Raw genomic sequence first — 144,179 nt, 5'->3', positions numbered from 1 at the left:
CCCCACGCCCACAGGGAGCAATGAAGGAAAGAGGAGGAAGGGTACCCCAGACGCGCCTGTGGAGGAGGGGTTAGCAGGAAAGTCTCTGGGGAGCTTGGAGCGTGGCGGGGCTGTAGGCCCACAAACGCAGCCTCTCTCAGCTAGAATCTCTCCTCTCTCCTCCTCAAGTCTGTCCCCTGGAAGGGCCTGAGAAGTGGCCTAAAGGCAGTCAGTCTGGGCGCTTGCCGGTGGCTTAGTGTAACCCATAGACGGCTGCCAGCTTTTTCCAGGGAAGGTTAAAGCCAAGCATTCTTTCACTCATTCAACAACTCTGCTGAGCACCTACTTTGTGGTCGGCCGTGTGCCAGGTATGGGGACACGGCAGTAAAGACGGAAGATTGTTTCACATCCTCCTGAACTTAGAGTCTAGTGGGAGAAATTAAACAATCACTCAAACACCTCTGTAATCACAACTGCCATGAGGCTCTAAGGGAATGTTCCCGGGGCATATAATGGCGGTCCTGATGGAAGCCAGGCAGGGATTCCTGCCTGCAGAAGTGATAGAATCTGTAAAAGCAGGAGGGAGGGGGCAGGAATCTGTCCCCTGGGTTTTTAGAAGCTGGCCAGTCACTGTTATGCCATAGCAAGGATGCTTTAGGTCCCCAAAGCCCAGATCAAACAGTGGAGCATGAAAATGGGTCACTTATTCCGGGGAGGAATTGAGAAGCTGAATCTGGCTGCCTAAGGTGGCTGGTGTGGGGGGTGTTCTTCTTTCAGGGCAGCAGCTTGGGGCCCAGCGACCAGGGCCAGGAGATACCCAGGCTCCTGAATCAGAAATGACAATACCCAGCATCAGCAGCAAATAATTGTGAATCGTTTGCTAAAAGAAGATCAGAAAATCACACAGTGTTGCTGTTTTTAATTTTTTGAGGAACCTCCCTACTGTTTTCCACAATGGCTGTCCTAATTTACATTCCTACTAGCAGTGCACAAGGGTTCCCTTTTCTCCACATCCTGGCCAACACTTGTTATCTCTTGTCTTTTTGATAATAGCCACCCTGACGGGTGTGAGGTGCTATCTCCTTGCGGTTTTGATTTGTATTTCCCTGATGATTAGAGATGCTGAGCACCATTTGAATGTCTTCTTTTGAAAGTGTCTATTTTTTCATATGTGAAAAATATTTTAATTAGCTGTTAAAAAAGCGAAATAAGGAGAGGCACAGAAGGAATGTCTGCCTCTTGTGAAAGTCAGAGGAGAGATTCCAGACAGACTTCTTTAGGGTTATGACCAGCTCTGCAGCTTAAGTGTACCCAGCTAGCCTGCTTAGTCAGCACCCCACAAACACGTCCACCACAGACGCACACCCCCGTTGCCTCCACACACAGACATACACTCCTGCAAGGCAGAGGACAGTGAAAACCGTCAGGGAAGGCAAGTATAGGCTGCCTCAAATAACTTATATGCTTCAGATTTAAGTGTTCTTTTATTTAACTTTCTGGGTAGCTGAATAAGCTAAACATTCCTTTTATGGTTGAAAATACCTTAGTCCCTTTTCATATGTGAATCTAATATACCAAAGATTATTAAGTTGTTCGTGGATAAATAAGGAAATTGAATTTTATTGTGAATTTCAGATTTCATCGTGTTATGTTCATATCTATGTGAGGTGGGGTTGAACGTATGGAAAAAATAAATAAAGGCTCATTTGGATATAGGACATTATAATTCCCCAGATGTTTATGCTACATTGCTGAATTTGATCCATGCAGCTGTCCTGAGAACTAGGCAGGAAATAGTTAAGTTTTACAGATGAGAAAACTTATGTCCTGAGACGTTAAGTAACTTAATCAAAGGTCAGATAATTAATTTGTTTGGTTTTTTTTCATCTTGACCGCCATATTCCTGTGTGACATCTTGAGGACTCTGGAACGGAACTTACATCCATTTTAAACTAAATTCCTAGTTGTCTTAATATTCACCTCTTCCTAAAATCATGGTGCAAACAACAAAACCTGTCTAACAAAGAACTCTAAACTTATTGTATGTCTGGATAATTAAATTTTATTATATTTTGTTTTAATCCTGTTAATGAAATCATGTGAATAGCCTAAGAGATTTCCCCTAGAGTACCAAATAAAATACACATGGATCATACACACGTCCAGCTCAATTACACTGCAGTTCCAAACTCTTAATTTCAACCTTTCATTGGAATGAAAATCTTTACTTTCTTTTCACTAGCTTTTTTTTTTTTTTTTTAAATGGCCAAGGAAAGGAGTAGGGGTGTGGTGCATGACGGCATCTTTGTCTCTTTTGACGATCAGCAGCGCCATCTACTGTCAAGAAATAAAATTGTGAAGCATTACAGCAACATAATGAAAATTAGCACTTCATGAGGGAAAGACAGTTTTATAACCCCGGGAATTTAACTGATATAGATTTGTGTACACACATTTTTATTTTATATTATGACATCCTTAAGCAACTTACAGAAAGAACCAGATGATATTAAAACAGTATTTATGTAATGCTTAACTTTGGAAGGGGAGTAAAAATGGACTCGCAGCTGAAGTCACTCAGTCACTAAGTAGATATGTGACTTCTTTAACCCTGTCTTTTCATTTGTAAAATAGGAATAATTATCCTTAAAAGATTATTTTGTTGATTAAGTGATATGTGTAAAGTTTAACCCAAAGCTAGGACAACAAGGTAGCTATTGTTACATGACATCTCCTGAGCACATGTTAAGTCTCAGTCTGTGCTAGAACTTTCTTCACAGCAATCCTGTGAGACAGAGAGATTCAAGAGAGCAGGTATCATGTCCAAGATTTCATAGTTAAGTCAGGGCCAGGTTTCTATCCAATTTTTCATCTAGTTCCAAAGTTGTTCTCATTCCCGTTAATTCACAAAACATGGCTCTGAATCCTCTTCTATTTCTGTGGACATTCGCTTTGAGGCCACCAATGAGAAGATGCTTTTCATGTATGGGTCCCATCCTTTGTGGTCCGATGCACGTCTCATTTTGTAGATGTGCCAACTTTGCCTAACCATTCAATATGTTTAAGAAAGTAATTTCAGAAAGACTCTCAGAGAGTTTCATATGCAACCTTGATCATAATCAAGGACAAAAAGGATGACAAATCTACAGTTCCACATGTTCTTATAGCATTTTATACAGAGCTCTCTGTTACTATTATCTCATTGTGTTAGCAAAATTTTTTACAGAGCTATCTTTCTTTCTGGAATAGAATTCCTTATGGGCAAAATTCACTCTCATTAAATGGATGAATGGACTAATGAAAAATGATTACATATTATTTCTCCCAGGATAAAGAGATGATGCCTCTGTAAGGTCTTTGAGGACAGAGACTTTAAATTCTCCCTACTCCAACACAGAGTGATTATTATTTGAGATTTCTTCACTGAAATTGAATCAGATTGCCTAAAAATTGTCCTCAAAGTATTTCTTTGCAGACAAACCACTTTAGAATGCCATTCTTTATCCCGTTTAGTAACTAAATCCAAAAAGTATTTCTTTTAATTCAGATTTCTTCTGTGGGGAATGTAAGAAGATTTTACTGAGATTTAAAAATATCAACAATTAAAAACTGATAAAACGCATATGTAAATCACAAAATTGTATTGCTAAAGTTTCTTTTAAAACTAAGGGAATTTTGCCTCTCATCTGTTAAAAAGAAGAAGAAACCTACTGCATAGAAGTGTTTTGACTATTATGTGAAATAACATATGAAGAGCATCTTGCATAGGTCTTAGTCACTTCTTTCTTTCACTTAAAAGTATATTTCCTGAGTTTCTACTGTATGCCGGATAGACAGTGTTTTAGACACTGAGGGGACGACCGTAAACAAGAGAGACAAAATCCTACCCTCAAGAAGCTTCCGTGGGAGGTGGAGGTGGAATGGCAGGTGGGGAATCTGACAAATAATCAAGTGAAAAGTTCTATAGAGAAAAGTCAGGTAGGGGTGGGAGGTCAGAGTTCCAGGAGGTGCTGGTTTAGATAGATCAGTCACTGAGGGTCTTGTGAGCGGTGATCCTTGAGCAAAGAGCTGATGAAGTGGGAGAGTGCTCCATGGAGATATCGGGGGAAAAGCATTTCAGTCCGAGAGGACAGGAGAGATAAGGGCCCCCTAAGATGGAAGTCTGCTTGGCTCAATAAATGCTAAAAGGTGTTCCTTCCCACCTCTGCTCCAATACCTGAGCCTTTTGTTTTTCCCAGTGGTGGCTCCCATGATCATAGTGATTTAAGGTGCATAAGTATTGGCCATGTCTGTATGTAGATGTAAGGAAATCATTGACAAAGAACTAGTCTTTGCAAGTGTGCCTCAAAGAATATAAAGAAAAGTAGCCAAGTTGAAGTTCTCCGTGGCAAGACCCGTCCTGCTTTATGACTGTTTGATTTACCATGTTGTAAAGGGTGACTGGGTTTCCAGGCTAATCCTTAGGACCCTACTTAGTGTCTAATGTAGATGGAATGTATGCCATTTGTAATAGAATACAGTGGAAAACACCTCTGTTACCAGTGTATATAGCACGATGTTCTAAATCCCATTTGGGTTCTGACGTTCTATACTTCTGTGATATACAGAAGGAGCAAAGGGAAAATTCATTACTTGTAGTAGGGGTTGAATGGGCCTTTGTGATTTGACCTGGAGACCCAACAAACACTTATAACATTCTCTCTACAGAAGAACGAGTTGTGGGTTTCAAATTCTACACTGACAGACGCTCCGAACACAGGCCATTCATGAATTGGAGACTTCCTGTGGTGGATGAGAGCGTCCCTGGTGACAGTGGGCAGGAAGAGATTAAAGAGCAAGTCCAGAACTACTGTCGCTGGAACATTATGGGGGAAACACCAATCATGACAGCAAAGCCAGACATAGAGTCCTCAGAGAGTTGCAAGCCACAGCGCTGCGTGGTGAGTGCTGTGAAAACATAAGGCCGCGAGCCACACTTTGAGGAACACACTGCCAAGCTTCAGTAGAAGTCAACTGACAAGGCTCTGAAAGACAGAGTCTAAAAATCTTAATGTGCCTTTCTCTTTAAATTTTGGGGGTACATGCCCTTCTCCCTGGGCACCTGAGGTGTCATCCGTCTCTAAGATTAAGACTGTTACAGCAGGAATACAAAGTGGGGAAAAAATTGATATTGTGAATAACAGCTTCAGTTATTCAAAACAGAATTTTATAGCAAAACACTAGTCTTAAAAACAGGGGGCTAGCCCGGTGGAACAGTGGTTAGGTTCCCACATTCTGCCTATCGGCGGCCCAGGGTTCCCCAGTTCAGATCCCGGGTGTGGCCATGGCACCGTTTGGCAAGCCATGCTGTGGTAAGTGTCCCACGTATAAAATGTGGAGGAAGATGGGCATGGATGTTAGCTCAGGGCCAGTCTTCCTCAGCAAGAAGAGGAGGATTGGCAGTAGTTAGCTCGGGGCTAATCTTCCTCAAAAAAAAAGAAACAAGGCCTAAATCAGAGCAAGAGAAAGTTGTTCCAAATTCTTGTATTTCTTTCTTTAACGTGTGAAAGTTCCACACAGGACCGTAAAAGTACATATATGAAATAAAAAAGAAGTGAGAGGAAGGTCTTTCTCTTTAGACCTGGGGAAATGTAGGAAAGAGGAAGAAGGAAGCTGATGGAGTAGATTAGACAATAAGCTTCTTCATACTCCCTTCATACTTCATACTTCTTCATAATCTCATACTTCATACTTCATACTTTTCATACTGGTGCAAGGAAGCTTGCACCAGTGAATGTGAATCAGCTCACTGCTTTACTCATCGAGAAAATCTTATTAAAAATCTTTTAAAAGTTGGCTGAACTACACAGTGTGCTCAGTAACATAGTAAAAGCTGAATGACATCAAGGCCAACATGTTCAATTCAAATTGTTCTCTTTATCACGGGTTAATAAGGATGCTGATCCCTAACAATAACCATCGTTTCTTGACGAGGTATGATGGTTATCGAGGGGGAAAGTTCTATCAAGTCAAGAATGTTTGCACTATGAAGTGAACTCATAGTGTTTCTGCAAGATAAGAAGCCAGTTTAGTTCCAGCTTTTGTAGATGTGAACTGGACACCCAGACTTGCTTATTTGTTTGATGTTCTCAGTATTTTTAATGATCATAACACTTCCATGCAAGGAAGGAAGGTGGCATGCTTTCCAACGGTAGATAAGATCCAAGAGGAAGCACAAATGTTAGAATCTTGGAATCACAGTTCCTACACACTGTGATGACAGTAATTACAAGGAAGGTAGATGATGATCTTCATATAGCAAATTGGAGAAAAGTTATCACCAAACAGCTTATGCGTTTGGTAGAATGTTTTGAATTTTTCCATTGAAAGACGATTCACACATAGGAAGTCCATGGATATGGAATCCATTTCTTTCCCTGAAGGATCAATTAAATATTCCAATGTAATGAGGGAAGAAAATACTAGAACTTCTACTTTCATTTTTAATTAAATTTTATTAATGTTTAATACTCAAAACATTAGTAGAAGGTGTACATAATTCATAAATAAATATACATACACTGGGGATGCGGGCTTAAAGAGTTTCGCGATTGGGGTACACAATCAATAAAGTTTGGAGTCCACTGGATTAGAAGATAGAAGTATCAGGATATTTTAGCCTGAGACAATTAAAGATTTAATTTCTTTAATTCCCCTTGTGGTAATTCTTCCTGATTATATCCTGCCACGTACGTACATCTATATGGAAAGAGAATGTTAATGATACAGACTTTGAATATTTCCAGACCAGATTTCTTATGAAAATGAGTGACCATGATTTCTTACGCTAAAGTAATAAAGTGGCTTCTGATTATGGTTTAGTTTGCCATATAGCTTAACTACAGGGAAAATATGCCCATAGTCCAGCCCGTTTTTCTCACTGGGAACCGAGTAGTTGACATCTTGTTTACTTTAGTCTCCTGAAGGTAGTCTCTAACCACAGTCTCTGAGGGTCTGAGGAGTCTGAGGCCTTCCCTGTGGGGACCCTGGAAAGAGGTGACTTGTGCAGGAGCCATCCAGCAAAGCTCTGCTAGCCACCTGGGGCATTCTATTTTTTTTTTTTTTAAGATTTTATTTTTTTCCCTTTTTCTCCCCAAAGCCCCCCGGTACATAGTTGCATATGGGTCCTTCTAGTTGTGGCATGTGGGACGCTGCCTCAGCGTGGTTTGATGAGCAGTGCCATGTCCGCGCCCAGGATTCGAACTGACGAAACACTGGGCCGCCTGCAGCGGAGCAGGCGAACTTAACCACTCGGCCACGGGCCAGTGGGGTGTTCTTTTTAACCAGTGGTTTCCAAACTGTGCTCCTGGAGCCCTGCCTTCCATGGTATTCTGCATCCTACCCCACCCCCACTTTGCAGTTCTGCCTTAACCCATTTTCTATTTTCAGCTTTGGCATAAGATTTACTTCTAAGAAAAGCTGGAAAACTACCTCCCTACTCGACTGCCACCATTTGCATCTGCTTTCAATGCTGAGTTCTCTGGTTTCATCTAATTTTACCTGAATATCCACAGACACATCTTTTCTCCAATGAGCGTTTCTTTACCAGGCTCCATTTGTCTGCCTCCACATCAGATAAAGGAAAGGTTTATATGCAAAATTGAGCTGGAAGAAGGGATTTGAAGTTCAAGTCCACAGAAATGCACCTGAAGACTCAGAGAATTGACTGGATCCCCTTTTTCCTTCCTTTCATATCCTATTTGGCACTCATATTTATGGCTAAACCCTGGCTTGACATCTCAATATTCTAAATGCTTTGCAGTCTGCACAGAACTTTACCATGCCCAACTGTATCTGATTCTCACAACAGCCCGACACTGGGCAGTAATTATTATTACTCATTTTACAAACAAGGAAACCAGAGAAACTCAAAGGGGTTCAATAACCTGACCGCACTGCTTTTGAAGTCAGGCCGTCAGACTTTATGTTCAACGTTTCCCGTTACATCATGTTGGGTCTCAAAGTCCTTTGAATAAAGACAGTGCCCTCTTTTGTCTGACTTAGTGGGAAGCAGCCCAATGAAGCTTAATGATTTATGTTTATTTCTGAAGCGAGTAGGTGGCAGCAGGCTGGATTGGGTGGAGGCTGAAAGGAAATATAAAGCAGGCTCCGGGGACCTTGCTGCCTTGTCAGTAAAAACAACACCTATGCACACGAAACTCTTAAGGAAAAACAGAAGAATCCATCTTATTTTGCCATAGGAATATACCAATTTCTCTATATAGGGAATATCAAATGAGTACAGTTCGCTGCAAGGTTGGCTTTTCAACAGCAAGTGAAATAAATACAAAACCCAGCAGTAGAAAGTTTACTTTTTGGATGTGTACCCATAAACCAGAGAAAGAACAGCATGACAGATTTAGTTAATGGGGAAGAAGGCTTTCCCAAGATTGGAAAAGATAGGGAAGCAGGAAGAGCAACCTATTCTGATTGTAGCCGTGGGAGAGGCATAAAATTCAGGTAAGGAGTGTCTGCTGAACCCGCTAAGGAAAGAAATTATGAGGAGAAGCCTATGGACATCCTTACATTTGTCCTCACCTGTCTGGGTTTTTCTGCATGGTTTTCCTCTGCGGAGGAAGAGACTGAACAACTTTTCACGTTTCATTATTTTATGATTTTTGTCTGCCATATATGTAAGGAGATGAAGATATTCTTCTTATATCAGCGGCTGGTAGATGAATTCCTCGTCACAGAAGTCCCATCCTTGTGGGGAAAGTACTCAGCAGGGCCGCTCGCAGGAGTTAGTCTCAGGCGGGTTGGGGGTAGGGGCTGGTACCAAGGCGGTGCGGGAAGGGCATTCAGCGCAAAGAGATGGGATTGTCTGCCCCCTACTGGAGGGATGGAGGTGGAGTTAGGAAGTGGAGAAGGGAAGAAAAGAGGAGGGAGCAGGGAGGAGAGGAGAAGGGAGGATACAAGAACTGGCAGAATATGGACTATGTCACATGACCCCCTAAGACTCCTCTGTGACGTCATTAACTTCAAGAGATGATTGAGGAGAAAGACCAGTTACAGAAGCCTCCAAGGGCTGTATTTCCAGGTTGAGGGGAGACAAAACAGAAACATTTGTGAATGCAGGAGCTTAGCCGAGTTCTGAGTTCCGTTAGAAAGTTTCCTGAGTCCCCAAAGGGCAGGGAGGCGTCACTGACATCTGGGTTCCATGGTTAATCACTTTAAGACTTTTTATATATGAATCAATAAAAATTGCTTGCTTTACTAGTTTTTAAATTTCGGGGGAGGTTGTACCAGGTATCTTTTTGGTCCTCCTCAACTCAAGACACCACAATTCTTTGTATGCTCTAAATTACAGTTTCTGAAAATCTGGTCTTTGAAGGCCCTCCAGGTGGTCTGTGGCTGCCCAAATGCAATGAGTAGGTTTAGTTTGGAGAATATTTTCTGCTAGAGATTTGAGTTCTCCATAAAAGGGTACAGAAATAGATATTTGAAAATTATAACCACAGAGATGGTCACATGCTAGGCAGACACGTCAAATGATATGCTATGTGTGCATGTGTGTGTGTTTCTGTGGCTGCCAGCAGAAGCTTTGAGGTAGGTGGTCCAAGGGATTCCTTCGCTGTGGGTCACAGTCTGAAATCTCATTTGAGATGAAGTTAAGCCAAACACTTCTAAGACACTAAGAAATCAAATCAATTTGCTGTAGAGTCTTTATACACGTATTTGTAACTGATATTTCAACTGAGAAAACATCTTGACCCTAAACTTTTGCAATTTCATTTCTGACCATAATGGAGGGATATCTTGGCCACATTACCCTTATATCCAATTTTGTTTCTAGTAGCACAAATAACCACTCAGCTTAGAAGTTTAGTGCCCTTATTTTAGGGGATGGTTTGGAAAGAGATTGGCTAGGAAATCCATTCTCAGAAAGAGCCTCTTGAAAACCTTCATTAACCTTTATCATCATGCCTATTTTCGAACTTCAATGTAAAGAAATGGTGTCCTCTTCATGGGTTCAAATCCACAGCAAGAGTGCAGATCACTCAGATAGCAAGAATTTGGTGGCAGTATAGTTTTATTTCATCTCCCAAAGTCACAAAAAACAGATATGGCTTCCAGAACCATAAAAGAAAAACACTGAGGACATCGTCAACAAAACTAGGTGGAAAGGAATTCTCCCAACCCCAGAATATGGGCGGTGTGCCAAAACATGAGACAGCAGCGGGGCCTGAGAGAGAAAGAAAAGTCTAGAAAGCTCTTATGAGCCAGAGGATTGGTAAATTACCAGCAAGACACCCTGAAAGGAGAGGACCACACACTGTGGGAGAACCTAGGTGAGCAAACTGGAAAATCTTCCAGTGAGAAAGGCTCCAAGATGGTGGGGAAGGTGGCTGGACTGTGTTTTGGCGGTAAGGTGAATCTCAACCCCCAAATATGTCCACGTTCTAACCCCTGGAGCCTGTGAATATGTATCCTTATGTGGTAGGGAGGGGTAGCAGATGTAGTTGAGTTAAGGATCTTAAGATGGGGAGATTATCCTGGATTGTCCAGGTGGCCTAAATATTATCAACCTCCTTGTTGGAGGGAGGCAGGAGGACCAGAATCAGAAAGGAGATGTGACAACAGAAGGAGAGGTTGGAGCGGTGCGCTTTGAAGATGGTGGAAGGGGTCACAAGCCAAGAATGCAAGCAGCCTCTAGAAGCTGGACGAGGCAAAGAAGTGGATTCTCTCCCAGTCTTCAGAAGGAGTCCAGCACTGCCCACTGCCCATACACTGATTTGAATTCATTTCAGACTTCTGATCTCCAGAACTGTAAGCTAATAAATTTGCATTGTTTTAAGCCACTGAGTTTGTGGTGATTTGTTAGTCATAGGAAACTAGTACAGATGGAAACTACATTTCCTAGAATCCCCTTTCCTGTATGTCCTGGTTAGAGCTGGCCAAAAGAAAAACTTGGACAAGATTTGGGAAGCAGAAGTGAATGAAGCAGGAGACATTCCTCTCTGAGGGTCTTTGTGATGAGATAAAATGCCCTGTAGGGTCCAGATTGGCCTCACTCTCCTCTGCTCCATGTCCAGCCCTTCTTCTAGACTGCAGGCCCTGCTGACCTGTAGCAGCCCCAGGCCTCCCATCAGATGTTTGGCTGTGAACCCACAGAGACCGCAGCTACACTGAGGCAAGAGCTTCCTACAGACCCCTCTACAAGCTCCCCTTCAGAGCCCCACTTCAGCACTGGACACTTGGCTTCTCAGATTCCATTGCATTCTCCAACCTGTCCTCCAATACTGGAGCCTTGAGAGGATGAGTCAGACAACGTTGGTATTTCTTAAAGTGATTAGGCCACTTACTTTTCAGTGAGTGAAAGTTTCTATTGCCCCATAACCTCAACAACACTTGATATTGGCTGATTCTTAAATTTTGACCAATCTGTGAGCTATGGCTGATACCTCCTTGTGGCTTTCATTTGCATTTCCCTGATAACTAATGAGGTTGTTTATCTTCTAATATTTTTAGCGGCCTTCTGGATTTCCTTGTCTCTGAAGTGCACGTGACTTTTGCTCATTTTTCTATTAGGTCGTCTTCCTTTTTCTTATTGATTCATGGTTCTTTCTATACTCTAGATATTCACCCTTTACCAGTTATATCTTTTGCAAATGTCTTACCCCAGTGTGTGACTTGCCTTTTCACTATCTTTAAAAGGTTCCTAATTTTGATGTAATCAAATTTATCACTTGATTAGTGCTTATTGTGCATACACTAAAACCCAGAAATTCTACTTCTAGGTATACATTCTAGAAAAACTCTTGGAAAATTCTCCAGGTGCAAGAATATTCCTAGTAGCGTTGTTTCTAATAGGAAACAAAACAAAATAAAACAACAGCTGGAAGCTCCCTAAATGTCCACCAAGAGAGAAGATAAATCCACATAGGTGTGTCCATCCAAAGAGATGAACTTCAAACACGTGCATCCACATGGCTTTGTCTCACAACCATACTGTCAACTGAAAAAATAATTCCTTTTATGAAAAATTCAAAATCGGCTTGAGTTAAATAATATATTATTTAGAGATTAAAAACAGAGGTGTTAAGCTTTAAAGAGAAGGAAAGGAGTGATTCAGGATTAAGGTTATCTCAGGGGAGAGAGAGGGGTTGTGAGATGAGAGGTGCACACAAGGGGCTTTGAAGGTGCTGGCAACTTTCTAACCTAAGAGGTGTTTGCACAGCTGTTTGCTTTATTCTTCTTTGAAATGACCGTAGACTTATATACTCATTGTCGTATGATCTATTTTCCAAATAAAACATTTTAACAGATATTATTCTAACAATCATATTTCTCGTCCTGGTTTAAGGGAGGTGAATAGAAGATTCTGAACACTTTAAGGGAGCCCTTCTCACAAGCCAGCTCTGGAACTGTGGCAATCAGAATCACGTGTGTCGTGTGTTAAAACTGCAGACTGCCGGCCCCCACCAGGCTACAGAATCAGACTGTCCACTCTGGGGCCGAGGAATCGGTGTCATTGTGCCCAGGTAATCTTCTCCCTAGATATTTCGGGCCACCCCAGAGCACTCAGTTCTCCGCAGTCATCTTCCTGAAGGCATCAGTGGCTCCCTACTGCCCTCTCGTGGCAAGGTTTTCCACCCAACCTGAGCAGAGGAAGCCAGCTAAGAAGAGCATGGAAGCAGATGGATTCTGTCACGGGAAGTGATCTGTCCAAGTTTGGTGGTGGCTCTGAACTTGCCAAAAACATGGCATCTAGAACCCCTAAGCTTGTCTGGCACTTCTGTTGGAGTCCTAAGTGCTCCTGCCTGGCTTACTTGCCTGAAACTTACCTGTGCTCCTCTTGACAGAGATGATCTCATAGACCCACAGACCCCTCCTACCTGCTCCAGACCCTCATGCCACCCGGTCCTCCCTGCCCACAGAGATGCCCCAACTCCGGATCCTGTTTCCCCACCTGGACCCACCATCCACACACACCTGCCCTACATCAGCTAGTCTCCTTTTCTGCCTCAACAAACATTGGTGGTCTAACTAGAACCCTGGTCCTGGGCTCTCCCATATGACCCTGCCCTGCCCTGTGACTTCTGCAAGACCAAGGCTAATAAGAGGCTAAGAATCAAAAGCCACAGAGAAATGCAGCCCTCAGACAAGTAAATGCTCTCAGGCTGCAGTGGACATGCTCAGTGCCTGCTGCTTCCCCCACCCCCACCCTCCTTCCTACTCCTTTTTCTCTCTCCCCTCCTCATTTGGTCAGAGTTTCTGATTCCTGACATTGAGCTCAAAACGGGCAGGTTCACTTAGAAAAATCATGAAATTGGTGTAACTCAAAGGAGGAGCCTAGATCAGATCCCAGGGGCAGATTGCAAGTGTGTAGAGTCCCCATTCACTTTGCCACACCTCTGTCCCCACCTCCCACCCTGTAAAGAATCCTGAATTTAGTCCCTGTTATTATATGTGGCCACTGTGAATGTATTATGTGTTCCCTGGACTGAATAAGTCCCTGCTTCCTCCCCAGGAGGTCGTCACCCACCCAGTGGAAGGCAGCATAGTGTAATGATGAAAAACAGGAATTTAGAATAAGAATTGGACTGAAATCTCTGATTGCTTATATGCTGGGTGATCTTGGGACATTATTTGAACATCTCTAAACCTCAATTTCCTCACCTATAAAATGAGGATAATAATATTTAACTCAAAGTTTATTGTGCTTATCAAACGAGACAGCATTAAAAAATGCTCATCACATTTCGTACCCGTGGAAGTACTTAATAAATATTATTTGTTATTATTTATTATGCAGTCCAGACTTTTCAGGGCTCAAAGGGCTGTATCTTAGGGGTGGAGTCATTTGGAACCGTAGACAACATCCGTTCCCAAAGGCTCCTTGGAAATAGCCGGCTCTCCCCGGACTCTCTAGAGAATGCTCCAGTTTGAGTCCATTCGGACTGTGTCCTCCAAGCTCGATCACAACACTGGCCCAGCAGCTGGAATCTTCCACCAGGGATCACACCTGTCAGTCAAGTCAGCTAAGGGCCATGCTCATTCAGGAGAGTCAACCTCCTTTCTCGTCTACTCTCTTGCTGGCTTTCTCTCCCTCCTCCTCACTGCTTTTCTCTCCCTTACACCTTCAGCCTGCCTAGAATGAGATGTTTCACCCACACCCATCTACTGTCACTCAGAGTTGGGGGATTGAGATTTCCTCATTCAGAGAACACTATTTTCTTTTTTGTTTTAAGGATGGCCCAATATTTTTTTTTTTAATTTTTATTGTGGTAACATTGGTTTATAATGTTATAAAAATTTCAGGTGTACATCATTATATTTCAATTTCTGTGTAGATTACATCATGTTTACTACCCAAAGACTAATTACCATCCATTACCAGACACATGTGCGAATCACCCCTTTTGCCGTCCTCCCTCCCCACCTCCCCCCTGGTAACCACCACTCTAATCTCTCTCTCTATGTGTTTGTTTGTTGTTGTTTTTATCTTCTATTTATGCGTGAGATCGTACCCTATTTGACTTTCTTCCTCTACCTTATTTCGCTTAGCATAAAACCATCAAGGTCCATCCATGTTGTTACAAATGGCAAGTTTTCATCTCTTTTAAGGCTGAGTAGTATTCCATTGTGTGTATATACCACATCTTCTTTATCCATTCATCCCTTGATGGGCACCTAGATTGCTTCCAAGCCTTGACTATTGTGAATAATGCCACAATGAACATAGGGGTGCATATATCTTTACACATTCGTGTTTTCATGTTCTTTGCATAAAAACTCGGCAGTGGAATAGCTGGATATTATGTTAGTTCTAGTCTTAATCTTTTGAGGAATCTCCATACTGTTTTCCATAGTGGCTGCACCAGTTTGCACTCCCATCAGCAGTGTATGAGGGTTCCCTTCTCTCCACAGCCTCTCCAACACTTGTTATTTCTTATCTTGTTAATTACAGCCATTCTGACCAGTATTCTGAGGTGATATCTCATTGTAGTTTTGATTTGATGTTGAACATCTTTTCATGTGCCTGTTTACCACCTGTATATCTTCTTTGGAGAAATGTCTGTTCAGATCTTTTGCCCATTTTTTTATTGAGTTGTTAGTTGTTTGTTGTTGAGATGTATGACTTGTTCATATATTTTGCATATTAACTCCTTGTCAGATACATGGTTTGCAAATATCTTCTCCCAATTGTTAGGTTGTCTTTTCGTTTTGTTGATGGTTTCTTTTGCTGTGCAAAACCTTTTTAGTTTGACGTAATTCCATTTGTTTATTTTTTCTATTGTTTCCCTTGCCTGGTCAGACATGGTACTTGAAAATATGCTGCTAAGACTGATGTTGAAGAGTGTACTGCCTGTGTTTTCTTCTAGAATTTTTATGGTTCCAGGTCTTACATTCAAGTCTTTAACCCATTTCGAGTTAATTTTTGCGTATGGTGAAAGATAATGGTCTACTTTCATTTTTGTGCATGTGGCTGTCTAGTTTTCCTAACACCATTTATTGAAGAGACTTTCCTTTCTCCATTGTATGTTTTTGGCTCCCTTGTTGAAAATTAACTGTCTGTAGATGTGTGGGTTTATTTCTGGGCTCTCAGTTCTGTTCCATTGATTTGTGTGTCTGTTTTCATGACAGTAACATGCTGTTTTGGTTACTACAGATTTGTAGTATATTTTGAAATCAGGGAGTGCTCTTTTTCCTCAGGATTCCTTTGGTTATTTGGGGTCTTTTATTGTTCCATATAAATTTTAGGATTCTTTGTTCTATTTCTGTGAAAATGTCGTGGGAACTTTGATAGAGATTGTATTGAATCTGTAGATTGCTTTAGGAAATGTGGACATTTTAACTGTGTTAATTCTTCCAATTCAAGAGCATGGAATATCTTTCCACTTATTTGTGTCTTTCTCAATTTCTTTCAACAATGTTTTATAGTTTTCAGTGTACAGATCTTTCACCTCTTTGGTTAAGTTTATTCCTAGGTACTTTACTCTTTTTGTTGTAATTGTAAGCAGGATAGTATTCTTAATTTCTCTTTCTACTATTTTGATGTTAGTGTATAGAAAAACAAACGATTTTTGTATGTTGATTTGTATCCTGCAACTTTACCATATTCATTTATTATTTCTTAAAGTTTTTTAGTGGATTCTTTAGGGTTTTCTACATATAAAATTGTGTTATCTGCAAATAGTGACAGTTTCACTTCTTCCTTTCCAATTTGGACCCCTTTTATTTCTTTTTCTTGCCTTACTGCTCTGGCTAAGAATTCTAATACTATGTTAAATAAGAGTGGCGAAAGTGGGCATCCTTGTCTGGCTCCTGTTCTTGGAGGAACAGCTTTCACTTTTTCTCCATCAAGTATGACATCAGCTGTGGGTTTGTCATAGATGGCCTTTATTATGTTGAGGTATTTTCCTTCTATACCCATTTTATTTGGAGTTTTTATCATAAATGGATGCTGTATCTTGTCAAATGCTTTCTCTGCTCTATTGAGATGATCGTGTGGTTTTTATTCTTCATTTTGTTAATATAGAGAACACAGTTTTCTAGTCAGGTGTCACATAATTATATGCTTCAAATGTGGCAGTTGAGTCCCTCAAAGAAACTCTTCAGAGCAGCCCCAGAAAACAAAACAAACCAAAAAAAGTGCCTGATATCACTCTGTTGTGAAGTCCTCTGTTCACACATTCAGCACCCCCAGCAGACCTATGCTCCTACCCTCCACCCTGCCTGGCTTACTCAGTGCTTCCTTCCTCCTGCCCTCCCAAGTCAAGTCTCTGTGGTAAGGAGCACGTCCCACTCCTTGGGTTACCTCCTACTTGAAGGCAGCAGCCCTGTCTGCCAAGATGGCCCATTCTTAGGGACGACAGTGTTGACCAGAATTTACACCCAAAGCAGCCTCTCTGTCTGACTCACTGGGGATGTTTCCTTAAGTCATCCCTCTGTTCTCCAGGACAAGGAGCCTGGAGTTTTAGAGCATTGAGCCTGTGAGCACACTCACCTTGCATTTAATCATAAAATAAATTGTTTATTTTATAATTAGACGTTGGGGAAAATGAAAACCTCACAGCAACCGTAAGAACCTGAAATATGGACTTAACCCTGCACTCATTGGGTTGGTAAGTATCTTCCCCTCTCTGGGTTCCTCATCTGCCAAATGAGAGGGCTAGGCTGGATGGTCTAAGAGGCCTCTTCCAGCTCTGATGGGTCAACATCAGGTTCACCAGTGCACAAGAATGTCACACCTGCTCTTCCTGCAGCACTGCCCTTCTGGGAAGCTCCCGTCACTCAGACGATATGCCTGTCTGCTTTATTCCCCAATACAACTTCAAGTCTAGGTCTCTGCCTCATCTAAGACACAGATCCTGTAAGATGACTCACTTGGGATCACAAAGTAAATCAATTTTGGAGGCCAAAACAGCAACCCAGTTCTCCCTCCCAAGTTTATTTCAAGAGAGCCCAAGACAAGAACAACCCGCCCCCCCACCACCCCCACAAAAATTCTTGATGGATTTACATCCATGCAAAATTTCTTAACTTAAATTTTAACTTTCAAAATAGTGTATATTTAGACATGTAGATCGCTATCATTCAATAGTATATATTCAAACACGTAGATTGTCATCATTCAATAGTGTATATTTAAACACGTAGATTGCCATCATTCAATAGTGTATATTCAAACACGTAGATTGCCATCATTCAATAGTATATATTCAAACATGTAGATTGTCATCATTCAATAGTGTATATTTAAACATGCAGATTGCCATCATTCAACAGTATATATTCAAACATGTAGATTGTCATCATTCAATAGTGTATATTTAAACATGTAGATTGTCATCATTCAATAGCGTATATTCAAACACGTAGATTGTCATCATTCAATAGCGTATATTCAAACATGTAGATCGCCATCATTCAATAGTGTATATTCAAACACGTAGATTGCCATCATTCAATAGTGTATATTCAAACATGTAGATTGCCATCATTCAATAGTATATATTCAAACACGTAGATTGTCGTCATTCAATAGTGTATATTCAAACACGTAGATTGCCATCATTCAATAGTGTATATTCAAACATGTAGATTATCATCATTCAATAGTGTATATTCAAACATGTAGATTGTCATCATTCAATAGTGTATATTCAAACATGTAGATTGCCATCATTCAATAGTGTATATTCAAACATGTAGATTGCCATCATTCAATAGTGTATATTTAAACAGGTAGATTGTCATCATTCAATAGTGTATATTTAAACATGTAGATTGCCATCATTCAATAGTGTATATTTAGACAGGTAGATTGTCATCATTCAATAGTGTATATTTAGACAGGTAGATTGTCATCATTCAATAGTGTATATTTAAACATGTAGATTGCCATCATTCAATAGTGTATATTTAAACATGTAGATTGTCATCATTCAATAGTGTATATTCAAACATGTAGATTGCTATCCTTCAAAACTCTTCCTTTAACCTGCATGAAACCTGCCTAGGAAAACATTTAGAAATTATGGTGAAACTTTATCGATCAGCCTTTTTTCCCCAATGTTTTGTGTTTTTTTTAACAAGAAAATTCAGTTTAAATACACAAGCCACAAGCTACTCAGGGCCTGGTGGCACTGATTTGACCTGGGGTACTTAGTATTCTCAGCTCTTCATTTCAGAAGCTCAATGCTTTGTACACAAAGCTCACTGGCACAGAAACCCACACTGTCTTTAAATCCCCAAAGACCAGTCAGGCTCCCCAGAGGGAAAATTACTGAAAGCAAACAGTCTTTCCCAAGGCAACATTATCTTATCTCTGACTTTTTTGCCTTATCTGAGAAGAGAGGATCGAATTCATCATGCTTTCCCAGAGCAGTACTGTTGGAAGCAATGCTGATTTCTCAATCTCAACTCTCACGCAACTTTGTGAAAGGAAATTAGGAATTTTGCAAGATCTCCTGGCCAGAAGTCTCTTTTTAGATATTTATGCTTAATTGCGTCACCATCATTTTTACAAATAGGCCAATTTGTCTCAGAAAGTTCTGCATACCCCACTCAGGTAGGAAAGCAGGCTCCATCCTGAAGGATGGAGAGGGGGTGGGGGAGGCAGCGGTGCTGAGAGGGCCGGAGACCAGAAAAAGCTTATGATTGGGCCACAGAAGAAACAAAATGCTGGGCCTTGAAACCAAAGGCCATGGAAACGACCACAGATATCATCAGCTGAAGCCAGAGCATGAACCCAGACGGGGCGGGGGTGGGGTTTGGGGGATGAAACAAACTCCCTGTCATGGGAAGCGATTCAAGAAGACAGCATGGCCACCTCGGCCGGATGCCAGGGTGATACATGAGCCTCCCCCAGAGCTTAGCTCACCCTCAGGGAAAAGAGAGAAGGTGACTGTGGCGAGGGATGGGAAGAGTCCAGACTTAAAATCTGGAAGTAACTGAGTTAGCTGGAAGGCAATTTTGATTTCTTCCATTGCGATGCTAGCCAGAATTAAGGGTTCCACCATTAAATGCAGTCACAGATTAATGTGGCATTTCTGCTCTTTTGAATATTGTGATTGAAAGGCTTACCTGCTGTACTACCACGTTTTGTTTCACTGAAGGATGCTGCAGTGGATCTCTACAAGAATCCACTAACTCCCTAATTCCCACATTATTTTGTGAAGATAAAAGCTGGAATCTTTTTTTTAATGCCATGAGACATGGAGCACCTCTACAAATATTTTGGGTCCAATTGGAAATTTGTTTCTATATGTAGTTTGTCAGAGAAAAAACATTAACTTGTTTTTGTATGAATACAGAATGTGGTTTACACACGCACACACAAACCCTTTCTTGACCTCTTATATTATTTAGGCCTCTGTTAATGATGTTTCTGGCAATATAATATGTTACTGGAACACATTCTCCTTTTTAATACGGGCATTACTCCTTAAAGTGCTAAAGCATGTTAGCAGGAGAGCCAGCTCAGCTCTTCAGGGAAGTCAGTTAATCAGCCAGAATTACTGTCAGGAGGTAGGAAATATCTGGGCCTGAACTATTCTGATAGGAAATCAGGTTTAGAAATGTGACTCGCTTTTATTGAAACATCTAAAGGAAGATACCAAATCTGTTAGTGAAACAATTGTGTTTTCTAGTCCCACAAAGTTTACTGCACGATAGCCACTCCCATCCCTGTTCCTGCTGTTTGAGAGAGGCTGCTTCTCTCAACAGAGGTACAAATGACAGTCACTTATTTTTCTAAAATAGATCCCTTTCAGCTATGACATGGGTAGGATCAGTTATGGCCATTGAGACAGAAGGAACATCTGGGGAAATCCTCACTCAAAAAAAGAAAGAGATGAATGAGAAGAGCCTCCTTCTTCCCTCCTGCCTTTTGAAGCAGTTGTGAGAGGGCATGATTGCTGGAACTGTGGCAGCCATCTTGCAACCATGAGGATACAGACCTAGAATGAAAGTCAATATGCTGTGGGTGGCAGCACAGAAATATGGAAAGTGCCTGGGCTCCTAAAGACACTGTTGAGATGCTGAATCAACCTGATCTTTAGAATTTTGGAGATGTGAGATAATAAAAACCCTTAGGGTTTAAGACACTTCTCATTGGTTTTCTGTTACTTACAGCCAGAAGCATCCAAATGATACATTAAAAGTCATTGAAAAAAGAACTAATTCCCATTAGCTGTGAAATGGAATAAAAATGTTTTAGTTTGTGTTCGAGTCTTGCTGCAGATTCTATTGGATCTGGAGAAATAGGACAGGGAGAATCACACAGGTGAGTATTCAGATACTATGATTAGATGTTCATTAAAATTATTTTAAACATTTAAAGACAAAAAAGTAAATTTTAGTTTACCTATAATAATTCTCAATGCTTTGACTTGTTTTAAAAGTTATAGTTCCTTTTTTCTTAAAAAAATCCTACTCTTCAGGCTCAATTCCTTTCCTTAGAGCTTTATTGAGTCCACCTTCTAGAACACCCTCAAAGTGCTAGTCCTGAGAGCTCTCTTCTTCCCAAAGTGCTCACCCACCTGGTCACTATTTTCTCCTGTTTTCTTTCTCCTAATCCATCTCTCTCAATCCTGCTGAAGGCATCTCAAACCATAGGCATTTACATCAACCATGGAATATGTAAGAATTCTTATTTCAGGAAAACATCTTGCCTGAGTCTGCCAGCAATTGGCAGTTCCTATGAAGACATTCTTAGACTCCATAGTGTATGAAAAGGGAGCATTAAATTAGGATACTGTGATTGGATAGACAGTGATGTTGCTTAAAAATTCTTCAGTACAAGAGGTCTCAATATGGTTATGGTAATATTGTATGACATGAAGCATTAAAGACAGTACGGTACAAAGACAAGAGAGACAGAAGAAGACGTTATCCAATACATACCCCAGGCATTTTAGATCCACTGCTGGGTATGGCACAGTTCTACATCTGGATCTTGGTTACACGCTCCTCCACCTCCCACTTGGTCAGAATGGCAGACCCTGTTGGCTGATTAACGCAAAACCATTCCCAACCCCCTTCACTCTTTCATTCTCTTACTGTGGAGGTTGAAAATCCAAATACTCCCTTTCCCAGCTTCTCTTGCAACTGGAAATGGCTACGTGTTCCATTTCTGGCAAACGAGTTGCAAGCATAAGATTCATGGGAATTTCTGAGACAGCTGTTCTTTCCCGATAACTGACATCCTGTCTCTCTCTCCCTTCCTCCTGCCTTGCGCAAGACAAGCATTAGGACCAAAAGCCAACTCTAAAGGTAATAATGCAGAAAGATAGAGTCTGCCTTTGATGGTATCATTGATTGATGAGTCAATGCCAGCAACCACTTGTCTCTTTTTTTCAAAGTTACTGTCAGATTATTTTGTTGTTATGCCTTGTAGTTGGAAGTGTTCCTAAGATACATATTTTTCCACTTTCTCCTTCAGGCAAAAATTCATACAGCTCATTATATTTAGAGCACGTGACCAAACAAACCCACGAAAGTATCAAATAATTGTCTACGATCAACTTTAGATGTATAATTCCTCCTGTGTGCCTCCTACCTCCTGGTATCATCATCCCTTACTAGAGATCTACAACTGCTAAAGGTGAGCACGTGACTTTCACCAGTGAAATTTACTGCATAAATAGAATTCAAAGGTGGAAGAAAAGTACTCCAACTACTGAAATTAGAAAGAGGAAGTCCCACGGGCTGGGGAAAACACATCATTATCTTGAATATCATATCATTTTCAAGACAATGGCAGACCTGGTACATCCATATGGACAATGAAGTAGGTCTATTGACTCAACATATTAGCCTATATATAACCCAAATTTCACCAAGACTGCCCAAAATGTGAGTATAAGTAACACCGCATTAATATTAGTACTCATTTGATGGTTCTTTGTCCCCAGTTGCTGATACAGGATCTCAATTCCCTAAAAATTAGGATACCCTAGGCATTTCTGGAAGTTCCCAGGAGGTGTCTTATATATCATTATGAACACATCACTTATGCTTTTAGAAAAGACTCTGGGCCACCTCTGAGTATGACCATGTCCACAGATCCTCTGCCATCTCCCAGTGGACACCAGGACTCAGTATACCCCCAGGATTCAGCCCTAGTCCTCCAGACTTCATATTATATACATTAGAGTCTTCCTGGTGGTGAGGTAATCTTCATGCCCTTCACCCTGAATCTCATTTGTCAAGGACCAAAGAACACCGCTTGTACTTCTTTCATGAAGCCCTTTGCTAGAGAGATAATATATATATATATTTTTAAAGATTGGCACCTGAGCTAACAACTGTTGCCAATCTCATTTTTTTTTTTTTTTGCTTTTTCTCCCCAAAGCCCCCCAGTACATAGTTGTATATTTTAATTGTGGGTCCCTCTAGTTGTGGCATGTGGGACACCGCCTCAATATGGCCTGATGAGTGGTGCCATGTCCACACCCAGGATCCGAACCGGCGAAACCCTGGGCCACTGAAGTGGAATGTGCGAACTTAATCACTCGGCCATGGGGCCAGCCCCTAGAGAGAGAATATTGAGACACCAGTCCAACTTTTTCATCTCATCTTTCTCTAGGTCCCCGACCTCCTCCCTCCTACTTTGTATGAACAGAGTTTTATTGTTATATTAACTCTTCAGGGCCTGCCCTATTAGCTCACAAAATAAGCCCAGCCTTGCCCGATCCCAGCACACTTTGTCTCCACATGCTCTGCTACTTCCCCAGTCCACACCACCACAGCTGTCCACGGGATAAACTAAACAGCTTCCCATCTGGACCCTCTGCTTCTACATTCGTCCCCCATTCCATCCTCAGAGTTTTGGGGATGATCCTTTAAAAATGAAAATCAGATCCTTGCACACCACCGCTTCCCACTGTACTTCATGAAATCCAAACTCCTTTTACGGTGTCCATGCTGCGGCCCCTGCCTACACCTCCAGCCCCATCCTGTACACTGTCCCTCCATCATTATGGTACCGTTACGCCAGCCTTCTTCTTGCTCATCTAGCACGCCAAGCTCACCTCCACCCTAGCGCCTTGGCCTAGTTATTCCCTTTGCTTGTACTGTTCTCCACTTAGATCTTCCCATTCAGATCTCAGCTTAGAGGTCTTCTCCCCATGAAGTTTTCTCTGACCATCCAGTCTAAACTTGCCCCTCTGTCATGTTCCTCTGTTTCATTTGGCCATAGCCCTTAGCTCTGCTATCATGTGGGAGTCACTGGTTTGTTTATTGTCTCTCCTCCAATGAGAATGTCATTGCCCCGAGTCACCTTGCATGACTTGCTCACTGCTGCATTCCCAGACCCCAGAAGAATGCCAGGCAAATAGTAGGTGTACAGTGGACCCTCAGATACAGCCTGGGTCATAAACATACAACCTCTGTCCATAGACTTGCAGCAAAATCTTTTAAGTCACATAAAAATGCCTTTTTCCTTTTAAGGCCCAAAAGGGCATACTGTGGAATACGTTTATATAAAGTCTTCATAAAGAAATCAGGGAAGTATTTCCATGAACAGGGTCCAGTACTAAGTAACTCTGGATATAAGGACAACTTTAACCAAGTGTCTAAATGATATGATTTCAGGGGTTACGATACTACCCCTCCCCTCTCTAAAATTCATCTAGGGCAGAATTTCTCAACCTTGGCACTATTGACATTTGGGCCTGGCAATTCTTTGTTATGGATGGCTGTCTTGGACGTTTGAAAGATGTTTAGTGGCATTCCTGACTTTCCCTCCTAGATGTTAGTAGCTCCTCCCCAGTGGTGACAATCAAAAACGTCTGCAGAATTTGTCCTGAGGGCGCAAAATTGTCAGTGGGTTGAGAACTACCTAGGGTTTATTGAGGTGAAAAGTGCTTAGTCAGAGCTATTAAAACGCAAATTCCTCTCAAAGTGGTCGTATTTTACTCTTACTTCATTATTCTCTCACTTTTTCAACTATTAATTATTCAGTGGGTACCATGGACCAGAATCAGAAATAAGTGCCAGAGATACAATAGCAATGGAGACAGACACAGGGTGTGCCTTTGAGCACTTCCAGTCTCGTGGGGTCTCAGACTGAGAAACAGACAAGTGCTAACCAGAGGGCCAAAGGTCGTGATGGAGGAAGTATGGGGGCCAAGGAAGGCTAGAGCGGATTTGTGAAATCTTTTCTGCAGGGCCCATTTTCAATGGGTCTGAGCACTGGAGCAGGAAGTGGTGCAGAAAGGGAGATGAGGGGGCTCTAAGGACAGAACTCATTTGGCAAGTTGGGAAATGTTTGGTGGTGTTTTCATAGAGTGAGATTTTAGCAGTCCCAACATATCAAGTCTATGAAGTCTTTCTTTGGTACACAATCTCTGTATTTATTTGACAATCTTACTGAAGTTCAAATTTTCATGTTCAAAGGGTTGCCACTACCCTTAGAAGACCAAGAGGAAATCGAAGTAAGGGAGTTTTTACATCCACTTTTCAGGGCAAAAGGAGTCCCTGCAGATTACACAGATGTGGTCAGGTCCAGCTCGCAGAGAGTAACATGCACAGGGGTTGGGGGCAGGGCTTATAACAGACCAGGGTGTGCATTTGTCTGGAGTGTCCTTGGTCACCTCTCCAGGTGGCGGGGAGTTGGGGTGAGGATTTGGAGATAATTCTATTTAATCAACCAGGTTTTTAACCCCTTAACAGTGTGTTGTCACCATTTGGAATTTTCATATATATACAAAGACGTGGTTCTCCAAGGGCAGTCCCCAAATCAGCAGCATAGGGAAATTCTGAGAAATGTAAATCCTTAGGCCCCACAGCAGACCTACTGAATCAGAACCAAGTCTTGAGTTTTAACAAGCACTCCAGGTGATTCTGATGCATGTTAAAGTTTGGGAACCACAGATTTGTATCATCACTTTTGACTACATAGCATATCACTGATTTCATTACTAAAAACATTCTAAAATTATGATTAACAAATAAGGCTTATTTAAAAAAATTAACAATGCTGTTCTCCATGGTTAGAAATGCAAGGAAGTTTGCTCATTAGTGCTGTTACACTGTAAAAAATAAATTAATTTAATTTGGCCATTCCTCCGGGAAGCTATTTGATTCAGGTAACAGTCCCCAGAGAATGCCGAGAGGGAAACAATCTTCCCCATCTTTCCTTTGGGTGAAATATTGGCATTGGAGTCTCTGAAAACTATTAAGGTAACTAACTGATGGTGGATTATATTAAGTTTGGGAAAGCACCATCCATTTCTTTTCCCTATACAGAAGAATACCAATAGTCCTACACTATGAACACTAACACATCCAGGTCTTAACAGGGAGCTGAATCAGGACTAGGAAGAGTAACTTCTTATGGTAAGTTCCAAACATCCCAGAAATAGATTCCTCTAATGCCAACTCATCTGCATACAAATGTGGAATTAATTTATTTCTCCAAACTTCTGTCAATTGTGTTCCATCAAATCCCCTTTTTCTACTGCATAGTGGGTTCCCTTAACCATATTGCAGCCCGACCCCATATGGAAATGGAAATGTAGCCGAGTTAACATTTCAGTCTTCAATCCAGAAGCCCTCCCCTTGCTACAGGGCAGGCTAGACTTGTTCTCCACCACTCCTTCTCCATCCTCCCTCTCCTTCCAACCTCCCTTTCCTGCTCCTTTGCTATCAGCACAAGTAAGAGGGGCAGGAGAACAGATACTTTCTTATGTGGCTCCCAAGGCATGCTGGCTGCCTTCTGCCTAGTTGGTTTTTATGCTCTCTTCAACCTAAACTGCTTGTGTCGGAAGTGGCCAGTGGGGGCAATTCAGGTCCTGCCCCCTGTCTCTTAGTCATCACAACTGATCTAACTCATTGAATCATTGCAGCCTGGGTGTGGGCAGGTGGAGGGCATACTTGACCCTACTGGTGTGAACATAACCCAAAATAGCTCCTCTAGGTGATAGCAAGCTCTTTTTCAGTTTGAATGCATATTTCGGCTCACCACTCAGCTGAAGGCAAAATGCCACATTTTTTTTTGACACACTTGCCCTTCCTCCTCCTTGCTACAGTCCCCAGCATGCCTGTAGCCCCTAATCACATCCCTTACTCTGGGGAATGTGGGCACTGATAAGGTCTCTCTTCAGTGTTTCTTGGGGACATTTCTCTATCTTCACCTGGCCACCTTACTTTGCCATCCTCCTCAGGGTTCTTCCCAGACTCTGCTAGCACTGGGGGCAGGACAGCAAACGCTGGCTCAAAAGATGTCCAGCTGGAGACAAAGAGAACAGACCCCCTTTCTTGCATCACAGGCAATTCTCTTGGCAAACTTCCACCCGTTCACAGGCCCCACAGCTGTAAGAGGGATGTGGAGCATCTAGCCTCTCTTTACAAGCACTGCACTCTCCGGGGAGGTATTCCTCCCTCCACAGACTCGAGAACCAAGTTGAAGTGTGTGTACGGGGGGAGAGGGTCTACGGGCAGTTGCAGAGATGGCCGCTCTTCACAAGCCCAATAGGGAAGTGGCTTTTGTTCTTTCAACTTAGAGTGTGGGTTACTTAGCATGTCTTGTTTTCAGCTAAGGGTCCTATCACCAACCCCAGGAAAAACAAGAATGATCCCATTGGCTCCTTCGCTCTACTTCCTTCTCCTCTGTCCTCTCAGTACCATCCTCTTCGTGTCTTGCCTCCAATTCTAGTTCTGCTCCTAATACGGATTTCTCTGGCACCTTGTTTGTGCTTTTGCATAGTACCATGACAGATGAAATAAAAGACTTACTTATTATCCTGGATATTTACATATTGCAAACATACATGGGGACAGAGTGGGTAGCCCCGCACTATTTTTCATGACCTCATCTCCACCTAGATTTTCATTTTTTACCCTTTTCCTCTTCCTACCACAACTCTTAACAAATTATCCCCTTGTGATTTCCTTCAATGATCTGATTGATGATCTCAGAAAGTCAATCTAATAAGTGCCCAAAACCATAGTGTTCAAGATAAGCAAGAAGTCCTAAGAGGGCTATTCCCGTTGAGTTGGAATCTTGAGAATGGTTCCTCAGGCAACTCTTAATGCACATGTGGACCTTCCTTATTTTTGCTGGTTGTGGCATAAATTCAAAGGCTGCCAAATTTTATCATTCTTTTATTTCATCTGAGATATACCTCAGGAGGTTCTTACTTTGTGTGAGAATAGTTGTTAGAAATTGAGGCAGTAATTTTGAAAAGTGAGCTTCCAATTGCTCAAGTATTTTGAACCTGCACACTTAAATTTTCCTTGTCCGTTAGTCCAAACTTTCACTTGAAAGTGTAAATGTTTGCTCTATCTGGGCACAGGCGCAACGTATTTTCCCCCAAGTTGTGCTAATAAAGGTCACTAGCACACCCACCCCTACAAGGCCTCTGACTTGATTTGTAGAACACTAGAAATGCTCCTGGAGATGTCATCTGAAGGTTTTTGAAAACCTAAGTGACCTCCCTAAGTCCCTTCTCAGTCTTCGAATTTATAAACACACTACAGAACCTTAGAGCTAAGACATGAACAAACTATGTTTTCCAGAAGAGCACTGGATTGGAAAACGTGAAGATAAGTAGAAATCAATGCTAGACAAATATGTTAAACGTGCTTTATTGTCTTTAAGATATTGCAGATGTTTCATTAAAAACTTGGCATTTCTACAAAGCAACTAGTATTTTGCTAGTCACTTATTAATAAAGGGTAGAATTTTTGTTCTTTAATATTTTAAAGTTTTCTTTCCTACTAAGTAAAATAGATAATGCACAAGGGGGAAACTTAAAATCAACTTCTTATTTTGCACAGTGACATTAACTAGCACTATCTTATCCTTCTGTGCACTCATTGTCTGAACCTAAGCTTGCTATCCCTGTTCAGCCAACATACAGCAGAAAAATATGCTAGCAACTAGGCTCGAGCAGGAGAGACGAGAAAGAGCCGTCATTTGTAAGCGAAGAGGTCTGAGCTTCTATTTACTGTGTGACCTAGATAAGTCACACTTAATCTCTGAGAGCCTGCATCTGCAAAATGGAAATGAAAATCCGTGCTCTGTCCCTCTCAGAGGTTGAGGTGACAATCAAACACAAGTGCTCAAGAGTATTTTGAATGCTCCAAAGTGCCCCGTGAAAGCAAAGTGTTATGTGTCTGATAAGGGAGGCAGAAAGCATTCTCACTCTTTTGCAACAAATCTTTGATTGTGCACACTGGATATATACATCCTGAGAATTAACTTGTGGGAGAACAGGAATTTTGCAAGCAGAGAACAATTGTGACGCAAATGATTAATCTGGATGATAGCAATTAACCTGTTGGCCAATTATGAAAGAGCAGGTGCTGCTCATGTGATCATTGCCTCACTTCAGGCCATGAAGGCTTCTAGAATACGTGGGCTCTGTGAGCTGCCAAACAGGATCCAGAGCCAAGAAGGCACCTGTCAGAAGAGGTTGGCAAAGCAAGGGCAGTTTCCTCTCTTGCAGAGAAAGGGAACTATTTTCTTATCTCTCTCTGGCAGGAGAAACTTGTAGTTTGTAGGAGAACCCTAGTGAAGTACTCAGTTTCCAAAACCTGAATTTCATTTGGTTCCTTTTAACCAACGATCTTTGAACCTCTTTTTGAGTAAAAGACCAGAGAGGAATAAAGAATTCAACAGTGGTTCCTCCAGGATAAGGCTGCCTGATCTCATTTTTACTTCAGAAATTCAGTAGTAAATCATGACCCATACTGCCACAAGCAATGTTTCTCAAAGGGTGCTCCATGCAATATCTGCTTGGAATAATACTTTGAAATGCTAATTCCTAGGCCCCCTCTCAGAACTAAGAATATGAAGTTTTGGTGGTCAGAGAATCTATAAAGTCAGCAAGAAATCCAGTTGATTTACATGCACATAAATATCCCAGTGTTTCAGTCTGCCACCTTGATTACAAATGCTACCTAAAAGATGTAGTGGGCTTTGCAAAGCAGAAACCAGTGACACTAAAACATTTTAAAGTATACACCTTTTAGAAAGAATTCCAAACATTAGATAGTATAATTCCGATAAGAAAACTAGTTTGATAAAAAGAGTTGTTTTTAGGCAAAATTTAGGTTACTGAGGTAAAGTTAAAAGTTTCCATTAATTTTGGAAACCGTTTCTCTTTTCTCAGCTTTCTTACAATTCCACGTTCCATCATCAGTGGGCCTTTCTCCTCTGTAAGCTAAGCTACCTTACCTGACTTTAGCCAATTAAAAAAAATTTTCTTAAGCTATCACATATGCTGGTCTCATGTGCAAACCTGCCAAAACTTCTGGTTGAAAAGTAAAGAATTCAGATACCTAGATATTTTAGTTTATCCATCAATCTATTTTTCATTCAAGATATATATTACTGAATTTCAAGTACTGAGGGTAGAAAAATTAATAAGACTTTTAAGAAAAATTTGAATAAATAAGAAAATGCTTTTAAGAAAAATTATCTAAACTTAGAAATTAAGAACTTATATTCTTTCAATGTTGGAGCATTGCTAAACAAGCCCACCCAAGAATTATTTAATTCTCTAGGAAGATGTGCTTGTGTTTGACTGTGCTATCTACTGTTAATTAAGGGCTGAGGTTCTATGAAGTTACAGGTTAATTTATAGACCTACCAGCAACTAGTGGGTAGAGGCCAGGGATGCTGTTAAAAATCCTGCAACAGAGAATTCCCCCAGGACAAATACATCTCTAGTCCAAAAAGTCAATAGGACTGAGGTTGAGAAACCCTGTTCTAAAGAGATCAAAAGCCACTAATTTGAGATGTCAGGAGACCTTTGACCTCCTTGGTGAGAGCAGTTTTAGTGCTTTCTGCAGTGGGCTGATAAATGGTTGGGAATTCAGGAACTGAAGGCTGCAAGTGGAAATTTTTCTCAAAGTTTTTGGCAGTAAAGGGTGTGAGCTGAGATAGTAATACAAGAGGGAAGGCAGGGTTAATGGGAGTTCTTTTAGGAAGGATAACTGGTGGTACCAAAGTATTTTGAAGTATTTGGATCAACTGAAATTTTCGTTTTTCATTTAGATGTTTGATGCCTTGAAGCCATAACCTAAGCCACAGTAGCAATATATTATTTTGGGGAAAGATCTTTATAGTTTCTACATCTTAAAAAGGGGAGAAAATAATACTATTTATTAATGGTCGTGTCTCCATAATCGCAAACATTTAGCAAAGGAAAATAATCAGTGCCTTTATGTCTAAAACTGGATTCTCACAATTAAATATTTTATGAAAATCTTTGAAGCTATCCTCACTGTATAAAGTCTTATTGCATTTCTGTGTGTAAATATCTAAATTATTCAAGTTAGTTTGTTAACAGTCTTCCATTTATTAAATACAGACACCTTTCAGTGATGCTTCTTGTACCAGGAGTGACTAGCCTGTCATTACATCCAGAAAAGTTTCACTCAGTGCTCTTCTGTTTGAGAAATGGGAGGTTTCCATTACTAAGAGAGGGAGTAAATGTTATTACTGTCAGAATTGTCTTTTTTTCCCCAAGGAGTATGGAAGGGTTTTTTTTTTTTTTTTTTTTTTGCCTCAAGTGAGAAAGTTAAGGAGCCCTGTGGCTAAATGGGTAGTTCTTTTATTGCTAGAAACCTGGCAGAGTCTGTGGCTAGGAGCAGAAAGAAATTTTTTTTTTTTTAATTAGCTAGTAAGTAGATGCCATAGCTGAAAGGTAAGTCTCTCTTTTCATTGGACGGTTATTAGCTGCTGCAGCTGGCAGGGAAAAGTCCATGAGTTTTTTTAAGTGGAAACAGCCAAAGCCATAGCTACAGACTGATGATTTCCTAACATCAGCAGTTCAGAGTTAGAATTCACCTGAAAACCATACAGTATCTTATCATATAGATTGCGAAGGAGTTTATAGGGTTACTTAGGAAACAAACCACAATTTATAGCATGATTTTCGTAAGATATGTTCCAAGTTCTAAACAACCAAACTATAATTATTTTGGATCACAGTACACGTGGGTTGGTTACTTGCTTTATGAGGCAAGTTTTCGTCTAAAATCACTACAGTTGATGAATTTCAATTTTCCTCCTTTTCTAGATTCCCTTCTCTGAGTGAGAATCCAAATATGTCTTAATTTTAACGATTGGGTTACAATTTTTACAAAACAGAAAAAATTTTAACAATGGTTGGTTAATTACCGTGTCTCCGTTGCAGCACGAGAATAGATTCTCTCTGTAGATTTTTTTTGCATACTGCCAAGAAGCTGTCTCTATCCACTGAACAATTTGTTGAAAGAGATCCACTCCTAAGGGGAAAATAACTCATTTTTGTACAGTCTGAGGACAGTGGACTGGAAAACTGCTAACCTAAATTTTTCCCAGCAGACTCTTGTACAAAATTGACTTACCCTCCAAGTCCAAAATGAAATCTTTTGTTCTACTTATATATAATTAAATTGTTTTTAACTAATTTGTGCATACACGTATTGTAAGAATATTTTGTGTAACTGATGAACATTTGACTTTATTTTTAATCTGCCACAAACGATAAAACTGACCTTTGCTTGTGAAGTTGACATATATACGGTCAAGGATGTCCCTGAACATTTTCTCTCAAGATGAAGAAAGAATGCAGAAGGGAGGGGCAAAATTACCCTTTACTCTGAATCTCTTGAGTTCCATTTTAGAGTGTATCCAAGGCTGTACTTTGAACAGGCTGACCATAGAAAATCATTGTAAGAATGTGACTTACAAAATCTGCCATTTCTGAAGAAACGTCATTGGTATCTTGAAGCGTCAGGGAAAAATTGCTGATAATCATTGAGCAAGGTTAGTATCAATCAGGCAAGGTGTATACCTTTCTGGAAAATGACTGTTTCTTCATCGAACAAAAACTTAATTTTTCTAATCAAACAGAAAGTTTCTAATAAGAATTCTATATTTTAATGAAGTAGGTATATTTTAGTAAAGTGATTCAACATTGAATTGCTAAGTAGCATTACATATATATTGTTACTAACTTTTCTTTCGTGTGCATCTTTCTAAAATATCATTTCTGATTTGTTCAGGAATATTGGCTCAACTATTTTATTGTATTTAAGTGATTAATAATTTATTACACTGATAAGAATAGTAAAAATTTTCACATATTGAGGTATGTGGGGAAGACATTCTGGTTTAAATCTGATTCGGCCTAAAACTTGTTTTTCCCAGAACAACGTGACTTATGGCCCACGGAACACGCATTGTACGTCTGCTTCTAATATTTCTCAAAGCAAAGAATGCACCCTTTAAACATAGAGATGAATGTCTCCCCTTCTCTGATGCCAATATCAGTATTTCTTTGAAGATAAGCTTTTCTGCCAAGAGAACCAGGGTCAAGTTGACCTGCTGTGTATGTGCTGCACTTCAGCAAAACATCTCCTTGTGACTTGGGGGCGGGAGGGTGGGGAATTGTATTTGTCATGCTTGATGTATGTTCTTTATTCTGAAATGGTATATAACCATACTGTAAACCACAGTTCTCTGGAGTGCTTTCTTCCCTGGGGAAGATAACACTTCTGGGCTAATCTTCAGCATTAGCTCATTAAATATCACTCTATCTTTCTTATCTGTAGATTAGTTATTGATTATTTGCATCAACAACACTAATCACTTAGTCTTATGGAAATATTTAATAAACTTATCCTCATGTCTTTTTCAAAGAAAGCATTTTTGCCTTGGAAAGTCTAATTTAGTCATAGTTATTGTTCAGATTTTCTTTTTGGTAATTTTCCTGTGTTCTAGGGATCGCCTAAAGTTAAAAAAAATACAAAAAACTGTTTACATTATACACAGCATTATTTTTCCTCTTTTATCCAAACTCCATTTCTAGCCTAACCTGAATATGATAGACCCACCATAATTGTATATCCTATGGCTTAGAGATACTGGTAATCCCTACAGGGAAGTCCTCCATGGGGTAAGTGCTCTGATCCAGTGATTCAGCCCCTCCTGTAAGAGGAGCAGTGAAGGCTGAACCCCAATAACCCCAAGTATTCTTCTGTCTAGAGGTGCAGACAGAAAAAGATCACGTGAGAAGGGCTCTCATGTGCTTATGAAGGGTGCTATGAAGGGTCCCCTTCAAATGTTCTATCACAGGCAGCAAAGCCTGGCTCAGAAGGCGTGGTTAAGAGGGGAGGCTCTCAGACAAAGCTAGGTTTGATTTGCCTCTAAAACTGACTGTGTGGCCTGGAACAAGTTTCTTCATCTCTTTAAGCCTCGGTTTCCTCACCTGTAACAATATTTACCTGACTGGATTGTTGGGAATATGGAATAAGATCATTCATGTGAAGAACGAAGCAGGAACTGAGTATAATACTCCATGTTTTTGCTGCAGCTGCTCCTGCTGCTGTTATTTGCTCTCGTCACAGTTCATAGGAGAACCTGGAGCTTCTGTGATGCCTGCTGGCTCCTCCCTCCACTCCTGCTCTTTGTGTCTACAACCAGCCTTGAACCTCTCCTCACTCTCTCTCTCAATGGTTAGTGAGTTAATTTTAAAATAATTTCTTCAGTTATTTAACAATAAAATACTTCCTTAACCCTATCCTGGAAAACATTTTGGTGTTTTGGGGTGGGAGTTGGGTATGACATAAAGGTACTAATTATACTTACAGCTCAGCCCTCAGTTTACAAACGAAGAAATTCAGGCTGTAAATTAGAAAACTTGAAGAGCAAAGGTGTAATGTATTGGAATCTAAACTGTCCTATCTGACCATCACCAGTTCCTGAGCTTTAAAGTAAAATGCAGATCAAATTTCTAGAACAAAAAGAAGAGTATATCTTCTCAAGGAAATGGAGGCAAAACTCTTGATTGCCTTCTAACTAAACAGTTCATTTTCCCTTAATGGTCTATTGACTCAGTAAGTTGACAGGTGATAAAAGGATTAGGAAAAATTACACAAGGAACTACAAAAATAGTTAGCTATGGAGTATACTGCTAACCGTTATAGGGCTAAAACTGATACTGGCCCTGATATCAGTTCCCCTACATTAAACCCAGCATATATGGGGTTAAAACTGAAAGCACCCATCCCCTTCCTCTGCTTCTCTAAGTTACATTCATATGTAAGTATGTGTTCTTTAAACCTTTGTATTCCTGAACTTCTCAGGCAAATAGAAATTACAAATTGTTAGTGCCCAGGTGGCCTCATGTTAACATTTTGGCTAGTTAGGGCTCCTTTAAAGTTTTATTACAGGGAAACTGACAGCCAGAGAATATCAAGAAGCCGAAGCTTCCCAGACCCCAACTCCTTGGCTTCCTGGCACCGGAATCCACCATCCACCTTGGAGGCAGACAACCAAGGACACCCACGCAGCCTCCTTCCTGCAAGCAGCCTTAGAGGCCAAATGACAAGGCCAAACGCAGGCTGGTAGGAAAGTGCTGACCAGCAAGGCCACATGCTCCCTCTCCCCTACCTGAAACCTCAAATAAAAACTCCTACCTTTGTTCCTTTGAGGCAGCGGATCTGAATTCTAACTAACTCCCATCTCCTCATCTGGCTGCCTTTTGATAAAACTCTTTTCTTGCCATAAGCCTGGTGTTCCCATTTTTCTTTTGGTCTGTCTCTTGTGTGGCATGTAAAAGAAACTGTGTTTGTGGCCGGTAACAAAACTAACTTTGTCATTCAATTGCTTTCTGGAAATAAAACCATTTAGATAAAACCCAAGGGAAAAAAAAGCATAACATAAACCCTTGACACACTTCTCATATTACTACTACATGAAAGACTACAGATTTCTTAATGCTTTCCTCTTGAGTGTACATATTACTTTCAGAGAAATATTTTCAAATATTTAGTTAATATAGAGTACATGCTCTGTGCCAGGTACTGGGGATACAAAGATAAATCCATTCTTGCCTTGAAGATGTTCAGTCTCATGGACACAACAGTCACTGGCCAAACAGTAATATTCCTGTGAAATGAGAGATGTGCTGAGAGACAGTAGGGAGGGGCTTTGTGTTCATTTGAACTCGTGTTCTTCTGCAAAAGTCTTGATGGGGGATGGATGAACACTTATTGTGGGGAGGAGGAGAGTGGGTAGAATAGCTTCTCACGTGAAGCAGATTAGACTGGATGAGTTGGTTTTTGACAGGTGGCAACAAGCAGGGTATTCCAGGCACAGACAGCAGCCCGAAAAGGACACAGAGACTAGAAAATGGGTGGTTTATGGAAAGAAGATGAAGTAGTTTGGCTACAGCTGAAGTATAGGATACTGCCTGGTGGAAATGGTAGGAAAAAGCTGGAAAAGTGGGTGGGGACAAAATCTGATGGGCCTGAAGGCCACTGAGGCCAGATGATTGTAATGCTATGCTAGCTGTGATGAATAAAAATGTCTTAGTCAGTTTGGGCTACTATAACAAATTACCATAGGTTCGGCAGCTTAAAGAACAAATATTTGTTTCTCACAGTTCTAGAGGCTGGAAATTCGAGATCATAGTGACACTATGGTGGAGTTCTGGGTTGCAGATAGCTGGCTTCTTGAGAACTCTGGTCTCACTTCCTCCAAGGGCATTAATTCCATTCATGACGGCTCCAACCTCATGACCTAATTTTCTCCCAAAGGCCCCACCTCCAAATACCATCACTTTAGGGGTTAGGGCTTGAACGTGAGTTTGGCGGGGGGGGGGGGGGGGGACACACAAATATTCAGTCCGTGATAGACAGCAACTTTGAGATTCCTAGCGGTTTTGCGATGTTTTTTACTCAGAAGTTCCTTTAAGACTGTATACTCCTAGTAGGAGCAGGGGGAGTCATTTCTTCTTTTTCACGTCATCCCTACAACAGTGCCTGGCAATGATAGCTCCTTTCTGTGCTATTTAGTTTTAACTTTACCAAAGGTCAATGGTTACCACTATAAGAGTTTCTACCTCTCAGATAATTTTTACCAATCAAGGAACACAAACAAAGGTATTGGAGGCAGGCAGAGAAACACGTGCTACACAGGCATATAGGAAGAGTCCGGCTATTTTACCCTACCTCCTGAACTTGAAGACCAAGTCAGTATCAGTTGCCATCTTCCTCTTGGAGCAGAGATGGGTAAGGCCCTGTTCTCAGCCCACGCGCTGTATTTTTATTAAGGACCTCTTCTGTGCCGTGTGCTCCTTCTGGAAAAGCTTAAATCTTAAGGTGTCAAGCTTCTTTGAAGTCTTATGAAAGAGACAGTTAAGTTTCTTTTGTAACCAAATCTTGTTAAAAAAAATTATCTCTGTATGACAGGTTTACATTATATTATGTTCTGGTTAAATAAATCAAATATTAGCATTACATCGCAATATCTTTGCAAACTATGATAAAATGGGAGTGACAGTAGTTTTTAGAAGGGAGAGATTTACAAGTTTCAACTTTTAGAGATTAAGGTCTGCTGCCTTCCAAAACATAACTTAGTTTTAAAGAAGTGAGTTTCGCTAGGCTTCTTGTATGCAGCCTGCTTAAAGCTCAGAATACATCTTATGGTCTTAAAGATCCTACACAATCCCCATCAGCAGATAGTATTGTATGTATTGTAGAATTAGCCTTCTGATTTTTCATAGTTTTTTTTTTTCTTGTTCTCCCCAAATACCCCCAGTTCATAGTTGTATATGAACTGGGAGTCCTACTAGTTGTGGCCTGACCAGCGGTGCCGTGTCCGCGCCCAGGATCCCAACCGGCCAAACCCTGGGCGGCCACAGCGCACCGCGCAAACTTAACCACTCGCCACGGGCCGGCCCCAGAAGAGTTCTCTTGATAAATAGGAGCGTACCCATCTTTAATTCCATCCAGTACCTTGGTGGGGAATTTAGTAATCAAGACTAAGACCTCTGCAAGCCTAAATTTAAAGCTCCAAGTGAGGACAATACAGAAGGGAGTGGGTGTGTAGCTTGTGAGAGTTTATTTGGCAGAATTTTATTTTCATCATACAAGCCACAGAAAGTGAAGCCGGGTAAACTCGGGAATGTTAAGCATCTGAGAAGACAGTGGTTTTCATCTAAAAGCAATTAAGAATGGTGAGGAGACAAAGGGAGGAGGGGAGTTGCTCATTAAGGGGGAATATGAGTTACAATGAAGTTAGGAAAACATGGCTGTGGACGTGATTACTAACTAGTGCAAGACGTCCGCGTTTGACTGTCACGCGGAGGAAGGTTCAAGGCTGTGCCTAGAAAGGGGCACAAAAGAAGGGTAATGGGGGAGCGGGAAAGAAGCGGGGGCGAGGGAGATTTGGGGAGCGGCAGCGCTAGGAGGGAAGGCTCTAGGAGAGCCGCGCGCCAGGCGGGCCGGGGATCTCGGGGGAAGACGGGGTTCCACGGGAGGCGGCATCCGGGCGAGAAAGGCGGGCGCGGGCCGAGGTGCCCGGCGGAGCGCCGTTTGCCTGTCTCGTAAAAGGTGCGCCGAGCCCCCGCGGGAAGAGGCGGGCGCCTCGGGGCGCGCGGCCGCGGGCTCCTCCCCTGGCGCCTCCGCTATTTGGGTCAGGACGCGGCCGCCCCGGCGCCGGACCTTGGGACCCGCAGGCTGCGGGCTGCTCTCCGCCCGCCACTTGCGTCCGCCCCGCCGCAGGTCCCCGGTCCCCGACGGCAGAGCGGCCGGCGCGCCAAGGACAGGGGCGTGCGCAGGTGGGCAGAGGGCCCGGGACGGGCCGGGGGCGAGTGGAGGGCTCGGGCGGCACTTCCGGCGGCGGCCACCGCACTTCCGGGCGCGCGGGCGGGCTCCCGGACGCCGCAGCCCTGCGGGTCTTCTCCCGCCGGCGGGCGGGCGGTGCTGTGCCTTGTTCTGGCGGCGGAGCGGGCTGGCAGCAGCTTTTCCGGGCGCAGCCCTTGGAGAGCCGGCGCCTGCGAAGCTGCAGCCCCGGAAGTGCCCGGTATTTGCGCGCCGGCCGCCCGTCGTGGGGGGCGTGGGGCGCAGGCAGTGTCCGCCCGACCTGGCAGGTCCCCGCACACCCCGAGGAGTTTCTGGCGGCGCTGGCTCGCGCCACCTCTGGCTCTCTGGCTCTTAGCTTTCACCCTCCAGCAGACGTTCTTGTTCTGTTTTGTTTTCCTCAAACTCAAATTCTCTACCTATTTTGCACAAAACGAAAGCCACATTTTCAGTGCGACAAGCCTTTGCAAATAGGTCAAACATCAGGGCGGCCTAAATAAAAAAGAAATTATAAAGTAGGAAAAGTAATGAAAACCTGATGAAATATGAGTATCAGAATTCACCTAGAAAGTATTAGGTTATCCTGGTCGCTGTGGGAAATCTAATCACTAATTCAAGGTCTCAGAGCTCTTCCCTTGGGAAACTTAAACCCCAGGCTTGTGTGTAACCCCTAGTGTCCCTTTACCCTTCCTTGCAAAGTTTTTCAGACATACCTGAGGTTATCAAAGTTACATAGTTTACGTATTTCCTCTTATGAATCTGCTGATGACTTAAGTGACTATATATGCTAGATATTGCTGACAGCATTATACATAACTTGATCATAATTTTCGTATCTAAAAATTAATTTTAATTAAAACTAGAACTTGAAAATTAAACGTTTTCTTTAATTTTTCATGACAGTTTCTACAAAGGAATTTTAATGTAGAAATTTAGTCTACATTTTGATAATTTATTATTTCAGTAGAATTCTTGATTCTCATCTCTGTAAATAACCTTTAATATGTAGTATACATTAATTTTAGATGCCAATAATTTATATTAAACGAATTTATTATTTTCCATTGTTATTACTAGCACCTTACAAATTGAAACTTGTAACAGGAATAATAGCATCTGATTATCTAGTCAATAGATTTTTTTAATTACTGTGTTTTTATATTCTAGTGCAGGTGTATACTACTAATTTGATAATTAAATGTATGAAAGTTATATAAATGATATACTATAACCTTTGAAATTATACTGCAGGCGAGCAAGTGTTGTGATTTATTACTTTTCTACGTTGCTATTTTTAATGAGTGCCATTTTTCAAATTATTGACTTAGAAGCACATTCATTTTATACTGATATAAAACTCAAACATAGCTTGAGCTATTTCTCTCCAGTTATGGTTATTTAAAACCAATACCTAGTCCATTGATTCCAGTTTTTTTCCAAAGTGCTTTTTATAGCTTTGAAGTCCTATCAGCTCTGAGCATTTGTGCCGGGTCAGCATTCTCCTCCATGTCCTTGTGGCTGCTTTCTCACTCTTCGTCATGTGGCAGTGCATCCAGCAGGTCTCACTTCCAGGGTAGCAGGTCTCACTTCCTAGTTGGATGATCCCTGGGTAATGATTTGACAGCTGCGTGCCTCAGTTTGCTTATCTGCAAAATAGAGATAATGATAGGACCTGCCTCAAAGAGATAATTTGGGATTGGTATAAGTCCTAAAGAAAAGGTCAAACAGAAATTAATATTCTTTCCCACCTGCTTAAACCTGGTACCCTCTCAGGGATAAGATCTCCTTCCCAGTACACTTTTTTTTTTTAAGATTTTATTTTTTCCTTTTTCTCCCCAAAGCCCCCTGGTACATAGTTGTATATTCTTCGTTGTGGGTCCTTCTAGTTGTGGCATGTGGGACGCTGCCTCAGCGTGGTCTGATGAGCAGTGCCATGTCCGCGCCCAGGATTCGAACCAACGAAACACTGGGCCGCCTGCAGCGGAGCGCGCGAACCCAACCACTCGGCCACGGGGCCAGCCCCTCCTTCCCAGTACATTTTGACTTCCATTTATTTACTTAGGAAATGAAAAAATTTCATATTAGGCTTTGTTTTTTAATGTAAAATTCAAGGAAGGCCCAGCAGGAATTAGCCAAGAAAGCAATCAGAATAGGAAGATTTCTTTTAATAGGCCTCAAGATCAGCATATGAACATCTTGCATTAATTTTTCTATTGACCAAAAAGAGCCAAGATGATCACGCTTGATGCATGACTGTTAGAGATCATGCAAATATAAGTCATGAGCAAATAGTGGCTTTTCTTATCACCTTTTTGCAATAATCTTTCAAAATAAGTTTGTTTTGTGGTATAATTTTGTGGAAATAAAATTGAACGACTAATAATAATTACCTACAACTTCAGCTAAAGTTACAAATTGATCTGAATCTACTGCTGGCCTGTCTCCTGGATGGGATGGCAGTGGACAGATGGTTAGACTTACAGTTCACAGTTACACCAATTAGGTAAAAAAGACTAATTGCTTAAAAAAAAATTAATTCCAGGCAAACTGTACCCTGTCAGGCAGGCCAGATTAAGCACACAGGCTTTCTACTGGAACCTTTGGCTTCAGGAAAAGGGGTTCTTAATTCTCATGGATATAATATTCACCAACACCTGAGGTAATTTCTGGAAATTATTTTAAAATCATTAGTCCTTCTCTTTTACACTTAGACCTCTAATGAAATAGGGCGTCCAAGTAGAATACTTCCTGTGTTCAATGCACATAGTCTAGTTTGTTACTCAGGAATCTACAGAGAGGTATTCCTTTAGGCAGACTTCTTAGAAGTAGATTCTTCGTATTCTTCTGTTCCATAGGACATCATTCGAAACATCACATTTAGTTGGCTATTTAGAGTAGAAGAAACAATAATGCTTTGCTTGAGTATGTGGGATCATAGGATATAAGCCATAGGAAGGCAAATTTCACGTATTCAACTGAATTCGGAATTTGCATCTTTCCAATACTCTCCCACATTCTCACTCAGCTGTTTATTTTGTGTCCTATTTCATTCAGAACAATGAAGCAATCAAAGAGAACTTTCATAAGCTTCCACCATCCCATCTACCCACCTTCCTGAATCTGCTCACATAATCTGCCTTTTCTTTCATTACTCTGAATGAACGGTTTGTGTTTCCATCAAAGGTCAACTTCTGTCCTTGTGCACTAGAAACCATCCATCCGCTTTGCCTTCTCAAGTTTTTGCTGCAGCGTTTCTCTAATCTTTTACTTCATTAATTTATCTTCCTATTTTAAAAAATTGGATCTTTCCATTGGCCAAGAGAAATACTGTTATTTCTCCATCTTTGGATGCCATTTTCCCATGTAGTCATGGCATCATTTCTTTTGTCCTTATTTGTTTTCTATTTGCCACTTTGTTCTTTTTTCCCCCTTTCCTGACTTCTTTTGGACTAATTGAATATCTTTAGTATTCCATTTTTATCTCCACTATTGGCTTATTATTTATACCTCTGTGGAGTTTTTTGTTGTTCTTGTTTGTTTTTTCACTGTTTTCCCTGGGGTTTACAACAGTGCATCTTTAACATTAACTCCGTGTTATAATCTAAGACCCTTCCAACAGTATATTCAATTTGTCCCTTCCAACCTGGGAACTGGCCTTCTTCATCCGTTGTGTAGATCCAAGTTTCTGTTATCTTTTTCCTTCTGCCTGAAAAACCTTTGTTAGCATTTCTTGTAGTGCATGTCTGCTGGCAATGAATTCTCTCAACTTTTCTTTGTCTGAAAAAGTTTTTATTTTACCCTCTTTTTGAAAAATATTTTACTGGGTATAGAAATGTAAGTTGACGGTTTCTTTCAGCACTTTAAAGATGTGTCTCCATTGTTTTCTTGCTTGAATGGTTTCTGAGGTGATGTCTCTGAAACAACAGCTGCTGTAATCTTATCTTCTCTGTACGCAATATATCTTTTTCCCCCACTGGCTCCTTTTTTTTTTTTTTTTGAGGAAGATTAGCCCTGAGCCAGCATCTGCTGCCAATCCTCCTGTTTTTGCTGAGGAAGACTGGCCCTGAGCTAGCATCCATGCACACCTTCCTCTGCTTTATATGTGGGACGCCTACCACAGCATGGCTTGCCAAGCGGTGCCATGCTGGCACCTGGGATCCAAACCGGCAAACTCTGGGCCGGTGTAGCAGAACGTGCAAACTTAACTGCTGTGCCACTCAGCCGGCCCAACCACTGGCTACTTTTAAGATTTCTTTTTAGTGTTTTTCAGCATTTTAATAATGTTGTGGCTTGGTTTGGTTTTCTTTACCTACTCTGCTTGAATTATGTTGATCTTCTTGGATCTCTGGGTTTATAGGTTTAGTCCAATTTGGAAAATTTTTGGCCATTTTTCCTTCCCAGTATTTTTTGTCCTTCACCCCCCCCTTTCTTCTCTGTAACCTTGTGTATGTTTTAGAGTGCTTTCTATTGCCTCATAGGCTCTCCTTGGTTTTTTGTTTTATTTTAATTTTAGTCTTTTTTTTTTTTTTTTAAATCTGTGTGCTTTGTTTTGGATGGTATCTTAGTCCATTTGGGCTGCCATAACAATACCATAGACTGGTGTCTTATAAACAATGAAAATTTATGTTTTGCTGTTCTGGAGGCTATGAGCCAGCAGATTCAGTGTCTCGTGAGGGCTCGCTTCTTGGTTCAGCACCTTCTTGCTGTAACCTTACATGGTGGAAGGGATGAGGGAGCTCTCTGGGGTTTCTTTTCTAAGGGCCCTAGTCCCATTTATAAGGGTTCTGTCTCCTGAAAGCCTTGCCTCCAAATACCATCACCTTAGGAATTAGGATTTCAAGATATGAATTTTGGGGGAACACAAATACTTAGTCTATAGCAGATGGTTTCTATTGCTATGTCTTCAGGTTTGCTGACTGTTTTTTCCCAGTGTTTTTTCTGCTGTTAGTCTCATTCAGTAAAATTTTATTTCAGATATTTTATTTTTTTAATCCCTGGAAGTTCTGTTTATTCTACTTAATACCTTCTATTGACCTCCTAATCGTGTTTGTGTTTTCCCTTAACATATTTTTAATATTTATGTTAAATAGTCAACATATTTGTAATAGTTGTTTTAACATCCTTGTCTGCTAATTACATCATCTCAGTCATTTTCTTGCTTCTTTACATGTCTAATAATTTTTGATTGCATGATCAACATTGTGATTTTATGTTGTTGAGTTCTGAATTTTTTCTGTTCCTTTAAAGAGTGTTGGACTTTCTCTTGAAGGCAGTTAAATTACTTGTAAATCGCTTTGATCCTTTGGAGTCTCATTTTTAATCTATTTTAGGGCAAGTCTAAATAGCCTTAACTCTAGGGTTAATTTAGCCCCATTTCCAAGGCATGACCCTTCTGAGGTCTCTCCTGAAAGCCTCACATATTTCATAAACACTCTCCTCTCTGGCTGGTGGGAACTTGAACACTTCCCAGTTCTGTGGAATCTTTAGGAATAGTTCAGCTTATAGCTTCCTGGTAATTGGTCTTTCCCTGGAAATTGTTCTTTGCCTGGTCTGATGGGGCTTCACTCCATGCGTGTGCGGACTGGTATTCAATTAAACATTCAAGGAGACCCCTGTGCTATTTCTGGAGTTCTTTCTCTTTCCCTCATCTTCAGTACCATGCTGTACAAATTCCTAGGGGCTTCAGTTTCTCTGAAGTTTGATCTCTGTTCAACTCAGTGAGACTACCAGGCTCTGTTTTTTCCCTCCCTGTGCCATAGTCCAGAAATTGCCTGCAGTTGGAAACCTAGGGAGATCTCGAGACTTACCTCATTTGTTTCTTTTTCCTCAGAGATCATAGGGGGCATTAGTATAATAATCTGTTCCTTGAGAAAGTGTCAGGAAAAACAAACCAAAAAATTTGCAAATTTAATTTTCTGTAATGGACAGTTTACCATTATTTGTAACATTTTCCCCAAGTTGCTAACAAAATTTAATAGACCTGTTTACAAAATAGGAGAAATTGATGGGAAAACAGTTTTGGGAACTTCAAAGTCTATAAAGCATCCTTACTATATTTTACTCTGGTTACAAAAGTTTATCATAATACTAATATGCTTAATGCCATTTTAAAGTTTCAGAAGGAAAGGGGGCTTTATATTATTGTTTTCCTTTAATGATCTTCTGATTTTAAAAACAGAGATAGGCAATAAAACTGGTGAAGGTGGGATATACTTAGAAAGATTATGGTGCATTTAGTCAAAGTAGCTGAGATTATGTGGAATTAGGTGGGCCAAAGCTTGGACTTTGAATGCAAAATATTTAAAGTTCAGAAGAAGAAAGGAGTCAAAGAAGTAAATTTTTGTTACTTAAAAAAAAAGAGGGGGAGAAGTTTGAAAGAAAATAAAAACATTAAGACCTTAGGCAGAAATAGAAACGTAAGGAACAGAGCAATTCTGAGTAAGAAGAAGAAAGGAGATGAAGCTTGCACAGATGTTGGCATTTCTGCTTTCTGTGTTGAATAAAGCGGAGATGGGGTGGGTTACAAACTTGCCAAAGATCTCTAATATGTTTATATCCCAAAGCCCTCGGCTTTCAAAATGTTGTCACTTTAAATTTAAATACAAAAGTGAACTAGTTGCTAAGGTGGAGCTTCTTCTTGGCCTTCCTTAAAGATTAGATAAGATCCGGAAATTAGCACACTAATTAATTTTATACAAATAAAAGGTTCAGACGTAGTTAAGCACAATTTGAATTCTGAAGTAGTTTTCTCAGAAAATTATAAGATGCTTTTACCTCTATTTATCACACCCTTTAAAAATATATGGTAAAGGGTAAATTTCAGATCAGTCATGTAGAATACAAATTCTGAATTAAAGATGATATTTTACACTGGATTTTAGTTATATCCTTAAAGTAAATATTTCCATTGGGCCACATACATTGTAAAGGTAATTACTCATAATATATTTTAGTTTATGATTTATGAAGTTCTGTGTGTGTGTTGATGTAGACTTGACTTTTGTCAATTGAAAAAGCTCTAATATTTTTATCTTGGGCAAAAATAATATCAACCTTCATTTACATTTATGCGTTTAATTTTAGAAACAAAAACCAAGAAATGCTGCATTCCACAAACAAAGGACTGATACTTGGCATCATGGTGGGAACTACTGGAATCAGCTTGCTTCTTTTATGGTACCATAAGGTTCGTAGACCAAGGACAACAATGAATTTGCCTAAATTCCTTTCTCTGGGTAATACATTTGATTCAGTGACATTGCAAGATGAAACGCATGACAGCCAAGGACCGACAGCAATCTTTCAACGAAGGCAACTTCAGATACTGGAGAAGTTAAATGAATTACTGATAAATATGGAAGAACTCAAAGAGGAAATCAGAGTTCTTAAAGAAGCCGTTCCAAAGCTGGAGGAATATATACAAGGTGAACTTGGAGGGAAGATAACTGTTCATAAGATAAGTCCTCAGCACAGAGCTAGGAAAAGAAGGCTTGCCCCAGTTCAAAGTTCAGCAACGAGTAATAATAGTTCAGAGGAAGCAGAAAGTGAAGGAGGGTAAGTTTCTTTGAGATGTTTCCCATGTTGAATTGATTATTTATTGCATTATTGCTCTTATTTAGGTACTTTTATTAGGCATTCTCGGTCATATATTCTGCAACTAACAAGACATAAAACAGAGTCATTATTTTGGCTTACATTACAATTAAAACCATATTCAATAGAGGTCAATATTTAAGATAGTTTAGACTGCCTTGACGAAAAGAATATAGTGACTTACGAGTGCTAGGTGGCATCAAGTGGGTATTGGATAAGACAGTAATTGTTTGCCAAAATGTGTAACCTGTTTTTCTTTGTGGTCACTATGTGACACCTTGTGTAAGAACTGTCGGATAAGTCCTGTCGAATAGAACTTTCCCTGATGATGGAAATTGTCTAAATCTCTGCTGCCCACTGTGGTAGCCACTAGCCACGTGTGGCTGTTAAACACTTGAAATGTAGCTAGTGCAACTGAGAAACTGAATTTTTAATTTTTTTTAGCCGTATTAATTTAAATTTAAATAGCCACGTGGGACTAACGGCTACCGAAATTGGACAATGCAGACCTGAAAAGATTTGAGAAAGTACAAGTGATTCAGTTTCATTCTTGCGTGGGGTAATCCACTGAATTCTAAAGGCAAAAAGATAAATAATACTTTTTTAGAGAAAACCAAATGATTTATCAATAAAGAAATTGTGCCTGACTAGTGTTTTTGAGGGGTAAATAAGCAAGTAAATAAAGAAGTGCTAGTGAATATGACGTAGCCGGAAATTCTTCAGGGCGGGGACCCTATGTTTTCATCATTGTACTCCTAAAGCCTTGTTGTGCCTAGCACAGGGTAGATGCCAACAAATATTTCTTCAATGATGAGTGATCTGCTAAATTACCATGGAATTGGGAGAAGGGATCTGGAGAGAGGAAACAAAGGATAGGGATGAAAGGGTGATTTCCTAGATAAAGAAATGGAAATGGTTGATCAGTTCTTTAAGTAATTCGAGTCCTAGAGTTGATCTCAATGTCTTTATATGTGAACTGGAGAAATAACCATATGAAAAGTTTTTCAGAGAGGGAAGAGCCGCAAATGACAGACCTAGATAACAGGAGGGTCTTAAAAGTTTGTATTCCTGAACAAAAAAAAAAAGTTGAAGGCTGGTTTTAAAATAGGCAATGGAATGTTTAAGAGGAATCTAAAATAGTTCTAAATAATTCAGAGCTATAACTCAGAAGAGAAACTTGTTATTTAGTAAAGACAAAAATCCTAGCATAACATTGAGCATCACTGAGAGTAATTGAAGACAAATCAATGGTTATCTTGCCTTTATGTAAATCCATGGCATTTTCTCATCAGGAGTCCTGTGTGCAATTTTGGCAATCACATCTTAGAAAGGACGTAATGGAACTTAGGACTAGCCAGAGAAGATCCACTAGGTTGAGAGGGGGATCAGCCCTGGTAAAGGAGTGTAGGCCAAAAGGATGAGTGACTCTTAATCTAAAAAGACCTCGGTTAAATTGAGCACAGGCTTGTTCAGGAAATTCTAAAATTCTGGAAAGAGAGGCAAACTTTGTTAAGTTTAGGACAAATAAAAGGAAGATACTTATGGGACTTAGTTAATTTCAAGTAATGTATAGGCACAAATTGTTTATGTGGGTTCAGGAAGAATTTGTGAAATTTATGAGTAACAGTGACAGATGGCTAATAAGAAAAACTAGACATATGAAAACTTTAAGATTGATGTCAGGTAAGACATCCCCTCCTCTTGCTGCTCCCGGGCATCTTTGTTAGCAATGGAATACTAGAATAGATGTAATCGAGCCCTAAAGCCTTAAACTAGATTACAGTGAATCCCATTTAATAGAATAGATGGAAACTTTTTCCTAGTTAGCTGTATTTTAAAAAAACAAACAGGGGCCGGCCCAGTGGCGCAGTGGTTAAGTGTGCACATTCTGCTGTAGTGGTCCAGGGTTCTCCGGTTTGGATCCCGCATGCTGACATGGCACCGCTTGGCAAACCATGCTGTGGTAGGCGTCCCACATATAAAGTAGAGGAAGATGGGCATGGATGTTAGCTCAGGGCCAGTCTTCCTCAGCAAAAAGAGGAGGATTGGCAGCAGTTAGCTCAGGGCTAATCTTCCTCAAAAAAAAATTAAAAAAATAAATAAAAGCAAACAAACAGAAGCTTAATTTGTGGGTTTTTTTGAGAGAAAAGATACAGGAAGATTTAAAAGATCTTTCTGAATGGATACCTTGAAACAAACTTCTTAAATAAAAAAATAATTTTTTAAGAACAAGATCTTTGTAAAGTATATTTGTGTAAATTTTAGATTGCCTGTCCTTTTATAACCTCCCATGGGGCAGAATGACTGGTCCTCATAGGATATAGTCATAGCCCATTACCACATTTGAGATGGATGTATCCTTGATACATAGTGTCCTTGATAGCAAAATGAAAAGATCAAAGGACAATTAAATGTTCCACATGTAAAATTTATCTTTTGCAATAGGTATCTAGAGATTTTTACTTCTTTTATTAAAACACTTGTCCGTCACAATTTGCAGATACTATTAGTTTAATACAAGAAAAGAAAAAAAATCTAATTATATCCTGAGTTCTCAAAAACTTGAGTAGATCCATCAGTAGAATGCATTTTCTTTTCTTTTCTTTTTTCTGAGGAAGATTAGCCCTGAGCTAACATCCGCTGCCAGTCCTCCTCTTTTTTTTCTTTCTTTTTCTTTTTCTTTTTTTTTTGCTAAGGAAGACTGGCCCTGAGCTAACATCCATGCCCATCTTCCTCTATTTTATATGTGGGACGCCTGCCCTAGCGTGGCTTGATGAGCAGTGCGTAGGTCCGTGCCCGAGATCCGAACTGGTGAATCCTGGGCTGCTGAAGCAGAATGTGTGAACCCAACTGCTGTGCCACTGGGCTGGCCCCTAGAATGTGTTTTCTGTAAGCATTGTTAGAATCTTTTGCATGCCTCTCTTAGTGCTCGGTATCATCACAGATTTATGAATTTATGCCTTTTTGGGACTCAGCTAATTTCATTTAATTATTTGTGGAGGTGATGATGATTGAAGCTCAAATTCTCATGTTGTGGCCTTCCGAGAGCCTGTCCAGGTTCTTCCTTTTCCTTCTTAGCACTAGTGTGAATGTCTTGGAAAGCGTCTTTGCTTCTTGGGAATGTTATATTTTGACTGCTTTTGGTTTTGCCCCTGCTCCAAGACTTGGAATCAGCTATGACTTTGGCCGCATTGGTTCCTTTCAGTGAGAAATGGTACTAAACACCAAAATCTGGGTATACAGGGGGATACTGTTTTTTGGCAGGATGATACCAGAGGCTGTTTTGGCCCCCTGTGGGACAGAGTAAAAGATAAGTAGTTTTAAGTATTTTTAAGGTTATTAGTTCACATTGATGTTTTTAGTTTAAATTTAAGTCCTTCCTTATTTCTGAAAACTTTCTGATTCATTTTCTTTTTCAAGCTGCCCACTTCTCTTTTCTCTGTCATCCTTTACCTGTATTGCTCTATCAAACTGTGGGTTTAAAAAGTGTTGTTTAAATCACAATGTTATATAAAGCTTTGGAATCCTCCCTTTCGAAAGTTAAATCTTATTCCAGTTTAAAGTATACCCCATAATAAATTCATTGTTTTTCCATTTTGTGTGGGCTTTGAGAAGAATGCATGTGTTTTAAAATTAGACAATTCTGTTCGGTAAAGCAGGGTTGCATAGTGACCCTGTGGGCCTTCTTTCTTTTTTCTTGACTTAGGTTTTTTCATTTGTGTTAAGTTCATATGATACCTTCAGATAGTATCAACAGACACAGTACTGATTGTTTGAAAAGAAAAAGAAACCCCACAAATCTACCCCCAAGAGAACACCAGCATAATACCAACCATAATACCTAGTACCTTGTATGATATTACTTTATGCATAATAGAGGAGGGTGATGGAGGCGAGACCACAGACCGAGACAGGCTTTTGAAGTTTTATTTAAAGCTCCATAAACTTTCATTTTCATGAGCCAAAATATAAAATTTGCTTTTTGTGCATTTACATTTTTATTCTTACCATTATTTACTTCTGCCAAGTCAGTTTTAGTATTGAACTTCAATTTTCAAAGCCTTGAGAGAGAGACAAATACAGATATTCATTTTATGGTGATTCTGTGTTCTTTCATGTTGTATTAGTACACATTTGCCCAAAAAGTGTTTTTTCCTCAGATCTTTTTGTAAGAAAATTTTATACATATAATTGAAATCTTCTTTGTATTCCTTTCTCTCAGAGGTAACCATTGTCTTGAAGTTGGTGTGCATTCTTCCTTTGAAAGTTTTAATGTTTCTCCTACATGTGGATGTTTACATAAACAGTGAATAAATGGTCTTCGGTTCTTAAAATCTACATAAATGGCATTATATGGTACATAACATTTTGTAACTTGCTTTTGTATGAAATGTTTTTTGAGATTTTTCCATATCGATATAAGCAAACTTATTTCATTCTTTGCAGTTGCTATGTTGCATTCCATTCTGTGAATATGCCTTAATTTATTGCCCTATTGATGGATGTTTAGGTCAGCATTTTTTTGCTCTTAGAAGTAATGCTTTATTGATCACCTTTCTTCATAATTCCTTAGACACATGTGGAATATTTGGAAAGTATATACTTATAAGTGAAATTGCTGGGTTGACTAAATATATTGTTATTATATATTACTCAATTATTCTTTAGAGTGTTCCAGTTCACAATCCTGTAAGTAGTGTATGAGAATTCTTGTTTTCCCCATACAAATTATTATCTTGTTAGAGTTTTTAATTTTAGCCAATCTGATGGAGATGAAATGGTAACTAATTATTATTTCAGTTTACATTTCCCTGAACACTAATAAGATTGGGCATCTTTTCATAGTTTATTTGCCATTTAGGTCTTATTGTCTATGAATTCCTTTAAAAGACAAAAACTAAAGGAAGGATAACATTAACAGTTGAAATCTCCTTTATTCATTCAATGAGAGTGTCTTCCCTTTGCTAGGCACTGTACAGGCTCTCCAGATATATAGCAGGGAACAAAGTCTCACAAGTCAAAACAGATTTTATTTTTAAATGTAACAGAATGTTAAAGAGAGATGCTCTCAGTCTCAGTTTTAACTAGAGCCCCAAAGGCCAAGAACAAAGCATTAAGTGCCAAGTACCCTCAAATCCTAGAGCCAAGTGCTAGACCCTCCTGGGCAGGACTTGCTAAGAGATGAAAGCCACTGCTAGCATGCGCAGTCACCCATTTACAGCCTATGGAAGGAAGCGGCCGAAGGGCTGAGAGAAGCATTTCTTCGGGGAAAGTTTTCATGTGCTGGGCATCCTACAAGTATGTGTATGATGCTGAATGCTGTAGGAATGGATGACGTTGCTCAGGCAGAATGTGTAGCATGGGAAGACAGAAGAGGATGGAATACAGAGCCTTTTGGAACCAGTACTGAGGGAATGGGCAGAAGTGGATGAACCCGCAAAACAAAGACTGAAGACTGGTCAAAGAAGTGGGAAAAGAACCAGAAGAGAAAGCTGTCATAGAAACTGAGAGAGGACAAGGTGTCAAGAACAGTGGAGAAGGCCGCAGGTTTTGAATCATTCTGACGCAAGTAGGATTCCTGGCTCAGCTTCTAACTGGCTATGTAACTCCACTTCTCCACTTTAAGATGAATCCATTTAGGAGGGATAAGGCCAACATGTGTATGAAATACCTGCTGAATTCAGACTTTACCTCCCAAGGTGGGTACTGAAGTATAAAACTCACTCAATTCTCTCCAAGTGCCCTTTTCAGCCTACCCTGACTAAGGAGGAGTACGTGGGTTCCGACATACTGTGTCACTGCTTACAAGATGAACATTTTTTCACATTTTAACATCTCCTAAATCATGATGTGTCTTACTACCAATTAATAGGATCATATCACTGCATCATTGTTTAACTTGCAATGTTTTCTCCCCTTTCTTATAACTGATGGTGTTTTTGATTCTTTGAAATACAGGGTTGAAATAGGTACCTTTGTGGGTGCGAGGGCCAGAAGTTGAAAGAGTTCCTACCTTGTAATCCTGGTTTTCTCAGGAACGAAGGACTGTAGGTCACCTTGTAAAGTGGAGGTGGATGTACACTGAGATGTTTGAGGGACTTCTCTTTTCCCTATACCACCACCCTTCCCATCCTCTGTCAATTTCCAAGTCTTAGGGCTTTGACTTCCTTAAGAGTCTGCACTAATATGTTTACAGGGTATCTCCAGTGCTTAGCACAGTGTCTGGCACATTATAAAAGATCATTAAATATTTACGTTAATTAATGAATGAACATATGAACAAAGAAAGTTTGGAACAGCAGTTGTGGGGAGTGGAAGAGGGGGTGAACTAGAAACAAGATAAGGATTACCCTGCAGACTGTTGCCTCAATTGAGTTTCAAGACTGTCTACCAGTATGCACCATTGCATGATTTTTTCACTAATTCTTAGCATTCATATAAGAGAATAGAGAAGTCAGAGGACTGAATTAATGCAAATTAGGAGATTTGCAGGGTGAGTTTGAGAGAGAGGCCAAAAGCTGAGGATGTTGAGAATGCAGATGAGGAACAAGTCATCTAATGTTGCTGGCACACATCTGTACTTACTCGTTGACCTAAAATATATGCTTTTCTGTTTCTATTGTTTTTAAAACTACTTCCAGTTTGTTATTGGATCAGTTCAAACCCTTGACTGTGTACTGTTTCTTAATCTTTACTAGACTGCATCTGGTAACTACTGTCTAGTGAACTATATTACCCGTACTAGTGTACAATTTCTTTTCCTTTCAAATGTCTAGGCAGATCTGCATTTTCCACCCCATACCCTAGGTGTGCACACCCAAACACTTTTTTTAAAAGTGAATTAATTTTACTAACTTCTTTCTTTCAAAATGAGCTAATAGTGAATAAGGAAGTTGTAGAAATAGCCTGTGAAATTATTTGATGATCCCCAAGCAATATTTTTTCCACCTTTCAAGTCACATACAGATAGCTATGCTGTCTGAGTAACAAACTACAAACAGCAAACCTCTGTGGATAGAGTTTAATATTGCAATGAAAGAAAACGTAACAGAGTTAACCTGGTGCTAATTTAGCGACGAACATTATTATTTTGCATAATTAAGTATATTTGTAAGCCGCTTGTACAAATACTATAATTAATGTAATAGATTGAATAATTTACATTCACTACACTCAGACTAGTTAAAGATGTAACTGTATGTTACTCTGTAACTGAATTTGGAGTAGCTCATTATCTCTGTTCTGGATAATGTGGGAAAACTTTGAATTTGCCCGTTCAAGTTAACTCAGTCAATTCTAGTTTAGAGCTAGTTTTTTTTGTGTTAAAGATTCAGTCACATTCAGGGTTCTCCCTTCTGCTCCCCTCTTACCTCTCCCCACGTGTAATCTAGGTTCCTGAAGGGACTTATCATCTAGGCATCAAGAGAAGGGACTTTCAGTCCTGAATCATTTCCTGTCCTTACTGGCCTCCAGCTCAGATAGGAAGCTGCCGTGAGGTACCTCAGAAGCCCCTTTTAACCTTCACTCTGGGAGTTGTTCATTACCCAGGTGTTCTAGAACAGCTGCTCAAAGTTTGGTCTGTGGACCAGCAGCATCAACCTCCCATCCAGTCTGGGAGCTTGATGGAAATGCACATTCTGAAGACCTAGTGAATCAGAATCTCTGGGAGCAGTGCCCAGGAATTTGCATTTTAACATGCTTTCCTGGTGACTCTGTTGTACCCTAAAGTTTGAGAAGCTTTGTTCTAGAAGATTTTCTAAACTTCAGCTGAGATATCATGGTGAAATTGTAGTTTTAATTAGTGGTAATTATGGTTACAGGCAAACAAGATGTTCGTATTGAGGTATATAACGATGGAGTATTGGTCTTGGTGGGAACAGAGTGGCTAAGGTTAAAAAAAAAAAAGGAGCAGTTGTAGTGGCCATAGGACATGATGAATGCAGAAAGTGCCTGGAATCATGGAATTAGTAGAATAAAGAGAGTTGGGAATGGATTGAAAGAGAAGCATGTTTTAGATGCCTGCCATTGTGAGATTTTATTAACCTCTTTTGGGCTTGGTCTAATTATGGTTTTCTTAAAAATAAGCCCTCTCATTGCCCTTGTGGGACCTGAGTCAAGGAGAACCAACACAAATATGCTGTATTCATACTGCTTGATTTGCTGTGAGTGATAAAGTCCTCTGTGACCCCAAAATTGTGTCTTCTACTAGCATCCATGAAATAGTCACAGATTAATCTATTAGCTTGTATATAGGATAAAATCACATTACAATCTGACAATTATATGGTCAAAATTAGAGAGCTTTAGGCCTCTGAAAAGGAGTGTGTTCAAAGGTTTCCCAAAGAAGATTGTTAGGAAGCAGACAAAAACAGGAAGTTGTAGTAGGGTATTTAGGATATTGAGAAGTAAAAAAATATATATTTGAGGAGGTTTTTATGTCGTAAGTGACTATACACATACACCTATTATATGGACAGTGCTTGAGGTTGGTTTGGAAAAGGAGAGGGCAATATTTCTTTTCTAATGACTCTGTTAACCTTACCTTTAAATGAGTGTACGTTGTTTCAGGAGATTATACACAGTGGTACAGTAGATCTCCATAATCTGTGCATGTGGCCCACACAATCAGATGGCACTCTTTACTGCTAAGGTAGATGAAGCATGTTTCATTTTGGGGGACAGTGACATTTGCTATTTAGGCTTTTTTTTCCATCTCAATATATCTTTGGACCAAAGTCTGTAATAGTCACTTTTCCCTATCACTGGAGGATATAAAAACTTGGCGTAAAGAGTGTTCAAATAAAAGAAGAATGAGTTAGTAGGCCAGGTGTGTGGAGGGCAGCCAGTGAAAGAGACAGTCCCAGGTAAAGGACTGTGCAGATCTCATATATGTTATTGCCTACATCTTCCTGTTTTCTTGTCCCTTGATTTGTTGGCTGACTCCTTGAGCATAATGAAGTTAGAATGTACATTCCACAGTCCTGTGATCTGCAGCTTTTCAGAAGGGCAAGCCCCAGAACAATTTTATTCTAAACTGATGTCATTAGATTCTAGAGTCTGCTGTCATCAGATTCTGTGTCATTGCCATGTTAATTCCACGTGCAGCTTCAGCATTCAGTCTTCTGACCTGTTCCACCTGCACAGGGCGTTTTATGACTTAAGGATGATGGCTTAGAAAGAAACGGACAGATTTACTTTGGATTAAATTCAATATGGGAAAATGCTTAAGGTAAGCCTTTAAAAAGAGAAAGCAGTCCTCTATGTTTCGTGTGCTAAAGAACATTGAAAACTGAGCTTTAATGCTTCCTTTAGTTTCCCACAGTAACTGAATATCTGGAATATAGAGATATTTATCTGAAATATTTTCTCCAGAGACCTTTAGCATCATCCATGGTTAGTATTTTAAAATGCATTAGTCAACAGGGAATAAATTCATTCTGTTTAACTCCTTTAAATATAGGAGTTTAATAGTCTCAAACAGATATTATGACTTACTATATTTAAAACAGCAAGTTCTACCTTTTCCTTCAAGGGCTCCTTTAGTTCTAGTGCCCTGGCGTGTGTTTCCCCTGATCTTTTTTTCTGCCCGCTTCCCTGAATCTTTCAACGTATCTTCCCAAGGTTTAATAGACTGGGCAGGTCCTGTGTAGGTAGTTAGAGAGAATCTTTTAGACTTAGGCATTCTTTTGGGTGTATCTGTGTGACCATCAACTTCAGCTGCCATGGCTTTTTTATTCCCTGTTCTCTCCATATTGATAAGGTGAATATTATTCTTCAAGAGGCTTGGCAGGTTTCCACCTCTGCTCCCTGTTGTTTTCCCTCATTTGACACTTTTCTCACTCTAGCTGCTACAAAGAGGACCAGAGCTTGCAACCAAATCATCCTGCGGATCAAATTACTTCAGATCCCCTGCACCCTGAAGGCTCTTCTGTTACCAAATGGACTGTATCTCTTGATGTTAAAGCAACTCGTCCTTCTGCAATACGCAAAGTCCTTTCACCTAGAGGAAATAGAAAGTTTTCTTCTCCATCAAATACATCTACTCCCTCATCTTTCTCTGGAAGAAGACGTTCTTTATTTACTCAATTTCAGAAAAGCAATGCTTCCCTTCATCATCAACAAAGTAGAGCCAACTTTGATGCTCAAGAAAGAAGTTTCAGTGATTTAAAATCTGCCTCAGACCATTTTGGTTTTAGATCCCGAAGACCTTTCTCTGCCCCTAGACTAAGTATAGTGACCTGTTATGAGAGTGCCACTTTTTTTGATCTTCGATCAAGTAATCAGAGCATTTTTAATCCAGATGAAATTGAAGTGATTTCCAAAAACTCAAGTATTGCTAATGCTGAAAAATATATAAACTCTTTTTCTCCTGAATATAACTTTAAACATTTTATGAATTTTGAAACAAAAGATAATTCCACCTATCAGAACACTGTTAATAAAGACACCTCCCAACAAAGTGCGGCAAGCATCCTCTCTCTTCCAACTGTTGTTTCCCATTCCCATCAACAAAGTGGATGTGCTGTTGATGGTCAAGAAAGAGAGCAGTTAAGGAAAGCTTCCCTTCATCCTGCTCCTAAAAGGCACGGTACAAATCATCCTCTCCCTGTGATCAGCAGCATCCCTCTCAAAGTGTGACTTCCCCTGTTCTCCATGTTGGATTTTCCTCGTTTTATAGAAATACTTGTAGCTTTACCCCAACTTAAAATGAAGTTACCTCAGATCCCTTTGAACATGAAAACATGTTCAACATTCTCATCTCAAGATGAAGACAGATCTTCACCTATTGAAATTCCTAAGATAAGGTCAATTCAGACTTTACCCGCTCTCAGAAGGACAGCTCAAATCAGTTTTCCCACCAGGCACACTCTAGAGTATGTAGAGATAACTGCTCAGTTCTCATAGAAGTACCTTCCCTTACGAAGCTTCACTGCATTTTCTGAGAAAGATCTCTACGTTGCAGTCTAAATTTAACTTTAATTGCTGTATTTTTTGAAACATGGTTAACATTATTTGAATATGGAAGTCAAAGATTATTCATCTGTTTCAGGCTTTTAACAGATTTACTGCTTATAGATTGACCAGTACTAACTTTCTGAGTGACTATTCTAATACTTATGTGGTCTGAAAATAACAGCAAGCTTTGATATATTCTTCTAAATGGTGTTGCATTCTTTGAGAGTTCAATATCTTCTTTTATCCTACTCTGATCATTAGACATAGTATTCCTGTATGATCTACAGAGCTATATTCGTCAATTCACAAATTTTCATTTATATTAACCTTGCTAGCTATATTTCTCATGCCAGACATCCCACTGACAGTTGATGTTTTTACTAATGCAAGGGTCAAATCGTAAGTCAGAACATATTGTGGTGGAAATATGTAGAATATATTGAAACCAGATATTTTAACTAAATAATTTTAATATACATTTGTGTATGCATATATCTGGGAATTCAGAGAACTCTGAAATCAGAGATAAAAGTGTCTATATTAGTCTATTTTATTTTTAAAAGTGAATATTTGTCAGATTTTTTCCAAAATTTTTATTTAAAAAAGTGTCTCTAAAAATTTTGACTATTTTTCACATTTTTTCCATTATGTTAAAGTTTGTAAATATATATCAGAATAACTAATGAATGGAAACTGCATATAGGCAATTAAAAATACTTAAGTTATACTATAATTAGTCTTTGTAGAGGAAAGGAATTTGCATTATTTTTAGTTATTTGTCATAATAAAATGCCCCCTAAATCTCTATTATTGGGCTAAGATCTTATTTTTACTCTTTTGGTTTTCTCCTCTTTTTAGCTTGTATCTTTAAAAAATTTTTTTTCTATTTTAGTTTTTTATTTGTAGTGAAATACACATCACATAAAATTTACCACCTTAACCATTTTTAAGTTCACTGGCATTAAGTACATTCATGAATATCATTTTGCAACCATAATCACCATCCATCTCCAGAACTCTTTTCATCTTGCAAAAGTGAAATTTGGCACCCGTTAAACGTTAACTCCCCATCCGCCTCTCCTCCCAGCCTCTGGCAATTTCGATTCCTCTAGGTACCTTATGTAAGTGGAATTATACAGTACCTTGTCTTTTTGTGACTGGCTTATTTCACTTAGCATAATGTCTTCAAGGTTCATTCATGTTGTAGCATGTGTCAGAATTTCCTTCTTTTTAAAGGCTAAACAGTATTCCATTATACATGTACACCACATTTTATTTATGCATTCATCTGTTAATGGGCATTTTCGTTACTTCTACCTTTTGGCTATTGTGAATAATGCTCCTATGAACATGGGTGTACAAATATCTCTTTGAGATCCTGCTTTCAATTCTTTTGATTATATACTGAGAAATGGAATTACTGGATCCTATGGTAATTCTATTTTTATTTTTTTGAGGAACTGCCATAATTTTTCCATAGTAGCTGCACCATTTTACATTCCTCCAAAAGTGCACAAAGATTCCAATTTCTCCACATCCTTGCCAATACTGTTTATTTTCTGGTTTTTTGATAGTAATTATCCTAATGGGTGTGAGGTGGTATCTCATTGTGGTTTTGATTTATATTTCCCTAATGATTGGTAACAATGAGCGTTTTTTCATCTGCTTATTGGCCATTTATATATCTTCTTTGGAGAAATGTCTATTCAAGCCCTTTGCCCATTTTTTAATCTGGTTGTTTGTTTTTTTGTTGAGTTGTTGGAGTTTGTGTATATTCTGGATATTAACCCTTTATTAGATGTATATTTACAAGTATTTTCTTCCATTGTGTCGGTTGCCTTTTTACTCTGTTGATTGTGTCCTTTGATGCACAGAAGTTTTTGATCTTGGTTTCCAGTTTATCTGTTTTTTCTTTTGTTGCCTGTGCTTTTGGTGTCATATTCAAGAAATCATTGCCAAGTACAATGTCATGAAGCTTTTCCCTTGTGTTTTCTTCTAAGAGTTTTATAGCTTTAGATTTTACATTTAGGTCTTTGATCCATTTTGGGTTAATTTTTATATAGAATATAAGGTAAGGGTCCAATGTCATTCTTTTGCATGTGACTATCCAGTTTTCCCAGCACCATTTGTTGGAGAGACTGTCCTTTCTCCAGGAAATAGTCTTGGCACCCTTGTCAAAAATCATTTGACCATATGTGTGAGAGTTTACTTCTGGGCACTCTGTTCTCTTCCATTGATGTATATGTCTGACTTTATGCCAGTACACACTGTTTTGATTACTGTAGATTTGTAATAAGTTTTAAAATCAGGAAGTATGAGGGCTCCAACTTTGTCCTTCTTTTTCAAGATTCTTTTGGCTACTCAGGGTTCCTTGAGATTCCCTATCACTCTTTGGGTGGATTTTTCTGTCTCTACAAAAAATTTTGTTGAGATTTTGAGAGTGACTGCATTGAATCTATAGATTGCTTTGGGTATTGACATCTTGATAATGTTAATCCCATGACATAGGACTTTGATTTGTGTCTTCTTTAATTTTTTCAGCAATTGTTTTATAGTTTTCAGTGTGCAAACCTTTCACCTCTTTGGTTAAGTTTATTCCTAAGTATTTTATTCTTTTTGATGCTATTATAAATAGAGTTGTTTTCTTTTCACATTGCTCATTGTTAATGTACAGAAGCACAGCTGATTTTTGCAAGTTGATTTTATATCCCGCAACTTTGCTGAACTTGTTATTAATTTTTACAGGATTTCTTTGTGAAATCTTTAGAGTTTTCTACATATAAGATCATGCCTTCTGCTAAGAGATAATTTTACTTCTTTCTTTCCTGTTTGAATGCCTTTTGTTTCTTTTTCTTGCCTAATTGCTCTGGCTAGGACTTCCAGTACTGTGTTGAATAGAAGTGGCAAAAGCAGGCACTCTTGTCTTGTTCCTGATATTAGAGGAAAAGCTTTCACTCTTTCACCATTGAGTATGATATTAGCTATGGGCTTTTTGTATACAGCCTTTATTATGTTGAGAAAATTTCCTTCTGTTCCTAGTTTGTCACACATTTTCATCATGAAAGGGTGTTGAATTTTGTCAAGTGCTTTTTTCTGTAACAATTGAGATGATCTTGAGGGGTTTTTTCCCCCTTCATTCTGTTAATGTGTTGTATTACATTGATTGATTTTCATGTTTTGAACCATCCTTGCATTCCCAGAATAAATCCCATTTGGTCATGGTGTATAATCATTTTAATGTGCTTTCAAATTCTGTTTGAATTCTGCTAGTATTTTATTGAGGATTTTTGAGTCAATATTCATCAAGGATATTGGTGTAATTTCCTTTTCTTGTAGTGTATTTGTATGGCTTTGATGTCAAGGTAATGATGGCCTCAGAGTAAGTTAAGAAGTGTTCTTTCTCTTCAGTTTTTTGGAGTTTGAGTAGTACTGGTGTTAATTCTTCTTTAGATGTTTGATAGCATTCACCAGTGAAGCCTTGTTATGGTCCTGGACTTTCCAGTCTTCTTACTAGTTACCGATCTGTTCAGATTTTCTATTTCTTCCTGATTCAGTCTTGGTAGGTTGTGTGTTTCTGGGAATTTGTCCATTTCATCTAGGTTATCCAATTTGTTGGCATACTATCCTTCATAGTACTCTTCTAATCCTTTTTATTTCTGTGAAATTGGTAGTGATATCTCCTCTTTCATTTCTGATTTTAGTTATTTGAGTCTTCTCTCCTTTTTTCTTAATCTAGCTGAAAGTTTATCAATTTTATTCATCTTTTTGAAGAACCAACTTTTGGTTTCATTGATTTTCTCTATTGTTTTTCTGTTCTCTATTATGTTTGTTTCTGCTCTAGTTTTTATTATTTCCTCTCTTCTGCTAGCTTTGAGTTTAGTTTGCTTTTCTTTTTTCTAGTTCTTTAAGGCGTAAATTTAGGTTGTTGATTTGAGGCCTTTCTTTTTAGTGTAAGCATTTATAGCTATAAATTTTCCCCTTAGCACTGCTTTCGCTGCATCTCCTAAGTTTTGGTATGTTGTGTTTTTGTTTTCATTTGACTCAAGATATTTTCTAATTTCCCTTGTGATTTCGTTTTTGACCTATTGGGTATTTAAGAATGTGGTGTTTAATTTCCACATATTTCTGGATTTTTCATTTTATCTTCTGCTGTTGATTCCTAGTTTTATTTCATTGTAAGCAGAAAAGATGCAGCCAGACCTTGTTTTGCTGTCTTTGCTTTATAGTGCTTCACAGATACTGAATTTTTTACAAGACCCTCCACCAGCAAAAAGATTATAACTTGCTGAAGCCTCAGCTGATGGTTAGCATTTTTTAGCAATAAAATATTTTTAAATTAATGCATGTACATTGTTTTTTTAGACATATTGTTACTGCATACTTAATAGCCTACAGGATAGTGTGGACATAACTTTTATATGCACAGAGAAACCAAAATATTCATGTGATTCACTTTATTGTAATATTCACTTTATTGCAGTGGTCTAGAACTGAACCCATGATGTCTCTGAGGTATTCCTGTACTTTGTATAATTTCCGTCTTTTAAAATTCAGTAAGACTTGTTTTGTGGCCTACCATGTGATCTATCCTGGAGATGTTCCAAGTGCACTTGAGAAGAGTATGCTATTGTTGAGTGGAGTATTCTGTATTGCTATTAGGTCAAATTGGTCTGTAGTGATATTCAGGTCCTCTGTTTCCTCATTGATCTTCTGTCTGGTTATTCTATCCATTGTTGAAAGTGAGGTGTTGAGGTCTCCTACTATTATTGAGTTGTTATCTATTTCTGCCTTCAATTCTGTCAATGTTTGCTTCATATATTTGGGGGTTCTAATGTTTAATGTATTTATGTTTACTATTGTTACATATTCTTTTTTTATTTTAATTGAGTTCATAGTAGTTTACATCAATATGAGATTTCAGTTGTACATTATTTCTTGACTATCACCACATAAGTGCTCCCCTTCACCCCCTGTGCCCACTCCCCACCCCCCTTCTCCTAGTAACCACTGAACTATTTTCTTTGTCCATGTGTTTGTTTATATTCCACATATGAGGGAAATCATCTGGTGTTTGTTTTTCTCAGTCTGGCTTATTTCGCTTAGCATAATTCCCTCCAGGTCCTTCCATGTTGTTGCAAATGGGATGAATTTGTCTTTTTTATGGCTGAGCAGTATTCCATTGTATATATATGCCACATCTTCTATATCCAATCATCAGTCAGTGGGCACTTGGATTGTTTCCCTGTCTTGACTATTGTGAATAGTGCTACAATGAACATAGGGGTGCATGTGTTTCTTTGGATTGTTGATTTCAAGTTGTTTGGGGAGATACCCAGTAGTGGGATAGCTGGGTCATATGGTAGTCCAATTTTTAGTTTTTTGAGGAATCTCCATACTGTTTTCCATAGTGGCTGCACCAGTTTGCATTCCCGCCAGCAGTGTATGAGGGTTTCCTTTTCTCCACACCCTCTCCAACATTTGTTATTTTTAGTCTTAGTGATTATAGCCATTTTAACAGGCATAAGATGGTATCTTAGTGTAGTTTTGATTTTCATTTTCCTAATGATTAGTGATGTTGAACATCTTTTCATGTGTTTATTGGCCATCTGTGTATCTTCTTTGGAAAAATGTTCACATCCTCTGCCAATTTTTTGATCAAGTTGTTTGTTTTTTTATTGTTCAATTGTGTGAGTTCCTTATTTATTATGGAGATTAACCCTTTGTCAGATATATGATTTGCAAATATTTTCTCCCAATTGGTGGGTTGCCTCTTTGTTTTGATCCTAGTTTCTTTTGCCTTGCAGAAGCTCTTTAGTCTGATGAACTCCCACTTGTTTGCTTTTCTTTTGTTTCCCTTGTCTGAGAAGACATGGTATTCAAAAAGATCCTTTTCAGATCGATGTCAAAGAATGTACTACGTATATTATCTTCCAGGAGTTTTATGGTTTCAGGACTTATCTTCAAGTCTTTGATCCGGTTTGAGTTTATTTTTGTGTATGGTGTGAGATAGTGGTCTACCTTCATTCTTTTGCAAGTAGCTGTCCGGTTTCCCCAACACCATTTCTTGAAGGGACTGTCTTTTCTCCATTGTATGTTCTTGGCACCTTTGTCAAAGATTAGCTGTCTGTAGATGTGTGGTTTTATCTCTGGGCTTTCAGTCCTGTTCCATTGATCTCTGTGCCTGTTTTTTTTTTTTACCAGTACCATGCCATTTTGATCACTGCGGCTTTATAGTACATTTTGAAGTCAGGAATTGTGATACCTCAAGGTTTGTTCTTTTTTCTCAGGATTGCCTTAGCAATTAGGGGTCTTTGGTTACTCCAAATGAATTCTAGGATTCTTTGCTCCATTTCCGTGAAGAATGTCATTGGAATTTTGATTGGGATTGCATTGAATCTGTAGATTGCTTTGGGTAGTATGGACATTTTAACTATGTTTATTCTTCCAGTCCATGTACATGGAATCTCTTTCCATCTCCTTATGTCATTATCCATTTTCAGTAATGTCTTATAGTTTTCACCATATAACTCCTTCACCTCCTTGGTTAAATTTATTCCTAGGTACTTTATTCTTTTAGTTGCTATTGTAAATGGAATTGTATTCTTGAGTTCTCTTTCTATAAGTTCATTATTGGAGTATAGAAAAGCAACAGATTTTTGTAAGTTGATTTTGTACCGTGCATCTTTACTGTAGTTGTTAATTATTTCTATTAGTTTTCTGATGGATTCTTTGGGGTTTTCTGTATATAAGATCATGTCATCTGCGAACAGCGAGACTTTCACTTCTTCACTCCCTATTTGGATTCCTTTTATTCCTTTCTCTTGCCTAATTGCTCTGGCCAAAACCTCCTGTACTATGTTGAATAAGAGTGGTGAGAGTGGGCATCCTTGTCTTGTTCCTGTTCTCAGGGGGATGGCATTCAGTTTTTGCCCATTGAGTATGATGTTGGCTGTGGGTTTGTCATATATGGCCTTTATCATGTTGAGATAATTTCCTTCTATCCCCATTTTGTTAAGAGTTTTTATCATAAATGGCTGTTGGATCTTGTCAAATGCCTTCTCTGCATCTATTGAGATGATCATGTGGTCTTTATTCCTCAATTTGTTGATGTGGTGTATCATGTTGATTGGTTTGCAGATGTTGAACCATCCCTGTGTCCCTGGTATAAATCCCACTTGATCATGCTGTATGATCCTTTTGATGTATTGCTGAATTCAGGTTGCCAAAATTTTGTTGAGGATTTTTGCATCTATGTTCATCAGCAATATTGGCCTGTAGTTCTTTTTTGTGTTGTCCTTATCAGGCTTTGGTATCAGAGTAATGTTGACCTCATAGAATGTGTTAGGAAGTGTTCCATCTTCCCTAATTTTTTTGAATAGCTTGAGAAGGATAAGTATTAAATCCTCTCTGAAAGTTTGGTAGAATTCTCCAGGGAAGCCATCTGGTCCTGGGGTTTTATTCTTTGGGGATGCTTTTGATTACTGTTTCAATCTCTTTCCTTGTGATTGGTCTGTTCAGATTGTTGCTTCTTGATTCAGCTTTGGGAGATTGTAAGAGTCTAAGAATTTATCCATGTCGTCTAGAGTATCCATTTTGTTGGCATATAGTTTTTTGCAGTATTCTCCTATAATCTATTGTGTTTCTGTGGTGTCTGTTGTTATTTCCCTTCTTTCATTTCTAATTTTGTTTATCTGAGCTTTCTCTCTTTTTTCCTTTGTAAGTGTGACTAGGGGTTTGTCAGTTTTATTTATCTTCTCAAAGAACCAGCTCTTTGTTTTACTGATTCTTTATACCACCTTTTTTGTTTCAATAGCATTTATTTCTGCTCTAATTTTGATTATTCTTTCCTTCTGCTGACTTTTGGCTTTGTTCTTTTTCTAATCCCAGTTAGGTGTAATTTGAGATTGCTCATTTGGGATTTTTCTTATTTGTTAAGGTGTGTGATGAATTTCCCTCTTAATACAGCTTTTGCTGCATCCCATATGAGTTGGTATAGTATGTTATCATTTTCATTTACCTCCAGGTATTTTTTGATTTCTCCTTTAATTTCTTCAGTAATCCATTGCTTGTTCAAACAATAGCATATTGTTTAGTCTCCACATCTTTGTCCCTTTCTCAGCTGTTTCTTGTAATTAGTTTCTAGCTTTATAGCATTATGATTGGAAAAGGTGCTTGTTATTATTTCAATTTTCTTAAATTTGTTGAGGCTTGCCTTGTTTCCCAACATATGATCTATCCTTGAGAATGTTCCATGCGCACTTGAGAAGAATGTGTATTCTGCTGTTTTTGGATGGAGTGTTCTGTATATGTCTGTTAAGTCCAACTGGTTTAGCTTTTTGTTTAATTCCACTGTTCTTGTTGATTTTCTGTCTGGATGATCTATCCATTGATGTAAGTGGAGTGTTGATGTCCCCTACTATTATTGTGTTATTATTAATATCTTCTTTTAGGTTTGTTAATAGTTGCTCTGTGAACTTTGGTGCTCCTGTGTTGTGTGCATAGATATTTATAAGTGTTATTTCTTGATGGAATGTCCCTGTGATCATTATATACTGCCCCTCTTTGTTTCTCTTTACCTGTCTTGTCTTGAAGTCTACTTTGTCTGATGTAAGTATTGCAACACCTGCTTTCTTTTGTTTGCCATTAGCTTAGAGTATTGTCTTCCGCCCCTTCACTCTGAGCCTGTGTTATTGGAGCTGAGATGTGTTTCCTGGAGGCAGCATATTGTTGGGTCTTACTCTTTAATCCATCTCACCAGTCTGTGTATTTTTATTGGAGAATTCAATCCATTTACATTTACGGTGATTGTCAATGTATGAGGGCTTAATGCTGCCATTTTATCACTCATTTTCTGGTTTTCCTCCATTTGCTTTGTGTCTCGTCCTGGGTGTTTTGGTCTACCCATTGAATTATGTAGTTTTTTATGTTGTCTTTCTTTGTTTTCTCCTTATTTATTATTCATGTCTCTGTTCTGCTTTTTTGTGTAGTGGTTACCCGGAGGTTTGTATTCAAAATTTCGTGTATAGATTAGTCCATTTTCTGATGGCCTCTTATTTCCTTAGTCTGAACCAATTTGTTCCCTTTCCTCCTCCCTTCCTAAGTTATCTTTCTCATATCTTATTCCATCTTGTGTTGTGTTTGTGGTTAAAATGACAGGATTATGTTTGTTTTTGGTGTTTCCCTTCCTTTTAGCTTAATGTTATACCTAAGTATTTGCTGTCCTATTCTGATTCTGTCTAACTATTTATCTCCTAAATCTGTGCTTTGTGACCCCTTTCTCCCTTTTTTTTTTTCAGGTATGAGGGCCTTCTTGAGGATTTCTTGTAGGGAGGGGTCTCATGGCTGCAAAGTCCCTTAGTTTTTGTTTGTCTGGGAAAGTTTTTATTTCTCCCTCATATCTGAAGGATATTTTTACTGGATAGAGTATTCTTGGCTGAAGATTTTTGTCTGTTAAAGATTTGAATATGTCTTTCCATTCTCTCCTAGCTTGTAAGGTTTCTGCAGAGAAATCCGCTGAAAGCCTGATAGGGGTTCTTTTCTAAGTTATTTTCTTCAGCCTTGCTGCCCATAGTATTCCTTCTTTGTCATTCATTTTTGCCAGTTTTACTGCTATATGCCTTGCAGTAGGTCATTTTACATTGACAAATCTAGGAGATCTGGAAGCCTCTTCCACACAGATTTCCCTCACTTTCCCTAGGTTTGGGAAGTTCTCTGCTATTATTTCTTTGGACATGCTTTCTGCTCCATTCTCCTTCTCTTCTCCTTCTTGAATACCTATAATTCTTATGTTGCGTTTCCTCATTGAGTTGGATATTTCTCAGAGACTTTCTTCACTTCTTTTTAGTCTTAGTTCTCTCTCCTCTGTCTGGAGTATTTCAACATGTCTATCTTCAACTATACTGATATGCTTCTCTATGATGTCCACTCAAGCATTTGGGGAATCCGTATTTGTTTTATCTCTTCCATTATGTCTTTCATCTCTAATATTTCTGATGAATTCTTCTTTATAGTTTCAATCTCTTTTGTGAAGTAGCTCCTGAACTCTTTGAATTGTTTCTCTACATTCTCTTTTACCTCACTAAGTTTTTTGATGATAGCTATTTTGAATTCCTTGTCATTTAGATTACATATTTCTGTGTCCTCGGGACTGAATTCTGGGTGCTTGTCATTTTCTCTCTGGTCTGGAGATTTGATGTAGTGTCTGATGTTGTTAGAGGAGGTAGGTTGAGTCTTACACATTCTGATATTGTTTGGTTGCAGTTACTGCCTATCTCCACTGGGTGGGGGTTGAGAGCTGTGTATTCTGAGACCTCCACTTTCAGCCAAGATCCCAGGCAGTAGATCTGTGCTGGGCGTGTGGGGAGGGGCACTTTCTCCTGCGTGCTCTCTGGGCTTTCTTGCTCTTGCTGTCTGGTCTCCTGGGGTGTTGGCTTGATGAGGTCACCCCCATGAAAGCATTCACCGCATTAGAGGGCTTCCCTCTAGGCTGCAAGGGCCCTAGGGAGTCCTTGGTGTTCCTGTGAACCAGTGTCCCCTCCCCCGTTCCTTCCCTCATGGATCCTGACATGGTTGCAAATTGCAGGCTCTAGGGGAACGAGTGAAGTTCTCTCTTACCCCATTCCTCCTCTGAGCAGGGCTCCAGCCTCTCCACCTTCCATCATGTGGCTGTGTGTCTCTCCGATGTTTTTTGTGTAGTGCTAGGATGTCCTCTGTTGGAGTATGTATGCCCCTTTTCGTTGTATGTTGGAGAGAGTCCCAGGCAGGTTCACTCTGCCATGATGCTGACATCACTCCTATTGTTATATATTCTTGACAAATTGAGTCTTTTGTCTTTATATAATGTCCCTCTTTGTCTGTTGTAAGTTTTTGACTTCAAGTTCATTTTGTCTGATATTAATGTAGCCACCACTGTTCTCTTTTGGTTATTATTTACATGAAATCTTTTTCATCCTTCTACTTTTAACCCGTGTGTGCCCTTAATTTTAAAGTGTCTCTTATAGACAGCATATAGTTGTTTCTGATTTTTTTTATCCATTCTACCAACCTTTTCTTTTGATTGGGGAATTTAATCCATTTACATTTAAAATAAATACTTATAGAGAAGGACTCACTGCTGCCATTTTGTTATTTGTTTTCTGTATGTCTTATAGCATTTTTGTTCTTCATTTCTTCCCTTATTGCCTTCCTTTGTGTTTAGTTGATTTTTTGTAGTGATACATTTTAATTCCCTTCTCATTTCCTTTTATATGTACTCTATAGATATTTTCCTTCTGTTTAGCATGGGCATCATATGTGATATCGTAAATTTATAACAATCTCTTTTAAATTGATACCAACTTTAACTTCAATTGCATACAAAAACTCTTCTCCTTTACAGCTCCACTCCCGATTTATGTTATTGATGTCACAAATTACATTTCTGTATATTAAGTAACTGTTAACATAGATTCATTTATGCCTTTCTCTTTTAAGTAGTGTAAAAGAATAGAAAGTGGAGTTATGAACCAGAATTACCATAATACTGGTTTTTATATTTATACATATATTCACCCTTACTAGAAAACTTTATATTTTTATATGGCTTCACGTTACTGCCTAATGTCCTGTCATTTCAACTTCCTTTAGCATTTCTTCTAGGGCCAGTCTAGAGGTAATGAGCTGCCTCAGCTTTTGTTTATCTGGGAATATTTTAACTTTTCTCTCATTTTTTTTTTTTTTTTTTAAGGATTGACACCTGGGCTAACAACTGTTGCCAATCTTTTTTTTTTTTCTTCTTTATCTCGCCCCCCCCCCCCCCCCGCCACAGTACACAGTTGTATATCTTAGTTGCAGGTCCTTCTAGTTGTGGGATGTGGTACGCCACCTCAACGTGGCCTGACGAACGGTGCCATGTCCGTGCCCAGGATCTGAACCCTGGGCTGCTGCAGCAGAGCGTGCGAACTTAACCACTCGGCCACGGAGCTGGCCCCTTTTCTCTCATTTTTGAAAGACAGTTTTGCTGGATATAAATTCCTGATCGACAGTTTTTTCTTTCAGCACTTTAGGTATATCATCCTACTTCCTTCAAGTCTACAAGATTTCTGCTGAGAAATATGAGAATCTTATTGAGGATCCTTTATATGTGATGAGTTGCTTTTCTCTTGCTGCTTTCAAGCTTTTTAAGATTTATCTTTAACTTTCTACAGTTTGAGTGTGTGTCTTGGTGCGGATCTCTGAGTTTTTCCTACTTGGAATTCATTGGGCTTCTTGTGTATTGATGTCTTTCCTCAGATTTGGGGAGTTTTGGCCATTGTTCTTCAAAATAAGCTCTCTGCCCCTTTCTCTCTTTCTTCTCCTTTTGGGATTCTCATAATATGTATATTGGTCTGATTCGTGATGATTCATAAAGTCTCTTAAACTCTGTTCACTTTTCTTTCTTCCTTTTCTTTTCTTTTCTTTTTTTTTGGTAAAGAAGGTTAGCCCTAAGCTAACATGTTGCCAATCTTCTCCTTTTTCCTTGAGGAGGATTGGCCCTGAGCCAAGATCTGTGCTTCCTATATTTTTTCTGTGGGTTGCCACCACAGCATGGCTTGATGAGTGATGTAGGTCCATGCCTGGGATCTGAACCCACAACCCTGGGCCCCTAAAGCAGAGCATGCCACACTTCACCACTACACCACCTAGCCAGCCCCCTCTGTTCTCTTTTCTTCATTCTTTTTCCTTTTGATTCTTCAGTCTCAACAATTTTAAATGACTTGTCTTCAAGTTTGCTGATTTTTTCTTCTGCTTGTTTGAGTATGTTGTTGATACCCTCTAGTGAATTTTGCAAGTTAGTTATTGTATTTTTCAGCTCCAGAATTTGTTTGGTTCTTGTTTATAGTTTCTAGCTCTTTTTTGATATTCTCATTTTGTTTGTATACTGTTTTCCTGATTTTCCTTATGCTCTTTGAGATTATGCTCTTTGTAGACTGTTGTTTTGAAGTTATTGACTTGTAAGTCCAAAGCTTATATTTCTTTAGGGTCAGGTTCTGGAAATTCATTTTATTCCTTTGTGTGGGCCATCTTTTCCTATTTTTTTTAGTATGCTTTGTGATCTTTTGTTCAAAATGGCACATTTGAAAAAATAGCCACCTATTGTAGCCTTTGTAGAATGGCTCCATGCAGGGGAAGACCTCTCTAATTAGCCCTGTGTGAGGGGTTGTGCTCTTCTCAAGTCTTTTGTAGGCACTAGTTTTACCTGGGCCTATGTACGTGCTTTTCCCCCAATTCTCCCATATATACAACTGTTTCTAAATATCTTAATGTCAGTAAGAGTCACACCCCTGTTCTTCTTGATGCCTTGAATGTCCTATTGTATTTCTTTCCCCATAATCTCTTGCACCTGAGCACCTGTGCGTCTGCAGTCCCTCTGTTGCTCTCACATTCCACAGTGCCTGTCACTACTTTCAGCAGCCTCCAATCTGATGTCCATACTATGCCTTCATTTCTGTCTGACCTCTGAGGCAAACGAGACAGAAACCAGTCTCTTGAGAAGCCATTAGACATACCAGAACATTGCAAAGAAAATCCACTCTTTTCCTTCTGTCTCAAAGGAGGAACCAGGAGTTGGACAACTTCTTCCCAGCCATCCTGTGCCCATGCCAGGGAGGGGTGAGACAAGGGTGAGCGAAAACACTGTCAAGTTTCCTACCATTTTAAGTATGGCTTTTTCTTGATTGGACATTTGCTTGGTTGCTACAAATGCTTAACTAGTTTCTAGATTTCCCACAAAGCTGTTTCAATCTTTCTATTGTTGTTCATTTACTGTTTCCTTGGAGGAATGAGGACATAGAGTTTCCTAGTCTCCATCTTGCTGACATCAGTCTCTTTTAGCATGTATCTTTTGGAAAAAAAGAGGCAAAGGGGAGTGAGGTGTCAGATTAGGCTGAGTAAAAGGAACTGAATCTAGGTGCGTGATGTGGGGAGAGGCCACAGTGCTGTTGCCAAGTGTGTTTTTGCATATTCTCGTACAACTCACTACTGATAAACTTCTCTAGATACACTACTTTATTTTCACAGTAAATAATATAATTTTCTCTTTAAATAATACAGCCATGCCCTCAGAGATGCTATGGTTGTTATTGAAGCAAGTAATTGTGCAGAAATGAAGGAATAGGGAAAATGGCATTGTTCTTACTCAAATTGGGAACAGAAAGTAGGGCCTGAAAAGTACATGAGGAGATGAATGTTTGTAAGTAAATTTGACATTTTAGGGTGAAATTCTCCAGGCCTGCTAAAAAAGTGTTGGAAACTTCTGTTTGACATCATATAATCTATAAAATGCCCTTTTTGTGTGTGTGCCCCGGTACAAATCTAAGCTCTAACCTAAAGTTAATACATGTGGTTGAATTTTCCCAGGCGTATTTAGATATGCCCTATTTTAAACTTGCTTTCAAAACTTGGAAAACAATTTTTTCACACTTAGATTTTTTTTGTTGTTGAGGAAGATTAGCCCTGAGCTAACTACTACTAATCCTCCTCTTTTTTCTGAGGAAGACTGGCCCAGAGCTAACATCTGTGCCCATCTTCCTCCACTTTATAAGTGGGACGCCTACCACAGCATGGCTTTTGCCAAGCGGTGCCATGTCCACACCCGGGATCCAAACTGGCGAACCCCAGGCCCCCGAGAAGCGGAACATGCAAACTTAACCACTGTGCCACCGGGTCAGCTCACTTAGATGTTTTTTAATGTGGGAAACAGACCAGCTTAGACATTCTCTTTTGTTTTGTTGGCTAGTTAGTCTGTTATATCAATACCACATTGACTTAGTGGAGTCTTATCCTTCATACTGTAGTCCTGATATCTGTTCTTTAAAATTGTCTTAGCTCTTCTTGTACTTGCCCTTCTGTATTAATTTTAAAGTCAGGTAACTTCCATAGGAGAACACCATTGTGGTTTTGATTGGAATTGTTTTAAAACTGTAGATTAATTTGGGGCCATGTGAGATTGTCTTAATGTTATGTTTTTCTGTCCATGGATATGATATCTTTTTACATTCATTTGGGTACCCTTTAATGTCCTTGGATGATTTTTTGCAATTTTCTATAGAAAAGTCATAAAAAACTTTCGTAGAATTTTTCCTAGGTACCATGTGTTTTCTTATTATAAATGTTGTATTTTATAAAATTATGTTTTCTAACTTGTTTTATAGATATAAGAACACAGTTGATTTTCAAAACTTGATTCAAAATGTTAGTTTTATTTACTTATTTGTAAATTTTGTTAGGTTTTAAAATTCTATTGAATAATCTTCAAATTATCAAACAGTTCTGTTTATTCCTTCCCAATTATTATAATTTTTATTTGTTTTTCTTTTAATATTGTGTTAACAGGACCGGCAGTACAGTGTTGAATAGAAGCTGCTATATTGGACATCCTTCTCTATTTCTGATTTTAAGGAGAATGCTTCTAATGTTTTATCTTTAAGTGTAAAATGTATTATAGTTTTAGGTATATAACCTTTATCAAGTGCAGAAGTCCCCTTCTACTCCTTGTTTATGGGTTTGGTATTTCTTTTTTCCTGAAATGGTGTTGAATTTATTGGAAAAAACATTTTTTGTAACCACTGAAATGATCATATGTTTTTCTCCTTGCGTCTGTTGTGCTACAGAAGTTTTCTATGTTAAACTGTGCTTGTAATCCCTGGGATAAACTCAGTCTGCTTATGATTCATTCTTCCATGTTTCTTGCAGTTTTTTTGTTAATATTTTGTTGAGGATTTTCACATCTGTGTTTATGTGTGAAATTGGCCTGTAGTTTTCATTTCCTATACTACCCCTGTTTGATTTTGGTATCAATTTTACTAGCTTCATAAAATGAGCTAAGGGGTGTTTCCCTCTTTTTTAAATCTTTAGAAAAATTTGAGTAAGTCTCATTCTTTGGATGTTTGGTAGAATTCACTGTAAAACTATGTTCTCTGTGTGTGTATGTGTGTGTGTCTGTAATAGATATATAAATTCTGATTTAATTTATTTAATGGCTAAAGGAATATTCAAGTTTTTGTCCTTTTTCTTTTTTTTTTAATTTTTTTTTATTGAGGTCATAATACTTTATAACATTGTGAAATTCCAGTTGTACATTATTATTTCTCAGTCACCGTATAAATGTGCCCCTTTACCCCTTATGCCTACCATCTAACCCCCTTCCTTCTGGTAATCACTGAAATGTTCTCTTTGTCTGTGTGTTAGTTTATCTTCCACATACAAGTGAAATCATGCAGTGTTTCTCTTTCACTGTCTGGCTTATTTCACTTAATGTAACAACCTCAAGGTCCATTCATGTTGTTGCAAAAGGGACTATTTTGTCTTTTTTATGGCTGAATAGTATTCCATTGTATGTATATACCACATCTGCTTTATCCAGTCATCAGTCACTGGGCACTTGGGTTGCTTCCACTTCTTGGCTATTGTAAATAGTGCTGTGATGAACATAGGGGTGATAAGTCTCTTTGAATTGTTTATTTCAAGTTCCTTGGATAAATGCCCAGTAGTGGGATGGCTGGATCATATGGTATTTCTATTTTTAATTTTTTGAGAAATCGCCATACTATTTTTGATAGTGGCTGCACCAGTTTGCATTCCCACCAGCAGTGTATGAGGGTTCCCTTTTCTCCACATCCTCTCCAATTTGTTATTTTTTTGTCTTGTGATTATAGCCACTCTAACGGGTGTAAGGTGATATGTTAGTGTAGTTTTGATTTTCATTTTCCTGATGATTAGTGATGTTGAACATCTTTTCATTTGCCTATTGGCCATCTGTATATCTTCTTTGGAAAAATGTATGTTCATATCCTCTGCCCATTTTTTGATCAGGTTGTTTGGGTTTTTTTGTTGTTGTTGAGTTATGTGAGATCTTTGTATACTTTGGAGATCAACCTCTTGTCTGATAAATAATTTACAAATATTTTCTCCCAGTTGGTGAGTTGTCTTTCCACTATGTTCATGGTTTCCTTTGCTTTGCAGAAGCTTTTTAGTCTGATGTAGTCCTATTTGTTAACTTTTTCTTTTGTTTCCCTTACCTGAGTAGACATGGTATTTGAAAAGATGTGGCTAAGACCAATATTGAAGCATGTACTTCCTGTATTTTGTTCTAGAATTTTTATAGTTTCAGTTCTTACATTAAAATCTTTAATCCATTTAGAGTTAATTTTTGTGTGTGGTGCAAGATAATTGTCTACTTTCATTATTTTGCATGTGGCAGTCCAGTTTTCCCAACACCATTTATTGAAGAAACTCCTTTCTCCATTGTATGTTCTTGGCTCCTTTGTCAAGGATTAGATGTCTGTAGATATGTGGTTTTATTTCTCATCTTTCAGTTCTGATCCATTGGTCTGTTTGTCTGTTTTGTGTCAGTACCATGCTGTTTTGATTACTATAGTTTTCTAGTATGTTTTGAAGTCCGGGATTGTGATGCCTCCAGCTTTGTCTTTTTTTCTCAGGATTGCTTTGGCTATTCAGGGTCTTTTGCTGTTCCATATAAGTTTTTGGGTTCTTTGTTCTATTTCTGTGAAGAATGTCATTGGGATTTTGATTGGGACTGCATTGAATTTGCTTTAGGTAGTATGGACATTTTAACTATGTTTATTCTTCTGACCTATGAAGATGGAATATCTTTCCATTTCTTTATGTCTTCTTCAATTTCTTTCAATAATATTATATAGTTTTCAGCATACAGGTCTTTCTTTAAGTTTATTCCTAGGTATTTTATTCTTTCTGTTGCGATTGTAGATGGGATTGTATTCTTGATTTCTTTTTCTACCAGTTCATTGTTAGTGTATAGGAATGCAACTGATTTTTTAAAGTTGATTTTTGTACCCTGCAACTTTGCTGTAGTTGTTGATTATTTCTGATACTTTTCTGGTGGATCCTTTAGAGTTTTATATATGTAAAATCATATCATCTGCAAATAGCAAAAGTTTCACTTCTTCCTTTCCATTTTGGATTCCTTTTATTTCTTTTTCTTGCCTAATTGCTCTGGCCAATACCTCCAGTACTGTGTTGAATAAGAGTAGTGAGAGTGGGCATGCTTGTCTTGTTCTTGTTCTCAGAGGGCTGGCTTTCAGATTTTCACAATAAAGTATGAAGGTTGGCTGTGCATTTGTCATATATGGCCTTTATTATGTTGAGACATTTTATTTCAATACGCATTTTATTGAGTTATCATAAATGATGTTGGATCTTGTCAAATGCTTTCTCTGCATCTATTGAGATGATCATGTGATTCTTATTCCTCATTTTGTTAATGAAGTGTATCACATTGATTGATTTGCGGATGTTGAACCATCCCTACATCCCTAGAATTAATCCTACTTGATTGTGGCATACGATTCTTTTAATGTATTGCTGTATTCAGTTTGCTAACATTTTATTGAGGATTTTTGCATCTAAGTTCATAAATGATATTGGCCTGTAGTTTTCCTTCTTCATGTTGTCCTTGTCTGGTTTTGGTATCAGGGTAATATTGGCCTCATAGAATGTGTTAGGAAGTGTTCCGTCTTCTTCAATTTTTCGGAATACTTTGAGAAGGATAGGCACTAAATCTTCTTTAAATGTTTGGTAGAATTCTCCAGAGAAGCCATCAGGTCCTGGACTTTCGTTTTTGGGGGACTTTTATTACTATTTCAATTTCTGTATTTGTGATAGGTCTATTCAGATTCTCTATTTCTCCTTGATTCAGTTTTGGGAGGTTGTATGAGTCTAGGAATTCATCCATTTCTTCTAGGTTATTGAGTTTGTGGGCATATAGTTTTTCATAGTATTCTCTTATAATCCTTTGTATTTTTGCAGTATCTGTTGTAATTTCTTCTCTTTGATTTGTAATTTTATTTGAGCCTTCTCTCTTTTTTACTTGGTGCATCCGACTAAGGGTTTGTCAGTTTTGTTTATCTTCTCAAAGAACCAGCTCTTAGTTTCATTGTTCCTTTCTACTGTTTTTTTAGTCTCTCTTTCATTTATTTTGCTCTGATTTTTGTTATTTCCCTCCTTCTGCTGACTTTGGGCTTTGTCTGTTCTTCTTTTTCTACCTCTGTTAGGTGCATCTCAAGATTACTTATTTGAGATTTTTCTTGCTTGTTGAGATGGGCCTCTATTGTTATATGACCACTTTTGCTACATTCCATAAGAGTTGGTATGTTGTATTTTCATTTTCATTTGTCTCCAGGTATTTTTTAATTTCCCTTTTGATTTCTTAAATGATCCAATGTTTGTTCAATAGCATGTTGTTTAGTCTCCACATATTTCTCTGTTTCCCATTTTTTTCTTATGGTCAATTTCTGGCTTCATAGCATTGTGGTCAGAAAAAATTGTTGGGATGATTTCAATCTTCTTAAATTTGTTGAGGCTTGCCTTGTTACCCAACATATGGTTTATCTTTGAGAATGTTCCATGGGCACTTGAGAAGAAAGTATATTTTTGTTTCTGGATAGAATGCTCTCTGTGTATCTATTAAGTCCATCTGGTCAAGTGTTTCATTTGATCTACTATTTCCTTGACTTTTTCTCAGGATGATCTGTCCATGGAAGTAAGTGGGTGTTGAGGTCCCCTACTATTATTGTGTTGCTGTTAATTTCTCCCTTTGGGTCTATTAATAATTGCTTTATGTACTTTGGTGCCCCTGTGTTAGGTGCATATATATTAAGAAGCATTATGACCTCTTGGTAGAATATCCTTTTTATCATTATATATTGCCTCTCTTTGTCTCTCATTGTCTTTTTTAAATCGAAGTCTGCTTTGTCTGCTAAAAGTATGGGAACACCAGCTTTCTTTTGTTGGCCATTAGCTTGGAGTATTGTCTTCCATCCCCTCACTCTAAGGCTATGTTTGTCTTTGGAGCTGAGTGCGTTTTCTAGAGGCAGCATATTTTTGGGTCTTGTTTTTTAATCCATCCAGCTAGTCTGTGTCTTTTGATTGGAGAATTCAACCCATTTACATTTAGAGTGATTATTGTTATATGAGGGCTTAATGCTGCCACTTTATCTCTTGTTTTCTGGTTGTTCTATGTTTCCACTGTTTCTCTTCCTTGTATTTCTGACTGCCATTTCATTTTGTTGGTTTTCTTAGGGAGATTTCTCAGTTTTCTCTCTTTTTGTGATTTGTGGCTCTGCTCTGATTTTTTGTTTGGTGGTCACCGTGGGCCTGTATGACAGATATTGGAGATGAGATAGTCCATTTCCTTACAGCCTCTTATCTCCATTAACCTAAACAGGTTACTTCCCTTTCCTCTCCTCTTCTGAGTAATTGCTGTTACAAATTGTTCTGTTTTTAATTTTGTGAGTTTGTGGCTAAGTTGAAGTGTTTATCCTTGCTTTTGATGCTTTATTTCCCTTTCTCTTTTAAGTTGTAACTGAGTCTTTGTCTCCCTGTTCTGGTAGAGAGTTTCAGGTTTCTGATCATGTCTATTTATCTCCTTGCTCAGAGCTTTGTAGACCTTTGCCTTTTTTTGCTGGTTTGAGGGCATCTTTAATTATTTCTTGTAGCGGAGGTCTAGTGGCGATGAACTCCCTCAACTTTTGTTTATCTGGGAAAGCTTTTATTTGTCTATCGTGCCTGAAGGAATGTTTCGCTGGATAGAGTATTCTTGGCTGAAAGTTTTTGTCTTTCAGTAATTTGAATATATCATTCCATTCTCTCCTAGCCTGTAGGGTTTCTTCTGAGCAATCTGCTGAAAGCCTGATAGGGTTTTCCTTTGTAGGTTATTTTCTTTTGCCTTGCTGTTTCTCGTATTTTTTCTTTATCACAAACTTTTGCCATTTTTACTATTGTATGCCTTGGAGAAGGTCTTCTGGCATTGATGAAGTTGGGGATTAGCTTCGTCATACATATGCCACTTACTCATTTATTTATTGATTATGAATAATATAATAAACATCCATGAAACCACCTCCTAAAACAACAACTACGACCTAGACAATAATCCTCATCAAACTATTTGGCTCCCCTGCCTCACTTCACCCGAAGGTAACTGTCATCCTAAATCTATAATCTATATTGTTCATCCTTTGTTTTCCTTTTTATATAATTTTACTATGTGCGTATTCCTTAAAAATAACACTTAATTTTCATTGTTTTTATAGAAAGAGAATCACTGTATATAATTTTAGGAGCTTATTTTTCTACTTTAAATTTGCTCAGATTCCTCCATGTTTTGCATATCACTGTATTTCTTTCATTTTGACGATTGTGTAATATTCATCCATTCTCTTGATAAGCTTTTAGGTTGTTTCCTGGTACTTGCTATTGTGAAAGTACTGTTTTGTCTCTTCTTACACGTATCTCCTTTTGTACATGTGCAAGAGACTTGGATTATTGGGTCCTGGGATATGGGAAAGTTCAATATTAAAAGATAATGCCAAAGTGCTTTCCTAACTGGTTTCACCAATTTGCATTTGTATCAGATCCTGTGGATTGACTTCCTCTTCAATATTTGGTATTATCAGACTTTTCAAATTTTGTAAATGAAACAAGTATAAAACAGTATCTCTTTGTGGTCTTTATTGTATTTCTCTGATCACTAGTGAATGTTGAACATCTTTTCTTGTGTTTTTTGGTTATATGTAGTTTCTCATTTGAGGAGGCCTACTTGTATCTTTTGAGTATATTTCTATTGAGTTTACTGTGTTTTTGTTAGTGAACTTTAGAAAATATTTATTCTTGCTATTAATGTTCTCCAGTTGCATGTGTTGCAAAATATCTATTCCTGGTTTTTAATTTCTGTTTTTGCATTTTTGAAAGTGTCTTTTGATTAGCAGCAGTTTTTCATTTAATATAGTCATATTGACTTATTTATAATTAATAATTATTTATAGTTAATGCTTTTGTATCTTGGTTAAGAAGATTTCTTATCCCAAAGACTAAAATATATTCACCTATATTTTCTACTTAAGAATTTAAAAAACTATTTTTAATACTTTATTGCTTATACCATCTAGAGTTATTTTTTTAATATTATAAGGTAGAGATTTAATTTCATCCTTTTCTGTAGAGATAACCACGTTTTTTTCACCTCAATCCCTTAATTTCCCACTGATCTAACATGCCAACTCTGTCGTGTGCTACACTTCCATGTATATATGGATCTGTTTCTGTGCTCTGTTCTGTTCCATCAGTCACGCATCTACCTCACACCAATAGCACACTGTCTTTAATGGGTCCTACTATCTGGTGAAGTAAGTCTGCTCTCCCTGCCCTCTGTCTTCAGGAGTGCTTTGGCTACTCTAGGCTCTTTACTTTTCTGTGTAACTTTTCGAATGATCTTGTTAAATTTCACGGAAATCAATTATATAGAATCTATAGATTAATCTGGAGAGAATTTATATATTTGTAACATTGGGTGTCTCCAGCCATGAACATGATGTATTTTTCCAAGAATTTAGGACATTTTGTAAACATCTTTTAATGTATCTTTTATAATATTCTCCATAGAATCTTCACCTATCTTTTATTAGATTTATTCTTATGTGTTTGATATTCTCTGAGGTCATTATAAATGAAATATTTTATTTAATCATGCTCTTTAGGTTTTTTGCTCCTGGTATATAGTTTTTGACTTTCATATGTGAATCTTATATGCAGCCAACTTGCTAAACTCTCCTATAGTCTCATAATTTGTGGATTTTTTAATGTTTTCTATGTAAATAATCATATCATCTGCAATAATAAGACAGTTATATGAACAAGGATGTGAAACAGGTGAGCAAGTAAACTATGTGGATGTCCAGGAAGAGCACACCAGGCTGAAGGAGCAGCAAATACAAAGATGGTAAAGCAGGAACATGACTGATGTGTTCAAGGAACATCAAGGAAGCCAGAGTGGCTGGAGTGCCCTGAGCGGGCAGGGGAGTGGTAGGCGATGAGGTCAGAGGTACTGGACTGGATTACGTAGGGCCTTGTAGACCCCCATAAGGACTTAGATTTTCACTCTGACTCGGGTGTCCATTGGAGAGTTTTGAGCAAGGGGTGACATGATTTGATTCATGTTTTTAAAGGACCATTCTGGTTACTGTGTTGAGAATAAACTGTAAGGGTCAAGGACTAAAGCAGGGAGACGTGACAGAGGCCATTGCAGTAATCCAGATGAGATGATGGTGGTTTAGACCAGGGTAGCAGTGGGTTGAGATGGTGAGAAGTGGCCAGATTCTGGATATATTTTAAAGAACCAACAGGAATTTCTAACAGACTGGAAATTGTTTAGTAGAGAAAAAGAAGTTAAGGATGATTCTAAGTTTTTCGGTTCGAGCAACTGGAAGGTGTTTCCATTAATGTTGAAGAGTTTGAATATAGTGTCATCTTTATAAGGACTTCGAAAGAAATTTATTTTGATTCTTACTATTGGAAATAGTTGCATTTCTCTCAAGAACTTGCTTTGTTTTCATCTTTGTTAGTATCTGTTGGGGACTGTGACTACATTGGCTGCTAGAAAGTGTAGAACCACATTTGTGTCCCTTGTAGCAAAGATACAGATATCTAACGTGTATGTATTTTTTTTATTGCCCTTACTCACATTTGGCTTTGTTTTTATCTTTTCTCACTAGTTCTAATTTGTCTTTTTATACATTATGTATCCTTATATACTTCCTTAAAATGTTTTCAGAACAGGGTTTGAATAAATGGAGACAAATTGTTTGCATTATATGCCACCAAAAAGGAATTGTGGGAGGTAGTATGAATTTTTAAAAACTAAGCTAAGAGTTAGAATATCATCTTGAGCTATAAATATATATGGCGGTGTATATATTACGTATGTATATTATATATATATATTATATATTCGAGTGCCTACTGAGTTCCTACAACTCTGTGTCATCCATTCAATAATATTTAGTGAGTATCCACTGTGTGTCAGGTGCTGTTCTAGGCATTGATACATCAGTTAATAAAACAAAGAATCCTTTGGTCAGGGAGCATGCATCCTACTGGGGGAGATACTGACAAACGGCACATGTAGTGGATTAGTCAGTTTTATACTATATTAGAAGGTGGTACATACTACAGAAAAAGACGTCAAGCATGGTAAGGGAGCTTGGAGGTGAAGGGAATGTGGGTGGGTTGGAGTGTGGAGGTTGCAGCATTAAATAGAGTGATCTGGGGGGGCCACCTTGAGAAGATGACATCGGAGCACAGACTTGAAGGAGGTGAGGGCATGAGTTATGTGCCCGTCTAAGGGAAGAGCGTTTCATCAGAGGGAACAGAAAGCAAAGTTCCTGAGATAGGAGTGTGCCTGGCACATTTAAGGACCAGCCAGGTGGCCAGTGTGGAGTTGAATGAGTGGGAAGAGTGGTAGGAAACAAGGTCAGAGAGATATTGGGCGTAGGAGACAGATCTCACAGGGCCTTGTAGACTGTCGTTAGGACTTAAGTTTTTTCTCTGAGTGACAGGGGGCACCACTGCAGGATTTCAAGCGTAAGAGTGGAAATGATTTGACTTGCATTTTAAAAGGATCACTCTGGCTATTATAGTATAACTTTTGAGGGAGTTGATTATTTCTGTCATTTTAGTTATATTACAGCTAATACTGACACAGAAGAACAGAGTTTTCCGGTCACTAAGGCATTGAACACACACGTGGAAGACTTAAATTTAGATGTCCTTCTTCAGAAGGCGGACCGTTTGCGTTTGGAGGAGTCTAGCAAGATGGAGAGCTTTGAACTACTTTGTGACCACAAAGACAAGGTAAGAGACGTGTGATGGTAGTATGTTTGTATAGGTTTACTTTTTGATTTAACCTACTGTCCCATTTATGTTATAACCATGACAATTGTGTCACAGTTTACACAAGCTAAATGATTGGTGCAAAATTTTTCTATAATATGACTAAAACTTTTAAAAAGTAAATATGAGTTTATTGAGCTCTAAGATCATAAAAATGAGAACCAGAGAAATGATTATACATTTTTACCTTTCTTTGACTCTCATTAACTTGATATATTTAATAAATATTTTCTAACAGATAATGAACAAGACATACTGCTCCTCTGGTGGGGAGGGAAAGCTACATTTTAAGTTTTCTATCTTATGTTTATTAATATAACAGCCATCAGTATTTCAGTCTATTTCTACCAATGGTTAGTTTTCAGTGTTTCATGTTAGGCGAAATTGGGAAAGCCCATCCCTCCCACCACCACTACCAAAAAAACAAAAGAGGGTTTGCAATATCCAAAGGAGCAATAAATCTCTTTCTTTCCCATGAGCAATTTAAGTCTAACCTTTGTCTGAGGATTTAACAACTCTAACTCTGTTCTTTTGAGAATATATGATCGGTAATAACTTACAGATACTATCCGAAATGCTCACTGAAACAGCATACTGATAGTAGATAACTTAGAAGGGAAAATATGAAGAGGATACCACAACCCAGAGAGAGTTTATAGATTCTGGCACCCGTCACTTCTCCCTTCTCTGGAGGTGTGGAGCTGTTGTCTGGATAATATTCATTGGTTTTGAGATCCAAATGTAACACTATATAAAATCACATTTTGTAGCCATGAATATTTGAATTTAAAATGTTATGTGCAACAGATGGTTACTAGTTATCAGAGTGATCATTTCATAACGTATATAAATGTTGAATCACTATGTTGTACACTTGAAACTAGTACAATATTGTATGTCAACTATACTTCAATAAAAAATAAAAATAAAATGTTATATGCACATGAGTAGATTCAGTCATCTGTAAGTGTTAGTTTAGCTGCCTAATTTTGTAGAAGTCACAGTGAAAAACATAGTCTGGTCAAAGTTACTGAGTTAATCTAATGAGCAGTTCTGTCTTTCCTTTTCAGTATAGAGATGAAATAGAGTTTATTTGGCGGTTTGCTCGTGCTTATGGAGATATGTATGAGTTATCTACAAATACTCAAGAAAAGAAACATTATGCTAATATTGGTAAGTATTTTGTAAAGATTTATTATCCTCAAGTGACAGTTATTATCTATAATAAACCTCTAATGAATTTTAATTAAAGCTATATTATCTTATTATCTATAATAAACCTCTAATGAATTTTAATTAAAGCTATATTATCTTAGCTAAAACCAGTATGTTTAATCTATATCAATATATGGTACTGAAAAATACACACAGTCTAAGGACAAAAAGCTTCTTTTGGACTAAAGTATATGTTCTTTAAAAATATTTGAGCATAGTAGAAAAGGCAACCGAAAAACTCAAATTTCAGCTTTTAAAAGAAAGATGAGACAGTAAGTGGTAATGTTTGAGAAGCAATAATAGGCAGAAGACAGTTGTCTCCAGCGGTCGTCTTTCACCACAGTTAAACTAACCCTCCTTACTTCCTGTAATGCAGAGCTCCAGGTACCATGAAGAAATAACCATTCAGGCTTCCATATTTTTTTTCAAAATTTGCCTTGGTAGAACTAGATTGGCCTTGAGTTGATAATTGTTTAAGCTGAGTGATGAGTACAAGGTGGTTCATTATACTGTCCTGTATACTTTTTTGCATATTTAAAAAAATTTCCATAATAACAGCAACAAAAGAAAACCCAGAATGTCAAAACGTCTACACGTAGGTATCTCATCTTGACTTTCACTGAATATCAAAACTCTTTCTTGCAAAAAGCCCCTTACCTTTCATCTCTCTGAGTTTCAGGGTAGTAATTTGACATGAAAACTTCTTTAACTCTTCTTTCATTTGGAAGTCTTCTCTTTTCCAAGCTTTCCTTCTCTGGATAGCATAAGGGAGAAGCAGCAAGAAGATAATGATTCTGCAGATCTCCCTTCAGTCTAGTTTGCTGTCATTTTTATTTCCAAGAAGGAAGTATTTCCAAACTCCTTGTAATTACATTTCTTCCACTTGTAGATTTCCTTGCCAATTTACCTCTGCACTTTAATTCTCTCTAAGTGGGAGGAGGATGGGAGAAATTTTCCTTCTTTGTTCTTTACATATTCTTCATCACCTTTGTGGGGCAGTTTTTCTCTAGCAATCTGTCTTGCAGACCATATACAAAACGGATTTCTAGAGAAGAGATGTATTAACTTGAAGGTAAATAAAAATTTAACCAAAGAGAACAAACTGACTTATTTTCATATCTACTGAGAAAAATCAAAGCATGTCTGTAAACTGTTCCAACATTCATCGATATGAAACACATTTTTTTTTCCTTAAGTATCTACTGTACCCTGGGCATTAGGGCTCCTCCTGTGTTAGGGGGCAGAAATATGAAAGCAAAATAGACATGTTCTCAGAATGCAGAGGAGCTTATGGCTTTGTGGAGGAGGGGGTATTATTCGGATAATCACACACATAAAGAAACAAACGGAAATAAGTTGTGAGTAAGGAGGCTGCAGAGTGTTGCGAGTGTAACAGAAAGGAGGGTGCGAGGGCAGGTGACGGGGGCGATGTGGGGAAATCTTTCCTCTGGAAGTAACAGTCTCACATCCTGGGATCTCTGTTTTAAAATGGAGTGGGAGTTTAATTGAGTAAATGTGTGAGATGGTGAAAATGGAAAAAGAAATAGGCTGGAGGAAATTTGGGGACAAGAATGGAGCATAAATTTGAATAGGATATATCCAAAAAAAGAGACAAGTTTATAGTATCAAAGAAAAAGGAGTGAAGCCTCAGATACGTTCATTCCAATATTGAAATAAATTTAAAAGAATTCTGTTTCTTCATCTGTTTAAGAAACATTTACTCAAGATTACTGTGTTCAGGAACAATGTTAAAATGAGGACGGAAGGAGCAGAGCGAGAGGAGGAGGGACGTAAATGTGACTGAGACAGGGCTGCACTAGGGGACTTACTGTGTAGATGAGTATGGGGACAGCCGATCGTACAGGTGTGCAGGTGGTAAGGGCTGGCGAAAGGTGATGACAAAGTACAGTGGAGCTGAGACTGGCTGCAGAGGGACACTGGAACTCAGTATGAGGGAAGAAGAGTGCTGGATGTTATTATTCATAATAGTACATTTGAAATTGTTATGCCGAGGGACGGTTTGATCACTGGAAAGTGCAAAATTCTTTCATAAAACTCAAAACGGGGTGTATCATTATGCAGTACAACTTTCGAATACTGCAACTGATCATAACTTGTATTCTAAATAAAATATGAATCTTATATCTAAAGAAACATTATTATAATATCCAGAATTAAATGATCGGTACAAATGCCTCAAATGCATCTCAAAATATAATTTTGTCAGGCGAATAGCTTTCCTTTCGGGCTTCAGCTGCATAAATGAGGCTGCGAAACCAGTCTGTGTACTGCTCAATGTCCTTTTGTAGTCTCGGAGTGATGGCTGCTCCTCTCGTTTAGGCTTGTGGTAGTGTGCTAAAATGTTGATTTAGTATTTAATGTTTGTACATTAGAAAGTATTTATATTTTTCAATCGCTCATTTACAAATGGCTAACTTTTAGTAGGTGTCCACAATGTAACATTAGTTATTATTAAAATATTTCACTTTGATTTTTTCCAGTTTATGTAAATTTCTACACAGAGTACTTCTGTTAATGGATAAAGCTATAAAGTACCACCGTAATAAATTACCAAATAGAGAATGGTTTTAGCATAAAAGATTCTTGTTTATAAAGATTATCTCAACTACCTATTTAGAAGGGCATTTTGCAGATCATTGGATATTCTCTCCAAAGGAAAAAAAGAAAAAAAATAGAGCAGGGTGAAAAGGAGAGGGTGAGAAGCAAAGCCTCTTTTTGAGAAAGATTTTCAGAATGTGGTTCAGTTTTGTTGCAAGCATTTTGATTGTTTAAACCAATAGACAAACTTCCATCCAGAGTAATTATTACGGAGGGCTGGCCCCATGGTGTGGTGGTTGAGTTTGGCGCTCCCCACTTTGGCAGCCAGGGTTCACAGGTTTGGATCCTGGGCACAGACCTACACCATTCATCAGCCATGCTGAGGTGGCAACCAACATACAAAGTAGAGGAAGATTGGCACAGATGTCAGCTCAGGGCTGATCTTCCTCAGGCAAAAAAAGAAGATTGGTGATGGATGTTAGCTCAGGGCAAATCTTCCTCACCAAAAAAGAAAAAAAAAAAGTAATTATTGCACTTTTAAAAGTTATTCTAGGGGCAGGCCCAGTTTTTGCAGCGCTTAAGTTCGCAACTTCTGCTTCAGCAGTCCAGGGTTCGCCAGTTTGGATCCCAGGTGCAGACATGGCACCACTTGTGAAGCCATGCTGTGGTAGGCATCCCACATATAAAGTAGAGGAAGATGGCCCCAGATGTTAGCTCAGGGCCAGTCTTCCTCAGCAGAAAGGGGAGGATTGGTAGCAGATGTTAGCTCAGGGTTAATCTTCCTCAAAAAAAAAAAAAAAAAGAAAAAGTTATTCTAAAACTAAGAGAAATGATTTGGGAGAATTATTTCTGTACTGAGCCTCTTCATTATTGTGAGTGATGAGGCAAGAACTTCTCTGGGAAGCCTTCCCTTCCTCCTTAGATAGAGTTTCTCACCCTCTTCTCTGCCATGCTCTCTTTTTTTATCTTACTTTTACCTTTTTGCATGTAATTTGTTTTTTTCTGTACCTGCTGTCTACTGAACTGTAAACCCTTGGAGGGCAAGAACTGTGTCTTACTTGACTTTCTGTTCTCAGAGGCTCACATCCTGTGGCGCTTAGAAGGCACTCAGTAAATGTTGGTTGACTTAATTACAAAACAATTTTTATTAACACTTTTAAATAATGATTGAATGACTTTTGTTATACTTGGTTAAATCACTTAGTCCAGTGAGTTTCAGACTTGAGCACCATCAGAATCACTAGAGGCTGCTTTAAACAGATTGCTGAGTCTAGAGTTTGTGATCGAGGAAGTCTCCTGTGTGGCCAAAAATGTGCTTTTCTAACAAATTTCCAGGTGATGCTTCTGGTCTTGGGAGCCTACTTTAGGAATCACTGACTTAATTCAATAATCTACCTCGCACCTACTCACATGAAGGTACTAAGTGTAAGTCCATTTATCTTTCAGGAAAGACATTAGGTGAAAAAGCTATTACTAGAGCACCCATGAATGGACATTGTCATCTGTGGTAAGTATGTAGAATTTATGCAGCCTTTTTAAATGCTAATATGCATCTTTGTAAATTATAATGGATTTTAAAAATATTTTTGACCCATTTAACTTGTCACATTCACTGAAAAATAGTTAGTAGATAGCACAGTAATTGTTCTTGTTCTGTTTATCTTCATGTATTTTTCAGTATATATTTATTATATTTAAGGTAAACTTTCATTGAAGATTTCATAAGTGAATCTACCAAGTCCAATGGCTTTGAACATGATAAATTCTAATTAAATCTAATTTAATATAACATTTCATTTGAAAACAAATACTAAAATGATGCCATGTTTCTAAATAAGAAGTAGAAAGAGTGGTTCAAAGAATAAAAGCACATCAGCCATTTCTTAAACCTTGATGTGTCAAGGGATACAAATTCCACAGGTCAAAGAAAAACCACTTATAAGAAAGCTCAAACAAAAGGAATGTAATTAGTTGGATGGACGTAGGTGAATATCCTTGGGGCAAAAAATTTTATTCTTGAGTACATTTTGTTTTGGATCCTTTGTATGTTTAGAATTATAAATCACAAATAAGACATATATTGTTGTTAATTAACGCTTCCTTTTTCCCGCATTTGCATTTCTACATTTTTTAGTTCCTTAGTTTTTTTTCTCCTCAGCAGTACAGATGCTTTAGATGCTAGGAAGATACAGTGATAATTTATAACCCTTCTCTCAGACCTAGGTTTCTAAAACTCCACCCCTCTTCGGGATTATTTTATTATTTGAGGCACTCTTAGGCAAAAATCTCTCTCAAAGTGGCTCCCTTTCGGCAGGTCCACATCTGTCCCACAGGAAATTTGTTTTTGCTTCACCAGCTCTGAAGTACAAACCATTTTCCCAAAGCAGACTTGTTTCTCTACTCTGTCACCAGCAGGGGGAGCTCTACTCACATAAGCATCTTGAAACTTCCTGTCCCCTAGACTCCAAGGGACGCGTACCAAAATAAGAATAGGTCTTTTGAAGCTGCCCTCTCTTGGCTTAAGATAAGATGTGATCCTACCTTCTGCACTCTCTCATGAGAAAGTGGGAGGTGGAACCCAAGTACCCTAACGGTTCTATCCGCAGAAATCCCCACTCCAGGCCCCTGCCTCCACCAGTGAATTCTTTGCCTTCTCTTGTATCGCCTGGAGATGGGCGAAGGGCTAAGCCTGGCGGAACCTGTGAATCGTTTCCTTAGCGTGTCATGCATGGGTAGTAGAGAGTCTTGCTTTAGGGATTGGAGTACCTACAGATAAAGTATTTTGTGCCCTTGGTGCCTTTGCCAAAACTCTAGGAGAAAGGTAATTTTGCGGTTAACATTCTGATACATATCTTTAAGACTATTTCCTCAGTATATAATGATTTTGGCTATTATTTCTATAGCCAACTTTGCCTTCTTCTAATTTGCATAATACTAATATTAATAAGTTAACATCTGTATGCATTAAGGTACTTCTGTTCTTCCACTCTGAGTCGTAACCGTAATAAACTTACGCTGATCAAGCCACAATCTCTTCATCTCCTTTGATGTTGGAAGTGTTTGGGAGCTGGTTAGCCAGATTTGGATGCAGAAGGAGCACCCAGGTCCTGCTGTTCACGTTGAGCCGCTGCTGCCGCTCCTCCTTCTTCCCCACTTGTTCCTCTTCCTCCTCCTCCTGCTGCTGCTGGGCTGCTCTTCCTCTGCTGTGCTCTTCCTTCGCTCAAACTGCATCTGCGTCCGTGAAGAATCGTATTAAAAATGTCCATGTAATTTTAATCCTCAATCTGAGGACACTTACCAGTTTGAGCTTCCAAATTTTCACAGAGGAACAGTGTTGAATCTTCTCTGAGGGCTTCATAAGTACCTTGAAATCCATCGTGTGAGGACAGATTATGCTTAACTCTTCCTCAGTGGGTTTCCTGTGGATCTTCCACTCATCTGGTTACTGCTCCTTTGTTCATCTTCTTTCACATTTTGTTGTGAACTAGTTGCCCTGTTTATAACCAGAGGATTTAACCCCAAGGTTAAATCTTATCAACACAAACACACACACACAGAGAAATTATGCAATTATATTTCACGTGATTTCTTATTCAGTATCGGTTTTTAATTTAAAAAAATATTAAAATCTAGGGGGCCAGGCCAGTGGCGGAGTGGTTAAATTTGTGCACTCTGCTTCGGTGGCCTGGCATTCACAGTTTTGGATCCTGGGTGTGGACCTACACACCACTCATCAAGCCATGCTGTGGCAGCATCTCACATACAAAATAGAAGAATACTGGCACAGATGTCAGCTCGGGGCCAATCTTGCTCACCAAAAATATATATATTAAAATCTAATCAGCTGATAAAATGTGTTAAATATGAATGTCAATCTTATCTTAATTCCTAGAATGTATTATCATATATCTACTGAATACAAGAGTTCTCATTCAATTAAATAGTAGAAGTTTAGGGTGATGAAAACAGAGAAATTAAAACTTGGTCTTGAGAATCAATGGGTGAAATTTAGATTAATTGATTCCATCAATTGTAATAAAATGGCACAAAAAGGTCTTATTCTGCTGGAATCTTTTCAATATGTTAAGACATTTTCTCATTCATTCAGCATAAATGACAGCCTGTAGCCTACAGGCCAAATCCAACTGCCTGCTTTTAAATAAATTTTTATTGGAGTACAGCCACGCCCATGCATTTGTACACAGCAGTGAAGCTGGGTAGTTGCACCAGAGACTGTCAACCCCAAAGCCTAAAATGTTTGCTGCCTGGCCCTACAGCAAAAGTTTGCAGACCCATGGTTTACAGGGTTACTTGATGGTTTATAAGCCTTCAGTTTGAAATAAAAGATGCAATCTTTAGGAATAACGATCGTAAAGGATTAACATTGAGGGAACAGTTGAAAAACAAAAGACATGTTTTTCATCTTTGTCTTTTCCAAAACGAAATTACCTTTTAACTTTAAGGCGACATAAGCATTCTATAAAATTCTGTTGTTTTTATTGTACCAGCCTAAGATACTTGTAGAATCAAGAGAGTAAAATCACTGATGGATTTGGAGTTTGTTAGCCAAATAGGCCTGACCTTAATTATAAATAATGTCTTACGTCTTTGTTGGACTCTACCAGTCACAAATTATATCCACATGCCTTATAGGCATTTACAGAACAACCTGTTTCCATTTTATAGAGAAGGTAAGCAAGGCTCTGTGTGTGTGTGTGTGTGTGTGTGTGTGTGTGTGTGTGTTGATTAGTAACCAAAGGCCACACAATAAGTGGAAAAACAAAAGCCATATCTTATATTCTTATGTACTTGATATTTCTTCTATTATGTTATTCTTCCTCTGCTTTCTCACAGTATAAAGAGCATTGATGCTGACTCAAAAGTCCCTCAGGGAAACTAATGGAGTTGTGGTAGTAATGTTGAAACAAGAATGTTTGCCAATTATTGAAGATATATTCAATATCAATGCAAAAAAAAATACAGCATTTTCGTCAAGGCATGTAGTTAGAACAACCTCTAGATGGAGGTAATAGACCATATTGTGAATTAACTTTCTTTAGAGTTCCCATCAACCTGAGAGTTTACGAAATAAAATTTTAAATTACATTTTAAAGATGAACAATACAAAAAAAAACCCAACACACATACAAACATAGGTGGAATCAATTGCTGAAAAAAAAGTGATGATCCTTTGGGAAAAAGTGATTTTGTGAAAAATATAACTCTAGTGACAGATTATAAGGAAAAAGTACATATTTCATACAATAGTATTCATAAATCATTTTTTTCCTTTTTGTCTTCAGTCAGAGTAACTTGGAGAGAATGTGCTGAGAGAGCACTATAAAGGCCTAGAGAAGTGCATAAGTAGTTCTGATTTTCAGAAAATAGAAGATTGATTCCACCACTCTGGATCCGAGAACATAGAATCTTTCCCTTTTATTGTGGTACAAATAGTTAGTTGGGTTGTTCTAGGAATCGCTGGATGAGGAAGTTCAAATAGGCCCAATATAGATTTTTCTAAAAATGTGACGTGATCTGTTTTTTGTTCCTTTGCTATTGATAGAGTAGGGAAATTGAGCTCGTATATCTGGATTTAAGCAAGACATTAAGGCAAGTTCACTCATTACATTCTTGTGGACAAGATGCAGAAATGTGGGCAAGCTTCTGGGTTAACCATGCTGACAGAAGGGTTTGAGCCCCACTTGTTCAACAGCCTATCTGTTGACAATATCATTGTCAGCCTAGAGACGATTCTTAGATTCCAAGTCTAGATCTTAGACACTAGTGTGTTCAGTAATTTTGTCAGAGGGTGAAGATATAGAAGGTATGCTTATAAAAGTTGCAAATAACACAAAATTAGGAGGAACAGGGTGTATGATGGATGACAATAGTACATCAAAAGATTTTCATTTGTTGAAAGAGATCCTAAACAAGGTGTTAATTACTAGGGATAAATATGGAAGGAGGGATAGAAAGAAGTGTCAAAATTTAAGGATATTAGGAAGAACAGATGGAAATTTGAAGAAAGTATGGAGTTTACTTAATAATAATGTATTGATATTGGTTCATTGTGAAAATTATGTATCAATATTGTGTGTCAATATTGGTGCAGTTGTGATAAATGTACTATAGTAATGTAAGATGTAAACAATAGAGAAAACCGGATATGGGTATACAGGAACTCTCTGTACTATCTTTGCAACTTTCCGGTAAATCTCAAGGTATTTTAAAATAATAAAAGTTTATGTTTTTAAAAAGTGGCCTAAGGTTTTTTTTAAGTCTGAATAAGTTGGAAAATGATAATGTGATAACTAAAATGGGGAGTTTGGGGATGTAGTTGTGGAATTGTGCTCCATGGTCTTGAACTCTGCGGGAGGAGTGATAGAACAGAACAGCAGACCCCATTTCGAAAGAACACGGTGAGGCCAAGAGGCAACAATAACAGTTTTCAACAGGAAGCTGAGAGTCTTTTTCCAGGAATGTTTTCTAAATACTCTATCTCTGGTGGTGCAGAGATGTATGTGAAATACAGTCTGATTTTAGAATTTGTGAGTAGTAGTATCTCCTAATCTAGTTAAATTCTCAAATGACTTTTAGTAGGTTGATTTAGTTATCACTCTGGCTTCTACGGTAGTGGGTTCCCTTGATTATATAAAAACTGAAAATTAAAAGGTCAAAGAAGTCATAACTGAAAAGTGGCCATTTTATTGGTTGGGCATAAAGTATGTGAATTATGTGATCTTTTGTGTCCAGGAATGATTTTACGGTTCCAAATTAAGAAAATTCTTCACTTCATTTTTGTTCTTGAAAATTATGATTATCCACAGAAACGATTGAGATAACACCTGAAAGTACATTTTTCATTTCAGTTATGACAATGCAAGTAAAAATTAACACCTAGTCTTGAAATATTTAAGTAAATGAATATTTTGCCTCAGGCAGAAACAGTCTGAAATATCCCAGAGACTTCTGCATAGAGAGAAACACTCTGTGAAAAGTCATGTATCCCCCAATTTTTAGAGTAAGCGAATTGCTGATCAAATATTGTACCCAATTTATAGTCAAATAACTATTTATATAAATTTTATATTCCCCATGGAAAAAAGGTAAATAATCCATGGGATGCACTATTCTAGAGTAATGCAGTGTTTCCAAGGAAGGATTGAAGGACATGGGAAATTTTTTGAAAAAACATATTCTAAAATTACCTTTAACTTTGTTTATAGTCATGATATTTATTTTTATTTTCAAATGACATTGAAAGAGGCTAAGAAATTTTTATTTTTATTTTTAGTAACAAGGAACAAGGATCTGATGACACAATGTATTTTTCAATTTAATGTTTATGTGATTAGACTTTTTCTGCGAGCCTCTTGGTGACTTTGATGTTGCTGATAGTGGTGGCAGCAGCCAACATTTCTAGAAACTCACTCTGCACCAAGCACTGTTCTAAGTGATTGCATGTTGTAGATATTTTACCCTCACAACGTGCATATGAGACAGATGGTGTCAGAATCCCCAGTTATAGATGAGGAAACTGGCCTCATGTTGATGTCAAGTATTTATTGTCTTTAGGGCCCCTGTATCTATATGAATACTTCTGTTAAATATTAGTGAGTGATTCAGAGATTTTTTTTTTTAATGTTACATTTGGTTGTATTTGATTAAAAGTTCACATGATATCCACTGTTTTTATCCTTTTCAGGTATGCGATTTTGTGTGGCTACGTATCAGAGTTTGAAGGCTTACAAAACAAAATCAACTATGGACATCGCTTCAAGGTATTTCTTGGTATCAAAAATGTTTTAATGTAGCTATATGTTCCATTAACAGTTACAAACCAAATTATTCAACAAATTAATCTCTAGGAATTTATCTTTTTTCATTTAAGTGAAATGATAGTCTTTAAATAGTACTGTGCCAAAAAGAAAATCAAACTATTTGGGCGATTAAAGATATTATTACTCTAGTAATGCACATATACATCATTTATAATAGGCCTCTCATTATAATAGCTCAATAAATAACCCCTTGGGGCCAATAATTATTGGGACGGGCAAAGAATTCTTTGTTTTCCAGCTCCCTGTAACCATTTTGACAAGGTCAAAGGAGTAAATTCCTCTACTGCCCAGTTCTACTGTTTTTTCCCCCATTATACCCTAATCATTTGATACTTGCCTCTGACTCAGTAAGTCATGGGCAAGTCATGGGCAGACAAAAGTGTGACTTGGATGTTTTCTATTTTTATAGTTACATTTTGGCTTTAAATTATCTGTAGTCTTATTAAATCATAGTCACAGTTCTGGTTTTAGTTGTAGCAATCATTTTTAATAATTGAATTATCGATAAGACTTAATTGTATTAATGATAGGGATTGGGGAGGGAAAGAAACATTGTAAAGCTCCTTGGAATTTACTGGGCACAGTTCCATTCAGCACCTCCTGAAACTGGGGAGATGATATTTCTTTTGCATTTTCTTTCAGGAACATCTGGATAAAGCAATCCAATTTTTACCTGAAGAACCCTTTTTGTATTACCTAAAGGGAAGATACTGTTATACTGTAAGTTGATTGCTTTTATCTATAAATCTTATTTGAATATACTATGATTATATGATGTATATTCAGTGACATTCATTCTTTTACTGTTTTATCTAGTGCCTACTGTGGGGAAAATGATAACGTCAACACATTTTATGAGTTTATAATTTATATATTTATATACTGTGTTATATACAACATATGGTTTTACATATGTATGTATATATTTTTTTCCTCTCCTGCCTTTCCATTTCCCCTTGAAGCAGTCACATTGTCTCCCTTCATGCTCTCTCAGGTGGTGATCAAGCCACCTACACACATGCGCGCCCTGTATCAGTGCACTACTCTCTGTTTTGTAGGAGGACTTTTGTCATTTATGAGAGTTTAATGAGCATAAATTATGTGCTCACTGGCCAGAAGATAGATAAAACCCTGTCCTTGTCTTCAGGGAACTTAATTTAGAAGGGGACGTGAGATGTATAGAAATAAATAAAGCCAGCTGGTAAGTCTAAGACCCAGTGTCTTAAATGACATTCGTTTATGGGAAATTAACAGAATGTGAAAACATATCTTAAGAGACGCGTGACAAAATTACCATGAAGAGAGATGCTATTTCTGGATGAGAAAATTAGTGTAGGCAAAAGAGGAAGCTTTTTATTTGAGGCTTGAAGAGGGTTAGGGATGAAGAAGGATGCCTACTTTTATTGAACATCTGTTATGTATCAGATGTACATTTTATACTTTATATTTCTAATCTCGTTTAATACTCTAACAGCCTTGTAAGCAGTTTTATTATACCAGTTTTAAATGTTAGGAATCTGAGTTTTCATGAAGGTAGGAAACTCCTCTATGGTCTGAAAACCTTTGACCCAACCACACGTGAGTCTGGGGCTTGAATGTGCTTTGTTTGTTTATGATTAAAAAACCCAAGAGGGAAATTTTAATTCAAAATAGAACCTGATCTTCATGCTGTAGACAAATGGCAGAAGCTATTGCTCATCCTCCCTGGAGAAAGGTACATTCATACAGGCCTCATAAACTCTAACAGAGTGGCCCAACGCTGGGGGCTCACAGTAAAAAATAATGGAATATACAAAGAAATAAGCCATCAGGAATGATAGTCAACAGAAAGAAACAAAAAGGAAAACCCAGAAATAGATTGAAAGGACTTAAGATTTTGTAAACATGGAACACAGAATATTAAACAGCTATCTATATAATGTTTTTTTAAAAGTAAGAGGAATTGGGGAAAAAAATGGATGAGGAGCATAAGACTACAAAAATGACCAGGTAGATTTGAAAAAAATGAAACAACTTTTGTAATAGAAAGTATATTATTTGACATTAAAAGAAAAATCAATGGAAAGACTTAGCACTAGATAGGTACCGCTAAAGACAGAATTCGCAAACTTTAAGATAAATCTGGAAAAGTTAACTGGAGTGCAGCACAGAGGAACAAAGAAATAGAAAATATGAAGGAGAGGTAAAAAGACAAGGAAGGTAAGTAAGGACACCACAGAGTGGTAAATTTTTACCCACCTCCGTTGGTAATTAATAGAACAAGAAGACAAAAAACAAAAGAAGGATTAGTAAGTATATAAAACATTGGAGCCTCACATTTAATAAACTTGATCTAACAAACATATATGAAAATATGTACCAAAACATTGAAGCATACACATTTTTCAAGCCTACGTAGAATGTTACAAAATTTGCCGTATATGAAGTCATAAAGCAAATCTTAATAAATTTCAAAAAATTGACATCATACAGAATTTCTGATCATTATGCAATTAAATTAGAAATTCAAAAACAAAACAAAAAATAAATCTTGAAACTAGGAATAATAGGAAATGATAATTAAAACCACAAGGAGATACCATTTTATTCCTACTCATTTGATAAAATTTAAAGATATCAGTATGATATATTGCAAGAATTTGAAGCAACAAAAGTTCTTACATTGTTGTGGGAGCATAAACTGATGCAACCACCTTGGGAACAATAGGGTATTATCTTTTAAATTTAATGATGGCTACCATTTGACCCACACTGGTGCCTACCCTAGAGAAACTCTTGCAAATGTGCTCTAAAGGCTTGTTCAAGAATGCCTGTAGCAGCCTTGTTCTTAAGAGAAAAAAAAATGGAAATGACTCAAATGTCCGTTGACAAGAGTGGATGAAAAATCATTGATGTATGTTTAAGTGATGGAATATTTCACAGATATTTAAAAGGCTGGATTTCAGTTAACACTCGTCAACCAGGATGAAATCGTAAAACTATACTGTTAAGTGAAAAAATGTCATAGAAAGAAATAAACAACACGATATTATTTTTTAAAGTTCAAAAACAAAAATAAGCATAGCAGTAAGTAACATTATGTAGAAAAGCAAGGGCATAATTTTTTTTTAAATGGAGGTTAATGGCTACCTAGAAACCTTGACGAAGGGATTGGGAAGGAAGACACTTGATGGGGTTGGGGAGAGCATCCACTGCATCAGTGCCCTTTTAAGTATTCATTTCTGAATTTGTTTAGTCTTTCATGATAAACCTCTAACACTCATCTTTGGGAAAATGTTAAAAAGAAAGCAAAAAATAAATGGTAATATGACATTTAATTTTGGTGGTTATTGGTTAAAAAAATTTCTCCTGGATTGTAAGTATGTATACGGGACCCTCACTTTACACTCCCTCTGGGTTGTAAGTATGTATACGGGACCCTCACTTTACACTCCCTCTGGGTTGTAAGTATGTATACGGGACCCTCACTTTACACTCCCTCTGGGTTGTAAGTATGTATACGGGACCCTCACTTTACACTCCCTCTGGGTTGTAAGTATGTATACGGGACCCTCACTTTACACTCCCTCTGGGTTGTAAGTATGTATACGGGACCCTCACTTTACACTCCCTCTGGGTTGTAAATATGTATACGGGACCCTCACTTTACACTCCCTCTGGGTTGTAAGTATGTATACGGGACCCTCACTTTACACTCCCTCTGGGTTGTAAGTATGTATACGGGACCCTCACTTTACACTCCCTCTGGGTTGTAAGTATGTATACGGGACCCTCACTTTACACTCCCTCTGGGTTGTAAGTATGTATACGGGACCCTCACTTTACACTCCCTCTGGGTTGTAAGTATGTATGCGGGACCCTCACTTTACACTCCCTCTGGGTTGTAAGTATGTATGCGGGACCCTCACTTTACACTCCCTCTGGGTTGTAAGTATGTATGCGGGACCCTCACTTTACACTCCCTCTGGGTTGTAAGTATGTATACGGGACCCTCACTTTACACTCCCTCTGGGTTGTAAGTATGTATACGGGACCCTCACTTTACACTCCCTCTGGGTTGTAAGTATGTATACGGGACCCTCACTTTACACTCCCTCTGGGTTGTAAGTATGTATACGGGACCCTCACTTTACACTCCCTCTGGGTTGTAAGTATGTATACGGGACCCTCACTTTACACTCCCTCTGGGTTGCGGATCCTCATTCTAGTTACGTTTCTGAGATGCTGCCCTCTGGGTCAGGTTGGCAGCATGGAGTAGGCAGGAAGAGAGCAAAGGCAGGGTCTTCTGGCTGCTGCACTCGGTGCCAAGAAATACTGCTCTGTGATCATCTCAGAATCATGAATCAGATGAACAAACAAGATCAGAGTTCCCCACCTCCACCCCTTTTTCTGGTTGAACACAAATCTTATCCTGAGTATTTCAAATTGATGTTTTAACCAGTGCTTTTAGAGCTCATAGTTTGTTAGAATTATGAAAAAGGAAGGCAAAATATTAATACCATAAAGGTGACATCTCTCATATGTGTTATTTATGGATAAGTATTTATACTTATATGCATATATGTACATATACACACACACATCTAACTGGGGAGAGATTATTCACTCAAAAGGTGAACAGTTTTCTAAGAGTGATGTTGCTCTGTATTTTCAGGTCTCGAAACTGAGCTGGATTGAGAAAAAAATGGCTGCTACTCTGTTTGGAAAAATACCATCCTCAACTGTAGAAGAAGCTTTGCAAAATTTCCTTAAGGTATCTTTTGTCTATCCATTCTTTTAGTGTCAAGCCAGCTACTGTCTGCACCAGTCCCTCCTACCCTTGTTTTCAAGGAAATCTTTCTGTTCTCGTTGGGTAGATCTAACTGAAGCCCCAGTTTGAATCCTAATTTTGGCATGTTCTGTTTTAAGCCTCTCATAATGTGAGTTATGTTTTAAATCCAAACTACTTCTTAGAGCAGCTAGTTATGCCCTAGGTCCTGGTGCGGCAGCGCTTACTACCACATCCGAGAGCAGCTCTGCAGGGCACGTGAGTATGTGCAAAAGCATTCATGCCCTGATTATTGGGCTTGGTCCCGAATACTCCTGATTAGCTAATATAGAAACAGGTTAGTCTTAAAGAGCTGAAAGATGCCAAAAGAAAGAGTTATTTTAAAAGCCATCCCATAAGTTGCAGACAGTTCTATGGAACATTCTTGGGGCATCAAACCAAACCAGTATTTTCATTCCTGACTTAAAAATGTATAATTGCTATGCTAATAAAATGCTGAACAGTAATATGTGTGTGTGCACAGATGTAAATGTGTAATATTCCACCCATATAATCGACTTCCTCTTGGGCTAACATTCTCTGAAACCAATTATAGAATCTTATAGACACTCAGATATTTTTTCTTTCCCCATCTACTTGTTGCAGATGTGTAACAATATAGACAAAATCAGGCTCTGAATGGTTTTGTACAACATATTGTGCATGTTAATATTTTTGTTATATTTTAGGGATCGATTTTGTAAAACTGAGAAGGGATTTAAGATCATATGGTCTAAGATGGCAAATAGGTTTCATCACACTTTCCATCTCTGAACAAGGGCTAGTGGCTGCCTAGAGTGCTTTGTGAAAAAATAAGTGTTCTGAGATTAAGCATGAGCCCAGCAGAAAAACATGCAGGAAACAGAAGCACAAGGGCCATACGTTTCTTATTTTTTATTTAATATGATCTTTTTCATTTTATGAAAAAGAGAATCAAGACCTCAGGAGCTCAGTTTTTTCCAGTGTCATACAATGGCAAATCAAAAATGTGAATGAAGCCTAAGACGTCATCATCCCCATTCTTCACTTTTTTCCACCACTGAGAATTAGTTCTCCCATTTTAAATTTTATAAGAATATAGATCATGGTATATTTAAGATAAATGATTTATAAAAAGTGCTAAGTTAATTAGCAAAAATGTCACTTGAACTTGAAATTCATTTCTTCATAGTATCAAAATTATAATTGGGGAGTTGGGTTTTCAGGACATTGCACAGAAGTTCTTAAGGTGCTAATGTACCTGAATTATTGCACAGATAAAATCAAAATGATAACAGGCACAGTAATGCAGAGGTGGGACTGCAAGCTCGGGAAACAGACCACCTGGTTAACTCAGTGCTGCCCCTTCCCGGCTGATGAACACTGGTTCGTCATTGATAAAATCCTCTCTCTCTCAGTTTAGTCTGTCACGTGGAGGTAATAGGTCCTGACTCATAGTATTATTGTGAAGATTAAGTAAGTTAATACAAGTCAATGGCTTAGGGGGTGCCCAGCACCCAGTAAGTGCTCAATAAAAGCTCACAAAATTTTAACTTCATTAAAATGCAAACACCTTGGCAGACCATCTTGAGGACCTCACTATTCCGTCATGACTTAGATTCTGTCTGAACGTGCATTCCACGGTGTTTGTCAAGAGAGTGAGAAGTCACGTACAACTAGATATACAGCTATGTACTGGGGCTTTGGGGAGGAAAAAAAAAGTGAGAAGGCATCAGGAGTGCTTCTCCCCGTATTTACTGCAACGACTGAGGGTACTGAGAGTGCTGAGGGCTGAGTGTGGAGGAACTGAGAGATCTGGGAGGCGGAGGGGAGGAAGAGCAAGCAGCACAGACCTTGCATCCCACCCCCGGGAAAGTCCGCAACGCCTGGTCCTGACAGGAGGTCATGTTCTTGGAACCCAGACTCTAGGACTCCTTGCCCTCACTCTGTCCCTACAAAGAGGGTTCACAGGGGCCAGGAAGGTATCCCCAGAGCCATCCACTTTGGTCCTGTAGAGGTCAAGAGCACTGGCTTTAGAATCAGACAGTTTGAGACCTGAGCCTTTTCCTGTCTGTATGACGTGGGCATGTTTCTCTATTTCAGCTACTCTTAAATTCCTTATTTGTAAAGTAGGCATAATAATACCTACTTTATATGGTTTTGTGAAGATTGCATAAAATAACATATGTCATTTTCTAGGCCCAGGGTCTAGCATGCTAAGTGCTGTAACTAAAAATAAATGTTAGCTGCTATTCTTTTGCTCTTGTAACAGGTGAAACCTGGTCCTCCACAGCCTCATAGCATCTAGGAGGGTGGTTTTAGACCAGGAGTCACCTGTGAATCCCCTGTGGGAATTGTTTCAAACTATAGCATGCTTTCCACCTCATCCAAAATTCTGGCATGATTCCCTTGGACAGTGGTTCTCAACCGCAGCATACATTAGAATCATCTGGAGAGCTTTAAAACATGCCAGCCCAGGCCACAATCCAGACTAATTATTTCAGAATCTCTGAATATATTATGGTATGGTTCATATGCAATAAAATGCACCCATTTTAAGTGTTTAGTTCAGTGAAGTTTGACAAATTTGTATGCTCATGTAATCACCACCATTTCAAGATATAGAACATTTCCATCAGCCTAGAGATTTATCTTTGCCCTTTTGCTGTCAGTTTCCCCCACTCCCTGCCCCAGGCAACCACTGATCTGCTTCCTGTCACTTTAGATTAGTTTTGCCTATTCTAAAATTTTATATAAATGGAATCATAGAGCTTGTACTTTGTGTATATCTAGCTTCCTTAGCTCAGCATGATGTTTTGGGCTTCATTCATTTTAATGAGTGTATCAGTAGTTCCTTTTTATTGCCTAGTAATATTCCATTATATGGCTATACCATAATTTCCTTAGGCATTTACCTGTTGGTGAACATCTGAGTTGTTTCCAGTTTGGGGCTATTATGAATAGTTTTTGTGAACATTCATATGCAAGATTTTGTGTGGAGACATTTTTAACTTTTTTGAGTAAGTACCTGGGAATGGAATTGTTAGGTCAGTATGGTAAGTGTTTTGAAAGCTTGGTCAGTGTTTTTGAAGCTCTCAAGGCAGCCCATGGCATGGTTGAGAACCACTGGACCAGTGGATGGGTATGCATAGTTGGTGACAGGTGTGGCAGTGCTGGGGGACAGGCCACACTGATCTCACCCACATATGATTCCTGGATCTCCCTTAGTGGTTTCACCAACTGCAAAGCCTTCTTCTGTGTCTTGATGTGATGGAGGGCTGCTGCATGAGGTTATGAGATGTTCTAAAACAAAGCTAATTTATTTAGCAATATTTGTTAAGCACATACCTGGTACCAAACACAGCGTCTAATGTAGGGAACACAGAAATAACCAACAAAGCTCCTGTTTTGAGGGAAATTGGACGGCCAAGACTAAGTAGACAAGTACAATAGTCCCTGCCAGGTGTTATGATAGAGTGTTCTAAGAGCCTAGCTAGAGACTGCCCCTTAATTAGAACACTGTCCTGTGTAATGCTACCTTCCTTGTCATTCAGCTAAGGCCTTAAGGTCAGAATCTGCTCCATTTGAGGAATTTGGTGGTGTTAGGAGCCTGCCTGTTCCTTTGAGCTTCTTTTTTTTTTTTCCCCAGTGAGAAAGATTGGCCCTGAGCTAAGATCTGTTGCCAATCTTCCTCTTTTTGCTTGAGGAAGATTGTTGCTGAGCTAACATCTGTGGCAGTCTTCCTCTATCTTGTATGTGGGATGCCGCCCACATCAGCATGGCTTGATGAGTGGTGCATAAGTCCACACCCAGGGTCCAAACCTCTGAATCCCGGGCCACCGAAGCGGAACGCACAAACTTAACCAGTAAGCCACCAGGTTGACCCCTGGGCTTCTTTTTTTTTTTTTTTTACCCATAAGCACAAAAAAGATGTTCTGATTTATGATCATTCTGGTTAATTAAACATTAAGTGTTAAGGTATATATGCAGAATTAAAGTGCCAACATTAAAGAAATAAGAAGCTGCTTATGTGCATATGTTGGGGCAAGTTGTCCAGATAGGATTTGGACAGACTTGGGGCAGCTACTGGACATAGAAGAAGGTACAATTGAACAAAGTTTAATCTAGGTCTTTCGGATTAGAATGGCTCAAGTAATGCACTTAGTAAACTGGAGTAGAAATGGAACTGATTGGATAAGAGAGAAGAAACAAGAGAGCCAGCCTCCATCAGCACCATGGATGGCTCGAGAGGCCGTTCAAGGCTCCAGCTAGGACTGAATTTGACAACTTCCTTCAATCTGTCGGCAGCCTTGCTGTCTTACTAGCAGGTTCTAGGCCAGATCCACACACTGTTTATCTACTTGATCTTAAAGAGTTCTGCCCAGTCTGGCTCCCCAGCCCAAGAGACTTGGTCCCCCTCTTCCCAGGACCCTTCCCTTTGACTCTGTAGATGGTAAATGTCCTTTACAAGGGGTGTGCTCTGGCAAGGTGTTGGAGCAATCCTCAGCACTCTGGCTCTTGGCTTCCCCTGTTAGTGTCTACCTTTAAAATGTGTATATCCTTTCGCTCATCAATTCAACTTCTAGGAATCTCTCCTGCAGATATAATCACACATGTACACAAGCATATCAGAGCAAGTATGTTCTTTGATCGTTATTAGTAATAGTGAAAAAAAGTCTAAAAGTATAATGGGGAATGCTTAATTATGGTATAATGTGTAGTATGAAGTACAGCTCTTAGGAACAATGAGGTGGATCTGTGTATCTAACATGAAATGTGGCTGTGATACGTTGTAGAAAAAAAGTTTTGGACTAATATGTAGAAAATGGTCCCCTTTTAAAAAAAAAAACAATTATCTTTTTTTTGGTTTGCCTATGCTTGGTAAAAGATCTGGTAGGATGCATGTGAATTGTGGTTACCACTGGGGAATGAGATTGAAATTGAGGATAAAATTAGAATGCAAGAACTTTCACTTTTTAATTTTGGAAATGTCTGGACTGGTCATATCTTGTAAAACAAGCTTTTTTTTGTAAGTTTTTAAAAATATTCATCTTCTTTTGCGTTCTGCATTCCTCTGGGTTAGGGACTGGGGTCAGGTTACTTGCCTAGGCCTTTACAATAGCAAAAGCTGACTCTGATGCAGAGATTGACTTAGGTTCTAAGAATGGCTGTCTGGCAGTAATACCATCTACCTGAAAGAATTCTCATTTACCAGGGATAAAGAAAAGGAACTGGTACCTAAGAGATTAGTAGATGAGGAGTAAAGTACCTTCATAACACTCACTTATTAAAATCTGCAAGTACATCTACTATTTGGGCTAGTTGTTTCAAGGATCACTTTTCTTTAGAAGTACTTGATATGAGGGACTTCACATATTATTCTGCTCTTATGAAATGTGTTGAAATCATAAGAAATCAAATATTAATGTAGTGGAAGATGCTTGCCATGGGATAGCTGTCACGCTCTACTCTCCTTTCCTTAAATAGACTGTGAAACATAGAGGACTTGTCCTGGGGAGACTGTATCACCAGTTGTTCTTGTTCTTGAAAGGAAAAGAGAGAAAGGAGAGAGAAGAGGAAGTGAGGAAGATGCTTACACAAAGGAATCCCCAAACCTTAAACTATCTCATTGTGTTGTAAGCTTTCTGACCATAGTAATAATTTCATTTTAATGAAATTAAAAGCTGTATTTCCACCCAAAGGATACTTGAACTGATAAAACAATCCAGATCTGACAACCAACCTAAAGTCTTAGGGTAATTTCGTTAATATTTGATTTATTGAAATATATCCTCTTCACTTATTGTTATTGTTGTTGTTTTAATATGGCCCTGTTATTCTCTTTTCTGTTTTTTCTGAAAATCAGGTTGAAGAACTACACCCTGGTTTTTCTAAGTCCAATTACATGTTCTTGGCCAAGGTAATAAAAACTATTCTTTTTAGGATCACTTTGAATCCCTTACATAAATATGTGATACCTTTAATATTGATTATTTTTTATTTCTAGTGTTATATCGACCTTGAACAAACTAATGATGCTGTGAAGTTCTGTGATTTGGCAGTGTTGCTTCCTTGTGTAAGCAGAGAAGTAAGTCCAAATGGTGACAATGCGTGCCATTTTTTTTTTTTTTTTTTTTGAGGAATATTATCCCTGAGCTAACATCTGCTGCCAATTCTCTTTTTGCTGGGGAAGATTGACCCTGAGCTAACATCCATGCCCATCTTCCTCTACTTTATATGTGGGATGCCTGCCACAGCATGGCTTGATAAGTTATGTGTAGGTCTGTGTCTGGGATCCGAATGGGCGAACCCCAGGCTGCTGAAGCAGAGTGCACGAACTTAGCTGCTACACCACTGGGCTGGCCCCAGTGAGTGCCTTTATTTTGTCAGTACTATTCCAGCTTCAAATATGAACAACTGGCTTAGACACAGCTGGAGTTTTCTTCTATCCTAAAACATTTTGACTTGGATTTAACGTGTGCTATGAAGTTTTAGGTTGCTGTAGGTAACCCTTCACGGGGAGATCCCGGTTATCTTTAGGGACATACAAATCATGGGCTAGCAGTTAAAACATCCTGATGCTTGTGAGGTGTTAGACAGCAGGGGATGAGATAAGCCCCACTAGGAAGGAGGGAGGACAGCATAATTCTGGGGAGCTGGTGATTAAACTACCATAGGCAGCCAACGAGCTGGACAGGCTGCCCACATTGGAGCAAGAGTGGTGTCCTGGGGTTGCCATCATCAATCCCCAACTCACAGCAGGGTGTGGCTATCCTATCCAAGGCCAAGAAGAAGATTAAAAATATGTATTAACATTTTCTTGGTCTTTGAACACCATTAATGAAAAAAGAAACTCACATTACTTCTTGCTCTTTTATTCACTAATTCAGGATTCTGGATGTGCTCTAAGTTTTAGGAATTTCACAGAGTTAACAGCTCAGTCTTTGTTCCTGTGAGTCATTTACTGATATTGGGGGAACAAAAGGAAATAGATAAATGTTTTCCTGCTCCCTTCTCATACCACCAAACATTATCATCCTCTGAGTCACAACTGAAAAGAAATAGCCAGACATAAACACTCTTCTCTGTTGGGGCAGTACAGGCTCCAGCGTTTGCTGTGATCTGGAATATAAACATGAAAGACGTACCCATTGCCCCTAGGAGCTTATACCCTAGAAGAGAACATAAGCTACATATCCAAGTAACTACAGCTCAGAGTTGAAAGCCTAAAGTGCTAAGAGAGGTAAAAATCATTGGTTATGGAGATATTGAAAAGGGAGAGGTTATTTTCTTGTAGAAGAGACAGGGTAGCATCAGAGGTAGATTTTGAAGATGTATATAATGTGGAGGTGTGGGCCAAACACGTCGCAGATTGTGAACAAAGGCACAGGGGTGGAAAAGCAAAGATCTGTTTGCCTGGAGTGGAAGGAATGCTCAGGGCAGTCATGGGAAATAAGGCTGAAAAGGAGAAGTGAAACAAGACCTGCCCAGGAGCTTCAGCGTTCAGGGATGCTGTGTCTTCACACAGGGCTGATAAGGTTCCACTGGGCCTTTCAGCAACCACCTGTGTGAGGTCTTGGGCTGCTTAGGTGTGTTTTCTGGATGTTTGGGATCTCCTACAGGATCGATTGGCGTTCTAACTCAAATCCCTCAGTTGGTTCTCTTGGTTAACAGGAGGTGTGAAACAGCACAGTCTCAGCAACAGCTCCTCCAGAAGGCAGTTTGTGTAATTTTTTCAGCAGAAAACAGATTTTGTCACTCTAGATGCTTGCTCCATATTGGTGACTGGGCTCCTACTGTCTTTTACCTGAATGGTATCAGTTGGGTCACGTGCAGTCATTTTAAGCAAGATGTCTACGCATTCTTATTAGAAGGTGAGGTTAGAATACAATATGATTATGAAATATAATACCTGGTTTGACATGCAAATGTTTATGCATAAAATTTAGAGCTATCACAGAAGGGCTAAATATTGACGATCCTCAGGGTTTGGTCCTTAGTCCCTAAGTCTGTGGTCTCCTCTCCCCTTTCCTCCTCCCTGCCTCCCCAAAACTATCCTCCAAGCTCCAAATTCTGTCTACCTGCCAGGAGTCCTCAAATTTATATCTATAGACCTCTCTTCTGAGCTCTAGATCTGATTGTCTTGATTATCCAACTTCCTGCTTGACGTCTCCACTTGGCTGTCTTGCAGACATCTCAGACTTACTCATCATCAAGCCTTTGGATCTGCTTTCCTCCATCTTCTCCTCTTAGTAAATGGCACTTCCATCCACTAATTGGGAAAACTGGAAATCATCCTTGACACCTCCTTCTCCCTCAGCCCCCCAACCCAGACATCCACTCAGTCACCAAATTCTTAGAATTCCTCTTCTAAGACATGCCTTGAGCCATCTACCTGCTCTCTCTCTATGGCCACCACACTGAGCAGGGCACCCACCCGCTTTCACCTGAACTACAATTGTGCCAGCCCCCAACTGGTCTCCTCACAGCTTCCTTGCCACCCGCCAGGTCATTCTTAGCTCTCAATAGCAGCCAAAGCAACAGATTCGACATAAACCTCAACATGTTACTTCCCTGCTTTAAAATCCTTTGCTTTTAGGATGGAGTTCAAAATTTTTAGCATGCCATTCAAGGCTCTGATCTAGCTCCTACCAATCTCTCAAGCTTCATATGTTTCCCCCCTCTCCTCCCCTCTGCACTATGTTCGTCCCTGCCTAGCAGCCTTAGGATATATTGTCCCCTCTTCCTGAAACACTCCCACCCAAACCCTCCACTCCCTTCACCAGCTTTAATCCTGCTCATCCTTCAGATCTCATCGTAAAGGTCATTTCTTCAGAAAAGACTTCCTTGACACTCCCCAGGCGAGAGAATACCTCATCCTTTTTCTTCACATTTAGCACCATTGTGATTATATAGTTATTTGTATGCTTGTTCCATGAAAGTAGCAGCTGGATGTGCTTCATTCACCACTCTGTTCCTAGTGCAAGGATAATGCCCGGTATGTGATGAGCACTCGATAGTATTGTTAGGAAGAAAAGACTAATACCATGCAAATTAAAGTAATAGTGTGAATAGTAATCATAAATAGGACTAGTAATAAAAGTAACTAAGAAAGCTGGACACTGTGGAAATATTTATGTAATAAGCAAAAGAGCATTAGCAAATATTTCCCACATTCTTTTTCCAGTAATGTTTCTATTTGTATTCCTACCACTTTTATTTCGAGTAGTAAATGTACTGTCAAGAATATCTCAATTTCTTTTTCAATTAGAAAATAGAATGAGGTGAGTTATCTGTAGTAGCCCCTGTCTCTATAAAGTTTTTCCAAATTGAAGTATACCCCATTAGTGATGTTCCTGACCAGTTTATTCATTTTCAAGATGTCTAGCAATGCCACTAATTACAATGACAACAACCCAGCCATTAATTTTCTCTCCTTCACGTGAACTTGCGTAACATATTTGTCTCTTTCTTGTGGCACTTGTAACCTCTTCCTGGTCTTGTAGTCATTTGTGAACATGTCTTCCTTCCCTCTCAGCTCATCACCCTGCACTTGATATTGAGAATGTCAGTTAGAGCCCAGGTTCATGCATGGAAGCAGAACTTGAAACTACAGTATTCTATTATTCATGTGGACTTTTCTTGACCCTAGGAAGGTAATCTCAGGTCCTGAGAAACATGCCTTGCTTAAAATAAAAGGGATTCCTGTGTCTAAGGCAGTGTGAGGATGATTGCTGAAAGAAATCATGACTACACCACAGCCTGAAAGTTGTTTGCCTGGAGGAAGTGTTGAAGTTAGTGACCTGGAGTATACCGAGAAAGCTCAAAATTTGAAAAGCATTATGTAACATTCTGTTTTACGATGAAGGAGGTGCTAACCTGGCAAAGAAAAAAACTATTTTAAAATTGTTGTAATATTTTGAAGTGACATTAATTGCTCTCATAAGACAAACTCTCAGGATAGTAAATACAATGTATCAGCAACAACCACAGGAAGAAGTGGACTCTGGGAGTGCTGAAAGGAAGAATACTTCTTCATATTTAGCAAGCGGGATGGTTGTCTGTGAAGTCGCCTGTTGTTACAGTCCTGGGCTGCATTTCCAACCTGTTAGATAGATTTAGAATCATCCCTCTTATTAGTAACCACTCTTAGTGATAAAATCTTAATCCTGCTTTAAATGTTCTATCTTAATTAAGACCTCATATTTGACTATCTTAATTAAGACATTGGTTTTTCAGATATGTTTAGGAAATATAATTAGTCCACAAATATTCACCCTACCGCCCTGTTAGACAGGAATGCTGCAGCTCAGAGTGAGGAGTGGGGTCACTTACAGAAATCCATCAAGGTGGTCCAGGGTCTCATTTAATAGAAATTCTTATTTGCCTATTTCTTTCTGGTTTGAACTTATTTCTTATAGATTAACTTATCTGTGCTATGCATGCCTGGAGAATTTATTCTTCCTTCTACATTTAAAAGTAGTTAATAAGGCTGTTGCAGGATGGACAGAATTCTCCCGCTGTCTGAACAGACATTTTCATGAGTTGCAGGCAGGGAGTGTTATTCTGTTTACAACCTCCTATTTCTACTCTTTGGCTCTTACCTTCTGTTCATTTACCTTCAAACTGTGTTGTTTCTTAAGCTTTCTCAAGGTATAATGATCTTGGTTGTATTCTTTAAGTTGATCTTAAAAACACGTTAAAGAAGTTTCTTAGACCTACTTTTAATTAATCTTCTTAAAATAACTGATGACATAGCATCAGTTTGGGATCAGTCATTCTTAACCAGTACTCAGTCTAGTAAAGGTAATGTTTGATAATCATTATGTAAATGCTACGAGTATAACAATTTAGTATAAATAAGTCTGTCTCTTATTTATCCAAAGTCTTTAGCAGACAGCATTGATGTCTTTTCCCAAAACATTTATCTCCCAATACTTTCAGATCAAATAAATCTATATTTTTTAATGTGTATGTTTGATTGAGTGAAAAAGATTATCTTTACTCATTTCTAATACAAATATGGTGATGCTCTTCTAGAGGCTTGAGATTCAATGAGAAAAAAGCAAATACTGTATTTGCCACCCTGAATTCTGTGGTCTAGTGGGAAAGACAGGCCCTGAAGAAGTAACAGCAATAAAGTGTGATGAGTGTTATGGAAATGAAAACACAGAGATGTATGAGAAAATAAAACTGGGACTGCACCGTGGACCAGGGGCTAAGAAAGGCCTTGAGGTTTTGATATGTAACCTGAGATTCTAAGGAAATTAGAATTTAAACCTAGTGATTTAAATCTTTAAGATTTACTTGGGAGTGGGAGGCTTATTAAAAATACAGATTCCTAGGCTTTTTCTGGAGAGAGAAAGAAGCTCTGAGCTGGAGAGTGTGGTAACACCAACCGCAATATCAATGTGATCTCACTCAAGTTTCCATCTGTTTGAGTTCTGCTCTGCTGGCTTAGTGCTCAGACTGTCCCTGGGTGAGAAAACAGGAAGACAAGTGATGGCTGAATTCTTGACGTTGCAGCTACAGGAAATGGTGACGTTGGTGGACTCCTCAGGAGGAGTGGGCCTGTTGGACCCGTCTCAGAGGAGGCTGTGCAGAGAGGTAATGCTGGAGAAGATCAGTCATCTGGTCTCCCAAGGGATATAAGCTCTGAAAATCAACTGTAACTTCACAGTTGGTGCCAGGGGAAGAGCTGTAGGAGGAAAGGCCAGAATCCAGGCAGGAAAGTCTTACAAACCAAGACATAACTTCCATATAGATATCTATAGGAAGGACCGTCTCATGTGATGGTGAGATTCGTGAGGGTGAGCCCTGTGACTGGGATAAGTTAGGAATGCAGCACAATCACGTGCCTTCAGTTTGAGGTGAGAGAAAGTGTCCTGTCTCAGCAGAAAGGCTTGGGTAGTTTGACTTTGGAGAAGAGAGGAATAACCTGAGCTCAAAACCGTAAGCTGAGTTCTGATAAGAGGACATTTGCACAAACATGGTCAATATATCAAGAGCTTGAAACATAATGAAGATCTCAAAATTAATCAAATAGCTATGCAGTTGACATACTACAAAGGAAAATCTTGTGTACATGCAGGAGAGCAACACACTATGTGAATGTAACCAATGTAGCAAAGACATTAACTAGAGATTGTCACTGAGTGACCAGCATAGAATTCATGTGTAGAAAAATGAATAAATGAATGGATGTGGGCAAACCTTTACCAGCTGCTCCTCTTTTCCTCGGCAACAGAGGTTTCACACTGGAGAAGAGTTCTTTGAGTATAATGAGAATGGGGCAATATTCACTCACAGCTCCATATTGACTCACCAGGTGTTAACTCACAGGAGAAATCCTACAAATGTAATGAATGTGGGAAACACTTCAGCCAGGCAGCTCCCTTTTGTTCATACCAGAGGACTCACACAGGAGAGAAACCCTTTGTCTGTGATCAGTGTGGAAATGGCTTCAGTAACTATTCTTCCTTTCAATGACATGGGTGAATTCATACTGCAGAGAAACCATGTGAATTTCATCTATGTGGTAAAGCCTTTAGTTGATGCTCTAACCTTAGCCCTCATAAGATAATGCACACTGGAGAGAAACCCTGTAAATGTAATGAATGTGGAAGAACCTTCAGCCAGAGCTCAAGCCTACTCAGAGTAAAACAGGAATGAAAGCAGCAAGTCTTTACCAGGAGGAGGAAGCCATTCAGGAAATACCAGATCATTCATGTTGGAGAAGCAACTCAGTGAAATAAATATGTGAAAACCTTTACTCATACGGCCACACTCCAGGACATCAGAGCATTCTCACTCTATAAAACACTGTCAGTGTCATGAATGAAAGAAAGTCTTCAGTGGTCACATATACCTTAGTCAGCCTTAAAGTTCTTACACTGGTAAAGTTCTTACACTGGTATGTTCCTCAGGCCTCAAGTCAGTGTAGAAATGCCTTCATCTGGAATTTATATAAGAAAACTCATACTGGGGGGAAAAAACTCTATCAAGAGCCCTTTAGAACACATTTCAACATATAATTGAGACTTTTGCCAAAGGGCATATTACTGAAAACAATGTAGTGTAAAGATGTAGAACTGTATACATTCTTGGAAATGTTGAATGCAGAATTTAATAACACTTAGTAAGCAATAAGATAACCTCTCTCTTCAGTGGATGAATAAAAGTTGTTGATAAAAAATCTGATACATTGGTATTTGTGTTTAAAAATCAGGAAACATGCTAGTAATTGGGGCATTTTTCCTTTATTACATAACTGTTGATCAGTTTCTATTTTTTGTGCAGCTCTAAACGTATTTGCAAAGACTTTGCTCAATCAGCAAACAACTTTTAATATAACAGAAAAATATAGAGCACAAAATAATGTGCTCTAATTATTAGTGTTGAAATATATATCTACATGGGAAGGGTGAAGGGAAACACGGACAGATAAGCACATACTTTGTAAATGACTCAGATATCCCAGGTGATAACTGACGTGGGTGGTATACACACCATACTTTATGAAACACTAGAAAACAAAGGCTTGGAGTTAAGAAATATAACACATAAAAGCACTGAGTCAAGTGTACAACATGGCTGAAATGTTGGGTTCTAGAGGGAGAAAAGAGATGAGACCCTTGTATTCCTTTTTCTTAAAGGCAAGGGAAAACCATCATAGGGTCTTAAGCAACAAGTAACACAATGAGCTTTTTAGAAGGGCACAGTAGCTACCATGTAGAGACTGATTTGGATTGGAGGGGAGCAAAATTGGAAGTAAGAATACCATTTAGGTAACTACTGCAATCACACAGAAATGAGATGTTGACCTGGACTAAGAGGATGGCAGTGAGGAATGAAGAGGAGAGGACAGATTTAACAGGTTCTTTACAAGACTCGGAGATTGAATATCCGGGAGTTGGTGGACTCAGGAATATCCGGGAGTTGGTGGACTCAGGAATGACATGTCGGTTTCTGGCTTGGGAAACTGACCAGGGTAAATGGAGGTACCCTTTATGGACACAGACAATATTGGAGAACCAGGTTTAGTGGAGAAGGTGAGCTCAGTTTTGGACATTTTGAGTTTCTGTTTGTGAGATTTTCAAATCCATAAAGTGATTGGATATTTGGCATGTAAATGATGTCTGGAGATACAAGTACGGCAGAGATCACCCAGTGAGGTTATGTAGTATGTGAAAAGCAGAGGACCAAAAGGATCAACCCCTGAGAAATGCCAACATGATGGAATGGGCAAGGAAAAGGAACTTACAAGTGAGGTTGAAGAAGAGAGGATGAGGCTTCAAAAGCCAAGGGACAGTGGAAGTGGTCAGACAGTCTGGAGAAGTCAGGACTGGAATGAGTCTGTTGAATTTAATGGTGTATATTCATTGGTGATCTTAACCCAGACAGTTTCAGTGGAGCAGTAGAGGTGGAGAGAGGGCAGAGCACCAGAGGTCAGAAAATGCAGTCAGTACGAGGAGACACTCTTCCAATAACTTGATAGGGAAGAGAGGAGAGATGGAAGGTGGAAGTTAAAGGGGTTCTTGAGTTGAGAAATAGTTTTATTTTGGATGGGAAATACAGAAGCATATTTAAATGATAATGAGAAACGACCAGCAAAGAAGGAAGGGTTCAAGAAAGACTGGAGAGAGATGATTGACAGACTGAGGTCTTGAGGAAGCCAGAGAGAATGGGATCCAGAGCACATTAGAGCCCTCTTCTTCACCACAGGCTAGATAGAGAAGTCAGTGGGTTTGTAGATTTGTGAATTTGTAGTGAACTAGGTAGGTACCACAGAGGGAGAAAGGGTTTTAGAGGGTATTTGGATGGGGAACCGAAGGTGGATAGAAAGTAAGTCAAAGCAGGAGAAAGCTGATAGAGAACCTTAAGGAAAAAGTCACTTAATGAACTTCTTGAAGTTGAAAAATTGGCATGTTGAGAGTAATTGGATAAATGACCCAAAAAGATAGACAGTTATGTTCAAGGAACAGGATGCCTATTTCAGAGGTAGAGCAATTTTAGATCACCACACAGCCCGGGGGTGCTCACGGGGGTGGTGGGAAAGGACATCAGAGATGAGGAGATGACCTTCTAAAAGGCTGGCATACACGGTCCATGTTGGGATGGACCCAGTCTTCTAAAAGCCTAGGATACACGGTCTGTGGGAACAATGAAGTTTCCAACAGTGATGGCAGAACTTGGTGTGGAGAGAGTGACCCAGGTGCCAAGTCATAAAAAATAAGTAAAAATAAAAAGAGAGTGACCAGGAGTTTAACAGCTGTAAGAAATGGTGGAAGGCAATTATTCTCCATTAGCTCTAATCGCGCCCCCCCCCCCGCAATAATATCCCTCATCTTCTCCCCTACCCCCTAAGAAATATTCTCTTAGCAAATATATTACTTGTTACGCAAAAGTGAGTTTAAAACGAATCTCCTAACAGGAGTTCCAGGGAGCTCCGTAGAAGTGCCTGAGAGAAAGAGGAGGAGAGGGAGGTTGAGTCAAGGCAGAGAAGGCAGAGAAGAGCAGTATCGGGTGAATAGCAAAGAGGATTTACGGTCTGAAAGATGCACATTTTGGACAATGACAGAGGAAATGATTGGAGGTGGGGATTTTAGCTGGCTTTTTGAGCTAAAAAGCCCTGCCAGCGCTCTCTATACATAAAAAAATGAAATACTCAGGCGGACGGCCTGGAAAGAAGGTGCGTGTGTGTGTGTGTGTGTGTGTGTGTGTGTGTGTGTGTGGCAGTTGGATTGGGGTGAGGGGTGGGGGAATTCTTCTCTGTGGTGCATGAGTGCAAATATTACTAAGCCATGATCTTAATTTTAAATCTTTTATTATAGTTTGTGCATATTCATTTCTTTAGCCATCTCATTGAAATAATTCTCTTATCTACGTTGTTCTTCAGTGAGAAATTGATTCCTGGATATGGGAACTGTTACTGTGTCCAGCATCTAACCATTTCTTTAGCAGGCATTTATTTAGGGCCTTCTAGGTGCCAGGCCCTGAGCTAGCCCTGGGGTTACAAAGATAAATATGAATTATGGCTTTTGTATAAGTTCTTTTAAATAATACATTAACATCCTAGATTCGTTAATCGTAGTTTCTTACAACCTTCAAAAACTATTGATTTGACGGGAGGTAGACTTCTAGTTGACCAGACTCTACAATAGAATCAGTGTATTAAAGTTTATGATTAAAACTATTGAAGAACTTCTAGTTTAAAAAAAAATCTAGCTAACGGCTACTTCCAAAATCTGCTTTGTCCAGTTTTCCTCTTCTGTTTATTTTAAATTTGTTACATTCCTTAAATCCTTTCTGACAGGTGCTCAGTAAATGTTGGTTAAGTGGAAAAATGCACAGGAGTATCCTATACTATTTTTAACTTCCACGCTTGTTTTAATGAAATAACAATACATGCGGAGTCCTATAAAGTATATTACATGATTTTTAATCTTAAATGTCAACTACCTGATAAAGTCAATAATGAAATGTGTGTTTGCTTGTCTGGATCTTACAGTGGAATCTCACATTTTTTCAAATCCTGCTGCTCGGGCTAGGACTTCTTCCACATCTTATAGTTGAGGAAGAAAACAGTGTTGTCATTACACGCTGGCGGGATCCCATGTGTCAGCTTACATGGAAGGCTCTGCTTCCTATCCCACCGCCCCAGACCTGATGGAGGAAGAGCCTGAAAATAGCTCTCCACGTTACCCACATTGTCAGTGATCTGAATCATGCCTGGCCCTAAGAAATCCACAGTTTCTGTACAATGGTCTTCCAAAAAGTATCCCCTCACTCCACAAAAATCTGTTTCAAAGTACCTAGAGTGTCAGGTTGAATGTGTATGAATGAAATTTCACTGTGTATTTGTACTTTCTTTACAGGATAGAGAAGCACAGAAAGAGGTGAAGAAAATAAGCACTTTCTTGAAGAGGTAAATAAAGAACTTGCTCTTCAACAAATCAGATGTGGTCTCCTAAAATTTAAACTAATCAAAGTTGTGGGTTTTTTTTATTATTTTTTTCTTTTTTGATGTAAGGGTAAATGTGCTCAGATTTGAAAGTAAAACCACATTTCTGCAGAATGCATTCCACTAGTAGCACTACGAAAGTAATCATGTTGTTTGGAGAAATCTATTTCCTATAATGTCAGTACAAAATGATCTTTAAACATGTATGCTTTATATTTTTCCTATCAGTAAACTATGGTCTTCAGAATATTTCTTTAAATAAAATATTTAATCCAATAAAATGAACTCTAGTAAGTGTTCTGTTGTTGCTTCAATGGAGACTACAAAATAAGATAATTTCATTAATGTGGATGAAAAATGGGAAAAAATGAAGGACATGAATAAGTTGTTGATTGTTAGTGCCATCCAGTCTATTCCAACTCCCAGTGACCCTGTGCACAGCAGAGCAGAAACCTGCCTGGTCTTTTTGCACCATCCTCTCACCTTCTGACGCGGTATCAGCCAGTGCTCTGTGCTATTCACAGGGTTTTCATGGCCAATTTTTTCAGAACTGGATGGCCAGGTCCTTCTTATTAGTCTGTCTTAGCCTGGAAGCTCCACTGAAACCTGTACACTACGGGTGACCCTGCTGGTACTTGAAATACTGGTGACATAGCTTTCAGCATCACAGCAACATGCTGCCACCACAGTATGACAGCGACAGACAGATGGTGTGGTTCCCTGACCGGGAAATGAACCCAGGCTGCGGCAGTGAGAGTGCTGAATCTTAACCACTAGACCACCAAGGCTGGCTAAGTTGTTGATAGAAGAGAAAAAACAGAAGAGGGAGTATATTGTAACTAGTGATCAGAGCACTGGGAATAAAATTACAATAAGATTCTGTTTTACCATCAAATTAGCAAGAATTTTTTTTCTTTCAAGAAACATTCAATGCTAGCAATGATGCCGTGAGGTGGAACATTCTCATACATACACAGGGGAGGGGATTTTGACAACAGTGTTTGGTAAAAGGTATCCAGAGCCTTCAAAATGTATTGTCTTTAATCTTGTCATTTCATTTCATGGAATAGTCCTAAAGAGAAAAAGTACTATTAATTATGCACAAATGTTCCTGGCAGCATTATTTATTCCAGCAAAACACTATATCTAACATTAAGAAAGCAGTTAACCATATTAGAATATAACTATAATAGAATATTATTTTGACATTAAAAATAATTACAGAAATGATATAGGGAAACACAGAGCATCTTAAGTCTAAGTATAAGACAAAATAGTATATACATATGACCTCAACTTTATGAAAATATGACAGAAAAGCATCTATTGGAAATACACTAAAATGGTAGTAGAACATATTTCTGTGGAGCTGTGTGTTATTTCTTTTATTTTCCAATTTTTAACAATAAACTAAAAGGATTTGTTTTTAAAGATTGGCACCTGACCTAACATCTGTTGCCAGGCTTTTCTTTTTTCTTCTCCCCAAAGCCCGAGTACATAGTTATATATCCTATTTGTAAGTCCTTCTAGTTCTTCTTTGCGGGATGCCGCCACAGCATGGTTTGATAAGCAGTGTATAGTTTGGCGATCAGGATCTGAACCAGCAAACCATGGGCCACCAAAGGGGAGCACACAAACTTAACCACTACACCACCAGGCTGGCCCCCTAGATTTTTTTTAAAGTTAAGCTTAGCTGGCAATGATCTATAAAGATTCTCTGCTACACTTTAACCAGCCTCATCCTGGAAGTCAGGTCAAAACTTGGATTTCCTGTTTGCTATCTGAAATAGATGAACACACACACATCTATACAACTCAAAATTTCAAGCCCTGACCTAGTGAAGCCAGTTAATCAAACTGAGCTATCCAATCAGGATACCTGAATCGGTCCAACTGATTCTTGCCCAAACTCTGACAACTGGTCTGACATTGAAACTACTAGCTAAAAGGGGCAAGAGTCTTGCAGGTATCCTCACAGAAACACAGTGTCTGCAAGGCTATGGATACCTCTGACTATCTCTAAACAGCTAAAAGAATGTGCAAATTGAAACAGGCAATTCCAGCTAGCGGCAAATGTCATAGAATCAACCACATTGTAGGCTTTGTGGGAGCAGCTCATTCTGGCAGAGAGCAGTACACAGACTTCCGCTAGGAATTATGAGGAACATCCAGAATGTTCTTCATGGGTAATGTTGGGACTTGGTACTCATGACCAGAATATGACGTAAGATCTAATCAATCTTATTTGTTTTAACAAAATTCCTATTTGGTCCCTGTAGTCAGTATGTCTTCATTGGACAAGTTGATGTCGCTTGATTGAGTGATCAGTTTCTGGATAACGAGTTGACCCAATAGGAGTGTAACTCTCCTAAAAATTATTTGAATCTTTGAAGTGTTAGAAATTTCTGACACATCTGACAATTTCTCCAGCAGGATGTTAACACGGGAGATGTCCCTCCTCATCATGGTAATAGTCTGTCCCCTTCAAATTAACGTTAAAGCCCTGCCATGTGCTCCCTCCCAGGGTCACGCCTGGTCAGATCTAGTCTTTGTCGTTATATAATCAAAGGGTCGATGTGTGATGAGACCAACTAAAGACAGTGTCCACATTAAATCTCCCCCATTCTGGAAGCTGAATGTTTTTCTTGGATGGCAGCACTGTACGTCGCTTATTATACTTGCTTCAGTGAATATCTCACAAAGTGAACCGTGTGACTGTAGCTTTCCATGGTTACTTCTCTCACCCCTCATGCTGCTGACCCGGTAGAAAACAGAACAGCTGCAGAGTGTTTCTGAAATGATTTCTCCAATGGGTCACTAATGGTACACCCTCCACCACGGACAAAGTACACAAACTGCTAACTTTTCAAGAGACTTTATGCACAACTTTGGAAAGGGGGAGTTCTCATCCAGAACTTTGGATATGTTCAATTTCAGAAGATAAAAAACTGTATGTTAAAATTTCTCATAAAATGTTAAAGAAGTAACTTAGTGTTCCACTAAAATTTTAACAATTGTGCCACACAAATACAGTGTTAATTACCTTCCTTAATAACAAATGACCTTCATTGTAACATGTAAGTCTTGATTGTGTAAATTGCTTCAAAAAGCTTTTCATTTGATAGTATTTGTATTCTTTTGGATTATAAAAAGCAGTGTTAACAGCTGGATGGGACCCTAGAAACCAACCTTCTCATTTTACGAATAAACAGTTTAAACTCTGATGCGTAAATAACACGGACAGGGTCAGAGAATTGGAGACTGGCCGCCCCAGGAATGGGTTCCAGGTCTTGGAATCTCATGTCTTCTGCACTCTTCTTTGAGCCCAGGGCTTTTTACATTTAACTGATTGGAGTCCAGTACGCCTGGCATAGACTGGGGGCTCTGAGAACGGTACCCCTTGCACAGTTCTACCTGTTGTAAGTGCTTTACCTATTTTAACTCATTTAATCCTCACAGCAACCCTGTTTACAGGTACATTGTTACTCTGTTTACAGCTAGGGGACCTAAAGCACAAAATATTAAATATCATGCCTAACACAGGATGAGATTTGAACTTGAGCAGTCTGCTGCAGAGTCCATGCGGTATGTGAACCACTGTGCAATCCTGCCAGCAAATGGGAGTCGGGAGGTAGGAAGTAAAATACACAAGGTAGAAAGAGAGCAGGGAAAAAAGGAAGGAAGGGAAAGGAAGGAAGGGAGTATACAAAAAAAGAACAGTAGAGAGGGATGGTAAGGAAAGAAGGAAAAAGTAGAGAGCAGACGTAAAGAAAAATCTTTGCTTGAATTTATTTTTTGGTTATCGATACTCGTTTTCTGGTTTTACATCGTAAATTTCCAACAACCTGTTGTGTATCTTGTACTATATTGAATCTGTTTTCACATTCCCACCTTCTCCTTCCCCCGAGCTGAGGAAAGAGAAAAAAGGGGATGGTGAAACATGTTTTAAATGACTTGCTCCACTCAATCTGCGTGTGCAGAGAGAGCCTCATTATGGACTGTATGAACAATTGATATTTTATTTCACACTTAAAGACAAAGTCACATTTTAGAACCAAGTATAGTTAATATCTTGATGTTCTGTGATTTTTGCAGCTCCCAAACATATTTTGCTCTAGGTGCCTGAAGCCAAATCATAAGATTTTTTTTAAAAAATAGCTTTATTAGAGGTATAATTGACATAAAAATGCACATATTTAAAGTGTATAATTTGATGTTTTGGCAATATATATATATATGTATATTATATATATATATCCATGAAACCATCACTACAAGATAACAACATCTCCATCACTCCAAAAGTTTCTCCATGTGCCTTTGCAATCCCCTCTCCTGACTCTCCCTGCAGCTGCCATTCCCAGGCGACCACCAATCTGCTTTCTGTCACGACAGATTGCATTATCAACACTTTTATACAATTGCAGTTGTATATCATGTACTCACTTTCTTTGTCTGATTTCTTTCACTCAATATAATTATTTTGAGATTCATCCATGTTGTAGTTTGTACTAATAGTTTATTCCTTTTTATTGCTGAGTGGCATTTTGTTGCATGGGTATACCACAGTGTTGTGGGGTTTTTTTCACTCACCTGTTGATGAACAGTTGGGCTGTTTCCTGTATTTGATTATTACAAATAAATCTATGAATATTTGTATAAATTCTTCAAATGGACATATGCTTTCATTTCTCTTGGATAAATGCTTACGAGTAGAATGGCTGAATTTTTTGGTAGATGGATGTCTGGCATTTAAAAAACTGTTGAACTGTTTTCCAAAGTTGATGTACCATTTTACATTCTCACCAACAGTGTATGAGAGTTCCACTTCCTCCATCTTCTTAACAACACTTGGTAGGGATGTCAGGCTTTTTAATTTTAGCCACTGCTCTAGATGTGTAGTGATATCTAATTGGAGTTTTAATTTGCATTTCCCTAGTGACAAATTATGTTGAGCATATTTTCATGTGCTTATATGCTATTCACATATCTTCATTGGTGAAGTATCTATTCAGATTTTTTGCCCGTTATTTTAATTGAGATACTTATTTTCTTTTTTATTGAGTTTGGAGAGTTCTTTCTATATTCTGGATAGAAGTTCTTTATCAGATATGTAATTTGCCAATGTTTTTTCTCAGACTGTGGCTTGTCTTTTAATTCTCTTAACAGAATTGTCTTTCACCAAACAGAATTTTTTCATATTGATGGATCAATTTATACTTTCATGTTTCTTGTTTTTGGTGTCATATCTAAATATCTTTGCCTAATCCAAGACCATAAAGAGTTTCTCCTGGAGCCGGCCTGGTGGCACAGTGGTTAAGTTCGCACCTTCCACTTAGGTGGCCCGAGGTTCGCTGGTTTGGATCCCAGATGCAGACCTACACATCACTTGTCAAGCCATGCTGTGGCGGCAGATGTTAGCTCAGGGCTAATCTTCCTTAAAAAAAAAAAAAAAGTTTCTCCTATATTTTCTTCTAAAAGCTTTATAATTTTTGGTTTTACATTTATGTCTGTGGTCCATTTTAAGTTAATTTTTGTATATGGTGTGAGGTATGGACTGAAGTTCATTTGTTGTGTGTTTGGATATACAGTTGTTCCAGCATCCTGTGTTGAAAAGTCTATTGTTTCTCCACTGAATTTCCTTTGCACCTTTGTCAAAAAGTCAGTTGTCCATATATGTGTGGGTCTATTTATGTACTTTCTGTTTTGTTCCATTGATCTATTTATCAGTATTAACATCAATACCACACTGTCTTGATTACTGTAGTTTTACATTAAGTCTTGGAAACAGTGTTATTGCTCCAGCTTTGTTCTTTTTCAAAACTGTTTTGGGTATTCTAGGTTCTTTGCATTTCTATATGAATTTAGAATCAGTTATTTAATTTCTACAAAAAACATCTAGCTAGGATTTTGATTGAGATTGTGTTGGTCAATTTCAAGATAATTAACAACTTAATTTTGAGTATTTCAACCTATGAGTTTGGTATATTTCTCCATTTGTTTAAATCTTCTTTAATTTCTCTTAGCAATGTTTTGTAGTTTGCAATGTATAGGTTTTTTACTTTTTTGTCAGATTTATCCTTAAATATTTCTTATTTTTGATGCTATTGAAAATTAAAATATTTTTAATTTCAATATCTAATTGTTCATATTATATAGAAATGCAATTGATTTTTGTATATTGATCTTGTATCCTGCAACCTCTCTAAACTCAGTTATTATTTCTAGCATTTTTCTGTTTGTAGATGCCATTAGATTTTCTACAAAGGTGATATGTTATTTGTGAGAAAAGACAGTTTTACTTCTTTCTTTCTAATATGGATGCATTTTCTTTCTTTTTTTGCCTTATTGTAAGAGCTACAATAAGTCTATTGATTAGAACTCCCAATACACTGTTGAATAGAAGTAGTGAGATTGAAATACTTATTTTGTTCTTGATCTTAAGGGAGAGCATTCAGTGTTTTGCCACTGATTATGATGTTACTTGTTGGATTTTTTGTAGATACCCTTTATCACATTGAAGAAGGTCCCTTTTGATCCTCCTTTGTATTCCTGGAATAAATCTAACTTGGTCCTAATGTATTATCCTTTTTATATATTATTGGATTTGATTTGCTAACATTTTGTTTATAATTTTTGAATCTCTGTTCATGATGGATTTTAATCTTAATTCTCTTTGTCTGATTCTGGTATCAGAGTGATCCTGGTCTCATAGAATGAGTTGAGAAATATTCTTTCCTCTTCAATTTCCTGGAAGAGTTTGGTAGAATTGATATGACTTCCTCCTTAAACATTTGCTAGAATTCGTTAGTGAAACCACCTGGGCCTAAAATGTTCTTGGCTAGGGAGGCTTTTAACTACAATTTTAATTTCAATTCTTGTAATAGATATAGGGCTATTTAGATTATCTTTCTTCTTGAGTGAGCTTTAGTAGTTTGTATCTTTTAAAGCATTTGTGTATTTCATGTAAGTTGTCAAGTTTATTGGCATAATGTAAATAATATTTCCTTTTATTCTTTTAATATCTATAAAATCTGTAATTATATCAGCTCTCTCATTCCTGATATTAGCAATTTGTGTCTTTTCTTTTTCCTCGTCAGTCTGGCAAAAGGTTTATCAATATTATGGAGCTTCTCAAAGAAATTGCTTTTGGTTTCATTGATTTTCTGTATATTTCTGTTTTCTATTTCATTGGTTTCCACTACAATCTTTATCATTTCCTTTCTTCTACTTACTTTGGGTCTCATTTATTCTTCTACTAATTTCTTAAGGTGGAAGCTGACTTGAGACTTTTCTTCTTTTCTAATATAGGCATTTAGTGCTATGTTTCCCCCTAAGCACTGCTGTAGCAAAATCCCACAGATTTTGATATGTTTTAATTTTCATTCAGTGGAACACTCTTTCTAATTTCCATTTTTACTTCTTCTTGGGTTATTTAGAAGTGGGTTAGTTTCCAGTTATTTGGGAATTTTTCCAAATATCTTTCTGTAATTGATTTCTAATTAAGTCCATTATTATCAGAGTAATCATTTGTATTACTTGAATCTTTTAACAAAGTAATTCTTTATACTACTTGAATCTTTTTAAAATTTATGAGACTCGTTCCATGGCTGGATTATGTTCTATGTTGGTAAAATGTCCCATGTGCACTTGAAAAAAAATGTCTTCTGCTGTTGTTGAGTGGAGCTAAGAGTCAGCGAATTCTAGTTGTTGATAGTGTTGTTCAATTCTTCTGCCTTCCTTGATCTCCCAAGACTCTCAGCTTTGTCTCCTCAACTCGAGGAAACTGTGAGACTCTGGAGTTCTCCCTGTGTGCGCCGTTGCCTGGAAACTCCCTCAAGGCAATAATCTGGGGGCAATTGTAGGGCTCACCGGTGTGTCACCCATCTCTCAGGGATCACTGTCCTTCCTTTCCTGCTGTCCAATATCTTGAAAAGCATTGATTCATATATTTTGTTTATGTTGGATTTTGAAAGCCAGAAATTGTAACTTTGGGGACTTGTAACTCTGCAGCACTTTCCAGTCCTATAAACCATTATTTTGTATATAGCAGATGCAAACATATGGAATTTCTCTTTTAAACAAGTTTTTATAATGTTCAAATGGATCCATTCTATAAAATAAAGTTGAGCAGTTGTACTTGAAATTAATTGTAGTATGAAATTAATTACTTATTTGGACTTTGGTTAGAACTCTGAGACAATTTTATGCTTGTTTTTATATAGCATTCGCAAGCTTTGGCAGATAAAGTTTGCATATGAAGGATTAAATTATACCTTTCCTCCTTCTTAAATACTTTATATTTACACACCCGAACTAATTAAAAATTGGGAAACCTGATTGGGAAAATAATCTGCTGGAAATTACAGGTGGAAATGGCATTAGAAATTGCGAATGCTACACAACGCATGCCTCTAGCAGATCTCTCACTGGACAGCCACTTCCAGTCAGGCAGAGTGGATTTCATCTGGAGCTCAGCATTGGCTATCCTCATTTTTAAAAGGTCCCAGTCACGAAGATAGTGATTTTCCAGCCAAGCTACTAATTCAGTTATTTATTTTGTCTCTTTGTTTGAAATGCATTTTATTTCCTTAGTATTTTCAGTCCTAGGAGCTCAGTGTACTTAGCAATTGTAATTAATCAAACACTTATTGAGCTAATATTATGAAATCATCCAAGGGTTGATCCAAGCTTTGTGGGGGCCTCAAGCTTACACAATTTGGGGAATCTTTAAGAAAAAGAATACAAATCTTCAAATACAGGGGCCGGCTCAGTGGCATAGTGGTTAAGTTCACATGCTCCACTTTGGAGGCCTGGGGTTCACGGGTTCAGATCTCGGGCACAGACCTACACACCACTCATCAAGCCATGCTATGGCAGCATCCTCCATACAAAGTAGAGGAAGACTACCACAGATGTTAGCTCAGGGACAATCTTCCTCAAGCAAAAAGAGGAAGATTGGCAACAGTTGTTAGTTCAGGGCCAATCTTCCTCACCAGAAAAAAAAATTCAAATACAAAATTAGATATGAACATAACTTTATTTAGAATGAAAAAGACATCACAACAAAGTATAAAATTTTAAAAGCTGACAAATGACACAAATATTAGAGAACCCAGAAAAGTAACAATATTTCATTATTAACTGTGTGACACCCCTCTAGGACACTTTTTTCCTACATTTTCCCACATACTCTTTGTTCATTTTGTCATATGCCATTAATTTTTTAAGTTATTTTCTAAAGAGAGAGGGTATAGAAAAATTGGTCTTTCCTCTAGCATGATTGATTGACATTTATTTCTTACTACTGATGGTTTAGAAAAGCTCCTCTCAGGCTCACTTCTTGCTGGTAATGCATGCGGTGATTTCCTCAGCAGCACTGCTCCCCAGGCTGAGTCATGGGAGAATGCCAGCCCTTCCAGCCTGGGTGGCCCTGCTGTAGCTGGTCCAGCTCTGCCCAGTCTTTGCACCTCCAGTTCCCAGCCCCACCTCACCCTCAGCCGTGAGTGAAGCCTGAGTCATGAGCCTTGAGCCTGAGCCTTGAAGCCTGGCTTATGGTTGGCCCTGAGCAGGAATCTGAGCAGTACCTTGTTCATATGCTTCTCCTTGGAGTCAAAGTCAGGGGCTGAAGCTCCATGCAGGCCCCAGAAGCAAGCCGTCACTGGGACTAGCTGATATGGAGGTTGGAAGCTGCCCACTGACAATCCCCACCACCAAATCCACCATAGTGTGTGTAGGGGAACCCTCAGACTGAGTTGCTTTCCAAGGCTTCTTCCTGGAGCAGGCGGGGGCTGCTCTTAGTGGGGAAGGGAAGGGACAAAGAGCAGGAGGGAGGGGTAGACACAAACACATACACGTGAGGTTCCCTGAATAAGAACAGATTAATACCACTATCTCACCACCTTCTTCCAACCACCTATAGCATAAAGCCCAAAGTCTTCAGCAGGGCTTTCAAGAAACGCCATGCTCCCATTCAGTCTGTCTTTCTAGCAGAGCTCCCACCATCCCCCCACCACACACGCACGCACGCACGCTGTCTGCGTTCCGGACAGACGGGATTGATTGTTGCTCAGAGCCTGCCTGGTGCTCTTCTGCCCTCTGGTTTGGGTTTTTTCATCCTGTTGGGCCACCTTCCTTCCCCCATGCCCACTTTCTGGAAATCTCCCTCCCTACTCTAGGCCTGGCTCAAGTGACGGAAGTTCTGCCACCAAACTTTCCTGATCCACATGAGCAAATGTGCTCTCTCCCTCCTCAGAATTGCAGGGCACTTTTTATGTCCTCTTTTAGCCTAACCAACTGTCAGATTTTCAGCAAGGTGAGGGTAAGAACCATCTATTATTCCCCTTGTATCTCTGGGCTAGCCACAGGTACTCAATTAACACGTGTTTAAGTAAAACAACTTAAGACAGAGAAAAGCACTTCACATGTTCCTAAGGTTCCCAAAAGAAAACTGAGAGGCATTTCTACCCTCAGATGTGACGTCTCAGGGAGAGAACAGAGAGAAGAGGGGGCAGGGCAGTGTAGGAAGTAGAGACGCCCAACAGATCAGGGACCAGACAAGAGACAGGAAATCTGAGGCAATGCCAAGACCAGCCCTAGACTTCAAATTCATGACACTCTCTTACTCCCCTAAAAACAATACAGACGTGTGTGTATGCTGTTTTAATTTTTACTCCCACAGCCTTTCCTGAATGGAATACAGACCACATATTATGGCATTTCTAGTAAGTGTGGCATTTCTATGACCCAGATGCTTTTTTTCCTTTTTGAGATTTTAATTTTTATTCCACTTCTAGGCTTCAGTTTCCAGTCTATTGTTTTAGCAATAAAGTAACTCCTGCAATACCCCAGTGTGAAAATTAAAATGATTTAGAGCAGTCACGGAGGACCATTCCTGACAACCTGGCAAGAGTGAGTGTTGCTCTGGGGCTACTTAGCCCCTGTGCTCATTGCTGACATATTGGAAAATAAAAAGATGACAGATGATTTTTATTGCTTTCGAGAACAGTCCAACAATGTATATATATAATGATAGCACATATATTATGTTTATAACATTTTTAAAGTTTTCTTTTCAATGCAAAAAACCCCTGCTTTATACTCATATTAAACTTTTAATTTTTCAAAGTGTTATCACATCATATTTCAGTGAACGCTTTGGACTTGCTGAGACAGCAGAAAGTGATGCCAATCACATCTGACCTTTGAGGAAACTGAAACAAAGGTGAGATTTGCTGAAGGTCACATACCTACTGAATGAGAGAGTGAGGACTAGACACAGGTGTCCTGACTCCCAGCCCGAGCCTGTGCGGCAAGGAAAGAAGTCATATTTGGAGCCATCCAATCAGTCTTAAACCATTTTGGATTTAATGTCCTCAGGAACTAACTCTGTTTCCTTTTACTTCTAAAAACAAAGATAGAGTTCTCGAAATTTGTATAGTTGTTAACCTAGCCAACGACATACGAGCATCTCCCGTGGTGGGAAAATGGTTCACTGGAAGGGAAAACAGTAATTTAAGATGAGCTTGGATGGAAGTTAGTGTCCATATAAGATAAATTCCTGGGAATGGCCTGGAAAGGTGCCTTCTTCGACTTGGGAAACAATTTACTTACATCTGCTTGTGGTAGTTTCTCCACAAGATGTTGCTCATAGTCATACTTTGTTTTTCTTTTAATTTGGATGTAAATATGGGAATTTTCACTGGTCCATAACTATAATTTACCTTTCATAACATCCTTAGCTGAGATTATGACCTATCTCACACTTGCAAATCCCCCACCCCAATCTGGACCATTTCATTTGGCTCCCTGAGTTGGCCGGAGAAATTGGGGACTGAGAGGAAAGTTTATCTGGGTTTTCCCAAACTTAGCTCCGTATTATTAACACCTGGCTTCTTTACAAAGCGGACAGCTTGCTGGGGCTGCAGAAGCTGCACATTTTCTCCTGACCTCCCACCCCGGTCTCAGGGTGGACACACGGTCAGCGTAAGGGCCCTCCTCAGGACGCACAGGGCCCGTGAGAAATGCTCCTCTGAACACAGTTAGCTAGACCCCGAGTTAAGTTTCTTCGTCAAGAGAGGAGCCAGCGAACTGAGTTAGGTCTCAAAAGAATCATCCAGTGGAGCAGATTGTGCACCCAGCTGCCCGCCTAGGATGGGGCCTCAATCCTTTGACAGCATTTTAGCAGATGTGGGGATAAGCACTGTTCCATCCCCCTCCAGGCGTTCTCTGAGAAGTGAGTGCTGTCTCTCACTGGTTTACGTGCCCCTAAAATCCATTCATTAGAAGGGATGCCTCTTTCTTTCCCTTTTACATCGGCTCTATTAAGGTATAAATTACATACAACGAAGTGTACCCATTTTAAGTGTACAATTTGATGAGCTTGGACAAATATATACAACAGTGTAACCTCTACCACTATGAAGATACGAAATATGTGCATCATTCCAGAAAGTTTCCTTAAGTCCCTTTCCATTCAGTATCCCACCTGCAACCACAGATCTGCTTTTTGTCACTATAAGTTAACTGTTTTTTAGAATACCTTATACATGGACTCATTCTTTCCCTGAGCATGTTTCTGAGATTCATCTATGTTATTGGATATATCAATAATTCATTCTATTCTGTTGCTGTATATATAATATTGCACAGCTTGAATATGCCATAAATTGTTTACCAATTCACCTGTTTTCGGTTGTTTACAGTTTGGGGTTGTTAAGAATGAAGCTAATATGAACACTCACATGCAAGTCCTCTGAGGACACGTTTTTATTTGGAGAGGGGAGGCAAAAACCTAGAAGTGGAATTTTCTCACTTGGTAAATGTATGTTATCTTTACAAGTAACTGCTACACTGCTTTTCAGATGATTGTACCATTTTGCATCCCCATCAGAAATGCGTGAGAGTTCCATTGTTCCACATCCTTACCAACACTTGGCATGGTCAGCCTGTCTTTAATTTTAGCCATTCTAACGGATGCGTGTGGTATCTCATTGTGGTTTTAATTTGCATTTTCCTGAGTAATGATTTGAGCATGTTTTCATGTGCTCACTGGGTTTCTCCTTCCTTGACTCAATTGCTCTGACAAGCTTAATGACACTAAATTCAATAATTCTATAGCCAAATGCATCCTTGTCAGTTGCTGGTAGGTTGTTACATGTTCTTTCTTGGCTTAACACTGACAGTACATAAAACAGCTGACAGAAGCTCTGATTTCCTTCCCATCTCAGGGTGAGCTCACTGAAACAGACCTTCAGAAATCCCCTGCAACGAAAGCTGAACAGGTAGAGTGAGCCTACGACATTGGAACATCCCTGGGAGAAGGGAGATAAAAATCTCATGTCCTTCTTCCTTCCTTGCTCTTCTCTACTTATAGGAACCCCTATTGATACAAAACCAACAACCAGTCATGAGTTCTCTGATCTCTCACAACACAGTCTTTCCTTCTTAGTTTGTTATTCAATTCTATATTTCTCTGAATTGTTATCTACTCCATAAGCACATGTATTCATTCCCTAAATAGATTTAAAGATACCATGTCTTATTTTGCTTCTGCATTCCCATGGTGCTCAATAAATACTTTCAAAGTTGAATTAAATTTCAATTTTCAATATATATAATATATATAGCAGAGAGAGAGATTGAGAGTGAGGCTGAGATTGAATTTACTCTAGATTTCAGAGTAGTCATTTCATGTGATCTCAAACTTTTCATCTCCAAAACTTTACGAGATTCCTCCCCCCGGACTCCGTAATCTTGTTGAGAATGTAAAACAAACCACAGTTAGCCTGGGAATTATCTTTATGGAATAAATCAACATATTGTTTTGAGTTCTTCACTGCATGTATTAATTTAAAAAGAACACATGTCTTGGTTCAGTAAAACTTTGCAGAAAGCCAGACATCTCATAAAAAGAATTTGTTAGTTGAGATGTTTATCCCTCCAGCTATCTTTTTCCTTTTTACGACTACAAAGAATATTGGTGTTTCTTTACTTTTCAGAATCATCTACTCAGGAAGACTTCTGGCAATAGTTCCAACAGGAAGTACACTATGCTGAAGAAATGGGTCTTTATGAGGTCTGATTCCTTCCTATCCTTTCACTGGTCTGCCCAGAGGTGTGTCAGCTCCCACCCTGCCTCTGCCAGAAGAGCATCTTTTAGTCAGGACGTTCCACTTATGCAAGGTGTGATCCAGAGAGGCCAGGCTGAGGCCACACCGGGTTACCCTCTACCCCTGCCTCTGTCATATTGCGGTGCCTACATGATGAGGTGTTGGGGGTTGGGGAAGCCCAGCGTACTGCTGCTTCACTGGAACTGTCCGGTGTAGAGGAAGACATTCAGAGGACCACAGAAATCAGACTTTTTCAGAGGAGAACTAAAGCCTTCCAATGACTGATCCTCAGTTAACCAATCTTCCACCAACTGATGAGACAACCAATATCCATAAAGATGTCCTAAAGCATTCAAGACTCTGAAGTGCCCTCGGCATCAAAAAAGAAAGATTAAATCGTATGTAGTAAATGTTAATAGTTTAATATAAGTACTTTTATTATAATCTTCTACACCCATTGGTCTCCAAACGTTTTTGATTGCAAGCTTGAATCAGTTTTTAAAAACTGGCATCCCCCAATATATTTACACTTATTTCTTTATAAATTATACATATCAATACACTCCTAAAATGTTCACGATGAAGCACACATACACATAGAACATTTTAAAGGGTAAGATTACCTCCTTTCTTGATTAAAAAAGAAATTTTTAACAAAGTGGAAATACAGTCTTCGCCTTTATCCGTGATTTCGCTTTCCACAAGTGTCAGTTACCTGCAGTTGACTGCGGTCTGAAAATCTTAAATTGAAAATTCCAGAAATAAACAATTCATAGGTTTTAAATTGCATGCTGTTCCGAGTAGCGTGATGGAATCTCGCCATCCTGCTCCGTCCTGCCCTGGACGTGAATCTTTCCTTTGTCCAGTGCATCTGCCCTTACTCACTTAGTAGCTGTCTTGGTTATCAGCTCTACCATCATGGTATTGCAGTGCTTGTGTTCAAGTCATGCTTATTTTACTCAGTGGCCCCAAAGTGCAAGAGGAGTGATGCTGGCAATTTGGATATGCCATAGAGAAGCCACGACGTGCTTCCTTTAAGTGAAAAGGTGAAAGTTCTCGACTTAATAGGAAAGGAAAAAAATCGTACACTGAGATCACTAAGATCTACAGTTAAGAACGAATCTTCTATCCTTGAAGTTGTGAAGAAGGAAAAAGAAATTCGTGCTAGTTTTGCTATCGCACTGCAAATATGTATGTATAGAAAAAACATAGTATCTTTAGGGTTCAGTCCTATTGGCAGTTTTAGGCATGCACTGGGGGTCTTGGAACATACTCCGCATGGATAAGGGGGGACTACTGTAAAGGGATACTTTCTTAATGTGATAAAAGACATTTATCTGAGCCCTTCATGCTTATTAGCACAGAATTTAGAAGTATTTGTACTAAAGTCGGGGCAAGACATGGATAACACTATCACTACTGTTGTTTAATATTGTTCTGGAAGTACCAGCTCTAGTTACAAAAGGCAAGTAAATTACAGCATAACATTTGAAAGTAATATTTAATCAAGTATAACCAATCTCATTATTTATGTAGGTGAATAAACTTATATGCGTAAAAACCTGAGAGAATTAACTGCAAAACTATTTTCAACAGCAAGAGAATTTACTGAGGTAATGCAGTAAAAAATTAATGCACAAAAATCAATAGCTATCACATATACAAATAACAGCCAGTTAGAAGATGTAATAGAAGGTAATGCTCCATCTCCCATAAAACAAACTCAAATATCAGGGGTAAACCTAGATATTTATCACGCCTGATAGATAAACAGAAATCTAAGGGCCCCTAGGGCTTGAACAACTGGAAAGACATACTGTATCTTGGCTAAGAAGACAACATCCTAAAGTTATCAAAGATTCCTCAGTCTACAAATTTAGTGTAATTTCAATTAAAATACCAACAAGATTCTTTCTGTGTTCTAAGATTCAAACAGAAAAACAGACAGCGAGTAAAAAAGTTGAGTAAGGAGGGGTGACCATACCTACAAGATATGAGAAAATGTATTACAAAGTTATCATAATGACAGCAGTATTGTGAATGAATAGATGAACAGATCAGTGAAACCAAATAGGAAGGCATACATACATCCAAATACGCATGTGAATTTAATATATGAGAAAGGTGGCATGTGAAACGGATCATTCAGTGAACGAGGCCCTGGAAGAAAATGGGCGGAAAGATGGGATAAACTGTAAAGTTAGGCAACTGGTTTAGATCTTGTTTAACCAGCAGGAAGCAGCAGCCTCTTGAGGTGCGTCCTCCTATAGCACCATGATGTTCACAGATCCCCTTAAGGGCACTGACTCTGTAACATCAATCGTTACATTCTAGGCATGCACACCTGTGTCTGGAGCTACACACAGTAGCTGCTCAGTAAAGGTCCACACCCTCTTCAGCTCTGAATACCACCGCAGGGAAGGGTATGCCAACCAGGAAGGGAATCAAGGCTCAGAATTAAAGAACACAAATAGAAACAGAAAAAGGGAAGGCAAGAATCATCTAGCTTGGCACACACCCAGGAGACCTTGTTGATGGGCCTAAGAGAAGATAAAGGAAGAGGTGCCTACAATAGAGAATCACGGAGATCTCACCACAGAGAGATCTGATGTGTCACCTGGGAACAACCACAGCTGCAAGACAGCCACCCCAGGAGCCCAGAGGCATGGCTCTGTGTGATCTTGAGCAAGCCAAGTACTTGTTGGGGATACTTCTTCCTGCTGAGCCCAGCTCATAGGGTTCACACAAGAGGGACATGAAATGACGAATGAGAGAACGCTTTGCAAACTACGATCGGAGGTAACTGTTCGCTTTGGGTTGAGCCTTGCTTGTAACATGCACTCGCCTCACTTTTATTTCCAAAGGAGCTGTGGACTCGGTAGACCCAGATAGAATCCAGATACCCTCCCCCAAAGGAAGTTATCATTGGGAGCGATGGTATAGTCAGCATCTTCTTGCTGCCATCCAAATGCACGTCCCTGGAAGGAGCATTTGCCCTGTGAGCCTGCTGCTTCATTTGCCTTCATCTTGGCAGGCAGTGAGGCATCTTTCGGAACTTGATGAAAGACACGGAGCTCAAGCCAGAACACAGCAGCAGTGAGGGCTTTCCTAGATGCGGAGCTCACATCAAAGCTGTCTTCTTCTGTGCTGACATGTGTAACTCTTTAGCCGGCCTGATAACACCCACAGAGACAGCCTCTCAGGTTCCTGTGGGGAGAAAACAGAGCCAGAGATACGCTGTACTGAGCTGGCAGATACCGTATTCTTTCTGTAAAAGTCTGCTGGGAAAGCAACTAGGCCAAAAATCCATTATGCCGGATATACTGCAAGGATGACCAAGGCTGCCTCAGGGGTCCTGGTGGCTTTAGTATCTATTTCCAGAGAAAGAGTAGGAAGGGATCAAGAGCAAAGAACATGGGAAAATATGCTGCCCTATCACTGGAGTTCATGTATTTCCCAGAAATTCAAGATTCCAGGAAAAGGTGGCATGACATAAAAGGAAAAAAGCGTACTGGATTCAGAATTGGATTCAAATCCAGACCTGGTATTTGCTACGTGTCCAAACTTGGGCAAGTGACTTAAGCATTCTGAGCCTGAGTTTCCTCATCTGTAAAAGGGTGATAAAAATTCCTACTATGCAGGATGTTAGGAAGATTAAATAACTGTACATAAAATAGTTGGCACATAGAAATGTAGGGTATTTCTCATCATTCCTCCTAGAGAGACAGAGACCCTTCTGACTAATCATATCTTCCCTAGATATTCCCACATTGATGTGGGGTCAGTGAGCTGAGGAGTCGAAAGAAAGATTTCTTAGACTCTTAAGATCTGGCAGTAGTGCTCTTTTATTTAGAGGATAGTATAGAGTAGCATGGGGACAGGACCCATGGGCAGTCAGAGCTTCTGCTGCCCCAAGTTGAGGGTTAGAGCTAAATTTAAGGCATAGGTATGTGAGTTATCTCTTTACAAGACAAAGGAAAGAATATGTAAAAAAGTTAAAATGGTATCAGTGCCCGTAGGGTCTGGCCATTGGGCGGTCCCACAACTTTTAGATAAGAATCAAACCGGATTGAGTAAATGGCAGAAGTCACAGCTTAAATATTATCCTCAACTAAAGACAAAGGAGGATTTGGGGGGGGGGGGGGGTCAGTTACATGAGGTTGCCAGACAGTAAACAACTTAAGTCCTTGCCTCTGGCATTGATTAAGAGTCTCTAGAGATAAGGCCATCCCCCTTCTTCCTGGCACAGAGAGGGAGGCATCTTTACAGATAGAGGTTTCCTTAGAAATGTAAATGTTTCCCAACAAAGGGGCAAGCAAATTCCACTCCTCGGAGCCTGCTTCTCCTCTGCAGTTTTAAAATTAACCAGCCTAAAAATCCTCATCACACATTGCTTTTTATGCCCCTTTCCCTGTAATGCCATTAAAATTGCCTACACATAAGAATTTGGTGCTTGTTGACTATTTTCCTAGATTCTGGTTGTTTAATAAATATTTACAGAAACAAGCCCAGCCGTGAGCTCACTACTCAGAAGCCTGGAAGTGCATGGTGGCATCACAGGACCTTTGTGCCAGTCCTGGGAGAGAAGCTGTGCCTTTCATTCCGTCACACATTGTATTACTCCCAACACTGTCTTGCACACACACTAGATGGTGAATCGGGGCTGGGTTTTTTGACCTAACTGGGTCTCAAAACAGAGTTCAGAACCCTGGTGAGACTTTCCTTAATTCACATTTTTTGTCTGATGGTGTTTTCATTTTCCCATCGGCTACTGAGAGCTTGAAAGAAACTCAAGGAAGGAAACTCACAAACCTCTGGTAGAAGATACTGTGTGAAATGCTTTGCACATTTAGGATTTTTCAATCCTCCCCACAAGGTCATCATGCCCATTCTACAGGTGATGAAACACAAGCTCCCTGAAGTTACATAGCTCTCACGGTGTGACACGGCTGGTGACTGGCTGAGCTGAGAGTCACATCCAGCACTTTCAGAATGAGATGGTCAGAGAATGAGAATTTTAAGGAAAGATAAAACTGCAATACTTTCAGGCATTTTGTAAGCCTGTAGAAGCGTCTGGAGCCTGGTAGTTGTTGACTTTACTTGCAAGCCTGACGTCCAAGACTCTGCTAACCCCCTTCCCTATTCTCTTCTCTGTTCTCCCTCATCCCTTTCTTTTCTTTCTTCCATTTCTTCTCCCATTTGGACCATAGAAAGGCACTTACTCCATTTTAGCCAACAGAAATCTCCCAAGCCCAGGGGAAGGACGTTGGGGACTTTCCACTGGAGGGCCTCCGCCTTAGTCGCGGGAGCCCTTCGCGGAGGCCCGCCCGCGTCCCGGAGCGCGAGGAGCATCTGGGCGAGGCAGGCAGGGCGGCTGACTGCGAGTCTTTCTTTGCACAAGACACTTTGCCTTTCCTTCCCTTGGGATGTTTTCGGTTTTTCCCAACAATCACATAAGCTAAGTTCTGTGTTACTGTTTCAGTTATCTCAGTACATGGGGGAAAGAGCCAAGGAGGAAACTGATACCCCGTGTTGTGTAAGCTGTTTTCTGGGAAATTCACAACTGTCTCCTGCGTGGTTCGGGGCTGGTTACCGCTGTCTGCATCCCGCGCCGCCGGGCCGTCTGCGCCTTTAGAGAAAGAGCCTCAGCATTTAGAGGCATGGTCTGTGTCCTCCTTTCATCTTCCTGAGCTGTAGCACAGCCAAAGAGAAACCACACTTCTTCAATCTTTGTATCCACAGAATCTAGAATAAAACCTGCCACACACCAGGAGCCTAGTAAAAATCTTTTGGAATCAGAAGGGAAGGTGGGTTGATTACACTGGGTGCTTCTCACAAGCCCACAGGGTTAGGACCAACAGGTATACCATGGACAAGAAGAGGCAGAGACACCCTGGTCTCGCCAGACCTGACTCTGGGGTCCATACCTGAGGACCACAAGGTCATTTCTTGGCATCTTCCATGCCAGCCCTGCCCTGAGAGAGTCAACCCCTCTCAGCACCAAGGGAGCCAGACCCGTGCTTCCCGTTGAGGTATGGCCCCTGGAAGATAAACAAGGCATGGAGTTCCTTTGATTTGAGTTTTGTAAGTGATAATGAAAATAATTATATTTTTTGAGCAACAGTTAGAAGCCAGATGCTATTCAATGCTTTGTATATATCATTTTAACCCGTATGATCGTCCTGCAAAGGACAATCTTCATTTTAGGATTGTCCTTTAGGTCATTTGAGATTGTTCTCATTTCACAAATGAGAAAACCATTGCCCAGAGAGGCTAAGTAACTTGCCTAAGGTCACACAACTAGTGAGTCGCAGAAACATGATTCTAATTCAGACCTATCTGCTTCCAAAGTCCATAGATTGGCCACAAATGGAAGCTGACACGCAGTCTTTCAAGTTTTTCTTGAGCCATCCCCACCGCAGCACTCCATTTGCTCACTTCTTCCTCGGAAGCTTCGGCTTGCTTCACTAAGTCCCCCCACCTACATCCCCTGCCCTCTGATACATCATTTCTGTGCTGATGAAAACATTCCCTCTCCCCTTCACTCCCATTGTTAACTAGAAGGACCTGCCTCCAGAGGGGAATTAGGTTTGAGGACAGATGAGGGAAGAGCTCTCTGCCTCCCTTGCCAGAAAATCATCCAGTGTCTGAGGCTGAACCTTGGGTTCCCTGAGGGGCCAGGAAGGACAGCAGGGAAGAATACTGGGCTGACCCTGCCCTCCCATGTCCCTAAGGTCTCCAGTGCCACCATCTGTCCCAGGATACCAAGGATCAGCCTTTGCTGTGAGGATCAAATGAAACAAGGGACATGAAGGTGCCCAACACAGTGTCTCACAAAACATGCTGCAATCTCTGCTTGCCTCTTCCTCCCACTTCTTAGCTTCTCCTCCTCTCCGCTGGGCTGTCCTGCCATCCTCCTCAGCAGGGCTACCCTCTCTTCGCTGCAGAATCATATCCCAGGCAGGTGAAAGACCCCTGCTCTCTGGCACCCAGTGGTCAAGCAGCAAGGAGCAGTTTCAAGTTGGGGGAAGGGCGATGTGGGTGGAAGGACACAGAATGCCAGCTCGGAAGCCCAGAGATGAGGAGGCAAGCTGTGAGAAAGGTTGGGCATCTAATTATTTCACCACCTATGAATGACTCTGTGTCTGTGTTTGTGTGTTTAATTCAGATGGGTGTGTGGGCAGGAGAGAGAGAAATAACTATAGTTAATAGTCATCGTTTTTTAAGCACCTGTAATCTGGATCTGGGCTTGAGTCCTGGCCCATTAATAACCATCCGTGTGACCTTGAACAAGGCATTTAAACTCACCAGGCCACTATGATCTTATGCTTTCCTATTGTGAGAGAGGTATTATTATTCTCTTCTTACTAATGAACAGACTGGTGCAAGTCCCACAGCCAGCATAACTGCTGTAATCACATACTATGTCCCAAGTTTCGTGAGCATCTTTTATGTACTATCTTATTTAATTTTCACAAAAATGCAAGAAAATGTTAACAGTTTCATTTTACCGGTTAAAAAGATCCAAGTACTTAGAGATATTAAGTAATTTGTCCAAGATCTCATATCAAATAGCAGAAGATTTAAGGTGGAAAACTGAAGTATAGTACTGGAGGATAAAAACAATAAAATAATAATAGCATCCTTTATTTACATGCCAACCATACTCGGTCCTGCACTAAGCCCTATACATGCGTTTTCTCCTATTAGCAACTATGAATAAAACTGCTGTCAACATTCATGTGCAGGTTTTCATGTAGACACAGGTTTTCAACTCATTTGGGTAAATACCTAGGAGTGTGATTGCTGGATCCCATGGTAAGAAACTGCCAAAATGTCTTAGGAAATGGCTGTACCATTTGGCATTCCCACGAGCAATGAATGAGGGTGCCTGTTGCTTGACATCCTCACCTGCATTTGCTATTGTCAATGTTTTGGATTTTAGTCATTCTAATAGATGTGTAGTGGTTTCCCATTGTTGTTCTAATTTGCAATTCCCTAATGACAAGTGATAATGAGCATCTTTTCTTATGCTTGCTTGCTATCTGAATGTCTTCTTTGGTGAGGTGTCTATTTAGATCTTTTCCCCTTCTTATTTAATTGGCTGTTTGCCTTCTTTTTTTTTTTTTTTTTTTTTTTTAAGATTTTATTACTTCCTTTTTCTCCCCAAAGCCCCCCGGTACATAGTTGTATATTCTTAGTTGTGGGTCCTTCTAGTTGTGGCATGTGGGACGCTGCCTCAGTGTGGTCTGATGAGCAGTGCCATGTCCGCGCCCAGGATTCGAACCAACGAAACACTGGGCTGCCTGCAGCAGAGCGCGCGAACTTAACCACTCGGCCACGGGGCCAGCCCCTGTTTGCCTTCTTATTGTTGAGTTTTAAGAGTTCTTTGTATAATTTGGATACAAGTCCTTTATCAGATATGTGTTTTGCAAATATTTTCTCTCAGTCTGTGTCTTGTCTCTTCAACTTCTTTACAGTGACTTTTGCAGAGCAGAACTTTTTAATTTCAATAAGGTCCAACTTACCATTTTTTTTCATGGATTATGCTTTTGTTGTTGTATCTAAAAACTTGTCACCAAAACCAAAGTCACCCTGGTTTTCTTCTGTTTTCTTCTGGACGTTTTGTAGTTTTGCATTTTGCATTTGGGTACGTGATGCATTTTAAGTTAATTTTTGTGGAAGCTGTAAGATCTGTATCTAGGTTTCTTTTCTTTCTCTGTTTTTTTTCTTTTGCATATGGGCATCCAGTTGTTTCAGCACCATTTATTGAAAAGACTATTCTTTCCCCATTGAATTGCCTTTGCTCTGTTGTCAAATATCAATTGACTGTATTTATGTGGATCTATTTCTGAGCTCCCTCTTGTTTTCCACTGATCTTTGTGCCTATTCTTTCATCAACACCATGCTGTCATATAACTTTATAGTTAGTCCTAAAGTTGGGTGGTGTTAGTCCTCAACTTTGTTGTTCTCAGTATTGTATTGGCTATTCTGGTTCTTTCTCCTTCCCCTATAAACTTTAGAATCAGTTTGTCAATATCTAAAAATAGTTTGATTTTTATTGGAACCACAGTAAATCTACGAATTAAGTTAGGAAGAATTGACTTCTTAATATATCGAGACTTTCAATCCATGAACATGAATATCTCACTGTTTATTTAGATCTTCTTTGACTTCTTTCATCAGAGTTTTGTAGTTTTCTACATACAGATTGTGCATATATTTTGTTAGATTTATACCTAGGTATTTCTTTTTTGTATGCTATTATAAATGGTATTGTTTTCCATTTCAAATTCCAATTGTTCGTAGCAGATATTTAGGAAAGCAATTAACTTTTGTTTATTAAGCTTGTATCCTGCAACCTTCCTCTATTTGTTTACTAGCTTCAGGAGTTTTATTGTCAATTCTTTTGGATTTTCTACATAAACTATCATGTCATCTGCAAACAAAGACAGTTTTATTTATTTCTTCATAATTTGTATATCTTTTATGTCCATTTCTTATTTTATTGTACTAACTAGGACTTCTAGTACAATGTTGAACTGGAGTGGTGAAAGGAGATATTTCTGCCTTATTCCTGATCTTTGGAAGAAAGTATCCAGTTCTTACCATTAACTATCGTGTTGACTATAGGCTTTTTGTGAATCTTCTTTATCAAGTTGAGAAAATTCCCCTCTATTCCTACTTTTCTGAGTGTGTTTTTTTTTTTGATTAATGTTATGATAGATTACAACCTTGTGAGATTTCAGTTGTACATTATTGTTAGTCATGTTGTGGGTACACCTCTTCCCCCTTTGTGCCCTCCCCCTCTGAGTGTTTTTTTAAATCATGAATGGGTGTTGGATTTTTTCAAATGCTTTTTCTGCATAAATTGATATGATGATATGATTTTTCCTCATTAGCCTGCTGATACAGGCGATTACATTAATTGATTTTTAGATGAGAAAATAGCCTTGCAAACCTGGAATAAATCCTACTTGGTTGTGATGTATAATTCTTTTCATACACTGTTAGATTTGACTTGCTAATATTTTAAAGATTTTTGCATCTATGTTCACAAAAGATGTTGGTCTGTAGTTTTCCTTTCCTGTACTCTATTTATCTGATTTTGATATTAGGATAATTAATGCTGGCCTTATATAATGAGTTAAGGAGTGTTCTTTCTATTTACTAAAAGAGATTGGAGGTGATTCATATAATTTCTTCCTTAGGTGTTTAGTAGAATTCACCAGAGAAACCATCTGAACCTGATGCTTTCTTTTTTGGAAAGTTATTAACTGTTTATTCCATTTCTTTAGTGGATACAGGCTTATTTAGATTATCTATTCTCCTTGTGTGAGTTTTGATAGTTTGCGTCTTTCAAGGAATTAGTCTGTTTCATCTAAGTTATCAAATTTGGGGGCATTATTTTTCTTTGTATGGTATCCCTTGGGAAGGAAATTAGTAAGGGATCTCCAAGAATTGAACCAGGTTCTGTATTTCTATGAGAATTAGAGGAGATCATGCCTGTAAGATGCTTAGCACAGATCTGACAAATAGAAAGTGCGGGATAAATGTTAGCTGCTGGTATATGTACTACATTCAATGCTTACTAGACTTACAAGCTCTATTCATGCGTGTTTGAGCTTGATGGTTTGCATCTCACCTGGCCTGATCTTTAAAAAAGAAAGGGCAACAGATTCCTCACAGGCAGGACTTCTTTAATGGTGGGGCAAGGAGACTGGAAACTCTCTCCCTCTAAAATTACGATAAAACTAGACAAAATTGTGAAAACAACTATTTCAGGACTCTGGAAATTGATCAAAGGCATGTAACAAATTAAGAAGCATTAATTGAAGAAAAATCACTGAATTCTAGCTAAGAACAATGGGAATCTGAAGCATTTTTGCCTGGAGTTGCTCTCTCTCGTCCCTACCTCTAACTCAATTTGTGTGGTAGTTCTACCAGGGTGGGGCAAGCAATGAAATCTTGTAGCTTCTCTGCCAGGGCTGCCTACTTGATTTGGAACAAAGCATGGAAAAATCCAACGCCAGTGGGCGTTGCCATAAACAATAGCATCTCAGTGAGAAACAAACAGGAAAGGCCAACATCACAGCCAGCCTGAAGTGGTGACCCTGGTTGAGGCAAGAAACAGAGAGACAGACTAGCGAGAAATTTAACAGTATAATCCGGGAAAGGAGGTAGACATTGTAAGTTCCCACGTATCCCTGGTAGACTGAAATGCTGCACACATGCCTATGGCTACGTCCCTCCCAGGAGAGACCAGAGAGGGCCCTAGCTATTCACGCATCCCTGGCTGAACTTGAGTGCTTGCACCTGTAAAACACAAAAGAGCTTGAAAGAAAGTAAAAGTCTGGGGTAGACTTGTAAACTATCTAAACCTTAGTGTATTTTCCAACACACACGAAGATTCGTTGGCAAAGGATGTAAAGCTATTGGACTCAAAGTATTTGAGCACAACTTCTAACCAGTCATTGTCTGACCACTAAGCTATGCCGTCACGGGGAAAACTCCAAGGGAACCAGGCTTAAGAATAAGAATAAGAATAATCTTTTTTAAAAACTAAGCAGAAATATCAGCAACAGAGAAGAAATACCTGAATGCATAACAGCCAGAAACTTCCAAAATTTGATGAAAAACATTAATCTACGTACTAAGAAGCTCTAGAAAATAAAAAGAAATCCACACCTAAGCACATCATAGTCAAACTGTTAAAAACCAAAAACAAAGAGAAATATCTTGAAAGCAGCCAGAGAAAAAAGATTCATTATGTACAGAGGAACAACAATTAATAGCTGACTCTTCATATGAAAAAATACAGAGTAGAAGGAAGTAGATTGACATAATCAAACTCTTGGATTGAAAACTGTCAACCAAGAATTCTACATCCAGCAAAACTATCCTTCAAAAATGAAGGTGAAATAAAAACATCCCCAGATAAACAAACACAGAGTTCATTGATAGCTGAGCTTTCTTGTAAGTAATACTGAAATAAGTTCTTCAGACTGAAAGGAAATGTCGTCAGATGCAAAGTAAATTCACATAAAGAAATAGAGTATTGGGAAAGGTGAATACCTAGGTAAAGATAGGTTTATATAAATATGTCCACACAAAGACTTGTGTGTGAATGTTCATAACAGCAATATCCATAATAGCCCAACAGCAGAAACAATCCAGATGTCCATCAGCTCGTGAGTGAATAAACAAAAGTGGTATATCCATACAATGGAATTCTATTAAGCAGTAAAGAGGAATGAACTACTGAGAAGGCCCAGAGCTGATTTGTAAAAGCCTGGCACTGAGCTTCAGCTGTGAAAAGAAGGCCAATGACTCAAAATTGGAGTCAACACATCCGGAAAATAATGTCTAACACATGATAGAACCACCAGGCAGCCCTGAATCCTTCTGGGTAAAAGCTGCTTCCTCTGGGGCTGATCTGCAGAAGAAGCAGGTTATAGAAACATCTAGACTACATCCTGGCCAGCCCTCAGAGATGATGTAGAAGGGAGGCTTTATTAGCACCAAACCCGTTGCAACTTAAGATTCATGAGAAATACAAAGCTCTGAGTTGGCAGGCCTGAGATCCGTTCACAGCTCAATGATAGATTTGAACATATGGGCTTAATAGGTTAAGGAAGTAATTCCAGTCGTTCAACAAACGGGTATTGAGTACCTGCTCACTGTCGGGCATGGTGTTAGGTAATAGGGATATAAAATGAAGAAAATTTAGCTGATGACCTTGAGTTACTTGCTCCTTGACATAACGTATCTTGTGGGTTGTGTTTTTTTTTCTAGTCTATAAAATATAGAGAACAGTCCCGTCCTCTTTCTAAGAAAGCTGCTTATCAAATGAGGCTGGTCTCTTCACAGTGTGAGGGACTGTCACTTATTACTCCATCCCCTGGGCTGGAGCAAATCAGACTTGGAAAGTTCACCTCTTCAGGAGCAGCTTCCTTCTCTCTCTGTGCAGGAGGAAGGAGAGAGAGTCGGGGGAAGAAAGGTGAGTAGGAAGGGAGAGTTAGGGCCGTTGGCTAGAGGCTGGCAAGAGCCACAAAGCCCTGATGGTAGACTGGACCATCCTGCTGTGAAGGAGGCAAGAGGAAGATCAAATGGACTCCTAGGGGTCCAGTCCTATTTCCTCAGGAATGACACTCCAGGGTTCTCACCAGCCTCTAAATCCCGGCTGAGGGGGAAGTGTGAAGGCTGTGGAAGCAATGACTTAATTCTGCTTTGCGTTACCATTGTTTACACACTTCTCTCACACACTGAATTTTCAACTCCTCGTTGGCAGAGACCATAATTTGTACATCTTCTCGTCATCTTGCTTCCCCAGTCTCTGTGCCTAATATTAACAATAATAATTATTATTATTACGATTGTAGCTAACATTTTTGGCATGCTTACTTTATTCCAAGTACTGCGCTAAGCTCGTAGTATGCATTATTTGCTTGACTATTCACAACAATCATTGAATTGAGACTTTTTACCCTTTGTTTGACACCCGACAGGATGGCCACTTAAAGAGGTTAACTTACACAAATTCACACATTTCTACAAAATGGCAAGATTTGAACCCAAGATTTGAATAAAGCTCTTAACCCCAAATTACATGAACTCTGCGTACCTAGAACAGCATCCCCACGTGCCCTGCATCTCATGCCCTACTGCCTTCTCAGGGACGTCATTCCTACAACCGGTTCCTTCCTGACCTGCCTCGTCCTTCCCTCTCTCTCTGTTGGACCACTGTGGCCATATATACATGCCTAAGTATCACCTACTTTGAAAAAATGCCTCCCTGAACATATATCTCCTTCCATATACCACCCCCCACATAACCCCAATGTGTCTGATTCTCCTCTCATGTTCCTGAAAAAGCAAGCAATGTAACCAGCCCATTACATTTTTTTTTCAGATGTCGGATGTTTTTGTGGAGGCTTAAAAGCTTCATAGGGCCTATACCCTGCCTGACTGGGATGCAGTCTAGTTTGTAGTTGGGCAGAAAAGCTGGCCCGGATATCCTACCATGGTTCAATTTCTAACAGAGCTCCTGATCACCTCATTAAGAACTTGCAATGGAGAGAAAACATGAATTTGCATGAACTCCACACGTATTTCTTAATGTAAAAACAAAGGGCCATTTCACCATATGGCTCAGAGTGATTACTTTAACCTCCTCATCTCTTGAACTGGTATAACAACATGTGTTATTCTATTGAATTATTATGATTTATATTATCATCAATCGGATCCATGTAAACAGAAAATCAGGTAATGAATATAAAAAGATCTTAAAAAGTTAGAAGCACTCTGTGAAAGCAAGATACTTCTTAAAAGACGTAAGTTTAAGGAATCCAAATAACTTCTTATTTAATTTTTGGTGATCATTCCTGTGATTTTTGTTTATGACTTCTTCCCAATGTGCTCTAACAGAAACATCACAATTTGAAATTGAATAGTAATTCTTAATCTGAGTCTAGCTTCCTGGCTATGAAGGAGATTCACTGAACTTTAGAACTCAAGATGGGCAACCCTCAAATGGTTGATGCCTAAGAAGCAAGAGGAAATGAGAGAGAGGAAGCAGGCTACTGGGTAATCCTCTGCTTCTGCAACCTTCCACCTGGAAAAATTACCTGGAAAGTATCATGAAGGGCACATATTTATTAGTGCCAGAATTGGAGTTGTAGAGAGAGAAGAACAAGCTGTAACGTGGCCTTGTGTGGCTGGCTGTGCCCCGGGCAACGAGCCTCTTCAGGAAAGACGTCACCAACACCAGTGACAAGGATTAAGACTTACTTCAGGGCATGAAACGTCATTAGCTTCATTAATCTGGAATTTACGCAATTAGACTGAGTCTGGTTTGATGTTTGATTTGCCAATCCTTTCTTCAGGGTCATGCAAATTCAGGGTGGAAAACAATTGCCAGGGGAGTACTGAAGATATTGTCAACCCTTCATATACAACAGGGATACGACTGGAGGCGTTTGCGAATGATTACGGAATTTTAAATTTCCTCTTTACAATGAAATCAAGTGGAAATGAAAATTTTAAGTGACCTTCATATTCATAGTGATTCCCTATAGGCATTTACGAACCTGAACTTTGTCAGACCACTGCTTCTCTTTCTTTTCACTGCCATCACCAGCAGTTGCTGTTTTTTCTGGGGCCATTTTCTACAAACTTTTTTTTTTTATCAGTTCTCAAGAATTACAAGGATTCTGAAGTCAAGTAGAAAACACTATCGCTACTTTGACCTGAGCGGGTGGGCAGTGGGCTGGGCTCACTAGCTAATGGATACGCTCTCACTCTGGGCTTGCCTGTCCATGGGATTCAAATCTGTGCCTCAGCAAAATCACTCTGTGGAACAAATCCTCAGACAC

At 39.0% G+C, this 144,179-nt stretch overlaps 1 protein-coding gene and 3 long non-coding RNA genes across 11 annotated transcripts; 2 read left to right on the top strand and 2 right to left on the bottom strand.

Moving 5' to 3' along the window:
* Positions 1-6,453: 6,453 nt before the first annotated feature.
* LOC139075635 (uncharacterized) lies at positions 6,454-8,958 on the bottom strand. The gene is made up of 3 exons (XR_011526242.1): positions 8,557-8,958; positions 7,519-7,623; positions 6,454-6,717 (listed from the first exon to the last, which is right to left on the bottom strand). It is a non-coding gene; the product is annotated as an uncharacterized lncRNA (long non-coding RNA).
* A 6,122-nt stretch (positions 8,959-15,080) lies between these two features.
* LOC139075792 (uncharacterized) lies at positions 15,081-21,660 on the bottom strand. The gene is made up of 2 exons (XR_011526582.1): positions 21,373-21,660; positions 15,081-16,575 (listed from the first exon to the last, which is right to left on the bottom strand). It is a non-coding gene; the product is annotated as an uncharacterized lncRNA (long non-coding RNA).
* A 10,408-nt stretch (positions 21,661-32,068) lies between these two features.
* On the top strand, positions 32,069-114,985 carry RMDN2 (regulator of microtubule dynamics 2). 8 transcript variants are annotated; one of them, XM_070574045.1, is made up of 12 exons: positions 32,078-32,233; positions 33,783-33,924; positions 45,139-45,609; positions 81,114-81,288; positions 82,398-82,500; positions 86,548-86,608; positions 92,807-92,882; positions 93,585-93,662; positions 97,597-97,695; positions 103,595-103,648; positions 103,736-103,816; positions 114,606-114,985. In XM_070574045.1, the coding sequence occupies exons 3-12, from the start codon at positions 45,155-45,157 to the stop codon at positions 114,657-114,659; spliced, it is 1,236 nt and encodes a 411-aa protein (XP_070430146.1). In that variant the 5' UTR covers positions 32,078-32,233; positions 33,783-33,924; positions 45,139-45,154; the 3' UTR covers positions 114,660-114,985. The 8 variants fall into 8 exon arrangements, 7 of the variants coding, with proteins under 7 accessions (XP_070430145.1, XP_070430146.1, XP_070430147.1 ...); XM_070574044.1 differs by lacking the exon at positions 33,783-33,924 and having other exon boundaries at positions 32,069-32,233; XM_070574046.1 differs by lacking the exons at positions 32,078-32,233; positions 33,783-33,924 and adding an exon at positions 37,201-37,430.
* A 10,794-nt stretch (positions 114,986-125,779) lies between these two features.
* Positions 125,780-130,705, top strand: LOC139075791 (uncharacterized). Its single transcript, XR_011526581.1, has 4 exons — positions 125,780-125,915; positions 127,396-127,514; positions 127,921-127,974; positions 128,692-130,705. It is a non-coding gene; the product is annotated as an uncharacterized lncRNA (long non-coding RNA).
* The last annotated feature ends 13,474 nt before the right edge of the window (positions 130,706-144,179 follow it).

The sequence above is a fragment of the Equus przewalskii genome, chromosome 14 (genome assembly GCF_037783145.1).
Source record: "Equus przewalskii isolate Varuska chromosome 14, EquPr2, whole genome shotgun sequence".
Taxonomy (NCBI): domain Eukaryota; kingdom Metazoa; phylum Chordata; class Mammalia; order Perissodactyla; family Equidae; genus Equus; species Equus przewalskii.
This window is presented reverse-complemented; position numbering and strand designations above follow the sequence as displayed.

Excerpts from the sequence above, each read along its gene's own strand:
- RMDN2 (XM_070574042.1), top strand. Across the intron at positions 56,232-81,113 it reads CTTCATCCTGCTCCTAAAAG|TTATATTACAGCTAATACTG; the intron begins GCACGGTACAAA and ends CTGTCATTTTAG. Across the intron at positions 97,696-103,594 it reads CTTTGCAAAATTTCCTTAAG|GTTGAAGAACTACACCCTGG; the intron begins GTATCTTTTGTC and ends TCTGAAAATCAG.